The 131,988-nt window shown below is 37.1% G+C and overlaps 5 protein-coding genes across 9 annotated transcripts in view; 4 read left to right on the forward strand and 1 right to left on the reverse strand.

Annotated features, from left to right (window-relative positions):
* The window catches only part of LOC104611305 (cyclin-dependent kinase-like protein), a 2,121-nt gene extending 1,202 nt beyond the window's left edge, over nt 1-919 (forward strand). For both annotated transcript variants that reach the window (XM_010278302.3, XM_010278311.2), the window contains exon 2: nt 1-919. This exon is cut by the window's left edge. In XM_010278302.3, coding sequence (XP_010276604.1) covers nt 1-664 — 664 coding nt within the window. In that variant the 3' untranslated portion in view covers nt 665-919.
* A 22,020-nt stretch (nt 920-22,939) lies between these two features.
* KEU (Sec1/munc18-like (SM) proteins superfamily) lies at nt 22,940-79,200 on the forward strand. Its single transcript, XM_010278288.3, has 22 exons — nt 22,940-23,301; nt 39,325-39,383; nt 40,309-40,390; nt 46,770-46,848; nt 53,799-53,849; nt 53,948-54,044; nt 54,230-54,262; nt 60,337-60,465; nt 60,905-61,096; nt 61,184-61,267; nt 61,374-61,472; nt 61,563-61,639; nt 66,209-66,305; nt 69,489-69,614; nt 69,706-69,801; nt 73,560-73,679; nt 73,793-73,870; nt 76,679-76,875; nt 77,454-77,544; nt 77,721-77,810; nt 78,213-78,681; nt 78,935-79,200. The coding sequence occupies exons 1-21, from the start codon at nt 23,232-23,234 to the stop codon at nt 78,261-78,263; spliced, it is 1,998 nt and encodes a 665-aa protein (XP_010276590.1). The 5' UTR covers nt 22,940-23,231; the 3' UTR covers nt 78,264-78,681; nt 78,935-79,200.
* A 4,843-nt stretch (nt 79,201-84,043) lies between these two features.
* On the forward strand, nt 84,044-89,114 carry LOC104611291 (hypersensitive-induced response protein 4-like). Its single transcript, XM_010278277.3, has 5 exons — nt 84,044-84,691; nt 85,886-86,006; nt 86,203-86,294; nt 87,584-87,680; nt 88,459-89,114. Exons 1-5 carry the CDS (start codon nt 84,509-84,511, stop codon nt 88,821-88,823), a joined length of 858 nt encoding a protein of 285 aa, XP_010276579.1. The 5' UTR covers nt 84,044-84,508; the 3' UTR covers nt 88,824-89,114.
* On the reverse strand, nt 87,693-97,353 carry PHR1 (photolyase 1). 3 transcript variants are annotated; one of them, XM_088886359.1, is made up of 10 exons: nt 96,682-97,353; nt 96,257-96,597; nt 95,918-96,158; nt 95,544-95,701; nt 95,386-95,422; nt 92,729-92,787; nt 91,691-91,772; nt 91,530-91,601; nt 91,190-91,395; nt 87,693-87,810 (listed from the first exon to the last, which is right to left on the reverse strand). In XM_088886359.1, exons 1-9 carry the CDS (start codon nt 97,102-97,104, stop codon nt 91,207-91,209), a joined length of 1,602 nt encoding a protein of 533 aa, XP_088742485.1. In that variant the 5' UTR covers nt 97,105-97,353; the 3' UTR covers nt 87,693-87,810; nt 91,190-91,206. The 3 variants fall into 3 exon arrangements, with proteins under 3 accessions (XP_088742485.1, XP_088742484.1, XP_010276572.1); XM_088886358.1 differs by lacking the exon at nt 87,693-87,810 and adding an exon at nt 88,753-88,889; XM_010278270.3 differs by lacking the exon at nt 87,693-87,810 and having other exon boundaries at nt 90,821-91,395; nt 96,682-97,351.
* A 17,441-nt stretch (nt 97,354-114,794) lies between these two features.
* LOC104611276 (very-long-chain aldehyde decarbonylase GL1-5-like) lies at nt 114,795-124,573 on the forward strand. Of its 2 annotated transcripts, none has more exons than XM_010278262.3 (10): nt 114,795-114,951; nt 115,642-115,865; nt 115,947-116,179; nt 116,279-116,498; nt 117,680-118,055; nt 118,333-118,440; nt 121,869-122,069; nt 122,633-122,731; nt 123,306-123,482; nt 124,145-124,573. In XM_010278262.3, the coding sequence occupies exons 1-10, from the start codon at nt 114,892-114,894 to the stop codon at nt 124,307-124,309; spliced, it is 1,863 nt and encodes a 620-aa protein (XP_010276564.1). In that variant the 5' UTR covers nt 114,795-114,891; the 3' UTR covers nt 124,310-124,573. The 2 variants fall into 2 exon arrangements, with proteins under 2 accessions (XP_010276564.1, XP_088742774.1); XM_088886648.1 differs by having other exon boundaries at nt 116,300-116,498; nt 124,145-124,501.
* Nucleotides 124,574-131,988: the final 7,415 nt, after the last annotated feature.

Below are 131,988 nucleotides of genomic sequence, written 5' to 3' on the forward strand. Positions count from 1 at the left end.
TCTGAGCCGGTCTCTCACCCTCCAGCTCCGGCAGATGGGTTGCAGAGTCTATGAGCGCATCTCTGCTCTTCTCCAACCTTATGACGTAAAGGTTTCATTTTCCAAGAACCCAAGAAGCATCATGTTCTATCTGGAAGCACTCCTAAACCGAGCATTCTACGAAGACTTCGAATCCATCGGATTTCAGAAAAGTGGGTCCGAGCGAATCCTCAATCCAATACAAAAATGCGAAGCGAACTACGCTTCCTTCACTCTTCTCAGGGGACTCACCTGGGACGAGGTGTTGAACAAAGGAACCAGACACTTCAGCGAGGAGTTCAGCCGGTTTTGCGATCGAAAAATGAGTGAGATCGTGGCGATGTTGGGGTGGAATCGGGCGTGGCCGGAGCCACTGCTGCAAGCATTCTTCGGTGCGGCGAAGAACGTCTGGCTTATTCATCTGTTGGCTTGTTCGGTGCACCCAGCCTTACCCGTATTCAGGGTGGATAAGGGGATGAGGTTCGATGGGGTGTACATGGAGGACATGGGTGCAGACAAAGCTCGGAAGCTGGTTCCGGCAGTGGTCCGGATCATGGTGGCACCAGGATTCTACGTCTACAGTAATGTGGTCAAGTGTAAGGTTCTGTGCAGGTACGATAATACCGGTCAGGGTTTATCACCCTAAAACAAACAGCTCCATCAGATCAATTCTGTAAAAAAGAGGTCGTTAACATATAAACGCATCAAATAAAAAATATGATTTACATTACAGGGTCTGTTTGTTTGTGGATAGAGGTAGAAAGACCGTTTTGGGAGGAGGTGAAAGTAAAAGTTCGGGGTTGGCGTTTTCTTCTTCCTTGATTTGTTTTACTTCTTGTATCTATTCTTTTGATCTCTAGCGCATAGATTCCAATTCGGAAGCGTTGAAAGTCATGATTCATGGACCGTAACTGCATCTCCTCTGCGTTGAAGGTTTGTTTGGATGTGAGAAAAATGGATAATCACTTTTTTTTTTGTTCGTAAAGCTTCTCGTAGTAGTCGCAGGTCCTCTCAAACACACAGTTCACAGTTCACAGTTCACAAGGGAGTTTCGTCTTTTCCTTTTCAGTTGTCCCCTCTATACGCTGTGGTCTATACATACAAAAGCAACGTTGGGTGCAGGGCCACTGCCATTAATGTATTGTTACAGTTTGGACCCACCTCATCTGAAGATTTGTTCATATCTGACGCCAATTAGTTCGATTGGTTGGTGTAGCGAAGTAAATCCATTATGGCGCAGCGATTTTTGGTAGACGTGTAGGGCTGTTGATTATACGGTTCAGACCGCTAAATCGATCCGAATCAAACGAAATTGATGATTTGGTCTGGTTTAGACTTAAAAACGATCTGATTCGATTTGGGACAATTTCAAATTTCATGTTAAAATTTCAAATTAGTTGTCTGCATTTTAGTAACCGAACCAAATCTTAGACTGAAATATATTAATACAAATAATATTTTTTTGGTTGCATATTATATTGTATTATTAGTATATACAATAACTTTTTAAATTCCGCTTCAATAGAATGGTTCAAATCACATCAGAAACTGGACCAAAACGCAATGGTTTGGTTTTTTATATTAAAATGGTTTGATTTGGTTTAAGAATTTCTAATACTGAAATTCACTAGTTTAGCTTGAACTGGATGTGAGGTTATTTTTGGTTTTAGGGTTTCAATGATATCTTTTGCTATGAAACAGAGAAAACCGCTATCTTAAGAGATTAAAAAAGGTAAATTTCTTATTAGTACTTTATACTTTGGGCTTGGTTCCTAAACTTTAAAATGCAACAATTTAATACCTGAACTATTAAGATGTGCCAATTTTGTACCTATCGTTAATCATATATACATTTGAAAAGACATAAATGCCCATTGAGTGTCATCTAACTTTCTTTATCAAAAATCCAAATGTTGACAAAAAAAAAAATGAAGTCTCAAATCCTTACCTCTTCTATTTAGAAAAGTTGGGGTCACCAAAGTACCCATTTTGACATTACCCCAACTTTCTTGAATAGAAGAGAAAAGGATTTCGGACTACTCATTTTTTTTGTCTACATTTGGATGGTTGATAAAGAAAATTCGATGACATTCGAAGGGCATTTGTGTCTTTTCAAATGCCACTTAATAGCTGGTTGACAACTGATTAATGCTAGGTACTGGATTGACATGTTTTGAAAGTTCGGGGACCAAAGTGACATTAGGCCCAAAGTACATAGTACTAATTGAGAAATTTTCCTTGGCTTAGTTTGGAAAGAATACAAATACAAATGTGTAGAGTGCAAAACCTCATATTTTGTATTATTTTGTAGGTATTTGTATTATACATGTTTGCATTTGTACTCCTTCCAAACTGAGCCTTATACAAATATGTACAATACAAAAGATATATAAAATAATACAAAATACAAGGCTTTGCACTCTACGTATTTGTATTTATACTTCTTTCAAAATGAGCTTTTAAAAAATGGAAACATGGCTGTTTTAACAACTGAAAAGCATATTTTATGAGCAACTTTATAGTTCTGTTACTGATCCCCTATTATTTGCTATGTAAATTTGAAACAAAGTCAAATTTTGCACCTAGTTTAAGTTAAGTTTGGGAGTGCTTATTTTTTAAGTTCTTATTCAAATAAGCATTTATTTTGGTCCAGGACCACACCAATAAACACTTATTTGTATTTGGGAAATTAGCCCAAATGAGTTCTTAAAATAAACACTTATTCAAGAAGCTCAAAATTTTATCTTATACTACCCCTATTTGAAATAACCGCTTTTTCACCAAATACTCATCAATGCTTATAATTAGGATTTACAATCTTATATGATATAATATTTGTTCTTATGTCCTATTTGCAGTCATTAACAATGCAAATTTGCATTGCAAAAACTGATGTTAAATTAGTACCACCTTCTCTCCTATCTCAATTCTCTTTTATATTATTAAGTTGGGACCGTCATTTTATTTCATAACTCACTCCAAACAAATAGCATTCCTCCTACATTCTCTTGCATATGAGATGAGACTACATTTTACTTCTCACAATTGCAAAAATCAAATCTGATGCAAAAGTAAACCAGAACTTACATTCCCATGCATTTGCACCAATGCAAATGAAATTTGCACTGCAAACAAACTAGCTACCTTTCTTAGTGCCCGTGCGATGCATTGGATATTTGAACCAATGAACGATACCACAACCAGGTGTATTAACCAAGTTGGGTGCAGCCACTTGGTTGATTATTGACTACCTTTGTTAGTGCCAATTTGTTTGATTACTAAATCTTTTGTCCCAAAATGAAATCATACTTCAATTTCTTTATCCTAATTTATCAGGATTGATAATGTTAAGAAAATAAAGCAAACTTAGAACATGATAAATGATTCCATTTGGTATATAATGTAATTTACGTGTATTTAAGTGTTCAAAAAGTGAAAATAGCTGCTTGTAATTGATGTGCTTGTATTTAGTTTGTGCATGAACTTCATACAAGGAGGAAAATAAATTAAGAAAAACTCAACAAACTACCATGTCCATGAAAGGATCATGCCTGCTATATTTTTAGGTAATTCCAATAAGAGCAACTCTTCCACAAGAACTTACATGAACCATGTGAATATCCATAGAAAATGAAAAATGAGACAATTACATTATGTGATATATTTCCTTTAAAATAAAGCAAAAGTAGTAAACAAAAAGAATCTTCAATTTAAATTTCATATCAAACAAAATCTTGAGTGGAATTGATTTAATTTCCTAGATAGTTCAACTAATAGAAATATATTCAAATAAATAGAAGAATATTGATGTTGCAATTTACACAAATGAAGCACTCCAGAGAATTCTCATTTATAAGAAACTACTCATTTAGGAAGATAGCAAATGCTGCAAAGCAGCCGATCAAAGAGTATTTGAATAATTGGAAGGGTTGGTTGAAGAGGTATGTGTGCTCTTTGTTTGGCTGTAAAAAATACATAAACATCATATTAGTTGAAGTTGGGCTAGGTGTTTATGATTTTTTTGATGATCCAAGAATATCAAGTAAATCATGACAGACCATCATTAAGCATCATACCCATGTCAGTGCAGATTCTAAGGAGGCTCTGCACATGTTGCTTGAAGTTGTAGTTGGAACTTAGCCTGAAAAATGGATAAATTAAGTAGGTTAGGCTAAGCATTTGCAGAAAGCCTTTAATTAGGAAGCATCTTAGACATTTGGAAGTTCACAAACTTAAGCAGCTTAATGTTCCACCAAGTTGCTTGCCGAATGGATAAATTTTGATACTTTATTAGCTAATATACATTTCTATTTAGCCATTACAAAAGAATTCATCCTATAGAAAAATAGAGACCAACAAAACAATTATATGAGAAAAAGAAAATTATGTGTTTCTTTTGGAAATAAATACATGTAAAAAGAAATTAAATAGCAACATCAAGGCTTGTGTTCTTTAGATTGGATATTAGAGCTATTTAGATAGCTTGTTCTGAAGGTGTGCTGAGTTGGTTTATTTTGGAGAGGTCATTATATGTGGTGCATATGCGATGCAGCTTGTAGCTATTTAGTCATTCAATTTTAATGCTACTCTTTTGTCTTATATCTTTTTTGTTTACCTCTAAATTCTGATAAAAGGTTGGTTTCTTTGAGTTAGGCCATGTTTGGGAGTGCTTAAAAACAAGTGCTTATTTGGGCAGGGATCACACCATTAAGCATGTATGACTTATTCAATTTTTTCTCCATAATTCTCCCTAGTGAATTTTTAGAATACCAACTATAACCCTTTTATAAAAACATTTTTACAAAGGCACTTTCATAAAAGTAATTTTATGAAAATTACTTTTACGAAAGTAAAGTATTTTTACTAAAACACTTTTGTAAAAGTACTTTTACATGAAATCACTTTTGTAGAAGTACTTTTACATGAAAGCACTTTTGTAAAAATACTTTTACGAAAAGTATTTTTTATAAAAACACTTTTACGAAAACACTTTTATAAAAGTATTTTACAGAAGTGCTTTTATCAAAGTAGTTTTATGAAAGCACTTTTGTAATAGTACTTTTATAAAAGCACTTCTATCAAAGTACTTTTATTCATTTCACTTTGGATTGGATATTTTGAAAATTTGAAAGAAAATGAAGGACAAAAGAGTATTTATTATTTAAGTGTTCATTGGAGAAGAAGACCACCAAACACCCAATATAAAATAAGTGCTTATTTTTTTAAATATGCACTTGAAAAAGCTGGGTGCCAAATGCAAATAAGTGCTTATTCTTGTTTTTAAGCACATATTTTTAACATAAGCACTCCCAAACATGTCCTTGGTTGCAATACAAATAAGTTTGCACTGATGCAAAACTATGGCAATACAAATGATTCGAGTGTAAATTCTGGCCTATTTTTGTTTCAAATTTTGGTTTATCTTGTTTGATTACGCTATAAGTGAAGTAAATTAAGACATAAAGACATCCAAAACAAAATTAAATGAGAATTTGCATTGTTTTTCATTTGCACTCACATGCATTTGTACTAGTAATTGCACTGCAACCAAACACGGCCTTAGTTTCAACTGGTCAAGTACATCTCACTTTTGATGGTTGATAAACCAAGCATAGCCCAACTAACAGTAATAAAACTACCTAGGGGGCAATGCAAGACTTTGTCAAGAAAAATTGAAACAGAAGAAGCTTATAACGATCTCAATTGAGTCAAATCAGTCTAAGTCCAAGTCAAACATTATTTGTTGAATCATGTTTAACCGATCTAACCGTAATCCAAGTTTTGTCCCAGCAAGTGTGGCCTTTTTTTTTTTCCTTTCTTTCCACTCTTTCTTATTTGGATCGCAAATTTGTAAAGGCAAATTAGCACAAAAAGTAGCATCTTTCACATTTGCAAAATAACACTAACTTGATGGCTACCAAAGTTTCCATTAGTTCAACAGATCAAGGTTATAGGTTTAGTGAATTTTATAAGCATTGATTAGAGAGAAAGAGAGGGCAATGGTGGAGGTTGTTGTTGATGGAGGGAAATCAATAACAGTGATCGGTTTAGGCGGGGGGGTGGAGGTAGACCGGAGAGGTAAATAAAGAGTGCAAATATAAATACGGACAGATAGTACTCTAGCCAAATCGAGCCAAAAGAGAGCAAAATTTGCTTACTCAATTTGGAAGGAGCACAAATACAGAACAAATATATATAAAATAATATAAAATATAAGGTTTTGTACTCTACAAATTTGTATTTGTACTCCTTCCAAACCGAGCCAAAGGAATTGGCATATGAGAATGTTGTTGAACATGTAATGCTAAGGTGAGGGTGTATAATTGGTTAAACAGCCTGCTCAACAGCCTCTGGCATTTAGCAAATCCAGACTCTTTAAGACACTAGTTGAAAGTGAGTTTAGGGAAAAAAATTAAAAATTAAGATGATAAAAACCATATTTGGTGTTTATGAATGGGGGTACCTTTGTTAGTTTCAATCCATAGTAATAATATTGGAAACTATAATTCAGAATTCTGCAATTCAGTCACATAATCTCTCATCTTGGTTATTCAAGTCATTACATCATTGACCCCCAAGGTTTTTCTGGTGGGATCTGGTTTTTTATAGTTTTATGGTGAAAGGAGTAAGTCAGAGTGGAAGCAAATCATATTTCCTCTAGATGCATCCATGTTGTTATCCAATTACATCCCTGAACGGTTGTTATCAACCATTTACGGTCATCCAAACGCTCAACAGAATCTCTAAATATGGATGGAATTACAGGGAGAATAATAGGAGCATGAATACAAATATATATGTGGAGTGCAAAACCTTATATTTTGTATGTAATTGTAATCCTTCCAAACTGAGCTTTAATGGACCAAAAATTACGTGGATGAAGAACCATGAACGAGTCCGTTTTACTCAAGCATAGTTGGACGGTGTCCTTTATAATGAGGAATGGTGCGCTCTCTTTCCTAAAAGCCCACCTATTGCACCTTGCATCAGATCACTACCCTAGGGATAACATGCTTTCTCCATCAGATCACCAGGGTTTTAAGCAACTAGTGAGGGATGTGTGGAAAAACCCATCAGCTCATCTATATACAAATGCTCATTGTAGCACGCTTTCTCTCACTAGCGAAGATTTGGAACAATAACACTTTTGGCAATCTATGTGCTAGGAAATGTCGAATTATGAAACGGATTGGAGGTATCCAAAGGTTCTTTGAGATTCCTTTAAAAAACTCAAAAAAGTAATTAAAAAAAACAAATATTTAATATCCTTCATGATCCTGGTTACAGAAATCTCCTATACAATTGCTAAAGGAAGAAGGTTTAAATACTCGATTATTCTTTCATGCTACAACAATTCATCATCGAGCTTATAATAAAATTATAACTTAATAAGATGATGAAGACGGTTGGATTCCATACCTAACTGAGTTGATTAAGCTTGAAATAAAGAAACAAGATTTTGAGAATGGTTTGAATGGTAGCTTTACCAGAACCATGATTGATATTTATAGATGAGTCAGAAGACTCCAAGTACAACTCTAATTGGTATGGATTACAACAAGAGAGATAGAATGATAATGATTATCCAATTAGTTTATCTAGAGAAGAGAGTAATCCTAGATAAGCTATAACTAAGATTAACTAGTTTGAGTGGAGTCTTGATATGTATCTGATGATGTGGTAACCTCTAGTGACATGTCACCATTATCCTTAATACGCCCCCTCAAGCAAATGACCATAGGAAGCACATGCAGCTTGTCTACTATTGATGTGAACCGTGGAGATGATAGAGGCTTGTTGAAGATGTCAGCGAGTTGCTCAAGAGAGGGAATGTGCTATATCCGAAGTGAACGCTTAGGGAGAATATCTTAGAGAAAGCGGAAGTCGACCTCAATATGGCAGGTGCGAGCATGAAAAATTGGATGAGTAGCAAGATAGCACGCACCCACATTATCACAATGAAAAGTTGGAGTTGAAGACAATCGAACTCCTAGATTTGTTAGGAGAGACTGCAATCAAAGTAATTCGGTGGTGGTATTGACAATAGAACAAAATTTAGCCTCCATACTAGAGTGTGCAATTGTCTGTCGTTTCTTAGCACTCTGGCTAACAAGATGAGAACCAAGAAAGATACAATAACCACTAGTGGATCGTTGATCATCAAGACAGCCGGCCCAATCAGCATAAAAAAATGTAGTAAGGTGAACAGACGATTTTGAGGAGAAAAATAATGCATGACCCAAGGTATGTTTGACATACCGAATAATGTGTTTGATTGTCATCCTGTGTTCATCAGTGGGGTTATGCAGAAATTGACAAGCCTTGTTAACTACAAAACTGATATCAGGTTGAGTGAGGGTGAGATACTGCAGACCTTCAACAATACTCCGATACTGAGAAGGGTCAGAGAGAGGGGAGCCATGGAGCCTCGAAAGCTTAGTAGAGGCTGCCATCGGAGTGGAAAGTAGATTAACACCATCATGACCAGCACAGTGAAGAAGATCAATAATATATTGGCATTGGCTGAGATAAAGACCATGTGTATTCTTGTGAATTTCAATCCCTAAAAAATAATGTAGGGAGCCAAGATCCTTGAGTTTGAAGGAACGTGCTAGACTATTAACAAGAGACTGAATTAGAGTCGTAGAGATTCTAGTGAGCAGTACATCATCCACATATAATAACAAATAAACACGATGAACCCCTCTAAAGTAAATAAACAATGATGGATCGCAATTAGAAGTACGAAAGCCCAACTCAGCAAGTTTAGTACTAAGCCGAGAGAACCATGCTCGTGGGGCCTGTCGAAGCCCATAAAGGGCTTTGGATAATTTGCAAACATGAGAGGGGCGATCAACATCCTCAAAACCCTTCGGTTGTTGCATGCAAATATTCTTAGTGACAAGCCCATTGAGGAAGACATTGTCGAAATCCAGTTAGCGAACATCTCATAATTGGGACATCGCAAGAGACAAGATAGTGTGTATGGTGGTCGGTTTAACGACAGGGCTGAAAGTGTCAGAAAAATCAACCCCCGATATCCGAGTAAAACCTTGAGCTACCAAGCAGGCTTTATAGTGATCTACAGATCCATTTGGTTTTTGTTTAATTTTATATACCCATTTAGAACCAACCACATTCATGGAGGGTTGATGTGGTACAAGCTCCCATGTCCCATTTTCAACTAGTGCACTAAATTCTGTTGCCATGGTATCATGCCAATGTATATGTTTGGAGGCTTGTGAGTAAGAGGTGGGTCCAGATTCAGTAGCCGCCACTGTAGAATTAAAACAAAGAGGCAGAGGATATCAAGTAGCAACAGAAGTAGATGGGAAAGCAATGAAACGCATGGATCGAGTTACCGAAGAATGGGTGCGTTCCAGAGGAACATGAACCGGTTGAGTGGTAGAGGCATTAGACTTTGTACTAGAGCCATACAAATTGGAAGTAGTGAAACTCCGCCGGTGCTAGGAGCTGGAGATGATGTTGGCGATGGTATACCTGTAAAGTATTACACACCGAAGACAACATGGCAACTGATATATAAGTAGTCGGTTTTTACATCATAGCAACGATAACCTTTGTGTTAGGAGCTGTAACCCAAGAAGATGCAAGGAGAGGATTTGAATTCCATCTTGTGACGATTGTATGGTCACAAAAAAGGATAACAAGCACATCCGAATGTGCGAAGAAGAGAGTAATCCAGTGGCCGACCAAAGAGAGTTTCATAAGGAGACTTGCCTTTGAGTGTTGGTGTCGAGAGGCAATTGATCAGAAAAACAACATTGTGCGTGTGCGTGCAAGCGAGCCGATGTCCAATGCCTTGTGAGTCGAGATATTGTGCAAGCCATCGATTTTCTCCTCCCAATCAGATTGAAAAAGTTTAATTTTTATATCAAATAAATTTTCAACATTAATGTTTAATACATCAGATTTTTGGTGCATGGAAAAAATCCAAGAAAATTTTGAAAAGGCATCTACAAATAAAACATAATATCTAAAGCCATTACTAGAAACAATTGGGGTTGGTCCCCATACATCATAATAAAGTAACTCTAATAGATGAATATAAGAAGTAGATGATACTGAAAGGGGAAAACGGTGACTGTTGCCTAGCTAACATGCACCACACACCTGTGAACTAAACGAACCACTGTACGGAAGGCCAAACTGTGAAAGAACACTTTGAACAATTATGGTAGAAGCATGCCCAAGTCAATGATACTAGACTCGAACTGAGGGTTTCTCTACAACAAAGTATGAAACTGATAGAGTATGGATCAATAGTCATCGAAGTATGAAACTGATAGAGTCCACCTTTACTAGGTACTTGGTGTAGAACTCTCCCTGTATGGTCATTCAAGAGAAAATGAGAGGGGTGGAATTCAAAAATAACATTGTTATCCTTGGTAAACTTGCTGACTGATAGAAGATTTTTTGTAATTGATGGAACATGATAAATATCTTGCAGATGAAATTTATGATCACCACAAGAAATAATAGAAGAACCAATATTTTTAATTTGCAAACTTGCGTCGTTACCAATTTTCACTTGATCAAATCCACCATAGTCTAATCAAACCTAAAGGTTATCGAGTTCGGATGTGATGTGGTGTGTCTCTTTTGAGTTTGGATACCAAGTTGGACCAAACTGAGATGAGTTGCTGGTTCAGAAGTGGGATTCGAAGTAGATTGACGATCAACACCAAGGAAAGAAATATCAAATCGATGATGACACTTCCAAACTCCATGACCAAGAATGTTGCATAATTGACAAACAATGGTGTTGCACCCTCTACTACATCCTAAACCATCAGTGTAACCACCACGGCCGCCTCTACCTTGGCCACGCCGGGAGTTATTGTGCGGCTATTGAAAGTGATTGTTGTTGCCATAGGAGGCAACATAGGCAAAATCGTTATCCTCGGCCTTAGCAGATTGATTCTCTTGGAGCCAAGATTCATGGTTTAAGTAATTTACCAACAATATCAGAGATTCTTAATTTATCAAGATTAGATCGATTAGTAATAGTAGTAATAATCAATCCATACTCAGGTTCAAGTCCAGCCAAAATTAATAGAACAAGATCTTGTTTTGAAACAGGTTCAGCAACCACCGAAAGGTTATCGGCAATACCTTTGGCTTTTTGAATATATTCAGAAATAGAAAGGGTACATTTCTTGAGACTTTGAAGTTGTCTCCTTAGTTAAAGAATTCTGGATCTGGAGTGTGGAACAAACGAATCTTCTAATGCACCCTATACTTCGGTTGATGAAGACATACCTACGACTTGGGCAAGAGCGCTTCCTGTGAGAAATGAAACTATCTAGCTTAGTACTAATTGATCCAATTGGCACCAATAATCAAATGTTGGGTTGAAAATCTTCTTTGATGAATCCTCTAGGTCATCATTCTCTTCAGGAGGAGCATGAATTTTTCCTTCTACCATTTCCATGAATTTATAGGTTCTAAGAATTGGTAGAAGTTGTGTACGCCATAGAAGATAGTTGTCGTTGTTCAGCTTGATGGGCAAATAATGTTTGATGTTTGGCATCGATGTTAGTGCTCCCGGAGTTACAGCTGAAGCCAACGATCCAAAACTGTTAATGCCTCTTTCGGTCGAACTATTGATCGATGACATGATGAATAGGCTCTGGTACCAAGTTTGAATTAAAGAAACAAGATTTTGAGAATGGTTCGAATGGTAGCTTTACCAGAACCATGATTGATATTTATAGATGAGTCAGAAGACTCCAAGTACAACTCTAACTAGTATGGATTATAACAAGAGAGATAGAATGATAATGGGATTATAACAAGAGAGATAGAATGATAATGCTTATCTAATTAGTTTATCTAGAGTTGAGAGTAATCCTAGATAAGCTATAACTAAGGTTAACCAATTTGAGTGGAGTTTTGATATGTATCTGATGATGTGATAACCTCTGGTGACATGTCACCATTATGCTTAATAGATTAATACCTATTTTCAATAGCATTACATGGAGCCAAAAGGGAATGCTCTAGCTAATAAGTCCAATCCCTACATTGACCCTATTCCATTTGAATTTTTTAACTGTTTTCATCCCGTTATGATAGAGGAGATCAAAGATATTGTCTTTAAACTCCATCGGGACAAATCCCCTAGCTCAATTGGGCTTACAACTAAGTTTTTTATTTAGAATTGAGACACAATTGGGAATAATTTTATCACCAATATCTTAGAGATTTTTGACAATTGGGAAATGCCTATGGAATTAAACAGATCTTGCAGTGTTCTTATCCATAAGAATACTCATTTAGAAAGGGTTACCCAATTTAGACCTATTAGTCTATGTAACACCATATACAAAGTAGTTACCAAGTTAATTGCTAAAATCAATGTATTAAAAGGCTAAAGGCATAGTTGAGGCGTAGTGGCCCAAAAAGGTGAGGCGTAAGCCTCAAAGTTTAAGGAAAAAACAATTAAAGCGAATAAATTGATGAAAATAACATATAATATGCCAAATTAAAATGATAGAAAGTACACTTGTCCATAAACTATAAGTCTATAAGCTATAAGTTTTGACATTTAAGCATTAAATAAAATAATAATTAATCAACTAACAATTATAAACATTCACATTTCATATAAAAAACCAATTTAGAAGAAAGGAAACAATAATAATAATAATATTCATCATATAATAATAATAACAATAACAACGATAATAATAATAATAATAACTTGCTGGGATGTTTTCTCGAAATATCTAGAAGGCACAATTCCTTCTCTAATATAGTTAATGTCTACGCCTAAGTCTATTAAGGCTACTACTGAGAAATTGTAATATTTGATTCTAATAATAATCTTAGAATACCATTTTTGGTATTTGAATTTTTCTATAGAGTATATAAATTCTTCATTGTTTCCGACAAACTCAGCGAAAACCTATTTTGATGATTTCTCTAATTGATTTTTCGTTGAGCTTTAATTATTTATTATTATTATTATTATTATTATTATTATTATTATTATTATTATTATTATTATTATTATTATTGTCCAATAGTAAAAGAAGTGAAAAAAATGACAAACATGGGACATTACATTTAGAATAATAAGAAAAATCTCAATTGATTTGTTCACAATAAACTAAAAACTCGATTAATCCTTTTTGCATTGAACTCTCTTAAAACATTAAGAAAAACTAATAGAATTTGATTTGCCTTATTGGTATTTCTTTTTTACTTTTTTATTTGGCACATAATTATTGAAGTGTTTTATATGTTTTAAATTACTCTTTACACCTCAGGCTACGCCTCAAGCCTTGAGGCAAAATCTGTGTACCTCACCTCAAGGCGTATACCTCGTGCCTAAAGGCTTAAGCCTTTTAAAACAATGGCTACCTCGTGCCTAAAGGCTTAAGCCTTTTAAAACAATGGCTAAGTTGTTTAAATCTTTTATGCCTACAATCATGTCACCTAACCAAATGGATTTTATTCCTGGAAGGAATATGCAAGACAATATCCTCTTAATGCATGAGGTTGTTCATTCACTTAAGTATAAAAATGTCCACCTAGATTTGTAGAGATCAAACTAAACTTAGAAAATTTGGATTTTGTTCATTCCACACTTGAAACTTTGAAGGTCCCTGCCCAATGGTGCAAAATTATTATGCCATATGTAAAACAATACTCCTTTCAAGTGATTATCAATGGGGAACCTCTTTGGGATAAACTTTTCATTTGGTTATGCCATATGTTCTATAATCAAAGAGGTGAAAAATTATCCAACCACCGACACATTGTGGATTGATAAACTTTTCAATGTACTGTATTAACAATTCATTTGGTTAGCAACAAATGTCATTTGATAAACTTTTCAATGTACTGTGTTGAAAACTAACCGTTCATTTGGTTAGTTCATCATTGAGAGGAACCTCTTTGGGCCAACAACAGTTCTGTGCCCAAGAGAGAAAAGTAAAAAAAAAAAAGCCCAAGTTGCTTTATCCAACCACTATATCAAGAAAACAAGACCTAACAAGGTGGGGATATCTCAAGGATTCACCATATCTAACATGGAAGGGGATGGGGATGGGGATGGGGGTTGTATCATTGCCCTGATATCGAGGACATGGTGGTAACATGTTTGGGGATTTTAGCCATAGGATGGGGATGGAGAGGGGGGGGTGCCTAATGCAATATGGGATTCAGACCAACTGAGTAAACATTAACAAAGTTGGTTCTCAAAGACCCATCTTAGTACATATAGGATGTAAGTAGTATTTGATGCGGGAGGTTGTGTTTAGGCCATTTTAACAAAGGAACGCCTACCGATTGGGCAACGTGAAAAGCTAGCACCAAGGAAGGTTTGATGTGTGAAATAGGTCAAATCATCAATGAGAATGCTTATAGACTAAAGCTACCCAACCATATATATACCATTGATGTTTTCAATGTCAAATACTCAGTACCATATGCTTATAGACTAAATACTCAGTACCAACCCGAGGAGGATGGTGTAGTACAAGAGAATGTCAATAAGTTCTATGCAAGTTGGAACCACTCCAAGACAAATAAGAAGCTCGGATGACGTCACTAATCTAACCGAGTAATCAATTACCAAGTTAGCATCAGCACAAAACTTCTATTATGATTTGAATTTACCATGTTAGTGCCAGCATAGAATTTCCATCTTAGATCGAATTTACCAAGACAGCACCAGCACGTAATTTCTATCTTAATTTGAATTTACCAAGTTAGCACCAACATGGAACTTCTATCTTATTTTGAATTTACCAAGCTAGTGTCAGCGCATGACTTCTATTATAGTTCATAATTACCAAATTAGTGTTAGATCATAATTTCCAAATTCTTGTTCAATTAGGGTTTTCTTTTTGAAGAGTTTTATAAGATTTTATTATGGAGTATTTTCATAGATTAGGAAGCTTTCTTGTAGGAGCCATAAGGGTATATGTCTATATAAAGAGTAGCTAGGGGAAGGCTAAGACGGTTTTTTAATATTGAATTTTCTCTTAATTATTCAATGAATAATTCTTCTTCCTGTTAGTTTGACTTTTGCTCTTTTTTTTTAATTTTTATCAACGTGTTTTGTTTCCGTGACAAACCTAGAATTAGGCCCGAGCCATGATCACCCCTACATTCCATGTATTTTTTTTTTACCTCTGATAATGGTCAATATGATAATTGCCCTTCCACCTAAAGTTTGAGATTAATAGGATAATTAGATTTGGACAAGCTCTCCTAACATCACATTTTTTTTAAGTCCTCCTAACATTAGAAGCTTAAAGTTATATGGGTGAGACTAGTACATTCAATTGTATTTATTTCACTTATCTGTTTCTTATATTCACCTTTAACTCCAACTCCTATCACAATCCATTTGCTTGTTGGGCTTTACTTTGCTCCTACCATGATCACACAAAGGCACAAAGTCATTAAGAAAGGTTTTAAAAATGACCTGAAAATGGAACTGCTTTGATCACTGGTTTATGGGTCAATAGTTCGACCAGTTGAGTTGAATGGTTTGCGCGATTTGACCTTTATATTGGAGATTTAGTATATTAGGGTTCCTTCTCTCTTCTTTTATGAGAAAAGAGAGAGTTAGAGTAGGTGGTTGTCGGCCGAGAAAAAAAAAGAAAGAAAGGAAAAAAGAAAAGAAAGGAAAAAAAAGGAAAGGGAAAAAAAAGGAGGGAAGGAAAGAAAGAAAGAAAGAAAGAAAGAGAAGGAGGAGGAGACGTTCACCTGTGATGGTGATGCCGATGGAAACTACGACCTCTTTCTTTTATCTAAGATTTGAGATCTTGTTTCTCTCTTTCTTTGATCTCATATTTGAAAACACACCTTTCTCTTTCTCTACAATCTCTCTCTCTTAGATCTTAGATCTAAGATCGTTCTGAGTCAGTCCCCCATCTCTCAATATATTTTTTCTTCTCTGTTAATAATCTTAAATAAATTGAATATTTTTTTATTAAACCGCAAATTGGTACCTAGGTCGAATGTTTTTGCAGTTTGACCATCTAGGTTAATGGTTCTTTGATCAATTCAACATTTTTATGAAAGTGGTCCAATTAAAAAATAGACCCAAATATACTATCTATTCCTGGGTCAAATTGTTTGACCATTCAACCCAGTCCAAATTTTAAAATAGTGGCATTAAAGCATTAGATCATTTGGTTTATATATATATATATATATATATATATATATATATATATATATATAAGTCTTAATTCTCAAACCTAAACGCTAAAATTTAAGGTTATACTTGATTTGAAAGAAAGAGTAAGGAAAAGAAGGGAAATGTAGGAAAAATCAAAGGAAAGTGTAAAATACTTTTGACTTTGATCCTCCCACTCAGGGGCAGAGCCAGGAAATTGTTATAAAGGGGGCCAAAACATAAATGAAGTATGGATGGGCTCATTGGGGGGGTCAACCATTGAGATGGAGAGTGGGGGGAGGGAAAAATTTACATGAAAATCTGTATTACAGTGGAGATTTTCTAAACCATAGGGGGGGCCATGGCTCCCCTGGGTCCCCCTAGCTCCGCCCCTGCTCCCACTCGTCAATATCTTTGATTATATATATCACAACATACGATTGGTGTAATCGAGACTTTGCAGGTTGATAACATCACAACTTTTTCCAATGAATTATGCATTCTTGGTATATTCTCGTTCTTCCTATCCCCTCTGCACTATGTAACTTAACAATTGGAGATTTGTTGTGGCAAATACTTGTACACACAATAGATACCTCCTTATCTCCATGCTCCATTTTTCTTTGTGTGAACTTGTTATTTCTTGAAACTTTTATTGTTAATTTGTCTTCACAAATCTTTATAATTTGTGCTATCAAAATGGTCTATTCTCTCCATCTGTTTGGTTCAGTTTGAAATTGAAATTGGAGAATCAGAATTAGCTAGAATGGATTCTCATTTCCAAGGGAGAGAGAATGAATGACCATTCCCTCAAACGAGGGAATGCCATTCAAATAGAAATCAGAATGCCATTCTTATTTCCATTCCAAACCCTCGTTCCCGCAAATCAAATGGACCCTAATTTTATTTGCATTGATGCAAAGTTATGAGACTGCAAATTCTGATTTATTTTTATTTTATTTTTTGCATTACAAATGAAATAAAACAACATCTGAAGCAAAATAAACACTGAGAATGAAGTAATGAAAACAAAAGAGCAAATTAATAAAAGTGGACTGATAAGATAAGTCCGATGCGAGGCAGATAATTGATATAATCGGATTATGACAATTCTTTTTCTTACCTATTCTCTAATACATTTCTATTTGAACAGCTTATAATTTTGATTTTTGACGAAAATAACTAATAAGATATTTGAAACAAAAGAATGATCCAGAAAGTTGGCGTCTGGGAGGTTAGACTGTTCTAAAAGAAAGAAACAAAGCGAAAGAGGGAACTGGTCGACGTTCAGGTTGCTTGTTGGCCATATGGTCAACATAAAACCAACACAATGCGCTTCTATTGCCAGGAATACTGTGGTCTATCAGTTGAAGCGTTGAATTTGAATAAGAGGACCCTAACTAGCGCTTGTCAGAGCTGTCTCTGGGTCGGGTCTGATTTCGGGACAGGGTGTCAGTTTGTTCCCATTCGGGTGTATCAAATTTACTCTTTTAGGCATATAATATAATATAACAAAAAATATGAAAAATAAAATAAGAGATCTTGGCATATTATTAATTATATAATGTGTTTATTATTAATTATATAATGTGTTTGGACCAGCAAGAACGGGTCCTGAGTCCTGACCCAATTATTAGTGAGGACAAAATCAATCAGAACTGACATAATTAGTTCAGTCGATTTGGTTCTATCTGGTCGATACGACTCATTAATAGTTTCATGCTTGAACAGCTACTTGAAATCTCATCATTAGGTCTAATCTCATAAGCTCTATGTTAAGTTGTACATTAATCAATAAGAATTCATCAAAATTCACAAGGTGGTCCATTGGCACATCTCATACATGATGGATCCCATTTTTTATTGGCCCCAGTCTTATAGCGAGATTTATAGTATCAGATCCCAACTTGCTCCACACGTGTCCCGGGGCACTATCCACCCAATTCTCTTTCTTATATCAGCATGACAAATTAAAGCCACCCATGAATTTTGATAAATTCTCATAGGTTTGTGCAAGGAAACACAAGGTCTTAAACAAGGACGAGATAAGCCTGAATTTGCGAATTTTTTCTCTTCTTGAACCACATAATTTTTGTCAAAACATGCAGTAAAATATTTGAATATTTACAAAGTCATTACTCATTAATGTGCAATTGTTACGATCCAATTCCGAACCTAATCCTTTTTGTAGGATCCAGATATCACCCTATCGAATTATATAGTCCAAAAAATGAATGTTTGTATTTTTTTTTGTTTTTCTTTGTATACACTATTATTTTTTTTTTCTTTTGATAATTTGTTAAATTTTACAAAAAATAGATCGGATAATATCATATTTGATCATATGGCATCCTTAATAGATTCGAATTCAATCTAAATATACCAAATAATATAAGATTCATATTATCGAATCAAATTTAGGTATAGCCCAATTGGAATATAATCTGATCTAATGTAGGCGCACATGATAGGCCCAATGGTGTGGGTGCACATGGTAGACCCAGGATGGCGACGCGTGGCACTAGGCAGAGTGCATCTTGGTCGTCTTCTCATAACTAATTCCAGGCAAGTTCAACTATAAAGAAGAGGCATCACTATGAGGTAATCCATCTTGGCATTTATTACTCTAGGCTCTTTAGTTTCATGGTGACCTCGAATGAGCTATTCCACTCAAGCCTTGTCCGATCACTTATCGTTCTCCTCATTAGCTTAATCATCGGAGTCTCCATCCCTAGGATAATATCCGGGGCTTCTGACGTGCCTCTTCCTCCACAAATCGGATTTATAGGCCCTCAGCCACAATAAACTTCGACTAGCAGAAACATAATTACATTATTGCCCTTGACCCATATCAGGTAGCAACATTATGATCCATTTACACCCATGTGGAATACGGATAAAAACAACAATGAAAATAGTAGTTGCCAATTAGGATTAATATTGGGACGTTATGGGGAGAGAAGTGTTTAATTACTTCAACCTCCACAAAGAATGGAGTTGAGATGTGCAGTGTGAGTTATGGTTGTGTTTTGGTACCATTGTAGTTGGGGTTGATTAATATAAGTTGATGAGAAATATGAATTGTTTATTTATTTGTGGTTGAAACATCAAATTGTAACAACAACCAATTTGTATTTTGATCAGTCCAAAAGAATAATTTCTGATTATATGACATCACAACTTATATTTTCAATTTCTATTGATCAAAATAAATTCCATTTTCATCGTGGTCGTTTCACCGTATTCTATTTAGCTTCCGTACATTTTTTAATACTTAAAGCTCCCATACAAATTTGAGAATTCACTTTTGATACTTCAAAGCGCCCCATGGACATATATGACAAGCCTAATACTCTCTCTCTCTCTTGCATTGTCCATGGAAGAGCATCCATTCATGGAGTCAACTTATCTCAAAACTCTCGCTTTGTGCTCCACTACAATAGGGATGGGTTTTGAGATCCTACAACCTGTACAGATATAGGTAGGGTATAGTATTAAGATAAATCCAACCCTTCAGACTGACATATTATTAGAAAGCATATAAAGTTTATATATTAGGTGTTGAATTTAATAATATTTTGAAATTTATGTGAAAAATAATTGATAGTTTACATTTTTCTATTATCTTAATCAAATAATTACAAATTTTACTGTTTATTTGTAGGGTTCGACTATTATATGGAAAATATATGATATCCGAAAAACATCTGATCAATTAACTGGAATCATAGATTGGTCAAAACTATTTCCATACCATATCTTTTCCATATCATAGATTTTTCCTTTTATTATTGGGTAAATTACAAAGACCCCCCTGTACTATGGGGTCTGTGACAAAGACCCCCCTGTACTATGACTATGAGACAAAGACCCCCTTCCATTATCTTCCCGTTGAAATCTGTCGTTTTAATACCCACACTACCCCTGTAATAAATATTCAAACAATTAGGCACTGTTCATCTTCCCCGACCTCAGATACACGAATAGCAGCGGCAAAAAACACTGCTCATCTACCAAACACCATATCTCTTTCTTTTCCTTCTTTACTCCACTTGTTCATTGGTTCAAAACTTCATTCAAATCTCTCTCACCTGTAACAAAACAGCTTCTTCTCTTCTTCATCGGCTACAATGTGCTTCACAACAACCTCGGTTACAAACTACAAGGTGAAGGACGAGGACCCAACCCAATTCCACCTCTGGTTCAGGAATCAAGTGAAATCGAATGATTCACATTCACATTAAATAATTTGATTTTGGTTGTTGCTTGCTAATACTTGATAGCTTACCTAGACGCACTTGGGGCTTCAGGTCTCAAACTTGGCATTGGTATTCAAGGTTGTGGTGGCCAAAGGGCCCAGCGAACTGGACCACATTGTCCACTGTGAAGTTTGATGAGTCTATGCTCTGAGATATCTCCTCCACCTTCACCAGTGGTAGCTTCCCTATCGAGAACAACGGGAATAAGCCCACAAAAGAAGTGTACCTGCAGCGCACCCACCAACCATAGAAGAGTCAAATGCTCGGTGGGAGTCGTAGTTGGGTTTTTGAAGGCCCTCAACCCTCGATCCATACCATAGAGGGAATCTATCAAAGCTTTCTTCAAGTTATAAATATCGCTGTCACTGGGTTCCTCTGGTTTATCGGCCACTACAACCAATGAAGTTCTGAAATTGTCGTAGGAAGTCCGCCATAATGAAGTTCTACAACTTCAATCAAAGCTTTCTCTGAAAGAGAGGGAGGACTGAGCTTTCGGCGTGTTGCAGGGGAGGTGGCTCCGGCTCTGCAAGTGCTGTAGGAGGAGAGTCTCCGGATTGGTCTCTGCTGGACTGGTCCACGGTGCTAAGTCCACCCTTCCACCCCATCTCCTAGTATCCTTCCATGCCTAGCTGCTTCTTCCTCGTCTGCTCTCCACGGCTCCTCCCTTCGGCGAGATGCTCCTGTGCTGCGAGGCTCTTCCCTCCAGTTCCACCAAGGACTACAATCTCTCCCTACCTGGCTCTGGCATCAAGTTCGGTTCTCTGCTACGTCATAGTTTCGCCTTCACAGCAAGCTCTGTTCTTCTCTCCATTTCAACAGCGGCAAAGGATTGCTCTAAGATCGTGACACGTGAGGGTAGTATGGGTTGTCGGATCCCACGGCTAAGGTGGGACTTTGTTCCAATCGGACGACAAAGGAGAGGGAAATGCGAATTCGTGTTCTTACGCTCTCGATGAGAAGAGCATTGAAGATGTGGAGGAGAAGATCAATCAGGTGCTGGAGGAGGAGGAAGAGGAAGAGGAAGAGGAAGAGAAGCTTAGTTGTCTTGTCGTGATTGTGGTTGCGATTGGACGACTGAGGTCATGATGGCTGCTGCAGTTACGGTGGTTCTTGGAGTAGCAAATCGGGTTTTGTACAAGCTCACTCTCATCCCTCTCAGGTACTACCCTTTCTTCCTCGCTCAACTTGCCATGTTCAGGTAAGCTTTCTTCTGCTGCCCTTTAGCCTTTATTGCTCTATTTTCGTAGCAATGTAGGATAGTATGAGATATGGCCGTTGATTTTCTATGATCTCAGGATTCACCAAGCCAAGCATTGGCTTGAATTCTATTTCCGTGTTCTTTTTGGGTGATAGAATAATAGTTTATTGAATAGTTTCAGAAGAAGAGAGAGAGGGGGAGAGAGAAATGTGAAGGAACGAAAGGGTAGTATAAGGTCAGGGAAGATGAACAGTGTTTTTCTCATCTAGTTATTATAAGGATTGTGTGGGGATTAAAAAATATTGTGACGGACTTTTTGGATGAAAGGCTAACGGAAGGGGGTCTTTGTCTCACAGTCATAGTATAGGGGGGTCTTTGTCATAAAACAAAGTACAGGGGAGTCTTTGTAATTTACCCTTTATTGTTTTACTTTTTTATGGCAAGGGTTTTGTATTTTCATATATGATGAAGATTCTCCAAATCCAATCCTTTATGGATTTTAGGGCATATGGGTTAGAAAGTTTAGCGAGATGGATAATGTCTAAAATTTACAAAACCCTCTCCGAATCTACCCCATTGCCATGCCTAGTGGGATCGAATTAATTAACTATCCTATGAAATCGGGAAACCCAAATCCTTTTTTTTAGATACGCTGGACGAACCCCCTCTCTATCTCTTCCACGAATTGTGGGCTTAAGTAAAAAGGTCATCATCTATCACACACACAAAAAAAAAGGGGTCATCCCATCAATTTGGGCCGGATCAGCAATTTAACTCAATACCTTATCCAACACCCGATCTGGATTCGGATAATCCATTTACATGATTGGATCGGATGCAGATTTAACCCATTCCATCTGATTAAGATTTGGATCTCATTAAATTTTATTTATTATAACTGATAAATTCAATACTCTACATTTAAATAAATTTATTATATATAAAGTTTAAAATTAATTATTATTTTAACTTATTAGTTTTAATTTTTAAAAATTAAAGACAGCAAAGCATTCTTGCATTAAAATCCAAATCGAATTCCGATTTCGATAGAACCAAATCCCATCCGAAATTCCTAAATCCAATGAGATTTCGTATCGGATTCGTTTTAGGATGCACCCGGATCTGGATTAAATCTTACTCGGACCCACCTGCTAAATGATTGGAAAGTGCCACCCGACCCGTAACAGTACAGCTGAACGCCAAATTGTGTAAAACGAAAAGGGTAAAACAGTAATTCCGCAAGCAATCCCGAAAACGGAGTTGGTGCATTGTACATGGAAGCATTTTTATTGCTCCAAAGTCGGGTTGTTTAGATTTTGGGTGCGACTCCAGTTCGTGGATTCTCGCTCGTCTCTCCTGGAGGAGGGAAAGCGAAATTCCTGATTTTTACCAGTTCGATGTTCGGCGGTCAACTCGTCCTCCAATTCTGACCTTTTACAAATCAATTTTTCTCCCCTTCCAGTCTCTACCAACGCAACGAGACGCAACTTTTCTACCTTCGAAGATTCCAATTGTCTCGAGACATTTTCATTTTTGGATTTGCAGATCGATTAACTGATTGATCGGCGAAGAGTTTCAGATCAAAGCTTCAATCATGTCAATGTCGGATTCTGATACGTCCTCTCATGGAGAGTACAAGAACTTCAAGCAAATTAGCCGCGATAGTGAGTTTCTCTTTCTTTCTCAAACTTTCTGTTTTAACTATGGTTCGCCCCCTAGGCTTTGGATTAGTCGTCTCTTCCGGCAATCTTACTGATCAACGATGATTGTTTGTAATTTCTCTTATTAGTTCTAGTGGTGATTGACATTCATCTTGGCACTAATGTTCTTGCTTCCTTAGATCCGTCTTACATAATCTTAATTTGTTTTAATTCGTGCTGTCATGCTGTGTATTTGTTAATGGCATGTTGCATGGAGAGGCATTTCTTTTGTTTGTTTGTAATATTTTGGGTGTAAAGCGAGGATGGGCTCCGCTTATATTTCTTCTTTCTCATTTTCGATGTAAGAACAATTGGTGACTGTTGAATCTCGACGTTAAACACATGTAACTGCTATTGCTGCCCTGGAGATGGTTTATGTTTGCACTTTGCTTATGCTAGATAATAATGACCATGGTGGTTAACCAAAAAGGAGGACAAAAAGGTGACCTTCCAGATACTTGTAGAAATATGCTGCCATCTTTTCCTGGTAGGGTAGGTGGGAATCGGCATAATCTACACCTTGAAGGTTTAACTTTGAGGTATCTAGGTCTTCCACTGAGGCAATCCTAGGTCAATTGCTAAATCTGCACAATTCCCCCTTCATGTATGGTTACCTGATGCCATGGAAGGACCTTCTCCTATTTCAACTGTTGTACGTGCTGTTACTATGGTAGGGGCCCGAATTTTTCTTGTAGCCCAGCTTCGTCCTCTTTTCACGGTCATACCTTACATAATGATTCTTATTTCTTTGATAGGGATAGCCCCCATTTGGGAGTACTTACTTTTAAGTACTTGTTCAAATAAGCATTTATTTTGGCCGGGACTGCACCAATAAGCACTTATGTGCATATGGGAAAAAAGCTGAAATAAGTGCTTATTCCAGAAAATAAGCCTGTTTTGAAGAAGCCAAATATTTGTCTTATTTTTAAGTGCTTTTTCAATAAGTGCTTATTAAGTTTGTGGCCCATCTTGGCCCACCACGTAATTTTCAAAATATCTATACTACCTCTGTTTGAAAGAAGTGCTTATTCAGCCAACACTCATAAGCACTTATTAATAATCAGTTATCACACTTTTTTTTGAGAAAGTGCTTATCCTATAAGCACATTTTTTTATCCAATAAGCACTCCCAAACAGGGCATAATAACAGTACAATTAGGAGCTACTTTGGCTCTTTCTCAAAATGACATTAAGAGAAATTTAGCCTATTCTATAATGTGTTGTGTCGTTGTGTATATATTATGTATATCAGTAATTGGCACTCCAATCAAGATAGTGAATAGAATAAGAACAAGTTGCACTTTCTGTGGGCCTGTGGGAAGCGATTAGAGATCATTTAATAAATCTGAAGGTAGTGTATATATGTGTGAACAAAGAAGATGGAGGGGACTTAGGTACTTATGTATATAAGAGAGACTGAGAGACTAAACTTGTTTGAAAAACTTCCATTTGGATTTTACCTATTGAGCTGCAGAGTGTATAAGCAAATACAGTTTGTACTGAAATGGATGGAATGCAAATCTGCTAATAGAGTCTCTTTCTACTTTTTTTACTTACTTATTTTGGAATTGACATGATATGGTAAGATACAATCAGGTTTGGGAAGATTAATGGCCCCCCTCCCCAGATTCTCTAGATTTTTCCATTTATTATTTTTCAATAGTTGGTCTGTTTATCTTTTGGTGAGTCCATTAAGACTGGCCTAAATTGGAATTTTGGGATTAGAAGAGAGTTGAGAGATGTTTAATTTTAAAGTATTAATGCCATTTCTCTCCGTGAAGGTTTAAAAGTTGTTTTTATTTCATATGAAGATAAGGCCAGTTTGCGTTTGGGCCCTTGATATCCAGAGGGTCTGCTCCAAAGAATCTTTGTTTGAACGATGAATTCTGAACCAAATATGATTCTTTTTTTTTTTGTTGAAGCTAAAAGAATAAATCCTTAGAATGAGTTATAAACCTTGAAAAAGAATTAGTTCCCACAATTTTCATAAATCTAAACTTAGAAGTGAAAATAATCACAAATTAATCAGAATTAGAGTAATGCAATCGGGAAAGAAATAAAGAGATTGAAAGTTTCACGTGCTTGAATTGTGAGATTGTCTTATACCACTGTTCCCAAGCCTAGATGAATGAGGGATGCATCAGGTTGGCAAACGACACTAGATCTTTTCCTAAACTCTCATGAACATGGATCCTGGTTTGTCTTTTTGTGCTTATGCTAGGGTAGTAGGGCGTTCTTCGGAAATGATGCACTACATCCTAACCTGATTGTAGTGTTGAATGGGTAAGGGTTTGCTAGGACGGTCCTTGTAAATGTCCTACGACAATAATGCCTGGTTGGGTGTTAAATAGGCAAGGGTTCTTGCATCCCTGGATAGATGCCAGGTAAAGAAGCTAGTCCAAGAGGTATAACTTCATTTAGCCACTAGGAATGTTGGAATATTAACAGGAAAGTCTATGGAGTTGCTAGACACTATGAAGGGGAGAAGGGATAATACTGCATGCTTACAAGAAACTAAATGGAAGGGTAAAAAAAGCTAAGGAAATTGATGGATACAAGTTATGGTACACGGGAGAAGTAAATAATAGAAATGGAGTAGCAATATTAGTAAATAAGGATTTAATAAGTGAAATTGTAAATGTTAAAAGAATTGGAGATAGAATAATTATAATTAGACTTGTTTTAGGTGAAGAAATCATTAACATTATTAGTGCATATGCACCTCAAATGGGTTTAGAAGAAAACATTAAAAACAATGTTGGGAAAATTTAGAAAAATTAATCCAAGAAACTCCAATGAAAATAAGATTTTTATAGGTGACTTAAATGGGCATGTGGGGAAAAGAAGTGCAAGATATGAAATGGTGCATAAAGGATTTGCATTTAGGGAGAGGAATAAAATAGGAAATACAATCTTAGCATTTGTAGTAGCTTATGAGAATCCATTGGGTCCAAAGGATGACTAATGGCATGGTTGATGCTTTGGAAAATCAAGGGGTTGAGAGACCTCAATTGTTTTAGGCTCATTTGTTATTTTTGATCTTGGAGATGAGCCGTTTTATCTCCAAGTGTGTTGTATTTCTCTTATCTTTCTTTAATTAATGAAAGCTTTAGTTATTGATAGAAAAATGCAGTAGCTTATGATATGACAATTCTAAACACATCCAAAAGAAGGATGAGCACTTGGAAGAAAATTTACTTATTTTTGGGAGGGAGATTCACTTTGATTAGGTCCACTTTGGCAAATATGCCGGTGTCTTTCCTACATGTTTTTAAAATTCTAGTGGGTGTGAGCAAAAGACTAGAAAAGTTAATGAGAGGTTTTTTGTGGGAGTCTGGGGAGCAAAGGAAGGACCATAGGGTCAGTTGGGACTTAGTTTGCAAGAGTAAAGCTAATGGTGGTCTAGGTTTAGGGAGTATTCAGAAGAGAAACCAAGCTCCATTTGGGAAGTGGTTGTGGAGGCTGCCTTTGGACAAGGAGAAATTGTGGACTAAGGCTGTTTTTAGCATTCATGGGTTGTCGGCTGATGGTTGGGATGCTGGAGTGCTGGCTTGAGCTAAAAATGCTTCTCCTTGGAGGTCTATACCTGCTGTTCGTCCTCTTTTCCTACCATTCGACAGGTACAATCTTTGCTCAAGGGACCTTGTTAAATTCTGGGAACATGTTTGGGTGGGTGAGTCATGATTGAAAGTTCAATTGCCTTCTTTGTTTGTAGAAGGTAAAGTATTTTATTAAATCAAAGAACAATACAATGGAGCCTAGGCCATTAGAGGCTGCCTAGGGCCACCTCAGATTACAATCTCATTCAAGACTGAGAACTAATCAATTTCATTCTTTGTTCTCTATCTCAAGTTTTAAGGATGACTCAGTGTTTTCTCTCTTGATTCCCTCTGTCTCAACTTCAGGGTTTGATTGGGATTTGGGCTTTAGGAGAGGGATTAGAGATTTAGAACTAGACCATGTGTTGGGCCTGCTCACCCTACTTCAAGAAGTCTTCTTGGACCCTTCAAAACCTGATGGTAGAATATGGATTTTAGTCCCCTCTGGTTCCTTCTCTTGTGCCTCTTTCTTTAGAGTCTTGAACCAACTTTCCGCCAATTTTGGGCTGCCTTTTCCTGTTAAAGAAGTGTGGGGAAAGCCAATTCCTCCGAGAATAGGGGCCTTCTGTTGGGAAGCTCTCTTGGGGAAAATCAACACTTGTCATTTGCTTCAAAGAAAAAGACCTTCTTGGTGCTTGTCTCTCAACTGGTGCATTTCTGTGCAAGGCCAATGGTGAGAGCTGTTACTACTTATTAATTTCTTGTCTGTTTGTCCTATCTATTTGGAATTGGTTTGCTTCTTTGTTTGGTTGTAGGTAGACTCCTCTCCCGGACTTACAAAGCTTGTTTGTCTCTTCGGTTTTAAGTGGGATGAAGAGAAGGGGTAAAGTACCTTGGAGATGCACCAGAGCTGCTATATGCTGGACAATGTGGGAAGAAAGGAATCAAAGGGTTTTCCTAGATAAGGAATGGAGCTTAAGTGCAATTCTGGAGGTTGTTACAGTTAGAGTGCTTCAGTGGGTGAAATCCTTGAAAATGTTTGAGGATATTCCAACAGGGCTGCTGATTAATAATTGGGAGGAAGTGGCCAAATCTGCACCTAGGAAAGCTGTCTCTAATCCCTTGTGGTCTCCACTAGCTGAAGGGTTCATAAAGTTAAACTTTGATGAAGCAGTGAAGGCAACCCGGGCCATCAGGTATTGGAGATGTATTCAGGAATGAGGAAGGACAGGTGTTGGCTATATTCTCTGAGTAAGTTGGTGATTCTCTCAGGGCTGAGATCTTGGCTTCTTTAGAAGGGTTAAAAAGGGCAAAGGAATTAAATATCCACAATCTAATCATAGAAGGCGATTCCAAGGTAGTTATTTTTGCTGGTTAGAAAAGGAAGAGAATGGTCTCTGGGAATTTGTAAATGAAAAGAAGAAATTCTAATGGCTCTCTAGAGGTATGGAAGTAAGACTTCAGTGGGTCAAAAGTAAGGGCGAGCATTCGGTTTATTTGGTTAAATACCGAATCGAATAAACCAAACTAAAAAATAAAAACTGAAAATTCGTAAGGGAGATACCAACCCTTGACCTATTACATTCAATACCTGAGAGATGGCTAGGGGAGGATTGAAGGAGTAAGGAGATTTTATCATGTCAACAAGCTGGAGAAGAACCTTGAAGGTTGAGGCTAAGCAGTTTCTTTTTGAAAGCTTTAGGGTGAAAGGGAAGAAAGCTTTGAAAATTAAAGAACTAAACAAGGCTATGGTATTACTAGTTGGGAAAGAAGCTGTAGTTTGGTTTCGAACATTCTTGGAGAAAGCAGTTCAGGTGAGTGGAAAGTTAGAGTGCAAAGAATCAAATGAGGTTAATGGTAGGAGAGAGGAGGAAGAACTCTAGAGGAAGGTTTGTGGCTTTGTTGGAGTTTTTTGGGGAAGGAAAAAAAAACAAATGGTTTGTTTCCCTGAAGGAAAGTTGGGGATTGGATGGAAAGAAGTGTCAACTGTTTTGAAGGACTTCTTTGCCCGAGAGGGATTTGGAGAAGGTAGCAGCTGTGAGAAGGAAGAATAGTTACAGGTAGTGAATGGAGTTGGTGGAGCTAGGAAACAAGAGTTCCAGAAAGAGGTTGCAAGTGTACAAATTCTGGGTAAAGCAGCAAAAGATTGCAGAATAGTATGCAATGAGCTCAAGAATGAGTGGGAGAAAAAGTTTATAGTAACTTCTACAGTACCTCCGAAAAATTGGAGGACAGTTGCAGAAGAGTTATTAAAGAAGTTAAACTTGAACTGTACTATTATCTTAATCCCCTATGAGTCTTGTAAGGCCTTTCTTGAGGTAGTTGGAGAGGAGTTACAACTATATGCTTTGTGTTGTAAATAGCAATCAGCTTCTGTATCTATCACAAAATGGACCCCTCATTCAAACTCTAAGGATCTGCATGCAAGGGACAAAGTAATAGTTCGGATATTGGGTCTGCCGTTTCATCTTTGGACCTCAGAGATGTTTGATTCTATAGCTGCTCTGTGTAAGGCAAGACTAGAAGGTTCCTTTGTGGAAGACCTCCATTCAGTTGCAATTTGCTTGAGTAATGTGCATCTGGAAGATTACCCTCGTTCAGTAAAGCTGATGGTTGATGGAGTGTTCTATGTAGCCTGGCTGGTTACAACCATTGAAGTTGCCTTGTGGAGTGAGGGGAGAAGGAAGGAGGATGAGAAGGTTGAAGAAGAAAGGCTATGTGGAAGTGAGGGATTGGTGTATTCAAATTTGGCTGACACTTGTATTAAAATGGTATTCTTGGGAAAGGATAACTCAAAAGGAAAGTTACTAGCAACCAAGGGGAAAGAGCCATTAGGAGAAGAGGAAAAGGTGGTGAGCTACAGGTCTTATGCTCAGGTTCTGACAAAAAGAGGGAGTAGGGAGAAGGCTATTTGACAGGTTTCACCAAATAAGAGTGGTTCTAGTCAAGGTGGAGAGAAAGGACTGAAACATTCTTTAAAAAAGCAAGGGGGTAAGGTGGTAAGAGTAGAGGGACACGTGGGCACAAGTAAGAGGGAACTTGTCTTAGCCATAGGGAAAGTTGTTCTAATGGGCCTAAAGAGGGCAGGTGGGGTGGGCTCACGTGGGCACAAGGGATTACTGCAGCCCAGAAGAGGGTAGTTGGGGTGGGCCAAGTCATTTCAAAGGCTGATTGTCAACAAGTCTTTAAAGGAGTGTTTGGGTCTGGCCCAACCAGCCCACTTAAAATGAAGTCATGTGACCACTTAAGTGGTCACGTGGACCAACTAAAGGGACAGATGATGGACTCTAACTTTGGTCCATCATCTTCTCCAATTCGAAGGGACGCAGGGAGGGGAGGTTCTGGAAGTTTCAGCTCGTTGCTGTGGATACCTGTGTTAGCGCCGGAGCTAGGCTCGCCGGAAAGACGTAATCCAAGAAACAAGAGAGCCGGTTTAACAGAGGGTGTAGCAAAGGAGGACGATTTTTTGGAACTCAGTGAGGAAGATTTTGAGTTTGATGAATCTGAAACTTCAAGTATTGGGAGTGTTCGGCCAGAGAAATCCCTTGGGTTTCGAGGGGATGAAAGTTTTGACATAGAGCTGCTTTTCTTGGAGGAAGACGAAGGCAAAAAAGATGACGGTGAGACTATTATCATCACCTCTGAAGCCACCTTGGAGGTGGGTAGGGAAGAAGAGATGCCAACCAGCCTGGATATTGGACACTGCCCGGGGGATCCAGAAGCTATCTCGAGGTCTCAACAGGTGCAGGGTGTTGCAATTTTGGTTTCTAACTGTTCTTCTGAGCAAAGTAGGGGTGTAACCAGTAAGGGGGCACCGGTTTCTCAAGTTCAGCCGCCCATTCAACTTCAGTCTACCACTGAACCTTCGGAAACCGGTTCTTGTAGGTTTAGTCCCAAGACAAAAACTTTCTTTGGAAGTCCTTCAACAAAACCATCCTCTCCAGGTATGTTAGTCTTTGATTTTAAGAATACTAATGAGCCTTCTATGAGTGCAACAAATTTTATCCAGACCCTTCCATTGTCTACCACAATCCAGCAGGTTCTAGTTAGAGATAAGGAAGAAGGGTTTAATGGAGGGAGTATGGAAGCTGAATGGAAGGCACAAGGTGATAAAATCTGGGATTTAGTCTGTGATTCCTTTGAGGAGCTGACTAGGAGGGTTGCAGAAGTTGGATACATTGAAGAAGACTTGAATCTACAGGAGGCTAGCCAGAGAAAAGGGAAGGAAAGGAATGAGGGTGAGGGAATGGGGAAGCCACCGATGAATCAAGTGGTTGAAGAGATGGGCTTGAAACTGAAAGAAGTAGTGAGTGTCATAGCATATTCCAAAAAGAAGGGAAAGAAGGAAAAAGATCGTCCAAGAAAGAGGAAGCTTTCGGAGGTAGAAAGATTAAAATCAGATGTGGCAGCAGACTTAGAGTTCAGTACAAGGGGGGAAAAAAGGAAACGAACCAAGTAAGGGATGGTGGTGTCTAGGGTGGAAATTTAAGTAATTCAATGAAGATACTGAGCTGGAATGCCAGAGGGTTAGGTAGTGCTAGGAAAAGGATGGTAATAAAGGATTTGATTAGAAAGGAAAGCCTGGATATAGTCTTGCTTCAAGAAACAAAAGTGTCAGTTTGGGATAGGAAATGGGTAAGAAGTGTGTGGTGTTCTAGAGGAGTAGGGTGGTCTTTTCTGCCGTCCTGCGGAGCTTCGGGAGGTTTAGTGACTTTGTGGAGGAAAGAGATAGTGGAGCCAATGGAAGAGCTAATAGGTCAGTTTACGGTTTCTTTGAAATTTAAGGGTGTGGGAGAAGAGTTTACCTGGGTGATGGCGAATGTCTATGGCCCGAATAGATATGGAGAGAGAGGCGAAATGTGGGAAGAGCTCTATGATATAAGGGGTTTGTGGGAGGGTCCGTGGTGTTTAGGTGGGGATTTTAACGTGATTAGGTTTACAAATGAGACCAATAACCCCAATCAAGTGATCACAATTAGCATGAGGAGATTCAATGAGTTTATTAATGAGTGTGGTTTGTTAGAAATCCCCCTCCAACAAGCTGTCTTCATTTGGTCCAACCTACAGTCTAACCCAAGATGCTCTAAGCTGGATAGGTTCATCTTTAGTTTAGATTGGGGAGAGCATTGGTTAGGTCTATCAGCTAGGGCCTTGCCAAGAGTCACTTCAGACCATTGGCCGATAAGCATTGGAACTAGGAATTTCCTGAGTGGGCCTAAACCTTTCAGATTTGAAAATATGTGGTGAACACATCCAGACTTTACCCAAAAGGTCAAAGAGTGGTGGAGTGAAGAAGTGGTGGGTACCCTTGGGAGGGGTGTCAAATTTCACAGGAAAATTCAAAGGCTAAAATGTAAAATTAAAGAGTGGAACATGGAGCATTTTGGGAGAGTGGAGGAGAAGAAATTAAGTGTTATTTCCCAGAATGAACTTTTGGATGAAAAAGAAGGACACAACTCTCTCTTAGAAGAAGAAAGGACCTTAAGATGGAATATAAAGAAGGAATTGGAAGAGATAGTGCTAAGGGAAGAGATGTGTTGGAGACAAAAATCAAGGCATCAATGGATTAAGGAAGGGGATGGTAATACTAAATTTTTCCACGCAACTGCTAATGGAAGAAGGATAAAAAACTTCGTGGAAAAGTTAGAGATTAATGGCGAAGTAGTGGATGATCAAGAGGAGATTGCTAATGTTTTTACGAATCATTTCAAGGCAGTTTACAAAAAACGGGGGGATGTGAGGCTTAAAGTAGATGGGCTAGAGTGGCCTAGATTGGACTCATAGGTGGCAAATCAGTTGGAAGAGGAGTTTGAATTGGAAGAAATAAAGGGAGTCGTGTTTTCAATGGATAGATCTAAAGCTCCTGGACCTGATGGTTTCATTATGGCTTTCTTTCAGGATTGCTGGGATATCATCAAGTTAGATCTGTTGGCAGTATTTGAGGAGTTTGCGGAAACTCACTTTATAAGTCCAGGGATCAACTCTACCTTCCTGGCTTTGATCCCTAAAAAGGGAGAGGCTGTTCAACCGAAAGACTTTAGACCTATCAGTCTAGTGACGAGCATTTATAAAATTTTGGCCAAAGTGTTGTCGTTAAGGTTAAAATCAACCCTGCCAACTTTAATAAGGCAATCATAAGGGGCCTTTATTCAAGGTAGACAGATCATAGATCAAATCTTGATAGCAAATGAATGCGTGGAGGACTTCAAGAGAAGGGGGAAGAAAGGTTTTGTATGTAAACTGGACTTGGAGAAAGCGTATGACATGGTTGATTGGTCTTTTCTATTGGAAGCCCTGAGGAATTTTGGGTTTGGAGAGAAATGGTGTGGCTGGATTGGGGCTTGTTTAAAAACTTGTCATTTTTCAGTTTTAGTTAATGGAGTGGTTAGAGACTTCTTTCTAGCCTCTAGAGGGTTGAGACAAGGGGATCCTCTTTCTCCTTTCCTTTTCACCTTGGTAGCCAATGTATTTAGTAGGCTTATTTCGAGAGTTGATGGGTTGGATATTTTTAGAGGATGGAGGGTAGGAAGAGAGGGTATTGTGGTGTCACACTTGCAATTTGCGGATGACACAATCATTTTTTGTGAGTTTGGAGATCCCTCAAAGGCTAGAAACTTGAAAGGAGTAATAAAGTTGTTTGAATGCGTGTCGAAGATGAAGATCAATTTTGAAAAGAATTGTGTAGTGGGGGTAAATTTGGAGATGGAGGAATTGAGTGAGGTAGTAGAGTCCTTAGGTTGCCTTACATCTAGCTGGCCCTTGAAGTACTTGGGTATGCCTCTAGGAGATAATCCAAGAGAAGGAAGATTTTGGAAGGAGAGGAGCACAAGGAAGCAAAGAAAGAGGCAATGGAGAGGAGCACAAGGAAGCAAAGAAAGAGGCACAAGAAAAGGAACCCGAAGGTAATGGCTTCCAAATACGGGAGTCTACAGAAGGAGGGTCCAAGCAAAGAGAATCAATAGTTTTGAGGAGCAAAGCAACCTGGTCAAGCTCAGAATCTCTCAAACCTCTTCTAAAACCCATATTCCAGTTTATGCCAGAATAAAAGGATGATGATACAAACCTTTGAATTGGCTCGTTTTTAAAACATGAGATGGAATACAAGGAGGGAAAGAGGTCCTTGAGGGCACAGTCACCAATCCAAACATCCTCCCAAAACAAAACCCTATCTCCGGTACTAACATCATACCTGATCAGGTTCAAGAAAACGGGAAGAATACTATGAATAGCCTTTCATGGGGATTTCAGCATAGCACGCCAAGATACACCAGCATCCCATCCATTGTCTGCAACACCATGCACACTCCTTACCACTTTATGCCAAAGTCTCTCCCTTTCTAGAGGCCACCTCCATAGCCATTTACCTAATAATGATGTATTTTTCTTCCTTAGATTGCCTAATCCCAATCCCCCCTGCTCCTTCCTCCTACACACTATTTCCCACCTAACCACATGATCCTTCCTCCCTTCCCTTGACACCCACAAGAAATCCCTCATGACTTTCTCTACCTTCAAAATCACCTTTTGTGGCATTCTAAAGACAGATAGAAGGTAAGTTGGCAAGTTCGCAAGAGTAGCTCTAATTAAAGTGATCCGACCTCCAAGGGAAATGTAGTTTCTCTTCCAAACTGCCAGGTCCAAACCTGTCCCTCCTAAAGTTGGAGCCCTTTGTTGGGAAGTCTCCCTCGGGAAAATCAACACTTTGGATGTTTTGCAAAAAAGAAGACCTAGTCTTTATATCTCTCCTAACTTGCCCTTTTGTTGTAGGCCTTTGGGAAAAACTTTTTGATCTTCTTGGGTGCAGGTGGATAGAACTGGTGCAGATTTCAATCTTTTTGATCCTACAACTTTTAGGTGGCCAAAGAGAAGAGGAAGAGTTTTGTGGAGGTGTGTTAGAGCTGCTTTGGTGTGGACTGTGTGGGAGGGACAAGGAGAGGGATCAAACATGTGTGTTAGAAAGTATCTTATGTAGGGCCATAAGTTGGGTAAAATCCTTTGATCTGTTTTCCATCCACACTTACGTTGGCATTAGGAGAAATTGGGAACAAGTAGCTAAAAGTTCTGCAATCAGAAGCAAGCTGGTGGTGGATTGGAAGCCTCCTGATGCAGGTGTCATTAAACTAAATTTTGATGGCAGTTGTTTGGGCAACCCGGGGCCATGTGGAATAAGGGGAGTCTTCAGAAATGATGAGGGTCAGATTGTAGCACTATTTTCTGGTCCTGTAGGGTGGGGAGACTCTGTAAATGCAGAACTCCAAGCTGTGTTACAAGGAGCAGAATATGCAAGAGAGTTAGCAGTGGAGCATTTAATGATTGAAGGTGATTCCAAATTGGTTATTGGATGGCTAAAAGAACCAGAGACGGCAGCCTGGCCGTACAGGGGGGCATTGAGAAGATTTAAGTGGCTGACTTCAAATATTTCAATCACAGTTCAATGGGAAAGAAGATCGGCAAATGGGCTGGCAGACCTTCTAACTAAACTAGGAGTACATAGGAATCAGCTCTTTTGGGCTCAATTGTAAGCTTTATGATGTAGTTTGGAGGCTGCACCTCGCGCCTCTTTGTGGGGAATTGTATGATGAATACTTAATTCTTTATTTACTAAAATTTTCATTATCATTATCTATAAAAAAAACCGAAAATTTCAGTTATTTTGGTTAAAATCGAATTTTAATAATATATACTCTATCATATATTATAACATATAATATATATTATATATTATAAAATATATATTATGAAATCAAATATCATTTTATTATATATTAATATATAAATATATTATATATAATAATAGAAAGTTTGGTTAACCAAGTTTCTAGTTTTAAAAATCGAAACCAAAAACTGAATTAACCGAACTTATTTAACCAAAAAACTGAATAAACCGAAACTGAAATTTTCTGTTCAGTTTTTTGGTTTTAACCGAATAGTGCTTACCCCTAGTCAAAAGGAGTGCCAACTCATTTGCAAATGCCTTAGCCAAATAGGGTGTAGGGAGGACTCAATCTATATGGGCTTGTTTGTAACTCTTTATGTTAGTGTTGATCTTGGGGAGGGTTAAGGGAGTTTACCCCTCCTCTTGGTTGTTGTACTTGATTCTTTTTTGTTATTAATAAAATTTCTATTATTGATAAAAAAGTGGATCAAATATAAGTCAAAAAGATTTTTTCCTTACTAGGAGAATATAACGAATGATTTGTAAGGATTGCAAAGTTATTCTAGGGGAAGGTGGAATGCTTAACCAAACAATATAGATTAGTGGTAATAGATGTGCACATTAAGAAATGAAAGAGAGAGAGAGGAAAAAATAGGTGTCCAAGAATTAGGTGGGAAATCCTAAAAGGAGAATAACTAGCTCAATTTAGAGGTTGGTTGATAGAATAAGGAAAACGAGATTTAGATGGAAAAGACTAATGATATATTGCTTGAAATGGCATACTACTTAAAGAAAGTAGCAAGGGATGTCTAATGAGAATGGGGTCATTTTTGCCTTGTTCTCAGGCCCAGTTGGAGTGGGTGACTCCCTTAGAGCTGAGATCTTTGCAGTTATGGAAGGAGTCCAGAAAGCCAGGGAGATGAACATCAGAAAACTCTTAATTGAAGGGGATTTGGAGGTGGTGATAGGGTGGCTGAATGCAGACAACAATGGTTTATGGAGGTACAGTAATCAGAGGAGGAAATTTAAGTGGCTGGTGCGGGAGATGGAAGTTAAAATGTGTTGGGTCAAAAGATCAGCCAATTCTCTAGCTGATGGTTTAGCTAAACAAGGGGCAGAAAGGGATTCAATGTTTTGGGCTAAGTTGTCATTTTTGTTTCTACCTATTCTTTTGTTTTCTTGATTGTACTTGGAAGATAAGTGTGTTTGTCTTCCTTATGTAACCTCTTTGGTGAATTAATGAAATTGTTATTGATAAAAAAAAGAATTTAAGGGGAACTGGAAAGTGCTAAAGGAACTTGGTGGTGGAATGAAGAGATACAAAATATAATCAGATTAAAATGAGCATATTACAAAGAATGACAAAATACTAGAAATGCAGGTAATTGGGAAAAATATAAAATTGTAAAAAAGGTATTTAATGGGAATCTGAGAACAAAGTAATGCCATTAGTCACCCTAACTATCCTTTTCCTAGCAATGGGAACATGAGAACTATTTGCTATAGAGACTTTATCTCTACTAGAACACAACTGGTAAGAATTGAAAAGGGTAGGCATATTGGTTATGTGCTCAAATGCTCTTGAGTCTATAATCTGGGAAGATCCCTCCTTACATGAGGTGGTTGCATAATTTTCCACGAGCACTAATAGCCATCTTGGCCGATTGTGCCCATTCTAAATAGTTTGTACCATCTAATTTAACTGTGACAATAATCCTAGGTCCAAAAGAATCACTAGTACTTGCTCCACCTAGTCTTAGGTCATTGGGTTGACTTTTGCTCAGTACTCCAGCCCTCCATTGTTCTCGGAATAGATTACAAAAACAATTGTAGGCGGGAAAAAATTATATCCTTTGGAGGCCTCAAGTACCCTTTTGGTACTTAGAAACCTCCTCCCACCAAGATTTTGCCTTTGTGGGAAACGGTAGAAGCAAGAGAAAAGGCTGCCGCTCCCTCCAGAGACCTTAGAAAGCCCTAGAACTTGAACTGCCCCCTTTAGAAGTCACCAATAAATCCAAAAAATCTAGAGCGCTCCATCCTAGGTCAAAATTGAAGAGTCCTAACGTAGACTTGTTTGGGCTTGCCTCGAGGGCATGGTACAAAGGCGGCTCGTAGAATCAGAAATGTAATATGTTTTACATCACATTAACTACTTGAAGTAATGCAATTGAGAAAAAAAGAGATTGTGGGTTTTATATGATTGAAAATGTTTTATATATTTCTCTTTACTTATTAAAAAAAATGAAGGGAAGATCACTAAAAGAGTTAAAGGGAGATAGAGAGAAAGACAACTATTTAAGTTTCTTAATCTTCTCTTATTTGATTTATAAAAAATGTTTTATATATTTGATTTTATTTTTGAATTCTCATTTGAATATGCTTTACAAGTTATATTTATGCATTTTAATATTAGATAATGGGTTTTTTAAAACATTTATTTTAAATTTAAAGTTTATATTTTTATTAATATTATGTTTAATAATTTTTTGATTTTTTGCTTTCTTTTGTTTTTTTTTTGATTTTTTAGACTTTATTTTTTATTTTTGCGCCTTGCGCCTGAGGCGCGAATGGACCCTTGCGCCTTTTTTTGCACCTTGCACTCTTAAAACACTGGTTCTACTGCAATTAGGATTCTTCCCCCTTCTCCAATTCTTTGTGATTTTGGTGATCAACCCTAGATATGCTACAAGGGGTTTTAGATCCACCAAAAAATCCAAGAACTGGGCACTTTTGAGGTCTTCGATCAGCCCTCTAAATCAACATGCAGTTGGCTGATTTAGGGCTGCATGATCGGATGGGAGGCATAGAAAAGCTCAAATATTGGTCTGATACCAAGTAGAAATCTGCAGAAAGAAAAACTGTAGAGAAAGATGAAGAAAAGAGGTGGTTTTTGTGAGAAGAGAGAAGAAGAGAAAGAATGGAGAAAAGAAAGAGAGAGCAATCAAATCTGGCCACCCCCTCTTATTGTTATTTATACTTTTAAGTAAAAAATTTGTACAAAGACCAATATGCCCTTATAGGGTGGCTAACACAAAAAACTCAATAAAAATACTTAAAAACACCACTCTAAAGGGTCCCAACAGGTGTGCTGTGGTCCCCACTCCCTAACTAAACAAATAATAAACAAATTAACCAATAAATCTGCACAAATTCCTCAACACATGGAAATATAGAATTATCAGAAGATAATTGCAGCAGCTAATTCAATACTTGGGTGCTCTGACTGGGGTGCCTAGATTGGCAAATGGATTAGCAGATAGGTTGGCAAGGCAAGGGGTGGGCAGAGAGCATTTGTATTGGGGTGTCATTGAGTAAAGGGAGATCTATTTGTAATATCAAAGCCTTGGGTTGTTAGCCGAGGCTAACCACTTTCTGCACATCTTTGTATCAACTTCTGTTTTTCAGTAATAAAAACAGTATACCTCTTTGTATGAATTCATGTTACAAATAGTGTATTCATATCAAAATACATCCTCTCATGTACACATTTTTTGCCATATAATACCTTATACACAATTACCTTTCTATCTATCTTAACTTGTAAAATTTCTTATTTGTTGCTTATGTTTCTATGCACAAGAGTGTTATTTATGCTCAGTTTGGAAAGAGTACAGATACATACAAAACAATACAAAATACAAGGTTTTGCACTCTACATATTTGTATTTATACTCCTTCCAAACTGAGCCTTAATAGGAATTTACTTTATCACTTCAATTTTCTAGAAAAGCTTGATAGTTCTATAATCATGCCTTAGAGGCAATGCTTATTTTGATTGGTAAATATGTTCAGGATTATTACATGAAATGCTTCGGTCGGCCAAGACAGGAGACTCAAAATCAACTTGGAAGGTATTTTAGAATTACAATTATGATTTTGGTGAGAAATGAGTGCATTGATGCTTATATAATCCATTTGTTATGTTGGCAGAAGTGCATTTTGTTTCTTTTGTTAGTGACAGGTTTGCTAGAGATCAGGATTGTGTTTCTGCATTTTTGCCTAAATTAGTTAGCTGTGCATCATTAATTCATGTTCAGCGCTGGTTTCAGGGTCTCTATTGTATACCTGCAAGAAATTTTCTGTAGTACTTGCCCATTCATTCATGATTTTAGTTTCGCTAAGCAGAGCACCTTTTGTTATGCATGCAAATACAGATACATGTACATAACAGGATGGCTAGGGTTCACATCGGAAACTAATGGCATGTGATCTAGAAACATTGTGCAGTGCTTTCCCCTGAAAGAAATGGTAAAAAAAGAAAAGAAAAGAAAAGAAAAAAGAACTCCTGTTTTCACTAATTTCTGGGGTTCACCATGTTCAATATGGTTCCATCACCTGGCTATGTTTCATGTAAGAATTATTGATGCATAAGTTTTGAATTGTTGATAAAAATTCATAGCTTTTGAACTGAACAAGTTTATGATAATTTGGTTGTTAATTCTATAGAAAATTATTGCCAAAGGTCCTCTATTGCAAAATGATGTTGAAATAAAATTTTCTTTATTTTCTTTTAGTTGATACATAATACAGTCTGTTTCTGCCTTAACATGATTTCTTTACTTCTGTGGCAACTACCAAATTTCTGCTCTTAAGACCTCATGTTTCTACCAAAAAAAAGAAGAAAAAAAATCTTTATGTAATTTATTATGGTTTGGCTGTTATTACCATGCTGATTTTCACTCTATTTCTTGGAAAATCATGGGACAACTCTGCACTTTTCATTTCTATGAGATCCCTGCTATACAAGGCTAGTCAATTTTAACCAATGACAAACAGGTATTGATCATGGACAAAGTTACTGTCAAGATCATGTCTTATGCTTGCAAGATGGCTGACATCACAGAGGAAGGAATATCATGTAAGCAACGAAAGGCATTATTTGAAAAATTTTAGACTTTAATTTTCTTCTTAGATATTGATTTATCTATTTGATCCCAAGGCATGTTGTTTACCCACCACCACTTCATGTCTATTACTTGCTTTTAGAAGATCATAATGAATCTTGAGTTGACCATCTGTTTCCTAACTTTCTTGTTTTCTCGTCTACTTTTTTGTTTGACAGAATTGTAGATTTCAGTTTCTAAAAATTGTTATTGTATCTTAAATCATAGAGAAGGGTGGATTGAATTGGATTGTGAATGATATTGTAAATCTAAGTTTTTTTTCTATTTTTCTTTTCTCTCTCTCTCTCTTTTTTTTTTTTAAGTTTACATTGCATATAGAAATAGAAGCTGGGTGGGACCAGTAGCCAAGAAACATGTCCAAAAAATAAGTGTGGCAGGAATGTGAATAATGAGTGGAAAAACTAGCAAGGATAGGATAATAAATGGACTTACTTTAAGCCTAAGGAACCTAGTGCTCCAATAGGTAATTAAATGAGAGAAAGTAGACTAAGATGGTTTGGGCTTGTGTAGAGAAGACCATCTACAGCACCAGTAAGAAGTGATCTAGTACAAGTTGACGGGGCTAGGAAGCTAGGGGCAGACCAAAAAGGACATGGGTTGAAGTAACGAGGAATGATATAATGGCCCATAGTTTAACAATGGATATGACACTGAACAGAATGGAATGCTGGAACATGATTCATGTAGCTGACCCACACAAACGGGTCAGTCTTAGATGATGATGATGATGATATGGCACTGAACAAAAACGTAATGGTGGAATAGGGTTCATGTAACCGGCCCAATATAGGAAAAGGGTTAGATGGTGATCGTAAATCTAAGATTTTCTGTTGTTTAATAGTTTTGTCAAGAACAAAAATATTAGAGTAAAAAATTAAATAGAAAACAAAATGATTTTGAATCATTTGCTATCCCGATCCACCATATTGGAGCTGAAGAAGTCGTGGGTGTTTTTGGTAGGGAATGAGTCTGTTGCCTGGTTCCAGAACTTCGTTGCCTGGCATGGAGCATGTGGAGGAGGTTAGGGAAGTTTGAAGCAAAAAATCTCTTTTTTGAAGTGTTCAGAGTTGGTGGGAAGGTGTCTTTGAAGATTAGGGAGCTGAAAGTCGTGGTGTTTTTGGTAGGGAATGAGTTTGTCGCTTGGTTCTAGAACTTCGTTGCTGATGCCTTGTTTGGGGGTTGGGGTGCTTGATGTTTGGGGGCCTTTGGTTGGGTTTTGGTTACTTTCTGTTTCCTGTAGCTCCTTTGTAGGTGTTTTCTCAACACTGTCCCTGGTTGTAATTGTTTGTTTTCTTTTTTAATGAATTTTTCTTTGTACTTATCGAAAAAAAAGTTTGGACTGGAAGAGTTTTAAGGTGGAAGGAAGAAGATATGAAGCAGAGAGGAGGAATGGCGGAGGTAATTTCATTGCCCTGCTTGAATGCTTCGGGTAAGGAAGAAAGCAGCTGGTTTGTTTCCCTGAAGGAAGAGAAGGAAAAGGGTAGGCCTTAATCTCTAAGGGTTTCTCTGAGCACCTTAAGAAAGCTTGCATAACATTCAAAGAAATTAAGATGTCAAGAAAGGAAAATTTAGTTACCAAAGAGAAGGATTTAAGGAAAACTATAATCACAGCAAGAGGAAACTGGAAGAGTAAGACGGGATGTTCAAGAAGGAAAGAAGAACTGGACTAAGATGCTGGTAGCTGAAGTGAAGCAAGAGATTCATGATTGGTAGAAGATAGCAGAGGTGATAAGTCGAGGGTTAAAGCTCAAGGAAACAATTATTGTAACACCTTTTGAAAAGCGTGAAGCTCTCGTTGATTTGGATGAAGAAGAGTTGGAGTTGGGAGCTGTAAATTTACAGTCTATTTATGGAAATATGCTTATTTCAAGCTGGTCCCCCCTGTCCAATGCGAAGTCTTTGTGTATCGAAGATGGTGTTACTATTAGATTGGTCAGACTTCCTTTCCATCTTTGGAAGCAAGAAGTTTCCATGTCCACTGCTTCAATTTGTGGAGGGAAACTGGTGGGAGTCTTTACTTCCGATTTGCATTCAGCAGCTATACTCAATGATGTGATCCGGGAAGACATACCTAGGATGGTGGAAGTCCGGACTGATATTCTTGTTTACTCAATCTGGATTGCAGCCTCCATTGAAGTAGTTCTTTGGACAGAAGCCAGTAGAGAAGAAGGCTTAGGGGTTGAAGATGATTGGCTTCATGACATAACAGGATTGAATCATTTCAAATTTTCTGAGGAGTTTGTTTTAAAGGAGAAACCTAGGCAAGGTGTTGAAAAAGAGGGAGATAAGGAGCCTTACCTAGGAAGGGTTGCAGAGGTTGCATGTGGTAGTTCTCTTCTGCAGGCTATCAACTACAAAGAAGGTGAAAGTCTAGCTCAAAGGACCCAAGGGCTGATGGGGAGAAGTTTTTGAATCCTAGGTTGGAAGTGAGGTGGCCAACCCGGTCTTGTGTTTTGAGCCAGGGCTTGTTGAACCAGTAAGGGAAGCTTTAATTCAAACTAAAGTCACTAGGTCAGCTGGTTCTAAACCGGTATCTTCGAAACCAGGAGATCTTGTTCCAAGTAGCGAGGTTGGGCGGGTTGTAACTAGTTGTGGGCCTGATAAGTCCGAAGTTGTTACAAGGTCACATGATAATTTAAGTGAGTTTGCAATGGTGGCGATTTTCGAACAGGATCTTATTTGGAAGTTCCCCTTCTGGTTTTTTCAATTGCTCTTCTTTCTATAATATTCTACTTCAGACCAAGGTTCATCCTGTATTGGGGGCTTCTCGATACACCCCTACAGGGGGTGTTTCAGGGTCTCGACCGGTTCAGAGGGTGGACGGACCTTAAACCAGCCCTTCTGAACCAAATTCAAAAAAAAAAACTAAAAGAAAAAAAAAAAGCTATCGGTACTGCTCAATACGCCACTACTAGCGTATTGATATTTTGAGCCTTGCTTCGGACCTCTAACCTTGTAGGGAACTTTCCATCAAAGGAGGTGTGGTGTAGCCCTGTACTTCCAAAAATTAAGGCTTTTGCTGGGAAGTGGTACTCCAAAAAATTAGATGTCGTTTGCCAAGTCTTTTTATAAAGATCTTCTAGCAGCTTAGATGGCCAAAAGACATATTGAGCTTTTGGGGTCTTGTCCTTAAAGACAAAGACCGTTTGGTAAGCGGCACGGTCTATCGGGCTTTTAGAAACGCATTTAGAGGCTATATATCATGCAAAAAGACTAGAAAGCTTTAATTGAAGCTTCCTGAAATTCAATGTTTTTGGTCTTTTTGAGTTTTTCCACACACGTCTTCTTGTTTTTTTGGATTTTGGTTACCAAATGAAAAAAGACAAAATTTTGGTTTTTTGAGCTTGCTGAAGCCCAGAAGACCACATGGAAAGACTTGCCAAATGCTGCCTTAATACCTTGGATTTATTACAATAAAAGAGGTCAAATATGTGCCTCACCCCAAGGTTCAAAATATCGACACAGTCGATACTACTGGCGTATCGACCTGTATTGAGGCTCGTTTTTTCTTTTTTTTAGTTTTTATTTTTCAATCTGGTTTAGAGGGGTCAGTTTAAGGCCCGTCTACCCCCCGATACGATACATATCGACTGATACAGCCTGATACGTATCAAAACTTTGAACCTTGCCTCACCCCATGTTTGTAGTCTTTTCTTGGGTTTTGGTGAGACGATCTCACACTTATTAATCTCATGCCCTTTTGTGTTATTTATTTGGTCTTGGTTGTCTTCTCTCTTTGGTTGCAGGTGGGCTCCCAGAATCTCTTGAGCCCTAGAACAACAAACAGTGTCTTGGCATTTTGTTTGAGGTTAACTGTTGTGCATCCGTTGGAGATACTTTAGGGGAGTTGCAGAGGGAAGTACAGAATAACAGGATAGAACACGAGGAGCAAATATGTTTGGAAGATGCAGGTAGGGTTAGAGAGAAAAACTAGGAGGCCAGCATTTTACTTAATGAGCTAAGAATGACTTTGGATTTGACCACTGAAGACTCAGTTTTGATCTTTGATGTCAGCGACTTGAATACGAAAAAAGAAGGAAAAGTTTGCTCCATCGACAATGAACTTCCTCTGGGGCAAGGGGTCTCACTAAATCATCCTACTGTCCGCATAGGTTTTTATTGGCTAGTTAGGGGTGGATTTAGGAAGGAAAGACAAAAATATGTTAGAAGGGAACATTAATCCTTTGAGAATTGAGATTGTGTTGAGAAAGGCCAAAATTCCAACAATGGACAATTAGTTCATGTTACAAAAGTTTGACATCGATTGAAGGAAGGCATTTTTTGGGGATGGTCCTTGTAGAAAATTCAAGAGTATGTATAAGAGAAGGTCTTCAAAGACCAAAATTAAAGAAAAGATCTTTGCTGGAAGTTGTGTCCATGATAAGTCAAAGTTTGAGGTTTAAATTGAGGATGTGGGACTTCATAAAAGTCAATTAAAAAGTTCCTTGCAAAGAGAGGTGGAGGAAAGGAGACAGGAAGTTGGTTCAGGGGAAGACAACCCAGTGATTTAAAAGGCACGCCTAGGCGCACAGGCAAGGCACATTTTAGGGTATGTGCCTCGCCTAGGTCCTAGGCGCACCCCTTTCAAAAGGTGCAGGCGTGGTACAAAGGTGACTCATAGAATCAAGAATGCAATATGTTTTACATCACATTAGCTACTTGAACTAATGCAATTGAGGAAAAAAAGAGATTGTGGGTTTTACATGCTTGAAAATGCTTTATATGTTTGTTTTTATTTTTAAATTTTCATTTGAATACGCTTTACATGTTATGTTTATGTATTTTAATTTTAGATAATAGGTTTTTTAAAACATTTATTTCAAATTTTAAGTTTATATTTTTTATTAATATTATGTTTTTTTGAATTTTTGCATTTTTTATTTTTTTGGCATTTTTTGAATTTTCTGACTTTTCTTTTGATTTTTAGCTTTTTGTTTTTTGTATTTTTACGCCATACTTCAAAAAGGCATGCACCTCGCTTTGCGCCTTAGGCGCAAATTGGCCCTTATGCTTTTTTTTTTGCGCCCTACGCTTTTAAAACATTGAGACAACCCAGGCGAAGAGAAAAAAGGTGAGGAAAATGAGATCTCAGAGGAAGACAATTCTAATGAGGAGCAAGAAGAGGAGGGAGAGTTGTTGGACAAACTAAGAAAGGTAGAAAAGAAAGTAGATGCGGACAAGGTAGTGGAAACTGCTGTTAAGCAAACAAGGCTTTAGGATTTTGGGTGCTAGGAGGGGAAGAATGACAAGGAAGCTGTTCAAGGACCTGGAGGAGAGATATCTCTTGAATGAAGAAAGGTCTGAAGAGGATTTCTGAGGTGAATGTTATTGCAAGGACCAACCCTATTAAAAGGGTTTCTGGGTCTTGATTGGGTTCTGGGATTTGTTTTGTCCTCTTGGCTTTTTGTTGCCTTTGTTTCTTCTGTAATTAAAAAATAGGGATGAAGGGTTGTGTTTTGGTGGATTTTGGGTGTTATTTTGGGGGTGATATCTTGTCACCTGTTTGTTTATCTCTCTCCCTTCTAATAATAGTTTTCTTTTTATTTATTACCAAAAAAAAGATCCACCACATAATTAATACAACAAAGCTAATCACTTGTGCACTAAATCCTTAAGGTGGTATAGGCAACATTGGCTTCAAAGTCAAGTAACACACATAGTATTTCTTTCTCCTACATATGGTGGAAAATAAAGTTAATAAGATCTATAACAGGGTTTTAAATAACCAAATAATTGTTACTCTAGTAAGGGTTTTAAGAATAGTTCATCGTGTAAACTAAAAAAATGATGAAAGTATAGAACTAAATCCTGTTAAAATTGATATGAATCACATGAGCGGGGGAAGACAAATCATGAGATTCACAAAGTGAAACATAAGATTAACATAGTAATCATAAAATGCTTTTGTTTTTTTTTTGTTTTGTTTTTAGGAAGGATTCCGTGATAAGATTCAAATTGAAGTCCCTTATTCTTGGGACTCAAGATTACTATTGTGGACCATATCATAAATTGTAAAATTTTGGCAACTATCTATTGGGATGCTCTGACAATTGTGAGTCGATGGGGTCATTTGATAATTGCAATTGCTGCAATTAGCTATATTACATTGATTTGAAATATCATGAGTCACTAGAGGACATCTTATCTCATCATTATCCTAACATTGGTTTATCTGTTAAGAGTCTCCATTGAGTTCTAGACAGATGGATATTTTACCTCTTTGTTTTGATTTTTACATGGAAATCTGTACTAAAAATATGTCATTTTTGTGTTTCTAGCATTTGTTTCTTATTAAGTTAACTATTTTTCAAACTTTTCAAATGCTTCTTGCAGTGGTGGAAGACATTTACAGACGAAGGCAACCACTGCCCTCCATGGACGCTATTTACTTCATCCAGCCAACAAAGGAGAAGTATTTCCCTTAGCTTTGCTGTTGATATGCATTTTTCTAGTTCCCATTAAAGATGATCTATATATTTGTTTTCTAACATTTACAGGTTGTGTGATGCTTTCCTTTTTCTATCCTTTATGAAGTATTGTAAATCGCTTAGCTTGGTCCAAAGTGAATATGTTCCCTTTTTGTTTCCCTTCCTTCTCATGTCACAAAAGTTGGGGTACCACAGTGATTCTTAAACAAAATTTGGACATAAGCTATTTTAGACTGCAAAGTAAATTGGAGGAAGCATAACATATGTTGATAAATACAAAATCATATCTTTAGGTCTTATTTGTAGTGAAAAGAGCAATTGCTCTGTGCAGGCAATTTAGTACTTACCTGACTAGCTTATTGACAAGTTTTTTGCTAAGCTCAAAGTTGTTGCATGAATATTTATTTTTGACATCCTCTATTTGTCCAAGATTAAGGTTTAAACATATAAAAATGTATGCGACCAATTTTCTACAATGAGATAACTCACTCAACTGAACTCAACCTTTTGTTCTTTTGATTGATAACCAAATTTCATTTATTTATTTATTTTGATAAGAAATGTTAACTTTCATTAAAGATATTAAAAGGAGAGTACAGTTATCACCACCCAAAGGATGGATGGAAAAACAGAATAGAAGTCTTACAAACAAGCCCAAAACAAAGTCTCCCTAATAACTCCTTGCTTAGCTAATGTGTCAGCCATTCCATTTGCTGACCTTACCCAATTAAATTTCACCCCAGGTTCCCTTGCTAAGCTAAACATCTCTCTTAGAGGCTGTCAAAGTGACCATACTCCCAAGTTTCTAGATTGCATCCACCCTATTACCAGCTTGGAGTCTTCTTCCACTTCTAAGTGTTGCATATCCCATTGTTTTGCCAATTTCAGTCCTTGAAGTAAGTCCATGACTTCTGCCCTCAAGGAATCTTCCACCCTAATTGGGCCCGAGTAAAGGGCCAAAACTCTTCCTTCCTAATTTCTGAAGACACCCCCAACTCCCGACGGGCCCGGATTACCTAATGAGCTTCCATCAAAGTTTAATTTCACCCTGAACTAAGACAGTGGTAACCAAACCTCTTGAATTACAAGGGAGAAGGGAGAGGAGACAGCTATAGAGCTCCAATTTCTAATTAAGTCAGCTGAGGAGAGGTCCTTGAAAAGTTGTTGCACTTTCAACCAATGAAGAATCTTGATGGTAATGGCCTCAACAAGTGCTTCTTTGGATTTTTCTTGCCCTTGGAAAATCCTATTATTTCTCTCTTCCCAAATTGACCAAAGGACGGCTGCACTTGTTATTCTCCACATTACCCTGCCTCTTTTCTTTGGTTGCCAAAAGAAGCTAGGGTCAAAGAGATTCAGCACACACGAGGGGGGATTCCATCTGCAACCAAAAAGAGAAGAGAACCAATCTCACAAATAAGAAGCAAAAGGACAAGAAATCAAAAGATGAGTCACCATCTCCCCACTTCTTAAGCAAAGGCAACAGACATGTGGGGAAAGGCACCAATCTGGCCTTTTTCTTTGAAGTACATCCATAGTGTTGATCTTTTGGAGAGCCACTTCCCAGCTAAAAGCCCTAACCTTTGGTGGAACAGGAGTACATCGCACTTGTTTAGTAGGAAAGGAGACATGCGCAGTAGAAGGCTGAATTAGGGCATTGAAAAAAGAGGAACAAGAGAAGGCCCCTGAATAGGATTCTGTCCAAATTCTACTGTCAGGTCCCCCCAGATACATAGAAAGAGGAAATGACTTTGGATTTATTTAGGGTAAGAGAATATATTACCGGGAATCTGTTCTTAAGGAGGGTGTTCCCAAGCCAAAGATCCTCCCGAAACAGAATTTTATTACCTGAGCACAGATCAAATCTGATGAAAGGGCGAAACCAAACTTCATTTATGTATGAAAAAGAATTAATATCAGTACATGATGTACTGAACACCACCTCACCACCTTTTGAAAGATAAGCCAGGACTGCCAGGTATCATATCAGCTAAGCTGTTAAATGATCCCTGTGTTAATATGAATGTTGCCTGCAATTCCATGGCCAACTATGGAGTTTTTCTTACTATTTTTGAACCCTCTTCCACTACCAGGTTTCTGTAAATAAGACATGGCCAATCTTCAACCCCTGCAATACAGCAAACAGTTATACTGTTGTAGATTTCCCATGGTGAATGAACCCCTGAAACAATAGCCTTTATGTTTCTGTTGGCTTTTCATGGATGCTCCTCTTAAGCTTGACTTGCTTGGTTTTCCCAAACTGCAACCCTAAAAGTTACCTTGATAGGTTAAGGTGCTGGTGGTAACTGAAGAGATAATTGGGATGGATAGGTTTTCTCTGAGGGGAATAGAATTTGTCTTGAGAGGGAGTTTGAGGAGAAAGAAGTGAAAAGAGTTTGTTTTTTTCTCTGCTATTCTCCTATTCCATCATCTTTGTGATTCTCTTGATGTATGTCTTGATCGATTTCCTCCTCCAATCCTTCTTTTTTATCCCCTCAAGCATGCCACATATTAATCTCCAAATCTGTTCTCCTTCCTTCCTATTCTTCCCCTTTAATTCCTTCATCACATCTTCTCCTTTCTCAACCTCTTCTCCCTGCCCAGCAATATATTACTTCTCTAGTGGTAATGGTTGGGAGACTGGTGAATCTGTATCAAGCATGGGAGAGGTGTTAGTATTCAAAACAAAACCAATACACATACCTGGGTGGGGATGATCTAACACAACCCAAAGAAGTAGCAAACTCTTCCACAATAAAAGATAAAAATTTTGATGGAGTGAAAGTTGCCTCTAAATGAATGTTGAACTTTGATGGAAGCTCATTAGGCAACCTAGGCGCTTCAGGTATTGGGGGGGTGTTTAGGGATTCAAGGGGAAGGTGGTGGCGTTGTACTCAGGTCTGATAGGGGTTGGGGACTCATTAAAAGCTAGTGATGGCACCATAAGGAATGGGGATAACTAAACAACTTGGGTATCATGATGTGGAGGTGAAGGGTGACTCAGAATTGGTAATTTCTGGGATGAGTAGTAGCAACCCTGGAGCTTGGAGTTATAGGAAAATCTAAGAGAAATTGAGAGTATCACAAAGGAGGTGGGGCAGTGGGGGCCACTTTTAGTTGGGTGAAGAGAACTACAAATGAGATGGTTGATTCATTGGCCAAGAAAGGGGTTTTTAGGGAATATCTTTTCTGGGTAGAGCTGTCATTTGGATTTATTAGCAATGTAAAGGGTGGCATGGTAAATAAACCCTGACCCTAAATTGTATTGTTTTAATCTAATTTAATGTAATCTTGTTGCTGTTAAAAAAAACTCAGCCATCCATATTTTTTTGGTAATAGAAATATAATTTATTAAAAAGGAAAAAGAGAGTACAAAAGGGGAGCAGCCCAAAATCACCCGATAGAGAAGAAAAAGGGCAACTCCAGCTCCTAAAACAAGAGACCAAACCAGCCGGGACTCAACAATAACACCAAAACTCAAAAGCCTAAAAGACCACTAAAATCATAAACCACAACAACCAAAGAGCAAGCAACTCAGAAAAATTCAACCTCAAAGACAGCACAAACCATTCTCTTCAAAGCCATTATAAAGCAACAACCTCCCTCAAAAAACCAGCACCAAAACCACTCACAATCTTTTCATCCTCTAAATCACTGATCACTAAAAGCTTCTAGCGGTTTTCTTGGTTTAATCCCAAAGAGGCTACCTCTTGGTCTATCAAAAGCCTTTGAAACCAGAATGTCTCACTGTTTTCTCTGTTTTTTAAATCTTCTATTTGCTAAAACTTTCTTTCAGTATTCCAACAAGCAAGAGGGATTCTCATTAATTCTTTCCAGTTCCAGCACTGTATTTTTCTTGAATAACTAGGCATCCACCAAAGCTTTGGTCTTTTCGCTAACATCCTCTTCCAGACTAGTAGTTAAATTATTGTGGCCTTCATTGATTAGTGGTGATTGGTGAATGCACATGAAAATCTTCATCACTCTCCCTAACAGGCAACGCTTAGCGTTCCTCCAGTTCTTTGAACATCCTCCTAGTAAAAGACTGACCTCCCAAAACAAACAAGCCTAGAGCTTTATTTACCTCCACAGCCATGTTTACAACCTTAGTTATATCAACATCTTTGTCAATCTGATGAGTCTCATCTATACAATCTTCTTCCTCATCTTCCTCACTTAGGCTTCCCTCCTCATCTGATGAAGAAACACCATCTTGACTCCTTTCAACAACAGTCTCTGATAGAGGTCTTGTTCTGTAAATTCTTCTGCAATTATAAATTTTCGATCTCCCAACAAATTGTCTTTTTCGTTTAGTTCTTCCCTCATCCTCTTCTAATCTCTTCCCCTCCGGGGTAGGAATTGAGACTGAACAGGACTGTGGATCCTTCACTGATCTTCCCCACCATCCTCAGGGATCAGCACTAGGACTTGATCTGTACTCGTAGTTGAGAAAATCAGCACCCACCTCCTTTGGTTGTTTACTCTCAGAACTCTTCCCCATATTAAACTCAGAGAAAAAGAAGGAAACAAAGTAGCATACTTCCAAAGCACACTTTTGCTCCAACAAAATATGACTGAGGGAGATGCACTCAACTAACTCTTTCTCTCTCCAAAGAGCAAAAAGGTGTCTTCCTTACCTTTTCCTGAATGAGGCGATGTAGAGACAATTCCCAGACCATTTTGAACCTTTGTCTATACCAAGATTTCAGCTTATATATGTAAATCCAATAATGCAAGGCTGTTATGGGAATGTGTAGGGGCTGCAGTGAGCTGGACCCTTTGGGAAGAAAGGAATTCATGACTGTTTTCAGATAAGGAAAGAACTAGAGAGGTTGTCATAGAAACCATCATGGTGAGAGTGGTTCATTGGGTAAAGTCTATGGAGATGCTTGAAAATTTCTCAACAGTTGACATCATGGAAATTTGGAAGGAAGTGGTTAGTTCTGATTGTCATAAGTCCAATACAAGCCCTACTTGGTCTCCACCAATGATTGACTACACAAGATGAATTTTGATGGGAGTAGTGCAGGTAACCTTGGTCCCTCTGTTATTGGAGAGGTGTTTAGAGACGGTGAAGGCTGAATTATTGGTCTATTTTATTGCCCAATTGGAGTAGGTAACTTAAGGGCTGAGGTTATGGCTGTCATGGAGGGGCTGCAAAAGGTAAAGGACATGAAAGTAAGAAAGCTGATTATAGTAGGTGATTCAAAGCTAGTTGTGCAGTGGTTGCAAAAGGAAGAAAAGGGTTTCTGGATTTTTAATAATGAAAAGAAGAGATTCAAGTGGCTGACACAAAATATGGATGTGAAATTTAGTTGGATTAAAAGAACTACTAATGGGTTTGCCAATGTATTAGCAAAACAAAGGGGTGGGAAGGAATCATTTGTCTTGGGCTCAATTGTAACAGCAAATTCTTTGTGGAGAATTAAGAAAGTATCTCTACTAATCTTGTAATTATGTTTTTACATTTCTAATGAATTTCTGTTATTGATATTTGATAAAGAATGTAAATCCAATAATGCATGAAAATAACCCTAAATTCTAGTCCATCAAAGTGGACTAGAATTACAACTTGGTAGGACATATAATATTTGCCATTTACCAAAATAAGACATCACTACCACTTTTGATTTATCTCCAGACCACCACTAGTTTATTTGTCACTTCCATCAGTTCACTTATGTAAACCACCTCCCCCAATCTCAGCCATCAAAATAGCTGCCTATGATTAGTGAATTAATTTCGGACATCTAAATGATGTACAAAAGTTTTGGCACTACTGCCTTCCTTTCCACTAATGTACCTGTACCACTACCGCCTTTATTTTTCCTGGCCTCCACAATTGCTGACATACCACCACCTGTTTAATTTCCACTACCACCACCTTGTTCTCTAATCTCCACCACCAATCTCATCAACACCAACAAGAAAATAATAAAAAGAAATTAGTACACAAATACACAAAATGAATATTTTAGTTTAATAGTGCCTATAATTATAATTATAATGCCAAAAAACAAAGAATAAAAAAGTATTTTATAATACATAGTACAAGACTACTTGGTGATTAGGTGAGGCGAGCCTCAAAGGGTGCCTTGTGGCCTAGGCATCGCCTTGACAACTTCGTTCTCTACCACCAATCTCATCTACACCTTGTCCACAACAGTCAGCCCACTTACATTGGAGATATTTTGTCTTATAACCTTGAGGTGGGAGTGTGAAGAGAAAACATTGATATAAATGTCAGGATTCTTGAAATTTCAGTACCTCAGTTCTGGTTTCATGGGTAATCAGAACAATATTGGTACAAATTACAAAAGAAAATTTCACCAACTTTGGTTAAACCAGGGTGATAAATAGGATTCTGAATTGAGAGAAATAGAAGAGGAAAAAATTAATAGCAAGGTATAGGTGAAATATGAAAAGAGAGAAAATAGAAAGATATTTATATCTTTCAATTTCTCTTTATCTCTCTGTTTTTAGGAATTTCTCTTTACCATAAAGTTGAAATTTTGCTGTCTCTTTTTCAAAACTTTTATTTCCGGCCATGTAAAATCCAAGTATGAAATTGGAATTGCTGCTCTTGATTTGACACCTCTAGTATTGTGTACAATCTCAATCTCTAATTGTCTATATCATTTCTTGCATTTAACATAATTCTCTTTTCATTATGATGTTTCTCTGTTTTCTGCAATTTCTATCATGATCTTTTTCTGTTGACTATAAAGAAAAGGAAACTATCAGGGTCTTCAGTGTTACCGTTTGTTTTCTTTTAATCTTGTGTCACAGTTCAGCACCATAACCTTTTGTTGTAGCATTGCCTTGCAATTTATGGTTTCAAAACATTCAAGACATGAAAATTGGTATTACATATGCTACATAGGTGAAAGGATGGTTGCATTTTTTTCTAACTCTGTTTTTTGGAAACTTGCAGTGTTGTCATGTTCTTGTCTGACATGTCAGGACCATCGCCTTTGTACAAGAAGTATGTGCAGGCTTTACATTATGTTTCTGTGGATCTAGTTCACTTACTATCTTAAATAAACTCTCATACTTAGTTTAAGTTATATTTTTCTGTTTCAGGGCATTTGTTTTCTTCAGTTCGCCTACTCCACGAGAATTAGTTACATGCATAAAAGATGATACTATTGTTTTACCTCGCATAGGTGCATTGAGAGAGGTTAAATTATCTCTTTTCATTTGGTTTTGCAATTTCATGTCTTTTTAGTGGATTAATAATTTATTCCAACTGTTTTCATTTGTTGGTCTTCATTCAGTATATTTCAAATTTTGTTTTATTATTTATTATTGAAAAGTCTGATATACTGGCTACTGATTTTCTCCTTGTTTTGGTGAAACATGCAGTTCAATTTGGAGTATTTTGCGATAGACAGCCAGGTATTTGTTTATGCCCTTGCCATTATACAATTTGTTGCCTAATTTAAACAATATGGGGGCTGAGGGATTTTCATGAATCAAAATAATTAGAGATCACAGCAATTCTGTGAAGGCCATCTTTTTTTGATAGTAAATAAAAATTTTGTAAAAGAAAAAGAAGATTATGAGAAAGGTGACAAGAAGCCACCCTAGAGAAGAATAAATAACCCTACACCCAAAAAAAACACCAACCCACCACAACTCAAACCAGGCAAAACCCACCAAAACACAAAACACCAAACCATGAAGACTTAACACACTAACCAGGCCCCGATGAAACAATTTTCAAAGCCCCCACAAACTAAACTTGCACCCAAATTGCACATGACAAACACCAAACACCCAACTTGTAGCGTCACCAACCCGAAACAACCGACAAAAAGCTTACAAAAATGAAACTCTGGACCACACCTAAATACCACTCAAAACTATACATGGTTACTCAGTTTATTTAGAATCTATTGCAAGAATCTCATAACTTATCTTAAGGTCCATTTTTTTTTCTTTCTTTGTCTTTTTGTTAGGATCAATCCCAAGTAAGCCCAATGTTTTAAAAGCGCAAGGCACAAAAAAGGCACATGGGTCAATTTGCGCATGAAGTGCAAGGTGCAAGGTGCAAGGTGAGGCACACACCTTTTTAAGAAAGGTGCAAAAATAAAAAAATGTCAAAAAATAAAAAAATTCAAAAAAATACAAAAAAATAAAAAATTATTAAAAATAATATTAATAAAATATAAACTTAAAATTTGAAATAAATGTTTTAAAAAACCTATTATCTTAAATTAAAATACATAAACATAACATGTAAAACATATTCAAATAAGAATTTAAAATTTAAATCAAACATATAAAACATTTTCAAGCATATAAAACCCACAATCTCTTTTTTTCTCAATTACAATATTACATTACTTCAAGTAGCTAATGTGACATATTACATTCCTGATTCTACAAGCCGCCTTTGTGCCACGCCCCTCGAGGCAAGTCCAAACAAGTCTTTGTTGGGGTTTTAAATTCTTAGTTTTCACACAAAAAATAATGATTTTATTGTTTTAATTGCTTTTTAAGAAGATTGATGTAGGACCTTTGTGATTTGGCACTATTCTTGCAACTAAACTCAGGTTGAAATTGTTTTCAACTTTTAAGGTCGAAGACTTTTTCATGGTTTGGGGACTTATTGCTGCCTCCTCATCTATGAAACAACAATTTTTTGAGGCATGGTCTCCTTCAACAGATGGTTGGAAGAAGCTGAACTTTGATGGGAGTTTGGGTAACCCAGGCCCTTAAGGCATTGGGGGGGGGCATTAGAGATGAAAATAGACTCATTATTGTGCTGTACTCCGGTCCTGTGGAGGAGGGTGATGTGGCAAGGGTAACCCAGGCCCTTAAGGCATTGGGGGGGGGGGCATTAGAGATGAAAATAGACTCATTATTGTGCTGTACTCCGGTCCTGTGGAGGAGGGTGATGTGGCAGGGGTAGAGTTTCTAACTGCAGCATATGGGGTTGAGAAGGCTAAATAGTTGGGTATTAATAGACTAATCATCGAGGGAGACTCAAAAACTGTGATAAAATGGTTGCAGAAAGGGGAAGGGGTGATATGGAAGTTGAAGAATGATTTCCGAAGACTTAAATGGATGTCAAGGAACATGTCAATCTAGGTGGAACGGGTTAGGATATCTGCTAACAGTTTGGCAGATAGTTTAGCAAAGCAGGGGGTTCAAAGAACACATATGTTTGGGGACAAGTGGTGTAGTTGGATTTTTGGGTGTATCAGTACTTGTCACTACTCTATTATGGTAAATGGTATGGTGAGGGACTTTTTTCCAGTTTGCAGGGGTGTCAGGCAAGGGGATCCACTCTCACCCTTCCTTTTTACCTTAGTAGCTGATGTGATTAGTAGGATCATTACTAAGGCTGACAATGAAGATGCCATTAGGGGTTGGAGAATAGGGAGACACCAAGTCCCGGTCACCCACCTTCAGTTTGCAGATGACCTAATGATCTTTTGTGAAGGAGGTTTTAGCGAAAAGGTAGCAAACCTAAAGGAGCTAATCAAAGGATTTGAAAGTATTTCTAATTTGAGAATAAATTTGGAAGAGAGCTACATAGCGGGTATAAATTTGGAGGTAGGGGAGGTCGAGGCTATTGCGGAGTGTCTTGAGTGTTCCACCTCTGCTTGGCCTATGTCATTTTTAGGGCTTCCTTTAGGGGCAAATCCTAGGGAGAGTAGATTTTGGACCCCAGTGATAGAAAAGTTTGAGAAGAGATTAGCCTCATGGAAGAGGAATTACCCTAATAAGAGCTACCTTGGCTAACTTACCTACCTATTTTTTGTCTGTTTTTAGGATACTAGTTAGGCAAGCTAGGAAACTGGAGAAGTTGACGAGAGATTTCTTATGGGAGCTGAGACAAGAAAAAAAGGATCACTTGGTTAATTGGGAAATTGTGTGCAGAAGTAAAGAAGAGGGGGGTTTGGGACTTGGGAGGGTAACTAGAAAAAATCAAGCTCTGTTAGGGAAATGGTTGTGGCGATGGCCATTGGAAAGAGAGAGATTGTGGCATGAGGTGGTGGGAAGCATTCATGGGAGGTCAGAGAATGGATGGGATGCTGGTGTATCAAGGCAAGCTAACCTAGCAACACCTTGGAAGGCCATTCACAACACCCTTCCTCAATTCCTCAATTTTATCAGGTATGAAGTTTGTTCTGGCAACTCTGTCCATTTTGGGAGGATATTTGGGTAGGAGACACACCTTTAAAGGATCTGTTCCCTTCTGTTTTTTTGTACAAAAAAGAGGTGGTCTCAAAATTTGTCTCACCTTTGGGAACACCCTTAGATTCTACTTGGGATTTTGGGTTTCGTAGAGGACTTAGGGATGATGAAATTGAATATCTTTCTGTTTTGCTTGGTTGTCTTAATCAGGTTTGTTTGGATCCCTCCAAGCCAGATAAGAGGGTATGGACTCTTAGACCCAATGGAACATTCACTTGTGCTTCTTTCTTCAAGTCCATCTCTCAACTTTTTACTCACCAACCCTTTTCGTCAAAAGAAGTTTGGTGCAGGCCAGTTCCCCAAAAAATTATGGCGTTTTGTTGGGAAGTATTCCATGGGAAAGTAAACACTCTAGATAACCTACAAAAGAGAAGACCTTTCCTCTGTATTTCTCTTAATTGGTGTATCCTCTGTAGAGCTCACGGTGAGGATTGTTACCACCTATTAATATCTTGTCCCTTTTCTGCAGACCTTTGGGCTTGGCTACTTTCGTTGTTTGGGAGTAGTTGGAGTCTACCAGCAGAAATTCACATGCTCTTCAACCATTCTACCTTTTATTGGCCTACAACAATAGGGAGAATTATGTGGAGATGTGCTTGTGTTGCCTTGATTTGGACTCTTTGGGAAGAAAGGAATATTAGAATTTTTCAAGAAAAGGAAAGGAGCAGTCAGGAATTGAAAGACTGTGTGTTAAATAGGGCAATACTTTGGCTGAAGACCTTGGAAATCTTTCATCAGTTCTCCTTTAAAGACCTTTGGAGAAATTGGTCAGCAGTAGCAAGGTTTTCATCTCTAAAGGACAAATCAATTACAAACTGGTCTCCTCCATCCGAAGGCTCACTAAAGTTGAACTTTGATGGAAGTAGCATGGGTAATCCAGGATTATCTGGAATGGGGGGTGCTTTGAGAAATGAGAAGGGAGAGATTTTGTTGCTCTACTCAGGTCCCTTGGGAATTGGGGACTCCATCAGGGCAGAACTTTTAGCTGCTGTATAAGGGGTGCAATTTGCAAACCAACTGGGGGTACAACACCTAACAATCGAGGGGGATTCCAAAGTGGTGGTGGGTTGGTTGAAAAATCCTGAAGAGGCTATGTGGTGTTACAAGAATGAAATGAAGAAATTTAGTTGGTTGACAAGGAATATATTGGTCACTGTACAGTGGGTGGGGAGATCAGCAAATACTTTGTCAGATGTGTTAGCTAAGCAAGGGGTAAATAGGGAAGAATTGTTTTGGGCTCAGTTATGATTCTTGCTTTTCTTTCCTAGTTTACTTGTAAGATTCAAGGAGGGGCTGCAGCTCGCGCCTCTCCCTGGGATGTTGTATGAACTCACTCTAAATCTGCTTCTGAATTAATAAATTTATTATCATTCATCAAAAAAAGAAAAGAACACATGTTTTGGGCACATTTGTAATTCTGTCCCGAGTCAGCTTACTAAAGCTGATTTCTTTCACAACTTCTTGTTGTATCCTAATGTTTTCTAATTAATGAAATCTTTTTAAAGTTATTGATCAAAAAAAAAAAAAACTCAGGTTGTAGGTGTGCAGAACAGAAACAAATATCAAATTAAAAGAAGAGAACTCCCTATTTGCTAATGTTGTTCATTCATTCTTTGCAATAAAATATCTTCTTAAAAGGCAATGAAAGTTATAAAATCATTATTTTTTATGTGAGAAATAAGAATTTCAGACCCTATCATAGACTTGTTCGGGCTTGCCTCGAGGGGTGTGGTACAAAGGTGATTCATAGAATCAAGAATGCAATATGTTTTACATCACATTAGCTACTTGGAGCAATGCAATTAAGGAGAAAAAAAGATTGTGGGTTTTACATGCTAGAAAATGCTTTATATGTTTGCTTTTATTTTTAAATTTTCATTTGAATACGCTTTACATGTTATGTTTATGTACTTTAATTTTAAATAATAGGTTTTTTAAAACATTTATTTTAAAATTTAAGTTTATATTTTTTATTAACACTATGTTTAATATTTTTTGATTTTTTTTTGAATTTTCTGACTTTTTTTTTGATTTTTAGTTTTTTTTTTTGTAATTTTGCGCCTTTCTTAGAAAGGTGCGCGCCTCACTTTGCGCCTTGCGCCTCAGGCGCAAATTGGCCCTTGCGCTTTTAAAACACTGAGAGAAACTGACCTACTTGCAAGGAGGTTTAACTCAGTTTGGATGGGTAAAAAGGACAACAAATGGTTTGGTGGATGTCCTAACTAAACAAGGAGCATATAGACTTACTTTATTGTGCTTCCGGTGATGGTTTCCGGTGGTTTGGTGGTCTGAGACTGGCATAGCGGTCCAACTCCAGCAGCGACGAGCAGTGGTAGGGTCAAGAGTTTTATCGGAGGGTGGTCACACGTGACCACCTGTTCACACAAAAACGAAAGCACTATTTTGCCAAAACCACAAAGTATAAAAAGCTGACTTCGTGCTTTTGGGGGTTTTCGTACTTTTGAAAAGTATGAAAGCAGAAGCATAAAGTATACAATACAAACCCTATATCGTACTTTTCATACTTTTGTACTTTTGAAAGTACAAAAGTACTTTATAAAAGTCTATCCAAACAGGGCCTAATGCTGATCAACAAGGGGTTTCGAGGCAGCAACTCTTTTGGGCTACTATGTAATTGGTTCTAGATTAGGGTGGACAGTCCTATTAGTTGAATGTATTAACTTCATGTTATCATTTTAATAAAATTCCTTTCTGCTGATAAAAAAGGATGATTTGTGTTATGGAAATACAGAGTAATATTATGATAATCTTTTAATTGTATATAAGGATGAGGATTAGGTAGCTGACGCTAGCCTAAGTCTTGTAATTATTCTATACATATTTACTTTTTAATCAATGAATATACTTTTACTGTTACCTATCCAAAAACTGTTTAAAATATGAAATATAAAATATAAAAAAATGATGTACATCATTGCGCATGAGATATTCTTAAAACCATACATAAATAAATAGTTTATAGTCATGCTAACAAGTTAATCGGAATGCTTCATTGCTTTGACTGAAATCATGTATTTTATAGTATGGGTGTAATATTTTTGATTTCTGACTATCAAAATGTACTGAAAATTGACCAAAAGTCTTGTGAATTTGACCTAAACTTTGACCATGTTTCACTTTAGTTACCATTGGAAGTGGGAACATTTCGATGGAACAATTTGATTTCAGTGGAAGTATAAAATCATGTTCATAGCATATTCATAGCATGTATATTTTACTGTACCATAACTTGTTCCATGCAGGGATTTATCACTGATAATGAGAGGGCATTAGAGGAACTTTTTGGGGAAAATGTGGGGAATTCTCGCATATATAATGATTGCTTGAAGACAATGGCCACTCGCATTGCTACAGTGTTTGCCTCATTGAGGGTATGTACTGAATGACTTCTCTTAGTTGATTTGCAATGAATAGTGCCTGTTGAATATTTAAGTTTCACTTGTTCATTGTTCTATTACTTTCTTTATTGCATTATGAAAATAAATGAACATATGGTGGGAAGTGGTAAGTTTACGGTATAGATGGTCAAATATATGATGTATCTTGTTTTCAAATTACATTTGAATTAAAGTGTCACTTTTCTTATTATTCACCTTCTACTCTACCCAAATTTTATTAAATGGGGTTGGCTATATGAATCCTGTTTTTCCATTCCAATCTGATCAGTGGCATATCAATTGTTAAATTATGAGCCCTTAAATCATTTCTTACTACTTGAAGTTTAAAATTATGAGCTTGTTATGAATTGAAGTTTCTAGTTCTTTCTTGTTTTGTATTTGAAAGTTTAATGCTGTGTTCACATATCTCCAGGAGCTTCCATTTGTTCGATACCGTGCTGCCAAGTCCCTTGATGCATCCATAGAAACAACATTTCATGATTTAGTTCCTACGAAACTTGCCGCTTCTGTTTGGAATTGCCTTAGTAGACACAAAACTACTATTCCCAACTTCCCCCAGACAGAAACATGTGAATTGCTTATCCTTGACAGATCTGTGGATCAGGTATGTGTGTTCTTGTTACAAGAAGTTGCTTACTCAATTCTCAATCAATTTCATGAAGAATTGATTATCTTGATTTCATGTATATAGATTGCACCTGTCATACATGAATGGACATATGATGCCATGTGCCATGATTTGCTTTCTATGGATGGAAATAAATATGTGCATGAGGTACACCTTCCTTTTCTGAGTTTCTTTGCAATTTCTTGCTGTTGACATTTTCCCCTTTTCCACAGCTTTTGTCAGGATGTTAACATGTAATACACACATAATATAGGTTCCAAGCAAAACAGGTGGTCCCCCAGAGAAAAAGGAGGTTCTTTTGGAGGATCATGACCCTATCTGGCTTGAGCTACGCCATGCACATATAGCAGATGTATGTTTAAAGGTTCTAGAGTAATTTATTTATTTTGATACACTATTGGTATTGATGTTTATGCTCTTTAATCTTTAACTGGTATGCCAGGCTAGTGAGAGATTACATGAGAAGATGACAAGCTTTATAGCAAAGAATAAAGCTGCACAAATCAAACATGGATCAAGGTTGTAATCTTTTTCTCTTTTTGCTTTTTCGTAAGAATTTTCTATTTGTATGAAAATCTCTTTCCCATCATACAAGTAAACGCCCATCTAACATCATACAAGTAAACACGATCAGGTTTGATTTCAATTTTATTTTGCCGCAATATTCGGTTTCTTTTGAAAAAAATGTTGTGATACTGATAAAAATATCATCATTTCCCATTTTAGTTTTTAAGAACATTTCCAATTAAAATTTCTTTTATTTATTTTAAAATATTGTCAGGCTTTGAAAGTTATGTCATTAATTTTCAGTGCTTATAATAACACAAGAAAATCTAGAAGATGATAAAAATTTTCATCTCTTTGATTTGAATATGCATGAGATTTTGCAAATGGCTTGTTGAGTATTTGACTCTTACATCTATTATAGGCAATAAATAAGTAATATTTTGGATTTTCTTTGGATAATCATTCATTTGCTCTGTTGATTATTTAAATTCGATCTGTATGTCATCATTTTCTTTGGGTTTTACTTTGCTTCAAGCTTTATCTGCATGCGAAAAACAAAATAAGGCAAAAGCTGAAACAAAGGCTCCATTCGTTTGCAGTGCAATTTTATTTGCATTAGCACATACATGTGTGAAAGTGAAAATTAGAAGAATGCAAGTTCTTATCCACAAACAAAACAAGGCAAAAGCTGAAACAAAAATAAATCAGAACTTGCATTCCCATGGTTTTGCAGTGCAATTTTATTTCCATGGACTTAGTTGGCTTTAAGTGGGCTACCATTACCGGCCCATTAGAATTGGGCTCCAAATGAAATGTCGACCCACTTGTATTTTCCTTGCCTATAACGTGATTTTTTAACAGATCACGACCCCCTGTTTTAACAGTTGAACCCTATACCTTGTCTTTTTGTCCGGTCTGAGGTCACCAGTTCACCTCCCCCACTTTAACCGTTTGGGAGACTTTGTCTTTTTTCCTCTGAAACCACCTGCGCATAGGATCTGCTATTTCCCAGGGGTTTTCCTTGCTTTCTATGCCTTTGACCTTCCAGCTGCCCCAATTCTTTTTGGCTTCCTAGAGTTTGTTGGCCCTTTTTAGTGAAACATTCCATCCCATTTGAACCAACCAATCTCAGGTCTTCACGTAAAGCTTCTTCTTCCTCCTCTCGTCCTTCCGTGCAAGGCTCCTTCCACATCCCTGCTTCAGTGGAGGAAGCTAACCAAACAGACACAAAGCTCCCCTCTGATCGTAGCTTTATTTTCCGTGGGATATCTTCAGGCTTCACACCACTTGGCCAAGCTGCTGCAGAGTGAAGATCACCCAGAATGTTCCTTCTAAGTGACCTCCGCACATTAAGGCAATATCCTCTGCCACCTCTTGTTTCCACTGGTGAAATGGCAAGCCTATTACACGCACCACATCATCACCATCTTCGACAAAGTGATCCTTGGAGTTAGATGCTGGACTCCATTTGAAAACTGTGAAGGATCCGATCTCAGACTGAACATTGAGAGCTGAGATTTCCAGTTCATTTTCCATTGGGTCTAAGAGAACCTTACATTTGTCAAATGGAGTTACTATGAACACTCTCTTCAACTGATCTGTTATTAAATCAACTACCCTCCTCCAATCATTGACCTGTTCCTTGGCTTGTATTACAAACTTACTGTCCCACTCTTTTCTCTCTGGCCCACCCACCATTCTGCATTGACCTTTGGTTTTCACCATAACTACAGGCTCTTGTTCTACCCTATTGTTTTTCTGATACGCCTCCTCCCTTGTGAAGGCTTCCTTTTCATTAGGTGTTCTTAGACTTAAAAACTCATGGAGTAATCTGTTAACTTTCCCCCATCCTTGACTCTGTTTTCCTGCCAGAATACATACCAGTTGCCTTCTTCCCCTGCTAAAATGTTAAGTGAAAGTTATGAAGAAACCTTTGTTGTTCTTCTTGCATTCAACCCCAAATCTCTTTCCTTCTGTACCATGTTCCTGCCAGTTTATCTGCTTTCCTTTTGAGCAAGCTTCAGTTATGAATCTGTTAACCACTTCCAATCCTTCCAACAGTATCTTGCCCTTTTGTTGTTCCTTTACCTTCAAACTTAACTTCCCCTTGATTCATATCTCTTTGAACAAAAAGTTTTTTGCTTTAGCCTTCAAAGATCTTCTCCATCAACCTTCTTGCACGAACTCTCCACCTTCACCTTCCATCTTTCACATCATATGTAGTTGTAACTTGTAACTCTGTTTCTCTTATATGTTTAAACTAGAGAATGACCCCCCCCCCCCCCCCCCCGGTACTTAGTACAGGATAAGTATTCTGATGATGTTTTATTCACGTATTTTGATAAAATTTGTTTGACACCCATTTTTTATGTTTTAAATTTAGGCTATTATTTTATTTGATATTTTTGATATATAGATTTGTTATTTAATGATAATCCTGGATCCTACGTTCATTTGCAATGTTTTTTTTTTCTTTCTTTTTAGTGGAAGTAACTACCAGTAACCTTTTTGAGAGTGGACATAACTACCGTTTTGAAACTCATACTTTAAGGATTCTACATTATTTGAAATGAGTTTTTGTTTTTTTTTTCCGGAAAATTCCTGATTAGTACCTTGTACTTTGGGCCTAGTGCCACTTTGGTCCATGAACATTAAAACGCGACAATTCAGTACCCGAACTTTCAAAACGTGCCAATCCAGTACCAGCCGTTAAGTGGCATTTGAAAAGACACAAACGCCCTTCAAGTGTCATCTAATTTTCTTTATCAACCATCCAAACGTTGACAAAAAATGAACAGTCCCAAATCCTTGCCTCTTCTATTCAAGAAAGTTGCGGTCACCACTCACTCGAAGGGCATTTATGTCTTTTCAAATGCCACTTAATGGCTGGTTAACGACAGGTACTGGATTGGCACGTTTTGAAAGTTCAGGTACTGAACTGTCGCGTTTTGAAAGTTCAGGGACCACAGTGGCACTAGGCCCAAAGTACAGGGTACTAACCGAGAATTTTCCCTTTTTTACTTTTTAGTGGAACTAACCACCAATAACCTTTTTGAGAGTGGAGGTAACTACTGTTTGAAGCTCATACTTTTTTTTTGAGTGGGTAGATACTTGTTTGAGGAAGGAAGCTTTTGTTAGAAAGTGGGAGTAACCACTTTTGAGATTCTCTTTCTTGAGAAAATATGTTGCTACTTATACGAGGAGAAGCTCTCTAGTCTAATGGCATATGTCCTATCTAGACTTGTTCATGGGCCGGGTAGCTCGAAGGCCCGGCCCAGTCCGTTATTTTATGAGCTTGGACAAAACTTCAGGCCTGCAGGCTCGGGCTTGGGCTTTAAATACCAGGCCCGGTCATTTTTTGGGCCGGGCTTGGGGTTTCTCAAATAAGCCTGGCCCAATACTATTACATATAATAAAAAAGTATTTATGTTATATATAATAAATATATATAATATTTTTTTCTTAAATTATAAATAAATATTAATTTACTATTAGGAAATACAAATTAGTTTATTAATTTATTAAATTATTACCAAATTAATATAATATTAGTTTATAAAAGTACACTGAAAATAAGACATTTTGTGTATAGGTCGGGCTCGGGCTTTGAGCTTCGGGCTTTATGTAAGGGCCGGGCTTGGGCTCATGATCTAGGCTTGATGGTCGGGCCGGGCTCGGGCTCGGGCCTGCACATTTTCTGTTGATAAAGAGGCAAAGCCCAGCCTGGGCCTGGCCCATGAACAGGTCTAGTCCTATCCATGTCTGGGCACATAGGTTCGTAATCTACTGAGCTAGTAATGGATAAAAACTATTGACTTTGTACTGCAATGATACTTTGCTCTTATATTTTTCTTGTAGTTTTACTGATACTTTCTTCTTAAATTAGTAATGAGATCAAAGCTATGTTACATGGATATAGCAAGGACACTGCTGGATACGGTATCTTAACAAATTTACACTAAAAAGTTAAGTATCCGACATGATACAGTATCATTGCATGGGTATCCAAGAATCATAGGATCAGAGATATATTATTAATATCAATACAAGTCAAAATTTCATGAATCATGACATGTAATAGCATAAAGATCAAGTACAAAGTAGAAACTCTCAATGGTTTCCTAAAGTCTAGCCCCTGATGGCTGCTAACCGTATTGCTCTTCCAGATTTACTGTTTCTCTGCTCTGCTAAATTAGGTAATCCTTGACACCATCTGAATGAGATGTTCATTTTTTAAGCCAAAGATCCTTACTTTTATCAAGTTTCTTTAATGTCCTAGGCCCTTCTCCACCTTCCTCATCCATCTGATTACTAAAATCTCCTACTTCCATAGGTGGATGATGAAGTACAGATAACAGTTTCAATTGCTGTAATAGTGATGGTATTTCAGCTTGGATTAAATCCCCATTGTCAAAGGGAATATATGTAAACTATATTTTGACTTTGGATGGTATATTATAATTCTGAAAAACATGCCAATTATCTTGCTATTTTTGTTTAATCTGTAAATTCATCAAAACTTATTTTGGTTATGTAATTATTTTTCTGTTTTCTTATCTTAAAATTTCATCTGTTATATAGGGATGGTGGTGAACTGTCAACACGAGACTTGCAAAAAATGGTTCAGGCTTTGCCACAATATAGTGAACAAATTGACAAGCTTTCCCTGCATGTGGAGGTTTGTTTCTTGACCATGGGAATGTGAATATTCTTGTAGAGCTTTGTGTAGCTTATAATTCAATTACCACAAGGTCATTTCAAAACACTTTTAGCCATCAATGGTACAACTGGGGAATAACATGATAACAAAGAGTTTCATTCACAATAATTTATACTGATTATTTCTTGTCAGTACCTATTTATATCTAAGAATTTCATTGACAATAACTGTTTACTGGTTCTTTTTTGTCATTCCAATGCTGATGGTTTTTTCTATTAGTATCTAGCTAAAGTTTTACCAATAGTACTATTATTTGTTTGTTACATGTTTTTACTATATCCGCACTAACTAATTTAGTGTCCCATTGCTTCCTAGTTGCACAAATTTCATGTATTTGTTTTGAAAATTTGGAAATCCACCACGAATTGTTGATTAGTCACACTAGTGAAATGGTGCAAGAAATTGAATTTGATTTCCACTAAATGGGTCTCAAGTATGGAAACGTCTAAAAAAGGTCAAAATTCAGTTTTGGGAAGTCTATGCTTTGTCATCACCTTTCTGTGTTACTGACCTCTATTCATTTAAGGTTTCAAACTTAATTTCTTATATTGTTGTAGTGAACACGGTTAAAAAAGTCGAGAAATGTCAGAAATGTTAACTGACATATGTTGGTGTTGAAACCCAACAACAGGAATTTTAAGGTCGGTCTCAAAAATAGAAAAAACCGGTCGACATGTTTATTTTGGTAAATGTGACCAAAGTGGCTTGATACACACTAAAATGCAATGATCTTGTTTTTTTAAAAACAATTTAAATAACATCTTCTAATAAAAAGATTTAGGACAAACAACAGAATTTACAGAAATTATATTTTATGTTAAGAGAAAGAGAAAAAAAGAAAAGAAGGAGAAGGAAAAAGGGGATTTGTGCTTAGTGTACCTGGAAATCTATGAAGTAGACTTGCAGCATCTTGGATTGTTTGAAGTTGAAGAACCAATAGGGGAGAAAATGACTTTTACATACTTGGATGGTACTTGAAATCCATGAGGCAGTAGCCATAAGGCCCACAACATAGTGGTGACTGTCAACTGTCAAGCTTTGGAACTCTTGGCTAGTCAGCAATGGAAGTGGCTCAATTTCAGATCTTGGAGAGTTGGAGATAAAGAAAAAACCTCACACATCACAAGTCACAAGTCACAGCTGTGCTCTGTCAAGGCATTATCTGCAATAGAGCTACTTCTTGAGCAGAGAGCTTTTATGTTCTGCTGCTTTCTTCTCATTATCTGGTTGGGGTTACATCTACCTTTTTCTTTATATCTAATAAAATTAACTGTTATCTATCAAAAAAAAGATCTGATTTTTTTCTTCTTTCGAGAACCAGTAACCCAGTAACCCGAAACAAGAGAAAAATGAGAGAAAAGGAGCCAAGGTCAAGCTGTTGAGGGAAGAGGGAACAGGAGAGGTGTCAGCTTCTGGGCCTCATCCTTTTCCTTCTTCATCTGATGAACAGTCCCTGTTTGAAGTGTTAATCCACATCTTTGGTGGTGACTAGTACCCCCCTACCCTCACACACACACACACACACACACACATTACATGTATAAGGGTAGGGATGTCGTTTCTAGCCCGGCCTGGAAATTTCCAGCTGGGGCCTTGGCTTTGTGTATTCTTAGATTAAATAAATAAAAAAATTCTAATATATAAGTAAAATTATATAAGAAATTGGAAGTTCTTATAAAAGAAATATAAAGCAAAGAACTGCATATATAATAAACCTCCACTATATCTATAATTTTTACAATATTTCCATACAACATTTCTGGCACATTTCCTGTATCGGATGATCGACTTTTAAACCTTGGTGGGTAATGAACTAGAGGGTTAGGGTTCATGTCATCTCTTTCACTGCATAAGAATGAGTACTGGAGATCAGCATTCATGTTGAAGGCAAGTGATTGACAATAAAAGCTTGTCTAAGTATGTTGTCAACAACCCACATAAAAGGTCACCTTGTTTGGGATGTCATGCCCTTGTTGAAAGAGGCTAGGAAGGAGGTCTCTTTTTTCACTTGACCATCTCTCAGCAGTCCTAGAAATCCAGCAACATTACCCCCCCTGTGCAAAAGCCTTCCTGTAGTTTGGTTAGTTTAAGATTTGGAGGGCCTTCTCTATACTTAAGCTTCAATGTATCCAAACTTCAGCTCAATTAAATGGTTGGATTAAGAGAAATGGGCCTAAAAGTTGGCCTTTTGTTATGAACTGTCTTCTCTTTCATCCTTCTCTTATCTTCCTAAATGTTTTAGAAGGTGTGTCATGCCTAGTTGTAACAAGCAAGGCACACTTTTTTGATCGGCAACACAGAAAAGATCAATTCATTAGAATTTAAAAGAGGGAGATACAACAAGATGTTATGCAGGTAAGGTGCATTTTTTGGTATGATTTTTTCCGGAACTCATTTGCAGCTTCCATCCTCCTTCAAAAAGCATGCATCTGGTTGGGGCACTTAGTGCTAACCTGGCCTGCAAATTAATGGCTTGGGTTAAGGTTTTGTGTCCAAGCCTGACCTAACCCTCATTGTATATGTATAGTATAAAATATTATATATGTGTTATTTTACATTATATTAATTATAAAATATATATTATACAGTATAAATTTCCTGGCAAGGCGCATTTTTTGGTTCCATTATATATTTACTGTGAAGTATTTAAAGTTATAGGCCCAGAAGCCCTGCCCAGCCTATGATCAGCCCTAGCATCTGATACACCTTTGCCTAAGACCAAGCACACACCTTTTTTTTTCAAATATGCATTCTTTTGTAGATTCTTATGTGTTTTACACCTTCGTAATGGTTTATCAACTTTTGAATTTCCTGTTATTGTTTGTACACTAGTAATGGTCTATGGTTTTTAAAATAAACATAAAAAAGACCTTTCAAATAGCGAAGTTTCCACTAAATAGGTAATGACAATATTGAAAGTTTCACATGCTTGAACTGTGAATGTAAAGAACTACATTTAGAGTTGAAATGGAGTAATTCAATTTGATGATTACCTACACAAAGTGGAAAGCAAAGGTAACTAAATTTATTGATTGATTTTAAATGAACAAATTGATTAAAGAAGGAAAAAAGAATAAATGTGAAGAATAAATAAGTGATGGAAGACTCCAGGAATCATGCTAACCAGGTTTTTATATGCAGATTGCTGGGAAGATCAACAGAACTATCAGGGAGCTGGGGCTTCGGGAACTTGGGCAACTGGAGCAGGACCTAGTCTTTGGAGATGCAGGAACAAAGGACATAATCAATTTTCTAAGGACAAAGCAGGTGACATATCAACGAATGGAAACTGATGCATGTTACTAATGACTCATATGTACTTTGGATGGCTGATATATCAAATGTATTGGTAATGTAGGACGCTACCCGAGAAAATAAGTTGCGGTTAATGATGATATATGCATCCATTTATCCTGAGAAATTTGAGGGCGACAAGGGTTTAAAGCTGATGCAGGTAAGTTCCTCTTATTGCTTTTCCTCTTATCATCTACAAAATATGTTTTGTTACTAACTGACATTTAATACAAAAAAGTGGATCCAACTTGTAGTAGCTATATGTATTTAAGGTAGGAGATAAAAAAATGGAAATAGAAGTTCCCTCAAGAATCCATGGCATGACACATCATCCATTATGAGAGTCCATGAAACACTGCTGGTATCAAAGTAGCATTATGTTATAGAAAAAGTAGGCTGCTAAATATATCTAGGGTTTACTGTGAAGTAGTACATGAAGATAAAGAAATAATAAAAATAAGAAGGGGGATGTGTATGTTGTGTAACATGCCTTAACATTTCTACGATGGTAAATAATGACTGAAGAGAAATGGCCCTACATGCAAAAACAAAGAGGCTGAGAAACACAGGCTGTACAGAAAAACAGAAGGCCATCAACATGGGTCGCCCCTCAAATACAACAAGCCAGATAATTGGATCGAATGTTGGATTGGGTATCAGACCATTGAGCTTCCACAAGGATCACCCCCCAAATAGGATATACACATCCACCATATCTACGATGGTACATAATGACTTCCAACAAAATCAATTATAACAATTTCTTTCCTCTTCCTCTTCCTCTTCCTCCTCTCCCTCTACCCCTAACACTTTTAGCACCCTGTACCACTGTGTCCACATACTGATCCACCTTTATTCTAAACTTGTGACTTCCTGGAAGCCCACCATAGTCATAAATATCCAAGCCTTCTGCCTCTTCAACCTCTTTACCTTGTTCCTCCAAAAATCCATACCAAGAATCCTTCATTGGGGCTTGCTGGATTGCCTCGCACTCAAGCTCAGCAAAAATCTCTCTAGCCCACTCCTCCCCCCAATAAAGAATAGCCCCATAGTGGTTACCATCTGAACATCTTTTTCCATTGTATTCTCTCTGGAAAATGTGATTGCCTCAGAAGTAGTTGCAACCTCCCTTCTCTCTGCCTGATTCACTTCAGCAAACTCCTCTTTTCCTGGTGAGCCAGAAATTCCATCCCCACAAACTTTCCCAGCCATCTTCATGCCTTTGATCATCTGGATCCCCTTATTGGGTGTTAGATAATGGCCTGAAGTTTATTCTTGTATTTCTTGATGGGTAAGTCAGTATATTGTTGTTGTGTAGCTTTATGTGTGAGTGTGTGTGTGTGGGTGGGTTTTGGGAGAAAGGTAACAATCTAATCATCAGTTTAAAAACATTATTTGCATGAGAGGATGTACAGAAGCAACAAAAAGAGATTATGTCCCATTTGTCATTTGAAAAAACTTAGGCAGGCATCTAGCAATTACTGTACAAAAGGTCCTTCTCTCAAGCTCTTGCTAGTCTATCAGATATCAAGTTTAGCTCCCTTGGAATTTACCTTCTTCTGATAGGAAAGGTTGAAATGATGTATCAGGTTTTATTCAGGAGATGGGCCAGCTCTGAAGGTCCCTTCTCAGCCATCCTGACCCAAATAATGCTGTCATCTGATTTATTGAGAATTCCTCCAACACCAGGTGGCCTAGGGTTTATGGAATAACTGCCATAAAATTGTAATTTGATATAGAGGATCCTAGAGAGTATGCTTTAGGAAATTTAATTATTTCAATGAGATTCCTTTGCACATCAATTAGAGTTATACTTCTCAATTATTTGCCCAACCATATTTGTACCATGGAAACTTGTGGAGACAAAGATGGGAAGATTTGAAATATTTGGAAACATAATGGTAGCTCTATGGAATATTTAGGAAATACCTATTGAAATTTAGAAATGCTACTATGGTTATTAAAAGTAGTTAATACACAGTGACTGGTATGCTTGATAGATTTGGGTCTCACTGATATTACATATGCGATTATTTTCATGAGTGGCTCTCGAGCATATTTACAAATATGAATTTACAATGGTCTGTTATTTTCCTCTAGTTATTTCGTTCTCATTTAAAATATTGATATAAAAACACATTTACTTATTTAATGTTTCAACAATTTTTTTTCTCATTTTGCCCAAGAAAAACAGTTTTCTCATTTTCCTTCCATATTGCCTATCAAAATATTTGTAATGTGGGAATTACTTCAGAAGGATTTTTTTTTATTTGAAAAAGGTAAAGTATAACCTTCATTAAACCAAGAGATAACTCAATGTGACCATTTCCAGTACCTTGGTTCAATAATTCATAACAAGGGAGAGATTGAGGAGGATGTCACCCAGAGAACTAGAGCAGATTGAGCAAAATGGAGGGGCCCATCTGGACTTTTGTGTGATAGGAGAATACAACTTAGATTAAAAGGAAAATTCTATACAACAGTTGTAAGGCCAGTTATGTTGTTTGGAGTAGAGTGTTGGGCAGTCATGAGACAACATGTTCAGAAAATGAGTGGCAGAATGCGAATGCTAATATGGAGAGTGTAAAAACCATAGTTTTCAAGGCGACGTCTAGGAGACAAAGCGCCCTTGGAGTCTTGCCTTGCCTAATCTCCAAGCAGTTTTCTATAGCGTGTTATAACAAACTTCTATATTCTTAATTTTTTGAGGTTATAATTATAAAATAGACATTTTTAAACTAAAATACTCATTTTGTGTGTTTATATACTAATTTATTTTTGTTATTTTCTTATTTGTTAGGGTTTAATCAACACAAGCATTGCTAAATGCTGTATTGAACCCTTAAAGACTTCAAAAGCTGAACCAATAAGTAAGAAAGAACATAAAATGTTGTCCAATCAACACATTTTCTTCTTTTTCTTTACTAATTTTGTGTTTTTATATACTAATTTCTTCTTCTTCCACGTTTCTTTTCTTCTTTTCCTATAACAGAAATAGGGGTTCAACCCCTATATTTTTTGAATTTTCTTTTCTTTCTTCTTTTTCTTCTCATGAATATGTTGGAATATGTTAATTATCTATACTTTAACATGAAGTTTATACTTTTCTTATGAAAATTATGGATATTTATTAAGGAAATATGATTATGGAACCCAGGGAACTACCCTAGGATACATGCTTTTACTTGAAAAAAATCGATCGCCTAGGTGATGCCTAGGCGACTAGGCGCCCCTTGTCGCTTAGCCTCGCCTTGGTGCCTTGAAAACTATGGTAAAAACTAGAAAGGATAGGATCAGGAATGAAGCCATCTTTTGAAACTTAGGAGTAGCTCCAATAAGTGATACAATGAGAGAGAGTAGGCTAAGATGGTTTGGTCACGTGCATAGAAGGCCACCAATTAATAGCAAACAGTCTCTGTGTACACCAAGGGTTTAGATGATTCCTAGGTCTAATCTAATCACCATCTTTAATGGGTTTAGGTGAAAATTTAGTAGTAGCTAAGAATGTTGAAGCATTTAAAGTAGGTGGTCATTGAGAAATGGATCTATGACATGAAGGTGAACTGTCTCATAATGTGAATATATATACATACATATATTTATATATTATAAATTCAATATTTCATATTTATATTAATTCATTATATATAAGTTAAAGGTAATTAATTTTTTATTTTAAAATTAAAAATCAGAATCGGATTAAATCCGAATCTGACCCAACTACGGCCCCATCCATATGTATCTGGTCATAATAGATTAAGGGTGGAATAGGTGTTGGCAAAATAAAATTTCATGAGCAGGATATTACTTGCATTATGTGTAGTTATGTATATTAGATGTTCCTTGCTGAATTGGCAAGATTATAGTGATTGAGGTGTGCCTGCAAATATTTATGAAAGCTATACCTTATCTTTCCAGTTAGCAAAATTATCGTTTGATGATATGAATGCTGTTAATAATATGAGATTGCTTGAGGGACTATCAGATGCCAAAAAGACCTCAACAGGGGGGTTCTCTCTCAAGTTTGACATTCAAAAGGTAAACATAGCAATAGCTTAAATAATTCTTCAAGATTTTTGCAGAATCCTGAATACTTATATTATCTGGAAGTGAATATGATAGTTCCACTATGTTCTTTGTTTGATTATCAGAAGAATCATGCAGTTAGAAAGGACCGTTCTGGAGAGGAAGAAACATGGCAACTATCAAGGTTTTACCCTATGATAGAGGTATATCTGGTATTAGGTTAATGGCTTCTTTGCATTAGTTGCTAATGCCATTTAATCACATTTTTTCTTTTTTTTTTCCTCTGTGTGTGTGTCTGTGTTGAAAGTGAACTTTCATGTATGATCAAATTGTATGGAGTGCATAAGAGAAGCAAGGCCCATGTACATCCAGGAGCTCCAAGGAGGGCTGTCACCCATAAAGAAAGAAGACAGCTTTCTATTTAGCTTATACAACAATTCAAAATTAAGAAAATTTGAAGGCATTTAAATTCTTTGCACTCCAACATATATGTGTATATGCTTATGGCCTTGCATAACACTATCTCCTGAGATGGTGCTCAATTCTCCAATATGCCTGAGTTCCTTAACCATAAAAAAATATCACAAAGGGAAAGGTCTTCATAAGGATTTTTTCCCTCTTATTCACACCATTTAGCCTCCAATGTAGGAATGTTTCTTACTGATACAGAGAAGAGACTGTTGCCACTAGTGGAAGAGGTACCATGTTCACAATCAATCCCTACTGATGAGTCCTATGACACCACAAAGACAGTTGCTATTATCAGTCCTAGGTGGTTAAATATCTCATTTGATGGCCATGAAAGTGAAGTTATGTCCATATTCATGACAATAGAGAGGAGGTGAAGAAGTTAATGCACTGATAAAGAAGAAGCCCAAGTTAACAAGGGAACGACTTAGGTTGGAAATTGGAATAGACCCTCAATGATGTTGGAACTTGGAAGCTCTGCAGGAACAGTGGGAAGGGGAAGGGGAAGCAATGACCCTAGGGGTGCATGTACTTAGTTGGGTAGGGGAGAGTGCATAAGACATGATTTGATAAAACCTGTATTGTGGAATGTACATGGTTGGGAGCTCCAGAGAAACTGGATATTGTAATTCTCTAGGAAACAAAGTGGAGGTCTGGGACAATCAAATGACGGGTGTGAAAATGTAGGAGTTGCGGATGGGCAACCAAACCAGCAGGTGTCTTCGGAGGTACTTTAATTTTATGGGATAACGATGTTAGAGTATCTGATCAGATGGTGGGTTAGTATCTCCATTGTCCTTTGCAGAAATATAATAGAAAGGATTTAGTAATAGCCATAGTTTTCAAGGCACCAAGGCGAAGCCACGAAGCTAGGCGATAGGGGAGTGCCTAGGGTAGATCCCTAGGTTTCATTGTAATAAGTAGTAGTGATCTTTAACTAGTAATCACCATAATTCTCATAAATTAAGTATAAACCCCATATTAATAGATTGAAAGTTAACATATTTATGAGTAGAAAAATAAGAAAGGAAATAAACATACAAAACATAAGGGTTGAGCGGTTGAGCCCTTGTTAGAAGAAGTCCCATTGATTGTTCTTGTGTGTCAATTGGATAAAACCTTCAAGTTATTTTTACTTATCAATTCAGGTTTTGAACTCCTAAAGGGTTCAAGAATATGCCAATGCCTTGTGTCTCAATTGAACCCAAACAAACAAGAAAATAACAAAAAGAAAGTAGTATAAGAATAACAATATTACTACTATAAACCCACAATATGAATAATCTAGTCTAATAATATCTATTGTACTGCTATTATTAACATAAAATATAAATATAAAATATTATGTGGTGTCTTACATATAAATATGTAGGCGTTTGGGTGAGGCGACCCTCCAAGAATGCCTTATTGCCTAGGCGTCACCTTGACAACTATGGTGGTAGCTATCAAGTGTTAATGGCCTTATTTGCAGCAACTGTTGAGGTGAGTTTTGGAGGGAACTTGATGATGCTTACAACTGATGGAGTGTCCTAACTCCCATGGTGTATTGACAGTGATTGCAATATTATGAGGTCCACAACTGGGAAGCAAGGATATGAGGATATTGATGGACATGATGGAATTTGGGGACCAATGGCAAATGTGACCTGGTGAACTTTACATCTGCTGCTTAGTTCAGTTGGAGTAATTTCCGGGGGAATCCATCTTTATCAAAATTTTATCACTTTTTATTAAGCAGCAGTTCAGAGGAAACAATCACTAACATTATTCAAACATCCAATAAAGACTGACATTTGGATCATATGCCTATTATACTTCAAAGTTCAAATTGGTATTGTCATCTTCAAACCAGGTCCTTATAGAATGGAGATATTCTTTGAAGTCCTTACAGAATGGTGGGAGGATACTCCAAGAGAATGGGAACCCTGTAGAATATCATGAAGTGGGACAAGGAAGACGTAGGCTGTATATATTGCCAAAAAGAACGCTATTACAAATATAAGAAATTGACCAAAAAGAAGCCAGGAATATATCCAAAAAGGAGGGGAAATAGATGCATCACAAGAAAAGAATAAAGTACATTGATTTCTATGTAAGAGATCTCTTGGTCTTGGTAACAGAAATTGAGGGTTCAATGGTTGAAGGCTGAAGATAAAATATTTAGGTCACAGCTAAGTTATTATGGTAGCTGTTTAAAGTTGTCTCTCTGAGATTGTTGTACACAAGGTAATACTTTGGAGTTTCATCCGTTTCTTTTGATTGAAAATATTTAAGTTTGGTATTCAGTATTTGACATTGCCTCTTCCTAAGTTTTCTGCTCCCTAACTTATTAAAAGTTGCTACACCTTTTAGGTTAGGTAAGTATTATTGTGATATCTATGTTTGGCAGTAATATGGATGTTCTTAATTTGAGATTGGGGTGCTTTTGTTTTCTGAACAGTGACAAATAAACAATGGTCTGCCCAGTTTATAAAGAATGGGTATCTTCCTAGATCACCACCTTTTATGATCTGTTCCAATTTTTTATTCTTTCCCACTTCCAGGAGCTGATTGAAAAACTTAGCAAAGGTGAGCTATCAAAGAATGACTACCCATGTACGAATGATTCAAGCCCCACTGTCCATGGGACCACACAAATGTCATTGGTACGGACAAGTCAAGGTCCACCTGCCCATTCAATGAGATCAAGGAGGACTGCTACATGGGCCCGTCCCCGCAATTCCGATGATGGGTATTCAAGGTACTATTTTTTATTCTTAAATTTCAGGGCCCTATTATGTCTGCTGTAGTGTGACATTCATGAATGAGGTGGGGCCAACCGTCAAATTGGACCATGATGATTTCTTGTCCAAGTTATATTTTATACTTTGATACAGCAACGATTATCTAATTGGGTTAGTACTGTGTTTAGGCAATCTGTGATTCCACCAGATATGACAAGTGTGGCTATATCTTTCATAGATCACTTTAAAATCCTTGCAATTGTGTAGTTTAATCTAGTTACTGTTTTCATCTCCAAGAGGGTGGGTCCTGGCGCAACAGTTGGGTTTCTCCATTGCGACCTGAGTGACCAGGGTTGGGTACATCTGTCCCTCCCTAGACCCCCTGCATTGGCAGGAGCCTCTTGCGCTGGTCTACCCTTTTACTGTTTTCATTTTGAACTACAATTATTCTTAACTCTTGGGTTTTCCATATTCTTGTTTCTCCTAGATAGCCTCTAGACTCAATACCGAGTCATTTTGTCTAGTTATTCAATGATAAGGTTCCTTCATTCTTGGATTTTTCCATATTCTTATCTCTCTTACACTGCATCTGCAGTGACTCGTTACTGAGGCATGCATCTAGTGATTTCAAGAAGATGGGCCAGCGTATCTTTGTATTTATTGTGGGTGGAGCTACCAGATCAGAGGTAACATAATTCCATCATTGGTGAATTCTATGGCTCAGTTGCATGTTCTGGCAAAGTGTTTCTTATCAGTCTTAACACACTGAAGGTCTCCGGTTTGAGTCCGGGTGACGCCAAAAGTTTTATCTGAAGGCAAAGGATTTCTTATGAAGCATCGTTTCTTTTCCTTATTATTTCAGCTACGTGTTTGCCACAAGCTCACAGCAAAGTTGAAGAGAGAGGTTATCTTAGGATCTTCAAGTCTTGATGATCCTCCACAATTTATCACGGTAAGAACATTCCTATATGAAGTGGGTCAAAAATAATTTGTGCTTTCAAGTAGGTATGGAGACCCCAGACTGCAAGTACTGGGTCTTGCAGCCCTGCTGGATATGAGAAACTCCTCTTAATTCATTGTATGTATGTAAAAATGGGCTTTCTGCACTGATAATGCAGAAGGTAAAGAGATTTATCAGGCAGAAACTTTCTGTGGTAGGTGTGTTACTGGACATGCACTGTTAATGCATGTGGACCTTTGCTACCACATGCAAAATATGCCATAGCACCCTGTAGTTCGTTTGTTTCTTTTTCACATTCATGTGTTTTATTTTCACCGACCAGAGTGTCTTTACCTAATAACGGTAAAAGAATAAACCGTGGTTGGCTTCTGATAACTTTGGATCCATGTGCAGAAAGTGAAGATGCTGACAGCAGGACTTTCATTAGATGATCTTCAAATTTAAATTTGCGGATGCATTGGATTGCTTGGGGCACACTTTTTCTTGATGACATCAGGCTGGCTTTCTCATCTGTAACCTTTAGTCCACATAGCTTCTTTCCATATCCCTTCCCCATCATTTTCTATCTTTTTGTTTTCTTGGACCATTTTTCAGTCATCAATGAAAAAATGTGTTAAGAGAAAGTTTGTAGTTGGAAGATAGCTTTGCTGGAAGTACATGGTAGGAGCTAGAACCAAGACTTCCATTTTAGCTGTTTTCTGAATGTTGTACACACCCTGTGTTGGCGTTGTAATTGATAACCCTGAAAGCCACTGAACAATTCTTATTGTATATAAATATTTTGTAATATGATGTACATGCATCAGCAAAACTGGGAAGAGGAGCGTTTTGTGAATTCTGTGGCTTGATATTTTCCGGGCAGGTAGGACTTTTTTTAAGCATGGCCTTTTGTTATGTTTTTTGTGTTCCTTATTCCTTGAGGTTATGTTTGGTTTGAAAGAAAATGCATGGAAAGGAAGGGAAAAGTAGGGAAACCTTTACAAGCCTTGTATAGATTTCCCTGTCTTTCCCTTCCTTTCCCTAGCTTTTTCCTTCAAACCAAACATAGCCTGAGAGAACTTTTGTTCATTGAACTCTTGCCTGAAAAAATAGTTCTGCTTTGTCTGAGGTAACAGGTAAGTTCGTTACAACTGGGGCATTGGTCACTTGGAGGGATGTTATAGGCTTATAACCAATCCAGATCATCAATGTCATTGGGATCACTGAATTGGCCATATGGACAGCGTCCTCAGACGGTGAGGAATATACACCTGGCTGTGTTCAATTTTTCCAGTGAATATCAGATATTAGTTTGTTACATATGTATTTGTTTAAAAATATGGTGGGAGGGAGCCTCCTTTCTTTGGTTTATGCCATGCCCTTAACCTCTTTCAGTTGATGACATCCAAGGTTGAAAGATAGCTTTTGGGTAGAAGATTATTTAGGGGAAAATTCTAGTATGAATGACTAGTGAGCACTGAGCGAGCAGGGTTAGTAGGTTTCATTCCAAACAAAATCTGAAGGCACCAACCGCACAACCAGTGATGTGTTGTTGGTTGACCTAATATCAGGGATCGCAGAGTATGTATCGTGATTCGTGACAAACATTGGAATGATTAGGATATGCGTAGTTATTTAGGGAAACTATTATTATTATTATTATTATTTTTAATTTTTGGTATTACAATCCAGGGAAACTCGTATAAATGATAAATACAAAGAATGCATCATTAACACTAAGCTCAAATGACAATATATTAGGTATAAGTTGAGGTTTAAACTTTTAAGTGTTGAAACGATGCATCTGATATCGGTTTCAAGAGGATTGGCCCAAGGAAACATGGGTTAAATGCCCCAATTTTGAGGGCATCGATCTATATCACTCAAATGGTTAGCCAGGCTCTTCGATCTTCACCTTGTGTCAAAATTCAAAAAGTCTGCGCAGTGTCACAAATCCACTGATAGCTTTAGCGTACAGAACCTCATATTGAGGATTGAAATTAAGAGAAGATTGACGAAAACTGTTGAGTACTTGGATTGAGGCACTAGAAGTTTATAAAAATTTTCCATCGGAAGTGGCTACAATTATTCCGTGATAGTGAGGGAAGAATGAAGGGTTTTGCTCCTACTCATACTTGAAAAATCTTTTGAGCATGCAGAATGGGCAATAATAGGGGTGAGCATTCGATTTATTCAATTAAAACCAAAATGAATAAGCCAAATTTCAAAAACTAATTTTTTAAAATAAAATACCAAATTGAAATCGAATAACTAAAAAAAAGGGGCATTTTACAAAAAAAATCTATAAAGTTAGTTGAATGGACAAAATCCGAAATGTTTACAAACAAATTACAAAAACTGTGAGTGGGAAGAAAGTTAACTTTCTCTCTTTCTATTTCTTCTTCCCCATCGGTACCCGTCAAATAATGGTGACTACCAAACCAGTTCGGTTGTTGCCCCTTCCTCTCTCTCCCCCCTTTTCTTCTTCTTCTTCCTCCTCCCTCTTATGTTGTAGCAAAAGTCACAGGATTGTGTCGTAACATTAAAACAGAGCATACTTCGCATGGGATTGTGCCCAAATCGTGAACTGGGAATAATTGGAAATTCCTTTAATACTAATTCTAATGTGCTCCCGTCAATCAAATATATATTCTAATCATGAGCAGGTGCAATCAATATTCATTCACCACCACGAACTGGTTATACTAGTACTTGTCAAACTCCACTTGAGAAGTTGATCCCTATTGTCTTGGACAGTTGCTTGCCCGGCTTACATGGTTCTAGTGTTGCCCTCACCTCTGGTTCGACTCTTCCACATCATGAAATACTAAATGTGAAATTGGTCTGAATAACCAAGCATTGCTCCACTTCCATATCCTCACAGCACCCAGATTGTTGTATAACGAAGACCCACAATGCGTATATAGGTACACTTAGTAACACGATACCTGGTTTGGTGGTCACTGTATTAAATGGTAAAAAATTTGGTGAAGTCAAGACGCTAGTTCAAAATTCCAATGGTCGTTTTGCTACAGTGAAGAAGAAGAAGAAATAGAATGGGAGAAAAAGAAGAGAAAAATCAGAATTGGGGAGGGTAATTTTGTTGATAAAATTTAACTTTTTTCCCGCTTATTGCTTTTGTAATTTGTTTGTAAACATATCTGATTTTGACAATTCAACCAACTTTATTATTTTTTTTGGTAAAAAGCCCACAAAACTGAAACATAAATTCAGTTCAGTTTTTGATTGAAACCAAATTTCATTAATGTTATATTTTTTTGGTGAAATTATATATATATATATATATATATATATATATATATATATAAAATTTGGTTAATTTGGTTCTTTTTGGCTGGTTGAATTTCCAATCCTGAAAGTCAAAATTGAAACCAAAATTTTATAAAATCTAATTAATCAAACCAAATAAAATGAAATCGAAATGTTTGGTTTGGTTTTTCAGTTTGGACCGAACAATGCTCACACTTGGAAATAATCCATCTCTTTACGTGGAAGCTATTAAGCCATAGACAGTTGAACTGGTGAATCACTCAAAGTATTAAACTACTCAAGGGTATGGTTCAAATAAATGAATATGAAATTAAGGTCTTGTTTGTTTGCATTGAAGTTTATGTGAAATTTGAATGTCTTTGAAATTGTAATAAGTACTTGCAGGCCTAATCTGTTTTTCGAGGAGTCATTTACTTAGGTAAATTCACTTATCTGGACAAATATTTCTTTGGAAACACTTACCCGAATAAGTGCATTTTCGAGTATCCTTTTGCTTCCTAGGTTAAGTTAAACAATGACTGTTTTATGTACAAAAGTGTAATTAGTGATGGGGCAATATTGTCCCATCATGTATTAGCAATTTTTCTTGTAGACAGAAAAGTTATTTACCCAAAAGGCGTAGAGGGTAATACTTACCCAAGTAATTGAGTCATTTGATAATCATTCTTTTCTATGGGACCTATTAATATTGAAGAACAGACATAGATGAATTGGTCAGTTCTTATGTTGACCAACTTATTTATCCCCATTTGCCAAAAAAATGAACGAGGCCTTAGAGGTATATTGAACTTGGTGAGCTTTTCTTGGTATTGATATTTGAAAGTAAAGAAGTTTTTTTAGAACTTTGAATGCTAATGCCTAGAAAGTGATAATTAAACCATTTTAGCCCTAGATGTAAGAAAATTTGTTAAACTATTTAATAAATTAATTAACAATTAGTTAAGAGTACAAAATTATTCATAAATTATAGAATTGATACAAATTATAAATAGTTAAATATTTTAAAGAAAATTGAGCATTTAATAACTAATTATTAGATATATAAAATAAACAATTACATAATTATTTAATTAATAAAAGTAATAATTATGTAATTAATCAATTATTACATAATGATTTTAACATGTACCTAAACTATTAATTATAAATAAATAATTTATAAAAAGTAAGTCTTGTCGCTCGGATTGGTCGAGGGCAATATAGTAATTTTACTCCTAAGATATGGGGTCTTGACTGAGGGCTTTGAGGCCCCGAGTACTTCGCGAGAGAGGCCAAAGCCAAGGGCGTGTAGACGATCAGTAGGGGTATGCCGAAGTTGAGGCTGACCACCTTCTTGGGCATTGAGGATACTGAGGCCTAGGGGCCGAGGTGGATGATCTTAGAAGAGTTGGTGACGAAGTGTGGATGCTTGGCTAGGCGTATGAGGGTCCGAAGAGGGCCCTATGAGTTTGCTATGCAAGGAAAGAAGTGTCAGAGGCCTCGGGTGAAGACCCGAGGTGAGGACTTCGACAACCAAGTTAGTGTCCGCATAAGGTAAGTAGAAGGTTCAGTGCCGAGGCGCACAGACAAGGCCACTAGTAAACACCCAGTCCACGGTAAGAAGAATGTTAAGAGTCTTTGAGGTTCCGGATTCTTTACCTTGTGGGAGGTGCGTTGCATTTATAGTCAGAGATGCTTAGGAGTAGTTGGGCTCAGATGGCCCAGATGCAAGCCATACGAGGGTTGGGCGAGATGTTCTAGCGGAGCCACGCGGTGCTCCGCGATTGAGCCCATCCGATTCACACTGAATGGCTCCGCACGCCCTCATGATGACCCTATACTGGCGCCCGTTGGCTCACACGCATCAGCCCCATATTGGCCAGCCAAATGCGCCTACATCAGTAAGTAACTAAATAATAATTATGAAATAACTAAGAAAATAAATAAATAAATAAATAAATAAAAGTTAATAGCAAATAATTATTCTTAGAATTGAGAATCCATATGCGTGCATTGATTCTCAAAATCCAGAAAATCCAAAATTCATTCGTTTCTTATGAGAATCCAAAAAAATTGATGCGAAACGGGGCCTAAGGTTATGTTGGGATAAGCTTTCTTTCACTTTTGTATTTTTAAGAGCATAAAAGTATGAAGTATGATTTGTGCTTTTACCATATGCTTTTGTAATTTGATAATTATTGTTTTCAAAACATGTTTTAAAAATTAAAAGCATACTTAAGTTTTTGGTTATGACTCGTGGTTGTGAGTTGTGACATATAGCTTAACTTAATGTCGCATGGGGTATATTTTGCCTTAAATCACAAATTTGCACAATGGCATATATTTTGCCATATGTCACATACTTTTTCCACATAATATATTTGTTTTATACATCACAAGTTTGCCATTTCCATGTGTCATAAATTTGCCATGTGGCATATATTTAGCCACCATGTGTAACAAATTTTATCACATGGCATGTATTTAGTCATCATGTGTCACAAATTGTCATATGGTATATACATTGTTATATTCTCAAAATTGCCACGTGTCATATATTTATGAACATCAAAATGTGGTGCATATCTTGCCATGTATTACAAATTTTGCACATGATGCGTTTTGTAAAAACTGGCCAAAGCAAAAGCAATAAGTAATCTAGAACGACTTCGTGCTGTTTGTTTGCACAAATAATTTTGCTTCGGGTGTTTTTATCTGAAAAAATACATGTTGCCAAATGCCAATAAACATATTTTTTTTATTGCGGAAAAATGAAAGCACTTTGAAAAAGTTTATCCAAACATAACGATCAAACTCATAAATTAAAATAACATAAAAATAATTTAGGTTTTTAGAAATATTTAAAAGAATATGTGATGAAGTTGAGTGATGGAATCTCATGTCCTCTAGATTCTCTGCATGTTTGCTGCAATAAAACCAATGACATATCGTTCTTCCGCCACATTTTTGCATTCTAACAGTAACAGTAGTATTACCAAAAATCTGCTTTACCTTTTCTCCTGCAACTCCATTCACGTTTACTTAGAATTAATTCTGGTCTATGCAAGTTGATTCAGAAAATTTGTTTTGAGGCTTTGAGCCTCGTTTGCCTACCGACTCGCAAAAAAAGAGACATCCGACCATTCATCTTCAACTACGTGGAGGCCATGGCGTTTCGATGGTACCATCAGTCTATGTCTATCACCAACCACCTTCCCTCTCTGTTGTCCATTTCCATTTCTTCTCAACTGTCGAATTGGTATCAGAGGTATAGTCAGATTTCGCATCTGATCATGTGTAACCTTATTTTGTCTAACGTCAGCTCGAGACTTCACAAAAGGAAGCACTCTGTCTGTTTCGTTTTCGCGGTTTCCTCTCTCGATTGAAGAGAGATAAGTCGAAGGAAGAAGAAGAAGCAAAATAATTTTGTAAGAGTAAAGATGGGGAATATATTAACGTGTATAGATCAGGCGAGCATAGGGGTGGTGGAGAGATGGGGGCGTTTCGAGAGATTAGCAACTCCTGGCTTCCACTTCTTCAACCCTTTTGCCGGTGAATGGCTCGCTGGCGTTCTGTCCACCAGGGTCTGTTCTCTCGATGTCCGCATCGAGACCAAGACCAAGGTAGCAGCTCATCAACTTCCTCCTTCTTCCTTAACCATTTGTATCTTAACGGGTTTATACGATTTATTATTTGGGATTGTCTTTTCTGATCGGTACACCCTGATAAAATCTACTTTGTTTTATATCTTGCAAGAAAATGTCAATTTTTTTTGGCTCCATCAATTCCGAGTTTTGAATCGTATGATGAATTGATTATTATTGTTATGGTGTTTGTTTTACATGTTGGTGTCTGGAATACAATTGTGAGGGTTCGACATGGTCGAACTTAATTTAATAACATGATAATTCTGTGTCGAAAGAATGCGTAACACATTTTACCAGAAGAAATTGTAACTTCTCTTTGGACTCTTTCTTTTCTTAGTGTGCTTTTCGTTCAATTTTAGTAGGCAGCCACTTGTCTAAGTAATTTGGTTTTATATAAAATAAAACAGATGACATCCATGTCTAGCACCACCTATGTTTCTAAGATGCTCATGGCCAAACAAATGGAAAGTCCATTACAATCAGTGCCTTTTGGCATCGACAAGTTTTCCATTGGTTTAAAACTGTGGAGGCTTTTCAATAATTCACCATAGATGACATATTCAGAAATTGGTTTACAGTGCCTTCCCATCATGGCAAGAATCAAATAAGCAACAGTATCGCAAACGCCCAATTGGAATAAAATAAGATATCTTTGATGGGTGTAGGCTAGGGAACCTAGGGGCATCCGGAATTAGTAGTATTCAGGAATTGGGAAGGACATATATGACTCTTTAGAGCAAAATAATGACCAGTGCTGCATGATCTAAAGCTCGCTAATCTCTCGACTATAAAGGTTTGCAGGTTGAAGGACATTCAGAGATGGGCAATTGCTTTGTTAAAGACTAAAGCGGGTTTGTGGAAGTACAGATAAGACAGATATCAATACTGTCTTTTGGAAATAGGAACCCATTACAGGTGGACTCCAAGGTCATCTAATCTCCTAGCTGATGGTTTGGCAAACTTCACATATAATAACATTGAAGTGATGTGTAGCTTTTAAGCTCAACAAAGATGGACATTTTTCTTCTTGGTCATATCTTTAAAATGCTGTGGCCATATCTTTTCAGTTACTCAGGCTTGAAATGCATATTGTTAAAAGGTTAAATCAGTCTTTTGGTATTTGGATCACCTAGTAGGATGAATAATGATACATTCTATTATGTCATACAGGATAATGTCTTTGTGCAATTGCTCTGCTCAATTCAATACAGGATAATCAAAGAAAATGCTGATGATGCATTCTATGAGTTGCAAAACCCTCAAGAACAGATTCAGGCTTATGTGTTTGATGGTAAATTTTCATGATACACTAGTTTGTTCCATTTATCAAAAAAAAAAAAAAAGAAAGAAAAAAGAAATGATACAGGACCATGTTTGTCTCCTCAATTGGGAATCCGAATTTATTTTACATCTTTGCTATCTTTTTATAAAATCTTTGTCATCGATGAATAAAAAGAATAAGTAATGGTTTTTTGCCTTCAATGCAGTGGTCCGAGCTCTTGTTCCCAGAATGACATTAGATGAGCTCTTTGAACAAAAGGGTAGCATTGCAGAAGCTGTATTGGAGGAACTTGAGAAGGTATATATCAATAACAATATTGCTTACTATTTAGAATTTAGTGCTTTTTATATTCTATGGGAATTACCAATAAAAACAATTTCTCTTGGAACTGCTGCATAAAAATACACATATATTTCAGCATTCAATTTCTATACTTGGTAATATTGAGTAGCTTCCCCTGACACCAATGTAGGTGTAGTGAAAGCCATTAGTTGTATTTGTTTTTTTTTTTTTAACAAATTATAACTAGTGCACAATAGATCCACCCTTTTTAGAAATGGTAGGCTCTTTTATTACATCAAAGAAAAATAGGAAGGAAGAAGCGAACTTCATTGATGGAACATACCTTTAATATCACATGGTTGTTCCAGAAAAATCAAATATATGGATCTCTTTTTTCATATATATAGACTGTATCTGTAGCATATGATTGAAACATAATATGATTATCCTATTCATGGGTGTCAAATTAAGGAATAAATCTCTGGAAAGCGAGAGTAAGTGTATAACTTGATTGAAAGTAAACCTGTGCAAAAGTGGGTGTAAAATCAAATATTGGATAGCATATCCAAATTTATACAGTTCAGTCAATGAGATAAGACGGGTTCAAAAGTTGGCCACTAAGGGTTTTTTGTAATCATTGGGTGATGTGAAACATGGACTCAAGAATTAATAATCACTCCTTCGCAAGTAGAGCCATATGGTTGCATCTAAAATCCTAGATTATGAAGTTGGTGACTTGAATCGTTGAGAACGACATTATATCATGACCATGTAAATTTTGCTTTAACTGGATGTATTGGAGTTATTTGAGAAGTATTCATTAGAAAAGAGAGGTCAAATTAATTAGGTTTCTTTTTCTGTCCTTTGTTTCTCAGATGTTCTAATACCAATCTTATATTCAGATCTCCTTGTGACTATTCTAAGATAGCACACTTCAAGGTTTTGATGCATTATATATTTTTATGTCATATGAATTTCAATGGGATTTTGATTTTTGAGTCGTTATTTATTGTTTTCTTCTTTGTCCTTTACATTCTAGTCCTTCCACAATTACTTTCTTTCATTCAACTGGTTCCTTGATTTGTAATTTCTGTTAAAATAGTATTAATTGTTGGGTTCTAATTCACCAAATGCCAATATAAATGCTCTTGTATTTTTTTTCTCTTTTTATTGTATTTTCCTCATTTCCCTTGCTGAATAATGATCAGGTCGTTCCATTCTTATGTCAATGTGCAAGTTAACTGAAGATGGACATTTTTCAACTAGCATCTCTAAAAAATCATATATGTTGAAACCATCACCAGGTGATGCGGGAATATGGATATAGCATAGAGCACATATTGATGGTTGATATTATACCTGATGCCTCAGTGCGTGAAGCCATGAACGAGATAAATGCAGGTAAGAAGTCTTTTTTCCTTACTTTCTTATGAAATAAGATGTCTAAAAAATGACAAGGGTTGTATTTCTTTTCTGATAGGAAACAGTAAGGTATTGATGTTCCTAGCAGTGTTCTCAAACTGTTGTTGTCCTGCATAGTCAGACCATTGAACCTGTTACCCAGAGAAGAAACTGGTTTCATTTAACAGAAAACCTGTCAAAAGTCTAAAACCAGTAGACTTGGTCAACAAACCATTGGCTTAGATGGCATTTGACATGTTCTATGGGTTACAGTTCCTACTATTTTGTAATTTTCACTTCATTTTGCAATTTATAATAACTTTAACCAGTCAAAAACACTTTTAGCTGGGCAATAATCCAGCAAGAGAGAGAGAGAGAGAGAGAGAGAGAGAGACTTCTCTGCTAAGAAGCTTCTCAAAAAATAATAATAATAATAACATGAAAGACAAATCTGTAGTATGTTCCAGTTTGCTGTATTCATTTATATCTATACATTGCAATTCATCATTAAGGGGTACTACCAAACTTGGACCCTCTTCCAATATTCCACGCATTAGTATTCACTATAAGTTAGTAGTAGTAGTTCTAGTGCAGGTCTGAGATACTGAGATTTAAGTCCAGTTGACATTCACAATCATGGAGAACATCCTGCCCTTTGGCTGTTCTTATTGCTTTTAGAATTTTACATTTCATTTTTCCCTTTCTGGCCGTTGTGATCTTTCCATTGAATTACCCAGATCTTTCCATATAACTAAGATGCCACCACTACGTGTTGCAGCTCAAAGGCTTCAGCTTGCTAGCGTCTACAAAGGGGAGGCAGAAAAGGTGCTCCAAGTGAAGAGAGCTGAGGCAGATGCAGAGACTAAGTACCTTGGAGGGGTTGGGGTGGCTCGGCAGCGGCAAGCTATTACGGAAGGACTGAGAGACAACATTTTGAACTTCTCTCACATGGTGGAGGGCACATCAGCAAGGGAGGTGATGGATCTTATCATGATAACACAGTATTTTGACACGATCAAAGAACTTGGGAACTCATCAAAGAACACTACTGTGTTCATACCACATGGCCCTGGTCATGTCAGGGACATCGGGGACCAGATACGCAATGGGCTGATGGAAGCAGCTAGTTCCAGTGTCCAATGATTTTGATTGCTCTATCAGCTTCCTATTATGCCGTTCTAACATTTTCACTTGCCACTTGCACCATTTCTGGTTGTGAAGAAAATGAGAAAAAAGAATGTGAAAAAAAGAGAAAAAAAAGGAAAGAAAATAAAGGCTTTCTTTTAGGAGAAAGGGAGGCCACTTTTGCTTCCTCTATACTGTTTTCCTATGCCTTATCTACCATTTATAAGAGAAAATAAAAGAGATCAACATGAATTTACCTATGTCTTTGTTTTCCTTGTTAACCAAACTTAAAAAGACATTCTTTTCCTTTCATTTTCTTAGCAACCAAATTCAAGTGTCTTTTGAGTTCATGTGCATATGACTCCAGTCAGTGTGAGCCTGTCTTACACTGCCAGACCCAAGCTTGGATAAAAGGAAGGTTGTGTCAAGTTGGCAGCTATCCTTAAACAAAGTAAGGGGTAGTGCAAGTGTGCAACTGCAACCCATGCATCCACACTCAAAATCCTTTCACACAATAAGCTTTCGAAACAGCCAAGGTCTCATGCTCTCCACACGACAAATGTTCATTACTTCAGATGCCAATTGGCTTCAAAGTGTGAACTACTGAAACACATTTTGGAATGGTTAAATAATGATAAAAAGAACTACAAGTATTAATATATATTATAATTACCATGAAATTAATATAATTATGCTAATATTTATAAATTTTAATAATCATTTTTTTTTTTTAAGTTTTCACATGGTCTAAGAAAAGAAAATATCTAAAAATAAAATTTAAAGCCCATGCAAATATGACAACAAAGTGAGCAACTTAAGAATAGGATTCGAATCTTCTCACTTGCAATTTTTATACCATAAAATCTACGGGGTTGATTAGAAGACCAAATTTAATAGCATTTGATAGGGGTTAATAATGGCAAGTTAATGACATGAGTAATGCCGAATTTGAATTTCAATAGATAAATTAATGAAAGAGGACAAAGGCTTAAATCAAAGTGTTTTGGCCTGTCATAGGTCTATATTATGCAGATGTGGATTGATACTGTGAGTGTATCAGCCAATACCATGGATACAGGTGGAATGGAACAGAGTTTCAGCCATTCCATCTGTGTTGTGTGTCTGTAATCTCAAAAGCTGATTTGTATCAGCACATATTAGCTGATCCATATCCATACTTTAAACCTTGGTTCCAAAATAGCACATTACAATCCAGAAAATTAGAGTAAATAATGTCTTAATCTCGACGGTATTTCCTCATCAAAATAGGGCATATCTTATAACATTGGAAAGCTTTTCTAGTTTTTTATGCAATAAATAGTTTGTCAATTAATCTTCTAAAAATAATTATAAGTAAAATACTCACGACTAATGAAATTACCTGCTACATCCAAATTCTCTAGAAGTGAAATAAAATTCCCAAGGATCAAGTTCAAAATTAGTGTAACTCCAACTCAAGATGTTCTTCGTGAAGAAGTTAATGAGTTTAAGCAAAACTACGAAAACCTATATAATGCATGATGAAAGAAATCTTACAAAAACTTCCTAAACAAGCTTTCACAAGCAACCATACAATTCCAATTTTGAACATGGAGCAAGCCTTTAAAGATTGTAATGACAATATTATGTAACCATTCTCATCAACAATATTTATTGATAAAGAGTATATTGATTGATATAATCCTTCAATATTTGATAAAGAATTGCATATGAAGAATTTCCTATCCTACATAAAGAAAACAAATCCCAATTTTTAAATGTCTGGTTTTAGACAACAAAACATGTATAAAAATATATGGATTTCTTTTTCTAATTGGAACACTTTGGTTGGCTTTTCATCAAAATCATCTGTTACTATTGCGTTGAATTTTATGATCACTTTCTTGGGAGATTTTACTTCTTAAGTTCAAGCTAGTACAACTATAACCTTGGTTTACAACAAAACCTCAGTTTACAATGAGGTTTACAATAGTAATTACATACAGCACTTGGCTTCTACTTGGTTCTCCAAACAGTTGAGTCTAATAAATGATCAACCTATAAATTTCATTCATATGATAAGATGCCTACAGAGTACAGACTGTAAGAAGAGATGAAATGAACATAGACTACATCCTTCATGGATTTAATTTAATTCTGCAATTGCTTGATGCTAAATTTGATATTTTACTTTTGGTTCCAAATGCAAAGGAGACCTTCAATCTATGCAGAGAAACTGATGGTAAGCCAGGAAACCAAAATTTCCAATTTAGCAATAACAATCAACCCACAGAAATTACAAGGCAAGAAATGGTCTCCACAATCTATGGAGTACTGGAGTATTATTGATATGGGTTAGAATTAACCTAAATGATCTTGGAAAATTACTTCTGCTTTCTCAATACCTTTCTCAGGGCTTGGGTTAAGATCCAATTTTTGAAATTCGAGGTTCCTTTGGTGACACATTGACCAAACCTTCTGCCTTCCTCTTCTTGGTTTCACCAACCAGCCTCTTTATATATGCAATGTAACCATCCACATCAAATTTCCTTTTGCAGCCAGCATAGTTCATATAACGTATTTTACCAAAAACAGGTCGCTCTTTCCAACCCTGAACGGTTTGTTGAGAAGATTTCAGTGTAGGTTTTAGGCAGATCATGAACACCACATATCCACTGTATACAGGACTAGACTAGAAAAACCAGACATGGAATTAGAAATTAGATAAGGGTGAAAAATTTTAACCTGGTCATGAACACCGCATATGGACCACATACAACCAACATACCCATTCGGATCCCTCCCATCTATTTCATACTGGAAACAAAATTTGCATTGGTCAAATTAGACACAGCACAAGTAGAGGAACACCTGAAGAAGTGTTTCAAAGGCATAAGGAGAAATACCTTGTCATTCAGATATATTGCTATTGATAGGGCTTCTTCTGGTCCATGTGTCCATTCAAGAATCTTTTTTGCCCAATACATCCTGCTTGATACCCTCAAATCCATAAGCATGAAAGCATAAACAGAAATGCATATAGAAGAAACAAAACCACTTGATTAAAAAATGATGGAAAACTCCAAACTGTCCATGTATTTCATGACCATTTTCTACATTGTTAGATGACATACAAGGTAATTGAAGCCTAATTTGATTTTCCTATAGAAGCATGATCTGAACCAATCAGCATCTTACCTAAGTTGAAACATGTCATGGAACAGCCGAACAGGGCCAAAAACCATTGTTTTTAGAGGTTGAAAGGGGGGAACCGTGACATTGAGGGGCAGAAATATACAACTAAACTAAATACAAATGCATCATATTCATCAAACTCAGCTAAGCCAAGGAGAGTTGTTGCATGACAAGCTAATACTGAAAAGTAGTTTTTTTTGTACTTTATTTATGAGAAACAAAGATAACAAGAGCTACATGTTGTTGAAGTGAAGCCAAGCAGAGTTCTCCAGGACTGTAGTAACCTTATCCAAATTTGCCAAAAGAAACCTATCTAAATCACGTCATTCACTGGATGGACTACATATCATGGATGGACTACACCATTCACAATTTCCAAAAGTCTAGGAAAAGGATATGAGTATCCCATCTAATATGACACCATGCTTAATTTCTTTCAGGCTAAATTTCGTTTTTTAGAATTTAAATCATGGAAAGTTTATTGGAAACACTCACCTCCTTAAAGTAAGATTTTATTAGAGTACGGAGTTTAGCTAAGGAAACAGAGAACAATTCTTAGAAACAAGAGAAATACTAGTGGTACAACGGCAAACGAGAGAACTGCACTGTAGAAGGGTCTATGCAGTATCTAATACCAAAGCCAGCATACAGGTAACCTAAGCATGTTGAACTATGTGGCCATAATAGACTTCCTAAGAAATGAAAAATACAAAGACAGGATGAAAAATATGGAGCTATTAAGAAATTACCGCATGAAGCCATGCATCTTCCCATAATGAACCATCTCCAACTGAGATGCATTCCAGAGCTGAACAATGCAGTTAATAGGAGTCATCAGAAGTAATAAGTAAACAAACAAAAATGGTAGAAAGTCAAAGATTTGGTTGGCGAGTACAAAATCTAACCCAAGTTAAAGCTAAACTTCTAAATTTTAAGAAAAGAAGTTTACATGGTTGTTGAGGCACTAAATTGAGGCTTGGCAACAGGAAATTACCTTGTTGCCCAGTTGATCGCTTTTTTACATAAAAGGTTGGATGATTTTTGCTTGTTTTCCCTTTTTTTATGAACTAACTTATTTTTCTAGGTAGTGTGGCAACTAGGAAACATTAAAAGTGACCTAACATCAAAGACCAAATATTATAAGTAAAATTATAACAGAATTACATAGCCTATTAAAGAAACTAGGGGATGGAGCCCTATTCTGTAACTGCAAGGAGATACTAAGAGAATGCATACATGTGTGTTAAATCAAAGAATAGAAGCAAAGAAACAAATGAATGAACTGAAGCCTTGTTATGTTGAATGCGTCATAGATAAAAACGAGATAATATGTGAGTGCAATAAGGGGTAAAGCCCCATTTCATAAAGAGAGATGCTGCTTTACTTTGCTTGAGGAAATAGATGAGGATCCCTCTTATGAAGAGTACATGAAGGCCACTGGTTGAAACCCTGTTATGATTCAAAAAATTGTCTAGTAACCCCTATACCCATTTTATAGCTCTCTAAAATAATATTTGTTTTTTTTATGATGCCCTTTCACACTCTTTTGCCTTGATTATACAATATGAAATGGTTTATCTGTGCCACAACTAAAATTGTTATACCTCCACATAAGAACATCAAAACGAGGTACAAGGTATTCTGAATTCTGAAAACAAATTCCTTATTGCCAATGTGTCACCTTGACAACAATGAAGGTTACTGATGTAGGACCAGCTCAATTCCAGTCCTTCATGAATGCTGAATAATCTTCCTTAGAAATTTGTGGTTATGGATGGCTATAATGGCCTCTTGAACAAATAAGAAAGGAGAGAGAGAGAGAGAGAGAGAGAGAGAGAGCACCCAGAGTCACACACAAGGTGCCTAGAATACTCTAGGGTATGGGAAATCCTATTTCAATTCAAAGAAGACTCGATAACTCTTATTCTACCTATGCAATGACTCTAAAACTTTAAACATAACAAACTATAACTAGACAAATCAGATCGTATCATTGGAAACCACAAAAAAATTGTAACATCATTTTGGTTTCAGAGCTAATGTTTATTCACTATGTTCTCACAAAGTGACTGATTCTATAGGGCTAGGCTATTTTCTAAACAATCTTGTGGGTCTAGAATCAATGATGACTGGGTTTTTAAACCATATGAAGGGTCTCTAGTCGACTTATTTGAGAAGATTGTGGAAGAAAACTGATTTAATAATGTTGACCACAGGAGTGCGGTTTTCAAAAATGGTAGAAGAGAAAAAGAAATGCTAGATTTCAAAGGGGATGATGGCCCAAAATTATTATTTGATTGAGTTGTTGAATTAGAAGAATATTTTGATTGGCATGATATGTTTGACAAACGATTAGATTTGCATGCATGTAGCTCACAGGTCATGCATGCTAAAGTATAGTGGAGAACTCTTGAGCAGTGACTAGAAAACAGAGGTGATGATCCTATTGCTATGTGAGTAGAGAGGAAGAGGTGTTTGCTAGAAAAGTACATTCCACTAGACTTCCATGATGATCTATATATGGAGTTAACTAATCTCAAGCAAGGTTTGCTATCTGTAGACTGTAGTTCAATATACAAATAATTTTGATGAATTATTATTAGATGCGACACTAAGTGAAAGGCATGAATTATCTTGTTTGAAGAATGGACTAGGTGCTGAAATCTAGAAGGAATTGTCTACAATTCAAATTAATGACTTAGATCATGCTTTTGAGTTGGCTCACAAGATAGAGAAGAAACAACAGGTTACAACAAATAATTTGAATCTAATGGGAAGAAGGTATGAAGTTGAAGATACAACAGATGATTCCTTGCATGTCGATTCCTATCCTAGAGCTAAAGTTGAGAATGAAGCTAAAGAACCAGAATTTCAACCTATAGAAGTTGTAGACATTGAAGGTCAAGAGGGCATGGGAATCAGTCACCATAATTAGCATACCACTCAAAAAAAAATCAATAAATTTCATTGATCCTTGTGTAAATCGTTCATATATATATATATATATATATAGAGAGAGAGAGAGAGAGAGAGAGAGAGAGAGAGAGAGAGACTGTAGACCCATAAGAATCCTAGGACTCAAAAACAAAAGTCTACCATCCAATTTCAATTCAAAGAAGACTAAATAGCTCTTATTCTACTCATGCAATGACTCTGAAACTTTAGACATGAACAAATTATAACTAGAGAAATCAGACCATATCATTGGACTCCAATAGAAAATTATAAAATGACAAAAATAACCCTACTATCCAAAAATACAGAAATACATAAAATTTCAGAAAATTCCAATTTTTGACTGTTCATCTCCTGCATCAGTTTAAGAATACGAGAATTTAACTTGAACAAATCTTGAAGAGAATAAACAATTCTATGCACAAACAATTTTTAGAAGTGATCAACTTACAGGATCAGCAGTTTTTGCCGTTTCCAATTGCTCCTTCCTGTGAATATCATGAGTATTTCAAAGTATTGATCAGGTAACTTGGCAAAAACAACTAGTCAATGCTAACATGATCATTTCAATCTACATACTCCAACTCCACATGATGACATTTGACTCACGTATAAATATGCTCTCTCTTATCAGGAGCATGGTCCATCAATGTTTTACGGGCCCATTCCCATGCACCCTGTAATGAGTCATAGTGAGGCTGATAAAAGCAAAAGTTATCAGCAAGTTCCCTTCGCACAATCAACTCCTCCAGGAATGCATCGACTGACTTCATGAGAATGGGTACATGCAGATAAACCAATACTTATCAGAACTCTGTATGAAAAAACAAACTTGATAAGGAAAGAATAACAAAGTAACAAATTCTATTTAAATAAACTGCAGCCAGTTGAGGAGGGTTACTTTAATTTATTTGATCCATATTTCCGAAAAAAAAATCAATATCAAAAGATGCAAAATACTGCCAAAATCCAACACCACAAACCTGTGGATGGAGTTTCCGGATAGAACGTGCTTCCAAGGCACATCTCTGTGCGGATATTTGCCCAAAATGCAAGTAAGGAGAGAGGCCAGATAGTCCTTTCGGTTTTAAAGGGTTATTCCTATCAGTAGAATAGTTCTTCAACCTATTCGACAAGAACCCATCTTTGCTTCCCAGTAACACTTCCAATGCAGCATTTTCTCCTGGTTCGCACCATTCCAATTCCGGAACTTCTACCCCTTTTCTGGTCACAATAGATTATTCTACATTTAAAACATAATCTGATAAAAAAAAAGTAAAGCACAACCAAATAAATTGTATAAGCTTAGTGTAATAACCAACCTCAAAACATCAGTGATGAGGTTTTCCCAATCGACAACCTCATTTGTGGTAGCCCATTGTCTGTTTGGGGATGGAAGCTTGGGAAAATCAACGAGATACTCAGGAAGCAGTTTATGAATCTTTCCCCTTATGGTCTTTGCACTATATTCCAGTTTCTGTGATGCTATCCAAACGGGTATTACATTGTGAGCATCGACTTCGTGCACAGTTACCGAATCGTTCACCCTCTTACAGATTTCCTCCTTCCATCCTCGAACTTCCCGAAGTGGCGAGAAGTCCGTCACCAAAAGTGAAGCCCCACATTCTTTCAGAAAATGGGGAATGGTTTCTATGGCTTCTCCCTAAGTGAACAAATGGAAAAATGCAAGTAAATTGAAATGTTTAACAAACCGGAGTATAAGAGAGTATAAAGATACTAAGTTTGCCTGAAACAAGAAAAATGGGATTCCGAAGGTTTCGTCGAGATTGCGTTGGAGCTGTTGCAGACCCCTCAACATGAACCCGAGGTGCCGAGCTTTGGCGCCTTTGAACTGATCGAACAGGTTGAAAGCGACGACGACCGGGACGTTAGCTTTGTTGGCTTGATCGACGGCATGGATTAATGCCCAATTGTCTCTGGAGCGTTGATCCCTGAACATCCAGTAGACAACGGGACCCATCTTCTGTTTAGACGGTTTGGTTACTTCTTTGAGTACTCGGATCCTACCTGATTGGACAGTAGTTGCTTCTTCCATTTTCAGTGATGACGAGATCATGGAAGAGCAGCGAAGAAGAGCAAATGAAAAACCAGTAGCGTGGTTGTTGTGTAGAGGATTCACAGTGTACAGATCTCTCAATCTCAGACGCATACAAATGCGGCGAAGATAGAACGAGTTGTTAAATTGCGCACCGGGCGCAGATGTGCCACGAAGCTAATTTGAGATGGAATTATGGAAATCATGGAATATCTACTTCAACCCCAGAGAGAAGCTGAAGGAGGGAGAGGGAAGTCTGAAACTAATAACTTGCGGTTTGAAAAGGTTACACGTCGACCGTTGCGCCTTTCCTGTTTTTACTGTGCACGAGCTCACCAGCTTCGCTTGCGACCGTCCGGAGGCCCGAGATGTGTTTTGTGTTGCCCGGCCCAACATTTAAAATTTCATCACATATCGGTTGATACATAATTTCATATCATATTGGCGGGTCATTTATACATAAAATATAGGTGTTTTCAAGGTTTTTAAAATTGATCCGGATAATAAATCGGTTAGGGGTCCGTTTTTCGGGTCGAATGGTCCGACCGTTCAAACCAAATGGTCGACCTGTTCTGACAAAAAATATAAAAATAAAATAAAAAATGGTCAGAACTGTTGAATGGTTCGGACGATTTAACCACCCAGGTCAGCGGTTCGTTAACCAAATCAATGTTTTTTTTGGCAAAAATCTGGTTTTGGTGAAAAATGGAACCAATCACCTGATCAGTTTCCGATTTTTTTTATCCGACCATCCGGTCCGATCCGATTTTGAAAACCATGGATATTTTCATGAAAATTGATATGAAAAAAGCTTACATTCGATTATAATGGGAGTTTATTGACAAAAGTTTTCATGAAAAATGGTTCTCCCATAAGGGTTTTCTATCTCTCTAGGGGGATCCCGATTGTCATATTAAGAACTAAGGCCTTTAGAAATGGTCTAATTAACCCTATTCTTCAATTACGCACATGATTGCCTAATTCTTGCCAAGACCACTATCCCAGCTTGTTTAATTATCAGAGAAACTTTAGATAGTTTTGCAAAAGTCTCTGGGTAATGTCTGAATTTTTCAAAGTTGGTGTAAATATCCCTCATAAATTTCAGAAAATCTTGGTAAAATTATTGAGAATTTCCATTAACACAAATTCTATTACTTATTTAGGGGTTTCGATCATTAACGATAGGGTTACAAAGGAAACTTTCTGCAGCTTGTAGAAAAAATTAACACTAAGCTGACTAGATGATAGATGAAAAGGAAAAAAAAAACACTTTCTCCTTTGCAGGGAGACTAACCCTCCAAAATGCAACAACTTGAACTTGTATGATTCCTCAATTCATCATGAGAACTTTTAAAATCCCAAATAATGTCGTTGATGATAGGTTAATGAAGCAAATTTATCTAAATTGGGGTGAAAAATTTTAAATGACGAAGAGAACTTCTAGGTCAAAATTATTAAACAAAAATACATGGCCAACAAGAATTTGTGAAATGCTAGAGTTGAAAAGGTCATTTCATGGGCTTGACAGGGAATTCTATTGGCTAGGGAAACCATCAAGATGGTGCTTGATGGATAGTGGCTAGTGGGTGATGGAAAGTCAAATGATTTTTGGTATATATGATATATGGGTCGGGGATTTCCTCCTTGCTGATGAAGTGAACCGTGATAGAATTACTAACTCGAATCAGGTTGTTGGAGGTTTTATTCACCAACAAAGAAAAGTTTGGCGTGAAAAAACAATCAAATCTATATTTATCCCCTCCAGAGGTAAAAAGACAAATTGATTTAGAGGCTCAATGCAAATGGGAAATTTACTACAAAATCTGCTTATAGAAGTGGTCTAAAGTGTGGAGGCTTGATTGCAACCTAAAGTCAAAGTTTTTACTTTTTCTCCTTAATAATAGACTTCCTAGTAAGGATTTATTAATTGGGAGAGGCATTGACATTGATACATCTTTTAGTATATGTTTGGTATCTGATGAGGGCAGATTTGTTCCTCCAGTGAAGTTGCGACACGTGGCACCTCGTGACAACTAGGCAAGCCCCCAGGCAACAACTTATCAAGTTGGTCCCCCCTGGGCACCGGTCTGGCTGGCCTGGCGCGACCTGGCATGACCTGGCGCGGCCTGCGCGCGAACTGCGCGCGGCCTGTGCGAACTGCGTGCGACCTGGCGCGACCTGCACGACCTGGCCGGATCAGCCTGCCACATGCGCCGACCTGGCAATCTGGCCCGGACGCAGGCGCCGACCTGACAACATGACCCGGACACAGGCACCGACCTGATGACCTGACCCGGACACAGGCGCCGACCTGGCAACCTGGCCGGACACCGACCCGCCGACTGACATAGGCGCCGACCTGGCAACCTGGCCGGACACCGACCCGCCGACTGACACAGGTGCCGACCTGGCAACCTGGCCCGGACACCGACCCGCCGACTGACACAGGCGCCGACCTGGCAGCCTGGCCCGGACACCGACCCGCCGACAGACACAGGTGCCGGCCTGGCAACCTGGCCCGGACACCGACCCGTCGACTGACAAGCGCCGACCTGACAACCTCGAGGAGTTCATCACCGTACCCCGGTTCTGACGGGATATGACGTCTTACCATTTGAAGGCTTTTTACCCACCTAACCCGCGAAGGCACCACTATATAAGGACTCCGACCCCCAAAGCCAAGGGAGAAGAAAAAAGAGTATGGTAACCCCTGCTCTCTAGCTCTCTCATTTCTCTCCAAACCCTCTGTAATCAGAATGCTAACTTAGGCATCGGAGAGTCCCCGCCGGGAAAATACCCCCGGGTCCTCTGATTCAGTTCCCGCAGGTCCCTCAGCTCCCGCCGTCTACAAAGGAGAGAAAATCACCTCACCCAGGGGGTAATCGGGTAGCGCTGCACCAGGGAGCTCCACCATCCTCTGAGTTGCAGACCGCCTAGGAGCAAGTCAAGTGACGAGTTCGCCATCAGGCAGATCGCCACTAGGGAGCACTGCCGGGCAGTTCGCCACCAGGCAGTTCGCCATCAGGCAGTTCGTCACCAGGCAGTTCGTCACCAGGCAGTTCGCCATCAGGCAGTTCGCCACCAGGGAGCCCTGCCGGGCAGTTCACCATCAGGCAGTTCGTCACCAGGCAGTTCGCCATCAGGCAGCGCCACCAGGCAGTTCGCCATTAGGCAGTTCGCCACCAGGCAGTTCGCCATCAGGCAGTTCGCCACCGGGCAGTTCGCCACCAGGCAGTTTGCCACCAGGCAGTTCGCCATCAGGCAGTTCGCCACCGGGCAGTTCGCCACCAGGCAGTTTGCCACCGGGCAGTTCGCCACCAGGCAGTTCGCCACTAGGCAGTTCGCCACTAGGCAGTTCGCCACCAGGGAGCATCACCAGGCAGTTCGCCACCAGGCAGTTCTCCCCCAGGAAGTTCGCCACCAAGTAGCTCATCACCAAGGCACGTCACCACCAGGTCAAACACGAGGTACTTAGCAAAAAAATTTTACACATCCCAAAAAATGGTACGTGACCAAAAACGGTTACATCAATTGGCGCCGTCTGTGGGAATACGCTACGAAAAGCTAAGTTCTCATCCTACAAAAGCTAAGTTCTCATCCTACCAAAGCTAAGTCCTCACTTTTTTGAAGATATCACTTTATAGTTTACATTTTTTATGAACTCAAAAACTATGCAGGGGGCTAACAGACTAAGTAGCTCTACCAACCTTACTTTCGATTCAGATGATGCCTCATCAGTCCTCTCCGTAAGGTCCCCCTACAAAGATGAGCTCTTCGTGGCTTCCGCGGGAGTTGACGGCCAACAGACTACATAGGCGCCCTTACCGGTCGAGCCTTCCAAGGCTCCCGTGTGAGCTGGCAACCTAAAGTTAGTAGTGCTGCCCCCGAAGGTCGAGCCCCTAGCAGCTTCTTGTAGGAGTGGGTGACCGGCATTACGAAGCTGATGCAGCACAATCATAGCTCGACACCTCACAGGCAAAGCCTACAGGCCACATCACTGCTTAAGACCCGGTCGCCTCTCCGGCACGGGCAAAAGTAAAAAAAGAGTAGACCACGAGTCACTCCCAAAAGCCTACGGGCAACATTACTGCTTAAGACCCGGTTGCCTCTCCGGCACGGGCAAAGTCAAAAAAGAGTAGACCACGAGTCACTCCCAAAAGCCTACGGGCCGGGTCGCCCCTCCGGCACGGGCAAAAGTCAAAAAAGAGCAGACCACGAGTCACTCCCAAAAGCCTACGGGCCACATTACTGCTTAAGACCCGGTCGCCTCTCCGGCACGGGCAAAGTCAAAAAAGAGTAGACCACGAGTCACTCCCAAAAGCCTACGGGCCACATTACTGCTTAAGACCCGGTCGCCTCTCCGGCACGGGCAAAGTCAAAAGAGAGTAGACCACGAGTCACTCCCAAAAGCCTACGGGCCACATTACTGCTTAAGACCCGGTCGCCTCTCCGGCACGGGCAAAGTCAAAAAAGAGTAGACCACGAGTCACTCCCAAAAGCCTACGGGCCACATTACTGCTTAAGACCCGGTCGCTCCTCCGGCACGGGCAAAAGTAAAAAAAGAGTAGACTACGAGTCACTCCCAAAAGCCTACAGGCCACATTACTGCTTAAGATCCGATCGCCCCTCCGGCACAGGCAAAAGTCAAAAAAGAGTAGACTACGAGTCACTCCCAAAAGCCTTCGGGCCACATTACTGCTTAAGACCCGGTCGCCTCTCCGGCACGGGCGAAAATCAAAAAGAGTAGACTATGAGTCACTCCCAAAGCCTGCGGGCCACACTGTTGCTAAATATTAAATCGCTTTCTCAGTAGGAACAAAATCAGCAAAAGTGAACTATAAGTTGCCCCAGAGCCTAAGGGCTACACTACTGAAACCGGCGGAGACCCCCTTGTCTTACTGGCAGCTCGCCACATACAGGCAGCTCCCAAAGCCTAAGGAATTGGATCAAAACTTACTAACTCGTCGACTTACGGGCCAAAAGAAATCTACTCCCTTCGCTGAGTTACTCTCAGCTCGGGAGTGGGGGGCAATTGATGAGGGCAGATTTGGCCCTCCAGTGAAGTTGCGACACGTGGCACCTCGTGACAACTAGGCAAGCCCCCAGGAAACAACTTACCAAATTGGTCCCCCCCCGGGCACCGGTCTGGCTGGCCTGGCGCGACCTGGCGTGACCTGGCGCGGCCTGCGCGCGACCTGGCACGGCCTGCGCGCGACCTGGCCGGATCAGCTTGCCACATGCGCCGACCTGGCAATCTGGCCCGGACGCAGGCGCCGACCTGACAACATGACCCGGACACAGGCGCCGACCTGATGACCTGACCCGGACACAGGCGCCGACCTGGCAACCTGGCCGGACACCGACCCGCCGACTGACACAGGCGCCGACCTGGCAACCTGGCCCGGACACCGACCTGGCAACCTGGCCGGACACCGACCCGCCGACTGACACAGGCGCCGACCTGGCAACCTGGCCCGGACACAGACCCGCCGACTGACACAGGCGCCGACCTGGCAGCGTGGCCCGGACACCGACCCGCCGACAGACACAGGCGCCGGCCTGGCAACCTGGCTCGGACACCGACCCGTCGACTGACAGGCGCCGACCTGACAACCTCGAGGAGTTCATCACCGTACCCCGGTTCTGACGGGATATGACGTCTTACCATTTGAAGGCTTTTTACCCACCTAACCCACGAAGGCACCACTATATAAGGACTCCGACCCCCAAAGCCAAGGGAGAAGAAAAAAGAGTATGGTAACCCCCGCTCTCTAGCTCTCTCATTTCTCTCCAAGCCCTCTGTAATCAGAATGCTAACTTAGGCATCGGAGAGTCCCCACCGGGAAAATACCCCCGGGTCCTCTGATTCAGTTCCCGCAGGTCCCTCAGCTCCCGCCGTCTACAAAGGAGATAAAATCACCTCACGCGGGGGGTAATCGGGTAGCACTGCACCAGGGAGCTCCACCATCCTCTGAGTTGCAGACCGCCTAGGAGCAAGTCAAGTGACGAGTTCGCCATCAGGCAGTTCGCCACCAGGGAGCACTACCGGGCAGTTCGCCACCAGGCAGTTCGCCATCAGGCAGTTCGTCACCTGACAGTTCGTCACCAGGCAGTTCGCCATCAGGCAGTTCGCCACCAGGGAGCCCTGCCGGGCAGTTCGCCACTAGGCAGTTCGCCATCAGGCAGTTCGTCACCGGGCAGTTCGCCATCAGGCAGCGCCACCAGGCAGTTCCCATCAGGCAGTTCGCCACCAGGCAGTTCGCCATCAGGCAGTTCGCCACCGGGCAGTTCGCCACCAGGCAGTTCGCCACCGGGCAGTTCGCCACCAGGCAGTTCACCACCAGGGAGCATCACCAGGCAGTTCGCCACCAGGCAGTTCTCCCCCGGGAAGTTCGCCACCAAGTAGCTCATCACCAAGGCACGTCACCACCAGGTCAAACACGAGGTACTTAGCCAAAAAATTTTACACATCCCAAAAAATGGTACGTGACCAAAAACGGTTACATCAGTATCGATGATGCAGATACAACATCACTTTCTCAAAAAATGGTGTTGTTAATGATGTGTGGGTTGGAAGTATTGTTTTTCTGTGAAAATTGTGTCTTTTTTTCTGTTTGAAAATATTACTGTCAGGTAAGACATTTCTTGGAGCAACAATAACACTTTCTATTTAGTACCAGTTCTCCATATCTGTTTTCAGCATTAGTACCCATTATAGGAAGTTCACGTCACTGTTACATCTTGTCTTTGTCGGCAATAATAAGCTACAATCTAAGAAAATATCAAATTTGGCATTGCTCCAAACCACGCATTCTTGATTTTCAAGGCATGGCTTAGAGCACTGCTTTTTATGAAAAAACGGTTCCAAACATATTAGCGTTTCCTTAAGAACCGTTTTTTCCAACATAACGCTGATATATCACCTTTTTCTAGAGCTACAGCATCGATGCCAAACAGACACTTAATCGTTGTGGCGACTTGGAGGATACGGATCATATTTTTAAAAATGGTGGTTAGGCAAAGCAAATCTGATTGGCTATGAAGCCTAATTTAAATGGGCTGAATGAGGATGACCTTTCAATGAGTGATTGGTGGAAAAGAACTTATGGCAAGGATGTATTGGGGTGTGAGAAGAGAATGGGAAAAAACTGCTTACATTTTATGGTTTCTCTATTACAAGAGTAGAAACCTAAAATTCTTTAATGACATTGATATCCCTCCCCTCATAATCTTGGACCATGCAAAGCATGCTTATTTGGAAAAATTTTGAAATCATGACAAACTATAATATGGAAGGAAAGTCTAAAGCCTAGAACCCTATTATATGGAAATGTCATAAGGATGATACTATTAAAGTAAAATTTGATGCATCTTGTGTCAATGGCAGCAAGAGTTCTGTGGCCACTATTGCAAGAAAAAACCAATATGGGAAGCTTATTGATGTTAAAGCCTTTTCTTCTGGGACCTAGGTAATTCTTCTACCAACATGGCTATAGCGTGCCCATGACTTATGCAACTTTAGGGAGTATCCTATTATCATTAAGGATGATCCAAAGCTCGTCATTTCGTGACTTTAGAAGGAGATTGATCCCTTTATTCTATGTTTGGTTTGAAGAAAAAGGTAAGGAAAGGTAGAGAAATCTATACATTCCCTTCCTTTCCCTGCCTTTTCTTTCAAATCAAACACAGCCTTAGAGACTGAAGAACATCATCGAGGACTGCTGGGAGATAAAGGTCTGCTTTGAGTATCGTCATATGTTCCACAAAGCCAACCCAGTGGATGAGACTTACCCCTTGACCTATAAAAAAAAAACTAAAAAAAAGGTTGGTGCATGGTTCAAAGTACCGATACATCCCTTGCGTCCTATCAGGGTGTATTGATATTTTGAGCCTTGACCCATCCCTCAATATATATATATGAAGTCCCTCAATATTTTATATATATACATACATACATACATATCCTCTCTTTTTTCTTTAAGTCTTTCCTTTTTCCCTTTTTTTATTTCCTAGTCCTTTCCTTAATGCCACATTAGCATCCGGTTTTCTTCTTTTTAATCAAAATCATAAAACCTTAAACCACTAGAGCTGCACAGACATTGTTAAGTGAAAGCTAAACAATAGAAGCACATAAGAGTAGATAATTTTTTATATTTTAACTTTTAAATAATTAATATTATTTATGTTTTATATACTACTTTTGATAATTTTTTACAATACAAAATAACAATAATTAATTTCAGCTAAATTAATAGTTAAATCTCTTATAAATAACAATAGTTTAATCTCTAATAATTATTGAAAATTTATAATAAAAATATAACAAATAACTAATAAATATACAATAAATATAGTAATTGATGAAAAATACAATTAATAGTGAAAATATATTAGATTAAGAAGTAATTAGTGTACTGTCCAATAATACTTTAACCTCTAATAAATATTAATCAATAAATTTTAACGAAAATAAATTTATAACAAAAATGCAATAAATCCAATAAACACAATAAATTAAATTTCATAAATTTAAATAACAATTGCTTAATCTCTAATAATTATTGAAAATTTACTATTAAATAACAATACAAAAATATATTTATACATATTTATTTAAAATATATTTATCAAAAAAATATAATAAATAATTACTAAAAATAAAATAAATATTAATGTTAGTATATTTATTTAAAACTATTATTAATAAATACTATTTTTTTTGAAAATTATTATTTTTTAAATTACTAATTGATATAAGTTAAATAATGTATTGGAAGACAATGAGGTCCAAAGATATTCACTTGAACCACATATTAAATGTGGATGGCAGCCGGAATTTTGTACTCCAAGAAGATATTCCCAAAAACATAATTGATATAATTAAAGATGTGAAGCTTTCTTTGCATGATGAAGATGACAAATTTATTTAGACATGTGATTCCTTAGGTGAATTTTCTCTTAGCTTACTTCAGTTTGGAATGTGATTAGAGACCATGGTCCTATTGTTAATTGATTGACATAAACGGGTTTGGAAATCTTCTCTCCCAACAAAGATATCTCTATTCATTTGGAAATTGTTTCACATCGTGATTCCTACTGATAGTGTGACTAGTAAACATGGTATCCATCTTACATCAAAATGTTGTTGTTGTTGTGGTCAGTCAAGTGTGAAGAGTATTATTCATGTTTTTGTTAATGGAGCTTTGGCTAAAAAGCATTTGTTTGGCATCGTTGCCGTTGCTCCAGAAAATGGCAGTGATACATCAGCGCCACGTTGGAAAAAACGATACTCCAAAAAATGTCTATTTGCTTGGAACCTTTTTTTCATAAAAAATGGTGCTCCAAGCCATGCCTTAGAAATCGAAAAGGCGTAGTTTGGAGCAACGCCGAATGTGGCATTTCCTGGAGATGCAGCTCATTGCTGCCAATAGGGATAGGATGTGGTAGTGACAGGGACATGACGTGGCATTGGATAATAGGTATCAGTGCTGAAAACGTTTCCTAGAGAATTGGTATACCAAACAGAAAACATTGTTGTTGTTCCAGAAAACGTCCTACCTGACAGCAACGTTTCCAAACAAAAAAAGACATTATGTTGTGGTAGGCTCTCAATTTCATTGCCTTACCAGAATTTTACCTCCCATTTTACTTTGAGTTCTTTGAAAGGAGAGATGTAGTTGTAGATCGATTTGAAGTTAAAGGGATTACCTCTTCTACCCTTGTCAAGAGATCTTTAATAAATGGCTTGTGGGAATTAGCATGGCTTCATGGTAATCCGTCAGGTGAGAGTGGAGGTGGAGGCATTGTGAGGGATAGCAATTGTGTTTTTTTTCTTGGCTTTTATAATTTTTATGGAAATGAAACTTCTATAATAGTCAACGTTTAAAATTTTGATGTATCATATTTTTTAAAAACAGATATAGGATAAGTATGGAAATCAAGTATCTCATCTTTTTTCATGCATATTGGACCCATATCGGGGGTGTATTAGGGCATCTCATTTAATTATGGTTTTTCTATAAACCGTGGCCATAGATCATATATTTTCAAAAACTATAGCTATAGGTTGAAGTATTTAACTTTGGTTTTACAAAAAAAACCGTTATAGGTGGTGCATTTAACCGTAGCTATAAATAAAAGACTTTAGCTATGATTTACAAAAAATATATAGTTATAGATTTGAATAATAGGTATGGTTTAGGAAAAACCGTGGCTATATGCATTTTTTAACTACATTTTGTTCCGTGGTTAAAGATTCAAATGGTTTGCATCCATCCTGTATCCATGAACAACTACCGTAGCTATAAATATGCTATAACCACAGATTAATTTAACCATAGCTATAGGCTATAGCCATACAAATATAGGCTACAATTTTCTATCCGTATTTAAACCGTAGCTATATAGCTATAGCTACGATTTTTCTAACATTTAACTTCAGTTTTGTCCATAACTAAAAGTCATATTTCTTATAGTGTGTGGTGCATAGCATTAAATACAAAAAATAAAATAAAAAAATAAAGAAAGAAATAAAGAAATAAACGTGAGGTTACAACCAATCCTTACTTGTATAAATAGAATATTACAAATTATAGATGTCATGTGATCCCTTGCCCATCACAAAAATGGAGTGAGCTGAGTGATTCCAACAACTTTAATGCTATTAATTCAAGACCAAATCAGTCCCCACACAAGACTGTGTCATGTGCTGTGGGATGTTGTGGGGGCTGATTTGAACTCTATTAATTCAGGCGGTTGGCCATCTATTAGGACACGTGGCCTGTTTATTTTCTTTCTTTTTTTGAAGCCTACGTGGCCTGTTTATTTTCCAAACATATGCTATAGATGTAAGGACACATGTAATATTGGAGATGGACAATTCAATGTAATATCATTTTCATGGGGAAGCACTATCTTAATTATTACCAATATTAATTAGTTCTACCAGCATTACTTGAATGCAACAGATGATTTAGCCCGAGTATCTAACAGACCAAGCTTTTAAGTTTCAACTGTCAATGGTTTGTATCTGGATATTTAATTAATGAAACTGTATTAGTAATAATAAAAGGAAGATGTAGAGGATGTGTTAAGAAAAGAATTTTGAGTTATTAGTTGAATGAATCTTAAATTCAGATGGCCTGATCTCAATCAATTGTGTTAAAGTTTGTTTATTTTCATTGCTTCGTGTTTTATAAAATGCATTTTCAATTGCCATAGATTTTTCCAAAGAATTTATGGGGAAACAAAATCACATTCCAATTACTATATTAATTTCAGAATTTTTGAGTTATAGAATATTTGGTATTGTTTCTGTTTAGGGAAATTGTCAAAACCCACCATGAATTTTCTTAAATTCACCATAACTTTTCAAAATGTTCAAAACTCACCATGTCAATGAAATTTTATTTTCAAAAGGTCTAAAACACCCTTAAAGTTCAATGACCCAGGTTGTCCACGTCAACCTAGATGCATGTTTCATAACTAAACTACCCCGGAATGGTGAGTCAGCCTGTTAAATATTTTTTTGTGTGAAATGCCCTTAAGCGCCCAATCCTATTTCATATATAAGATTCCTCACTGAGAATCTTTCTTGCTCTCAACCCAGTGTGTTCTTTGTCTCAACATCAACGGAAGGGTTTTCTTGCTCTCAACGTCCAAGGAAGGGTGCATAGACGAGTTTTCCTCAATCCCCATGTTAACTTCTACATCGTTTTCTCTTTCTCTGTATTTTCTGGTGTATCTTCTGGAGCATGCGGTATCAGTTGGGGACCATGGTTTCAAAACTTTCTTTCTTGGCGATGATCGAGGGCCTTTGAGTTCGTTAGCTCGACTCTTGGGAGATTTCCCGGTGTTAATGGAGTCTGTAATGGATCTACTTAGTTTCTTAGTGATATTATCTTTGCTGAAAAAGAAAAAAAAAAAAGAAAGACCACAGTTAGTAATCAAAAGTTCTAAACTCTTAAGATCTGGAGACTGAAACCGTTCTAGCAATGAATACAATGAAAAAGAAATTACCATACAGAGGAATCAAAGGTGTAGAATTAGATATATGCTTTCGTGGCCTTAAACCCATGACCTCTCCCACATGTTGCAGGGATCTTCCTTTCAGGCCTTAAAACCGACGACCACCTACATGAAGAGAAGGGACAGAGGAGCTGCAACAACCGGAGGGAGGCTCGGCACTCTCTGCAATTAATCTAGTATAACATTGGTGGCCTCCGGCATGGAGACAAAGGCAAGAAACCACAGCAAAGTGGGGCTTGGAAACCCCCACAAAAATATTCCTAAAGGCATCTGAGAAAATTCTGCACAGCTTGGAACTCACAATGAAACACTCAATTATTTGGCTAGAATATCATTAATCATTAACTGGTCTAACTCAGGAGATATTATATTAATTTTTTCCATGGTTTCTTCACCAATTACATGCATATATACATAAAAAAATAAATAAATAATGTTTTGAACAGGCAAACATACAAAAGCTCTTACTTAACTATAGCGCTGTCTTCTTGCAAACTCTTTCTGTCACTGGATTTTGGCTGTTAACAAAAATCTCCAAAAGGGGCATTAAGAAACTAATGCCCACTCCCACAAATGACAACAGATTTCTTTTGTTCGACAGAAAACCAGGTCGGGCCCCCACTCCCCACAACCTGAGCAGCCGAACTCGCCTTCCCTCTCTAAACTCCAAGTTCCTGATTATAAGCCCCTCTGGACCATCTTCACGGGTGGACCGGACCCATGCTCCTAGAATGCTGATACACCTTCGTTAGATGTCAGTCGGCGACATCACCGGCTTGCCAGCTTGTGGTTCACCTGAGTTCGAGATGGAGATAGGTACACCTGACACTGTATAACAGTCTTGCCAATCTTGAAAGCCAGGAGGAGATTATTGGATGACAAGAATGCATCATTGCTTACACTTTCCATGTAAACTTCTGATAACCTGGATCCTTTGCTCACCTGAAAGATGGAAACTTCAGGCTCAAATGAGAAGGCCAAGCAGTGCAGGAGCCAGACCCTCTTTTTCTGGGTATCCTCCAGAGTTAACGGAGATAGAAAAGAAAGATTTTAGCGGCAGAAGAAGGGTAAAATAGTAAGTTAATGATGCCAGCAGAAGAAGGGTAAAAAAGTAAATTAATGATGCCAGTTATCTCACTGACATGGTGAGTTTTGAAGAGAATTCACAGGTTTTGGACAATTTCCCTCCTGTTTATTTATTTATTTATTTTTTTGGTTGTTGGTGTCTTAACAACATTGTTCTGTTTTTTATATTTTTATTTTGAAATTACTATTTATGTTAACTCTTTAACTAATTATTTATAGTAATTCTTGTAATTACTATTTTTAGCAAATATGCATTCATCATTTTTAATAATTATTTTGTCTTTGATTCAAGTTAGTTTTGGTGGTTTATTTTAGGGCTGTTCATAAGAAGTCCCAACCCGACCAACCTGAACCGACTCAATCCGAGTCGATGGGGTTTTCATCAGCACCGGTCGGTTTTGGGTTGGGCAAAATCATAAATCGATATATCGGGTCGGTTTCGGTTTTCTTATGTAATAACCGAAACCGACCCGAACCAATTAGTTTTCTAGTTCAGTAGTTCCTAGTTTCCTACTTAACTAGTCTTCTACTAGAACTAGAACAGCCCTATCTTCTAGTTCTTACTTAACTAAATTGTATATATCCTAATTTCTATAGTCTTTTACACCAAATAGGCAACCCATTAGGCAATTACAATTAGAATTAGGTGTCCTTCTAGTTCTAGGCTTCTCTATCATTTTTGTACAGGAGCAAAAGCGAAACCGACCCAAACCGACTCAAACCGACCAGGTCGGTTTTGCCTATCAGTGGGTCGGTTTCGGTTTCCACCTCATGTAACCCGACCAGGTCAGGTCGGTTGGGAAAACCCCTGTAAACCGACCCAACCCGACCCGTGAACAGCCCTACTTTATTTTACAAGGGTTTTTTTTTTTATAAGGAGTTCTAGTGGTGTTTAGTAAACTTTTGGTTTACCACTTTTAATAAGACTCTGGATATCCTGCCCATGAAAACTCTGCCCATGCCTACCCACAATACACTACACCCCGTGAATTGGGAACATCTCCCCCTGCGTAATACTATGCAAAGGATGAGATGTTCTCCATGTGTGGCTGCGATAAGCAAGGGTAAAGTTGTCGTGGGTAGGAGATCCGGGCCCTTTTAATAATTAATTTTTTTGTGCCTATAAATTAAGTTAGCTTTATACTTTTAGTGAGATTAAGAAAGTGTCATTAGATTGCTCAGAAGTTGGAGGCCTTATTTAAGTGCTAATGATTTAGTTATGAATTTGTGGCATATATATTGTATGGAAGGACAAATGTGGCATATATATTGTATGTATTTGTATTTGTATTCCTTTCAAATGTGGCATCATCTTAGACATTGGATAATATAAATCAATGTTGAAAATATTGCTGCTAGCACTGGTACCAAATAAAATCGGTGTTGTTTTCTCATAAAACGCCTATGTGGCATTATCGGTTCCAAACAAAAAATAAGCACCTTACAACTCCACATGCCCAACACCGTTTTTATGAGAAAACGGTGTGATGTAAGGGTGCAAATGGATCTGATATGATCATATTTGGTTGAATTAGGATCACCCCTGTTCGGATCTTCGAATCGGATAATAGGATCCAATCGGAAATTGGATTCGGTTTCAGATCACCCCCCTGTCTAATCCGAGAATATCCGATCCGATATGTATTATATATTTATATATATATATATATATATTATTTATTTATTTATAAAAATATTATATTATTTATTTTTTTATAAAAAATATGCATATATATGATGAAAATAATTAAAAATACTTGTATTTTTTGCTTTACTGTATTTAAATTAGTATGTTTTATTTTTCTTTTAATAATTTATTAATTTTTAAAGAAAACAATTCAAATCGAGCCTTATCAGATTCGATCGGTCAAATCCAACATGACCAATGTCAGATTGGATTCGAATCCGATTCAATCCATTTACATCCCTAGTGTGATGTTCCCAGCACCGATGCCAAACACCTACTTAATTAGCTAGGGATGTCAACAGGTTCAGTTCGATACAGGTTTACCTGAATGAAGAGGGGCTACTGAACCCACCCTAAACCCAATTAAGACCAACCTGCTGATAGGGTCGGGTCAGTGTGGATTACCATGCACCTAATCCAACCCACTGACATCCCTACCCTTTAACCGCCCCCCTCAATCCTCTCTCTCTCTTTCTCTCATTTCTTGTTTTAAGTCTCATTGACCCATTCACCCCCTCCCCGTCCTACATCAGATGTTAGGAGGCAATTTAAAGTTAGAACAGCCCCTCCTACTACTCCACGATCACCTTCTGCTAATTCCCAAATAGTTAAGTCTGATGAATAAGGAAAACATCTAATTTTCAACAAGGATCCAAGTTTAATTACTTCTGTCGGCCATCTCTCTCTATCGTCTGTCATGTGGTCAATCAACACAAGGGTTTGAAATTTGAATAGGAGAAGTGATTGGGGCTTCCAACAACCTTACCAACATAAGAGCTTAGACGGAGGTTTAGTCATGGCTTTCAACAACCTTACCAACATAATTGTTAATTATGAACCGATCGATTGAAAAGGAACCAGTGTGTGTGTGGAGGTTTAGTCATGGCTTTAGAATCTTCAAATGGAATTAGGGAGCCTCTAGAAAGCAAAAATTCTGTACACATATACTGTAAATATCTCCTATATATTTATATTATTTATACTATTATACATCATATATTTGACTTTTTTGGTACTAAGTCATAAAAGTTATATTATAATGTTCATTTATATTTTACTTTTACTTACACCTGCCCTATAGTTAAACTAATATTTTAAAATGTATTTGTTCAATGCTTCCCAACCCACTTTAAAATTTTGGGGTTTTTTTTTTTTGAATTTTAAAAACAAAATATCAAATATTGGACTCCATTCGATCAGTTAAAAAGCTGAATGCAACATGAATATGGGTGATCCCTTCTGGCTTATATTAAATTCATAATAAGGAAATGTTCGTAACGCTTATTAATTTGGAAGGAGAATAAATATAAATTTGTGGAGTATAAAATTTTGTATTTTGTATTATTTTATATAAATTTGTGTAGTACGTATTTATATTTGCATTCCTTCCAAACCGAGCTTAATGTATAGTGAATAAGAATACAAACCCCAGAAAATTAGAATTTCAATATACATCGAAATATCTCCCCATAAATTTAACATATTCTCAATATATAAATAAAATTTTTACTCTGGAGGGCTCCGGACAACCAAGGGTTCACCACTTGCGGTTGTTACAGTTTGCCTTGCATTTAGCATTCATGCTATGTACTACAATACGACGACAGTACAACTGGGACTGTCAAAGTGTAAATTTGTTACAGTACAAAAGACTTAAAATAGCAAATAATTAATTAAATCTGCCCTTTCAATGATTCCTCTTAGGGGTCTTCTTCAGTTCTTCCTATTGTCTTTTTCATTTGGACCGCGCTCAACCAAATCACATGAATTGGAAATTTTTTTGTTAAGGCTTAGTCTGGAAGAAGTACAAAATACAAATATATAGAGTTCAAAATCTTGTATTTTATATTATTTTGTATGTATTTGTGTTGTATTCTTTCCAAACTAAGCCTATATATTGGGGGTGTGACACAACAACTAACTCCTTGTATTATATTTTTTTAATACCCACTTTCTTCATATCATGCAATCAATCCCCTCGGTAACTTGAATTTGTAAAATATTAAGATGCTCTTATCTAGGGGTGTCAATGAACTGCTTTTGGATTGGATTTGTCTAAATCAAAATTAATTTGGATGGATTGGACGGACCAATAAGATATATCAAATTGGACTAATCCAGACTTAATGGTATTTATTGGATTAGATTGGACCTGGTCCATCCATAATGAACTTATATTAGATTGGGTCGGATTGAACCAACCAGGTTTGGGTTAAAACCAATTTGAACAGATTGGAGAGTCTAGAGATTGAATTGGACCAGTATAAAATAGTCCAAAGTATTCATCAGATTGATTGGACCCGATCTATTTGTAGTGAACTCATATTGAACCGGACCGGATTGGATTTGACCAAATCCTACACCCCTACTCTTATATAGGCTATTCAGAAATAAGTATACAAAATCAACAAAAATTTGGACTACCAAAATGGCCCCCTAATAGTCAAGAATTAATAATCTCGGCTATCAAAGTAGTGTACCAAATTTTCTGAAAAATCCAAATCAAATACTGTATAGTCTCATACAGGTGTAATATAGGACACCTGTCTTAAAGCTGAATCCTGACTCCATTTGTAAAGAGTAAGTATAAGGGCCCATTTGATTCATGGGAATAGGGGTCTGGATTCGGAATCAAGAATGACCCATTTCAATTCCAATTGTTTGGTTGGATGGAATCAAAATCCTATTTCTATTCTTTCTATAATAACATTTTCCCATTTGAGGGAATGATCATTCTCCCCTTCCCTTGGAATGAAATTCTATTCCAGCTTATTTCAATTCTGATTTCAATTCTTGTCTAAATCAAACAGAATTTTGATTCCAATTCCGATTCTGACTATAAATCAAATGGACCCTAATATATTATCGTCCCTCTTGCTTGTTTTGCATTTATAAGAAATACCGGTTTCTCCACCTGTAATCAGATGCATTAATAGGCTTCAACTTCTTGACAAAATTGACAGCCAACTATCTCATGACCCTAAAGGATGCAAAAATTTACATTCAAAAGCCACTTCTAACGTGTTATAAATTTCTAAGAGGAGCTTTCCCTTACATTATATCCCATGATCCCATCGAATTCAAAACCCAGGAAGAACTAAATGGCTACAACACCGGGCCCCCTGACCAACTGGCCATGGCAGAAGCTTGGAAACTTTAAGGTAGTCCAGTTCCTCCCTTCTCTTTTGTTGTCAAATTGGTCTCAGTTAGAACTTTTCTTTTGGTCCTTTTGTTTATCCTCTTCAACATTGTTTGCAATCCTTCAAATTTGTGTTTCTGAAACCTAAATCTTCGTCAGAAATCATAGCTTTCGGTTTATGTTTGATTGCAATCTTGTTAGTGTAAATGTTTGAAAATGGCATGCAACGCTGGTTCCTTTTTAACTCGTTGTAATGTCCAATTCCTTGTCTCTTAAGATATTAAGGGTGCATTTGGATAATCTTTTTTGTGTGGTTATTTGGCTTTTTCAAAGCTTGGAAGACCTAAATTTGATCCGTCTCCATTTGGTAACGAAGATGAAGCCAAAAAACCCTATGCCCTAAAAAGCTCACAAAAGCCCAAAATGGCCAAAAATCTGGAAGCTTGAAATGAAGTGAATTAAGCTTTCCGTAAAATCTTTCATCTAACAGCTCTGCAGACCATGGTAAACTATATATGATACTTACCAAACGGGTTAGATCTTTGAACCCCCCCAAAAGCTCATTATATATATACCATTTAGGCTATCAAAAGATCTTCAAAAAGAATTTTCCAAACGGCACCTATTCTGATCAATATATATATATATATATATATGAAATGGTGGTGTAAAGTTGTCTATTAATGGAAATGCTCACTGTGATTAATTGCAGTACTTGGTGTTGGCACCTTGGGTAGCTCATAGCATATACTCATTCGTGAGCAAGGGCCCAAAAGATGGAGACTGGACAAATTTGCTTATCTTCCCATATCTTCTATGGAGGATGCTTCACCACCAGGCATGGATAACCTTGGCACGCTACCAAACTGCCAAAAGCAAGCACAGGATACTGGACAGGGGTATCGAATTCGAACAAGTAGATAGAGAAAGAAATTGGTTAGTTCTTATTATTGTTATTGGTCGATCGTGAATCCGTGATGTATATATATTCATCTGTGTTATGCATGAATATGGCAGGGACGATCTGATTCTCTTGAACGGTATTCTGTTTTACATGACGAATTTGATGTACGATGAAGCCAAAAACTTACCACTGTGGAGGACAGATGGTGTGGTTCTCAGCTTTCTCCTTCATGCTGGGCCAGTTGAGTTCCTCTACTATTGGCTTCACAGAGCATTGCACCATCACTTCCTTTACTCACGCTACCATTCCCACCACCATTCCTCCATTGTTACAGAGCCCATCACAGGTCTCTCTCTCTCTCTCTCTTTCTCATTCTAACACAGACACTGATATGTGTTTATTATTGTATAATATTTATGGTGATGATTGGTGTTGTCTGTGGCAGCTGTGGTTCATCCATTTGCAGAACACATAGCTTATTTCGTGCTCTTCTCGATTCCCATGTTGGTGACGATGTTCAATGGAACTGCCTCTGTGGCGTCCATGTTGTTGTACATAACTTACGTTGATTTTATGAACAACTTGGGTCACTGCAACTTTGAAGTAGTTCCAAAATGGCTTTTCAACATCTTCCCCTTTCTCAAATACTTCATGTACACTCCATCGTAAGTCTCAAAACCCACGTAATCTCAGAGTACTCTTACATTCTTAGGGGGTGAAGACTGTCAAAAGCTGAACAAAACTTCTAACGACTAAGCTAGTTAGCAGCCTGACCGAAGCAACAGAATGCACTAGGCTGTGTTTCCTTGACAATGCACTCAGGCCGTGTTTGGTTCAAGAGACTCATTTTATCAATTTTTATTCATTTTAGGCAAGAATAGACAAGAATGAATCCTATGAAAGCTTATGATTAATTACAAAATTCTTACCATAATGGACTTCATTCATTTTAAAATGAAAAATGAGTTCATAGCATAATAATCGAACTAAGTTGCAACATGAAAAATAATGGCGTTTCATATCTCATTTTTAAAGAAAATAAAAAAAAAAAAACTCTATAGTGGCTGTCATTAACTGCCCGGCAGTCTTCGTAAAAACACATGTTGATGGATATTGACCGCCGGCCATCTGTCAGTAAAATTCTAGGGATAAATAGACTGCACTCCACCCCAGAAATCTGAAATTACAGGCCTCTCCTATTCTATTAGTAGCCCCCCTATAAACTGCATCCTACTCGTGGATTTGTCATCGATCCACAGTCAGGATTCATCCCACCTGTATGGTAGAACTAAAATTTCTAGGGTGGACTGAACAGTAAAAATCCCAAAAATCTATACCAGTGGTTTTTTTGAAAAATGAAAAATAGACAATGTATTACTATATTTTATTACTTTATTAATATATTATCTTTATTGAATATACTATTTCCAATTTGATGAAATTGTTAGATCTTTTGTATTTCTTCATGTTATTGATTTTATTTTAAATTTCTTTTCATTTTGAAGTTCCAAGCTCTTTTCTTCATTTGTACAACCACCTACTCAATTCATTAAACTAGTTTCTTTTTAATTAGTTTTATTCTCATTTTCATTCTTTCCATAAAAAGAATGATAAAAAATGAAACTTATAACCAAACAAGTTCAAAATTTATTCTCATTCTTTTCATAAAAAGAATTCCTTTTTTTTTCTGAAAACAAAAAACATTTGATTCATAACAAGATGACCTTTCTCTCAAATTCTCTGTTTCTCTTATTTTCTATCAAACCAAACCCAATAGCCTTACTGCATCTAATTAAGATAACCTATAGATGAGATAGAAAAGAAGATAACATGAAGTGTGCTACAGGTTTCACTCTCTTCACCACACACAGTTTCGGACCAACTTGTCGCTCTTCATGCCTTTGTATGATTACATGTATGGAACCCTGGACATCTCTTCAGACAAATTATATGAAACTTCACTCAAGGGAAGGCCGGAGACACCAAACGTAGTTCATCTAACGCATCCAACTACACTGGAATCCATCTACCATCTACGGCCAGTTATAGCCTCGTTGGCTTCTGGGCCCTACGCTCCCAAATGGTATTTGCGGATGTTGAGGCCACTCACATATTTGTCCATGTTTCTGACGTGGATCTTTGGTTCCACCTTCACCGTCGAGAGGAACATCTTCAATCAACTCAAAATGCAAGCATGGGCAATACCAAGATTTAGTTTCCATGTAAGAATCATGTCTCAAGTTTTTGCTTAATCTGTTTGGTTCATAGGAATATGGGTTTGGAATCGGAATCAGAAACTAACTATTTGATTGGTCAGAATTAGAATCACATTCTCATTTCCATTCATTCCCCTTCCCTTAAAAATGAGAATCATTACAGTTGATTCCAATTCTGATTCTAATTCCAACTATAGATCAAATGGACTCTTTGTTCCTCTCGTTGATTACTCCTTGATGACACTAAACTCGGGTTGATCAAATGTTCCTCTTTGTTTTGTAGTACTTCTTATCGTGGCACAAGGATGCCATCAATCGCTTAATTGAGAAAGCTATATTGGATGCTGAGCAGAGAGGTGTTAAGGTGTTGAGTTTGGGTCTACTGAATCAGGTTTGTTCATTCATTCAACTAAGAGTTTTCATTCCTTGCATGGTGCGTCGCTAGGGGTATAAAGGGTTGCTGGAATTTGTAATTTGGATTAGTTGAACACAATGGATTTATAACGGGATGTAAAATCAACGATAATGTCCAACATCAGTCATAAATGTTAAGTGAGAAATTGGATCATTGTAGGGAACATATATTTTTTGCATGGTTTTCAAAACCGGATTAGATCGGAAAAACCGGGAATCGGTAAGGTGATCGATTCTGTTTTATCCCAGAACTGTTATTTCATCAAAAACCATTGATTTGGTCAATAAACTACTGACCCGGGTGGTCAAACCGTCTAATGGTTTTGGCGATTTTTATTTTTTTAATTTTTTTTATTTTTTGTCAGAATAAATTGTCCATTCGATATGAATGATTGAACTGTTCAACCCGAAAACCAGACCCCTGACCAATTCCTTATCTAATTCGATTTTAAAAACTTTAATTTTTTGACTGATGTAGAGCTTATTATCATTGAATTTACAACCAAATAAACAACCTAATTTTGGATAGGTTGGATTAGGATCGAGGCCCCGGGGCATGAAGCATGCAGAGACTATCATGCCCTTATCAGTAAATGTTTATGTATCTTTTGTTTTAATTAGTCGTGATTATCACTTGAAAAAAAATCATTTCTCGAAAACAATATTGGGTTGGGTTTTTGTCAAGCATTTATTGACCTAGTCCAACCAAATTTGATCCAATCTAACCTAATTCAATTATCAAAAGTGGGACATTTAGGTTGGGTTGGGTTGGATTAATTAGGATCAGTTTCACTGGGTTGAGGGTTGGGTCGGTTGGGTCGTGTTAGGGTTGAGGTACATTGCCTCGTCTTTTTCTGGCCCAAGTTGAACTTCTACTCTAAAAATGATAAGATTCGCCGATACATTCAATTTATTGTGCTTAAAATGATAAAAAAAATACTTATAACTTATACAATAGATGCATACAAATATAAATATTAAATTTATCAGTTATAAGTTTATATTTAATCAGACTTGGATTTTAATGGATTGAATGGGGTTAAATCTGCATGGATTGGAAGGGATTAAACCTGCATCTGATCTGATTATTAATTGGATTCTAATTATAACATTCAAATCAGTGATAATTGGATTTGATTTTGAATCACGAGTCCATTGACGTAGGAATGGCAGTGGGGTGGGTTTGGGGAGGGTTTTGTAAATTGAAAACCCTAACCACTTCACCAAACCCCTCAATCCGTATTCGCCCAAAACCCATAACGGTTGGATTTTTAGAATCCAAACCTTCCTTATACATGAAAATGCAAAACCCTCTTCACATAAAAGGGTAGAATGGGTTAAATTTAAACCTGAATATAATTTCCCGTTATTTTCTCTTATATATAAGCAACAAATAAGTAAAATAACATGAGCATAACAAATATCAAAATTTTCAATTATTTGATTAAGATACATAAAAAATACATGAACTATCAATTATCCTTCATATAAAATTCAAAATATTGTTAAATTTAACACCTAATACACAAAGCTTTTATGCATCCCAAATATATATGAATTGGAGAGTGTTGGGTTTAACTTAATACCATACCCCACCTATACCCATACCCATTCAGGTTGTATTATCTCAAAACCTGTCTTTGCCATTGCCATCTCATATTTTTTCTTCTCCAAGGGGCTACATAACAATCCCCCAAATTCATAAACCCTCCAACCAAGGTGCAAGGGAATTGGAGATCATATCAACAGGCCAATTCACACCTTGCAATTAAGATATATGTCACCAGCATTTTTTAATGCTTCACCAACTTGAAAATCTTGAAAATCAATATAAGGTAGCTTACTTGTGTATTTAACCTCTACATGGTTCACCTCCAACCAATCCATTAAAATTGGGTATAAATTAGGTTGTTGGCATGTGCCAAAGTGAGTTGGTCCAGGTAGTTGGCACCTGGTAGTTGGCATTAAGGAAAGAAACATATATGCTTTGAAGTTATTGATTCTTGTGATTATGACATATTGACATTCTAATTTTAACTATAGAAGTGTTAAAGTGTAAAATCTTATGGAGTTACTAGCAATGGTAACAGGGCGGGTTCGGAGCGCGGATCTTATTCTCCGTCTCTAATCCCGATTCTAAAATTAATTCTATCTTCATTTTTGATTCTCATTGAAAATAAAATTTGTCTTTCATCCCCAATCCCTGATGGGGATGGATTCCTCGTAGGGACCTGAATCCCTGAAAATTTGTTTAGATAATAGTAATTTTTTTAAAAAATAAATTTACTTAAAATAAATAAATAAATTTAATTATAAATAATGTTTTATAATTGTCATCCTTAAGAGCTACTATCCTATCCTATAACACTAGTTTGATCCTAGCATAACAAATAAAGACATTTATAATGGCTACATAACCAGTAAACACGTAAGTATTGTATACACATTTATATGGGGTTGCAACACATGATATCTACATCGGCCTACAACACAACCAATTGCAAATGAACACGTCATTATTCTATACACATAAAACCTACATGAGATGAGCCCACAACAAATAAGGCCTTTTATATGTGTACTGGCATATTCACTTATGATTGATATACATGGTTGGTTGTATGGGAGTGGAATTATTCACAACAAAAAACTGTTCCAACACATCCAACATAATCTGTGTCTGTGTCTACACATCACATACATGGGGTGGGTTGCAGTGCACGATGAGATGTATTGATACAGATTATGTTGGTACTGTGTCGGGACAGCTTTTGTTGTGAACAGTACAGATCCCATCTCCATCTTTTATTTATGCAGATCCAGAATTGATTTTGATCGGTTGTTGGACCCATTATCCAACCACTCCGGATTTGCTTTCCACAAACTGTTCCCAAATCCCTATCCTCATAACACCATTCCCATGTATTGGGAACATCTTCAATAAGAAAGGAGATAGTCTCAATACGCACCTATAATGTACGTGGATAGGGATGTAGGAACCATGGTTTTCAAAATTAGACCGAATCGGAAAAATCAGAAACCAGTCAGGTGATTAGTCCCGTTTTACCTCAGAATCGTTATTTCGCCAAAAACCATTAATTTGGGCAGCAAATACTGACCCAGGTGATTGAACCATCCAACAGTTTCTGCCATTTTTTATTTTTTTGTTAAAACGAACCGTCCATTCAATTCGAATAATCGGACCATTCAACCAGGGAACCGGACCCTGACTAGTTCGTTGCCCAGTTCGATTTTAAAAACCTTGGTGGGAACAGCTTGTGAGTGACAGATCCGAACTCTTATCCAACAGTTCAACACTCAACAGTGGTGATACAAATTTGCTTTTTATTTGTGGTTCTAACAATCTTTTGTAATTATATCTTATTTTCCTTTTTTGATTGACAGGGAGAAGAATTGAATAAAAACGGAGAACTTTATCTCCAGAAGCATCCAAATCTAAAAATTAGAATTGTGGATGGAAGTAGCTTGGTGGTTGGTGTTGTACTCAATAGCATTCCCAAGGAAACAAAACAACTACTTCTACGAGGAAATGTTTCCAAGACGGCTATTGCCATTTCTAAAGCTTTATGTCGAAGAGGGGTTCAGGTATACATAATTAACTTATTAATAAAGTGTTTTTATTTTTAGTTTTTTTGCTTTAAATCACTGTTAGAGAATAAAAACTTGATTATTCAGTGACCTCATTTATCAACTTAAGCTTTTAAATTGAACAGTTCCTATTCAGAGCTTGAATAAATAGTTTAATGTCAATCTTCATTATCCCCATTATAATTAATTAAATTTTAACGGTGACAATCACACCCTTAATCAAAAAGAAGAATACACGAATTCGGGTCTACTGATCACAACACATTGTTGGCCACATTTACCTAGCAGCATATTGCGATCATCTCTTGTATTTTATATCACCAATATTCCCAATCCCGATATATGGTTGGATGAACGTTACCAACAATGTGTTGTGGCTAACGGATCTGAACTCGCTCTAAAATGCAGTAACCTCATGTAAACATAAGACAATATATAATCTATTTGAATGATGAAAAAATGTTTTATGATATTTTAATTCATAATCTAACTTTGATCCGTTTTGTATCGGTTCTAACTTGATAATTCCACTTCCCTGTAACACCGCTGAACTGAAACAGGTGGCCATGGTGGACAAAGTTGATTTTGATAAGCTTAAATTACAACTCCCCACAGAGTTATGGAGGAATTTGGTCCTCTCCACCAGTTACAATTACAAGGTAAAGAAAGAAAGAATTATATATTTTGGGTTGATTCTTCACCTAATCTGCCCAAGTGCCCAGGATCCATTCCTTGTCTTGCAAAAATTCCAATCTGGGCTTGGAATTTTTATCCTTGGGCTTGGCCCACGCCCAAAACCTCAGGCTTTTATTTTTTATTTGTCTTTCAGGTTGGACCCAAGTTAGTTTTTGGATAGTCCAATCGTTACCCGTCTCTAACCCAGCTTTAACCTGACTTGGCTACATACATACATACGGCATTCGTATCTAATGGTTTAAGTAGACATAAAGGCCATTTTTAATACATTGAGCCCAATAGGCCCACCAAGCCCAGAATAATCAACTCAAGCCCAATCTAGATGTGTCAAATTTTAGATCTGGCTGGGCATAGGTTGGATAGATCGAGCTTGACCTTGAACTTGATTCATGCTGATACCTTAAGTCCAATTCTTAAGGTTGGGCCAGGGTTGACTTTAAAAGCAATTTAGTCCACTTAAGTTGATTTCTTGCGGACTTGCCTGCCAGAAATTTAAAGAAAAAAAAAAGAATTAATAATGTGATAGAGAAAATGCAGGTATGGTTGGTGGAAGATAGAGTTTCGAGGGAGGAAGAACAGAAACAAGCACCGGAAGGGACTCATTTCATACCATTCTCTCAGTTTCCTCTAAAGAGAATACGCAATGACTGTGTTTACTACACTACTCCAGCCTTGTTGATCCCCAAGGCTCTCGAAAACGTGCATTCTTGCGAGGTAAGTCCAACAAATATAGGGTTCGAATATGATACCGGAAATACATCATATCCGAAAAACTTGTGACCAATCAACAGGTATCATACATATGTTAACCAATCAAGTAGTATTTATCAAAATTCACTGGTGGGTTTTAGTTGATCAAAACTCTTCCAATATCATATCTTTCCGGCATCATAGATTTTCTTCACTTAAGGGGCGTTCTTTTTTCGGATTTTGAGAAGGGGAAAGTTGGTCAATGGGATTTTGGTTCCCGTTGACCAAGAATCCCATGTTTTTTTTTAGATTTATGTGGGGACCAGGGAAAGTTTATTTTCTTGGGTATCACTTACACGGGTATCTCCTAAGTGGATAACTTTTCCACTTAGGGGGAAAGTTGCCGACACTTGAATGGGACAAAAATGGGCATTTTAATAATGGATTTTTTGGCTAAAATGGTCATTGCCTTATTTACATGAGAAATAAAAGAACATGGGTAAATGCACTTACCCAGGTAAGTGTTTCCCAGGAAAAAATTATGTAGGTAACTACATTTACTTAGATAAATAACTTACCGAAAAGCAAACAGGGCCTTAAAATAGCACATTAATTCCTTCATGTCATCTCATTTCCTTTGTTTGTATGATGATCACAAACACTAACTTTGGTGCATGTTTACAAAGAATTGGCTGCCGAGGCGGGTGATGAGTGCATGGCGAGTAGCAGGAATAGTGCATGCGTTGGAGGGATGGGAAGAGCATGAGTGTGGAGACACAGTGCTTGACGTAGACAAAGTATGGAATGCAACTCTTCGCCATGGATTCCTTCCTGCAGTTCACTACGTTTGATCCATTCGATATTTGTTGTGTAGAGATGTTGATGATAGATATCATGCATTTGTTTTGTGTGGGCTAATTAGTTAAACTATGGCTATTTGTCAGTTGTAAACTCTGCTTGTATCTAGAGGAACTCCCGAAAGGGAAGATAAAACTCTGCTTGTATCTATATAATGGATGGATTGGAATACTGCTTCTTGGATATGTTATATGCATAATTATCTAGTGTTAATTATAAATATATAAATATACATAGGCAATTGTATATCTTTTTCAGTCCTTTTTGTTTGCTCATTTCCTTCTTTTTTTGTTAAGTTGTTTTTAATTTCCTCCTCTTTTTTTGTTTGAACCAAATCAAACAAATTTGTGATTTGGTTAGGTCTATACTTAAAAACGGTTTGGTTTGATTTGATCATTTTTTAAATTGTGATTTACAATTTCGTTTTGGTTTATTGGATTTTATAAACCAAACTATAAACCACAATTATATATTTGGATATATACACACACACAATATATCATTATAGAAATATAATATATATAAACCAAGCATGTAAAATTATAAACAAGGTTTAAAATTTTGATGTGGTACACCTGGAACGGGGCATATTGTATCGCATCTTTGAAAATCAGATACGGGATACGCATGGAAATCATGTCTCATCTTTTTTCATGCGCACCAACCTGTATTGAACTGTACCGAGGGTGTATTGGGGCGTATCGACGAAAAAGATACGACCAAAAACTGAAAAAGAAAAATAAAGGGGGAAAAGCAAATTTCTTTTCCCTGAAATAATTCTTCTTTCACCCCAAAATGACACTAAAACTCCAAATCTCATTCTTAGAGTGCTAGATTTGCAAAAATTTGCAAAAAATAAGTGTGAATCGTTAATTTTTTTAAGATTTTTCAAATTTTGAAAAAATATGGTGAAAATAGGTAAGTTTTTTCAATTTTTTATAATATCTTGTGATTTCTTTTTTTTTCTTGAATGTTTAAATTTATGTTGATCTACATTTCTTACATTCAAAATCACAATTTTTTTGTGTTATCAGTAGATTTATTGAAATTTTATGAAGATATTTGGAAAAAATATAAATTAACAAAAAAATTTGAAAATGTAATTTTTTGTTTACCTATAAAGAGTAAATATGTTTTAGATCTATAGATTTATCTATCATATCCATAGAGCAATTGGAAATTTCTTCTTTAATATTTTTTTGATTTTTTATACTTTTAGAATTAAAAAATAAATAATAATTTAAATATATTTTATCATTTGATCACAACAATTGAATATATTGTAATTTTACAGATGATCTATCATATCCACAAACCAATTAGAAATTCTTCTTTAATAATTTTTTTATTTTTATATTTTTAGAATTAAAAAATAATTAATTAATTATATTTTATCATTTGATCACAATTATTGAATATATTATAATTCTATGGATGATCTATAATATCTAAAAGGCAATTGAAATTTCTTCTTTAATAACTATTTTTTGAATATATTATATTGTTTTATTTATTTTTTATAATTTTTAGAAATAAATAATAAATAATTATTAATTATATTTTCACTTCAAAGTTGTGCCAATGCATGTTTTATGGTTGGATAGGAGATTCAGATTTTTCCCATCCCATAAAACATTAAAACATAAGAATTATAATTTATAAATTATAGTTAAGCATAGGATTTTTAATAAAATTATAATTAACTATAATATTTCTTCATAAAACCATTAGAATATATTAATTTAATGTATATACACCTCATTAGGTCTTATATTTAGTGTTATTGATGTATTTTTATGATTTATTAAAGTATTTATAGTGTTTCCAAACGTATCTATGTGTATCTTAATTTTTCTCCGATACGCATGTGTATCCAAGGCGTATCACGACACATCTCTTAAAATTGTCTTTCCGATACACTTAGCGTTTCCGATACTTTGAACCTTGATTATAAACATACAACACTCTTTAACTTTATAAGGAAATAATAAAAATAAAAGTTTTAATTTTTAACTTTTAAGAGTGTTATTTGAGCTCTCTAATTGGGTTGTGCCCAATAAAATCATAGAATGGCCCGAATGGTCCGACCGTTCAGATGTTTCTTAATGATATGCATTGCTTTGAGAAGTTATTTTATATTTTGGAATATTATCTTTCTACTATCAAAATAGTTATGACAAATCCAACATTAAATTGTAGCGACTGTGCAAAAACTAACTATTTGGCCGCATAACTGATCTCTCTGATGGATCATCACAAGCAGGCTCCCACCCTTTGAAGTTGGAAACATTGTAGATGGTAGCAAATTATGGACGTTCCAGACCTATCTACGGGTGCTCCCCATACCTCAGATTTTGAGTATCACAGACCATTGCGTTGATTCTTTTAATGGGGTGTTACTGTTGTCTAATTAATGTGAAGTATGATTATACATGAATCGGTTTGGTTCGATTTTATCTAATATTATGATAATTGGGCTAACAGAAACAAACGGATATAGGCACCTAAAACTGATAATGATATTTGTTTGGAATGGACTAGATATGCTATTTGGCATTTATTACATCTAATTAAAAGAAATACTCATTGTTTTGGCATTTATTACATCTAATTAAACCAACGGATTTACTTTGCACGGATAAAGTATTCTATATAGATTTAATTAAGAGAATTTCTTTATGAGAAAATACTTTAAATAGAGAGAACGAGATTTAATATATGGCAAGTTAGGAATAACATTGTTTTTAAAAAATATTAAAAGAAATGCTCATTGGGTTCTAAAATAAAACTTATAACTAGTTAAACCTTCTATCATTGTCATATCAAAATATTTTTATATTATATGTGATGGAGGTGTTACGAATAACAACAGAACTTGTGTTATGTGTTTATAATAACTTCTTTAATTTTATTGCTGCTACAAGTGGTAAAGTGGGATTGGTTAAAGAACCAATAAAGGCAAAATTTATCAGTTTTTTAAGCTTTGCCATTTACTTCTCAAAGAGAATGATGGCAATTAATAATTGTTTATGATGCAAAAGTGATGTGGAGGCATTGAATGGCAATAAGTCATTGATATCTTAGTGTTTAGGTCATTACATAGATAAAATTATGAAGTTTTTTAAACAGTTTTCTTCTATCATTTTTGTTTATAACTCTCGTTCTTTCACTAAACATGCTCACATTATATTTAGAAGGTAAACTTTTGAATGAATGTTGTATATGAGAGAGCCCCCTTGCTTGTAGGGCTATAAACGAATTTGATTCAACAAAATCCGAATCCAATCCAATTATCGAAACTCACATCAAATTTTTACCAGACTTAAAGACCTTAAATTGGAATTTGAATCCTAACGAACTCTGGTCATATTCGAATTTAATCTAACTCCACTCTAATTTTTAAAATACAAAAAAAAAGCTAATTACTTTTCAACTTTTATAATCAGATCTAAATTTTAATTGAATTTGATGGAGGTAAATTCAAATATGATCAAATACATCATTTGAATTTGGGATAATTGGATTAGGCCACAGATTTTCAAGTATCACTGACAGGCATACCTAATTAGTTAGACTCTTCTTTTTATAATGTTTTGTCTTCTTAGTGCATCCAAAAAAAAGAGAGAGAATTGAATGAGATGAAATGTAGTAGTTCAAATTACATTTTTTTAACCTCATAATTAAATAGTGACTACATTTAAAAAATGGGTATTTTAGTTAAAAGAAAATTCCACAATGTTATTTATATTTTTAATAGTAGTGTAAATATAGAATTATAGATGTGTTCAATTTTTTATATTTCTATGTTTTACACTTATTTTTTTGTTTAATATGATAAATATATGACGATATTATATATGAGGCTGATTTTTTTTTGCAAAATCTGTGTATTTGACCCAAAAGTTGAACTACTGATCTCCACCAAATAGGAAAATAATCTCATTTTTTGTCAATTTTAGATTATGGATTTCATTTTCATCACCAATAAAAATAATTCTTGTTTATCATACTTATTTTTTAATTTGATTAATAAAAATATTATAAATATGTCCAATTTTTTCTATATTTTTTCTATTTTTCTATATTTATTTATATTGTAAAAATTTTATTATGGAACTATGACTTCATGGATTGACCAATTTAATTCAAATGGTTGAACTAGTTAGTCACTACTTGGATGACATAATGATTTTATTTTTGAGTTAATTTTAAAATACATTATATTGGTAAAAGTATTGAACATAGATCTAATTAGTAGTATTTATTAGTGAAAAAATAACTTAAATATATGATTTAATAAGAAAGAGTGAGAGTTAATACCTTAAATATAAGGCTTAATGAGGGGGGGATTTAATGAGGTGAAAAGTAATAGTTGAAATTACATTTTCAATCCTTATAATTAGAAATGGACTAAGTTCACCAATATGGGTATTTTAGTCAAGAAAAGTTCCACACCCACATTCCCACTTGTAATAATAGTATAGATTTGACCCTAATGTTATTTGGCCCACCTTGAAGGTAGGACGGGCCCAAAATCATGAATTAGATTCATACATCCAATTGTGGATTTGATCACTTAAACTTATGAAATGTGCAAACTTTTACAAATATTACAATCGGTGGAAGAATATAGAACAAGATCTTTGTTTTTGTCTTTTTGACTTTTAGGGCCTATTATTTATTTATTTATTTGAGAGGAGAGAAAGTTGGTCAATGAGGTTTTTGTTCTTATTAATCAAGATACCCATGTTCTTTTTTCAGATTTATGTGAGGCCTTTTAATAATGGCTTTTTATCACTAAAAATGCCATTTTTTTATTTATCTGGGAAATAAAAGAACATGAATAAAGACTATAAAGTATGTATAATACCTGAAAAGCGGATGGACCTTATGGAAACCGGAAAAGAGGAGAGGATAGTTGATCTAATACAATAGAATTCTAGAAGAAACCAATATCTATCGGCTGAAAAAGGTGAAAATTTAGTAACAAAAAATATTAAAAACCACAAGAAGTTAGAATAAAAAAAATACAAATGAAACAACCACAAACGTAGAATAAAATGTGTACTAATTAATTATATCACACTTTGTACAGAGTAAGCCTGCAAATCGGGTTGCCCTGTGTGAAAAATTCTAACTACATTGGATTCGGGTTAGGGTTCGGGCGCATTGAAAGTTTAACAAATTTCTCACCCAACCCAACCCAAATTACACTTTAAAGACCACCACACAGTTGCAATAAATAGACAAGATCCAGAATGCAATTGCTACGTGCATTCTAGTCTAACTCTATCCTTCATTGTGGTTAATTGGGCCATGCTTAGTCACCTATGCATAGAGAAATATATGTTTTCATTGTAATTACAACCTTCATCTAACATACGGGACCATCTCGTATGTACAAAGTGAATGAATATGAATGGGTGGATCTTGACAATTTAGTAGGTTGGCATTCATTAACAATATTAATGCCATGGTTGGTTATGGGTCCTCCTTAAATAGTGTTCAAAACTCCATAGTCAATTTTTTTTTTTTTTGGGGGGGGGGGGGGGGGCTTAGAAATACAATGTTTTAAAAATCAATCCGGAACCGGAATCACTTTGGCCACGGGTTTTTAGGTCAGCGGTTCGATTATCCAGTTTGAATGAACGGCCCATTCTGATTTAAAAAACAAAAAATAAAATAAAATAAAAACAACAAAAAAATCGGCGTTTGGGTCAATAGGTCAATGATTTGACTGCCTGAGCCAGAAAGTTTCTGACCAAGTCAACAGTTTTTGGCCTAAGAATGGTTTTAGGGTGAAATGGAACCAATTGTCTAGACGATTCTCGAGTCAATCGGTTCGATCATCTGGCCTGGTCTGGTTTAAGAACCTTGTAAAAATATGTATTTTGTACTTTAAAGCAAGGTTTTAAAAGGCTAAAGGTGGAGACGAGGCCGTTGGGTGTGAAAGGGGCAAGGCCTAAGTATCAAACAAAAAAAAAAAGAAGAAGAAGAAGCAAATAAAAACTATGTATTTGTATTTATTAAAAAACAACAAATGAAAAAAAGATGTTATTTTTTCTAGATTTACATTACCAAACCCAACCTGAATTTGACCTGATCCAAGGACCAAGCTAACAAATTTTTTTATTAAAAATATAATCATATATACCAAGTACCAAACTTATTATTTTATTTTCGTTTTATATTTTCTCTAATACTTTTTTCCTTGGGTTTTTTTCTCATTGTGGTCTAAAAGCATCGAGGTTGATTTATTCTTTGTAACTCCATTATTGATAAAAAAAAAATGCATTGTAGTTCCATTGACTTGTTTTAGACTTTTAATTGGAGCTACATAGTCCATAAAGAAGTTATTTGAATGAGGTAACTAGGGGTCATTTGATAATAGTCAAATATGTTGAATTGAAAAAACTTATTGCTTTGTCTTTTAGTGAATAAGTTCTTAAGGAGGTTATGGATTCCTGAATGGCATAAACTAAAATTGGATAGATTATTATACACTTAAAAAATTTATCATTTAATTATCTTAACAACTAATATATAGTAACTCCCATTACCAAGACTTCCAAAATATGTCCTTATTTAAGCCTTAGGCCTTGCACATCACACGGCTAAAGGCTTAAAGGCGTAGGCCTCTAACAATTCAAGGCCTAAGCCTTGGCAATGGAGAAAAAGGCTATTGAGGCCAGGCCTTTTTGATCGGCCTCACCTCACCTCAATAGCCTTTTAAAACCATGCTTTAAAGAGGGTTACACTTAAGGGTCTCAACCAAGGTTTTTAAAACTGATCCAAACAAAGAATCGGTCAGGGGTTCGGTTCCTGGGTCGAACGGTCCGACTATTCAAACCAAATGGTCGGCCCGTTCTGACAAAAAAATCAAAAAAATTAAAAAATGATCAAAACTGTTAAATGGTTCAAATGGTTCAACCACCCGAGTCAGCGGTTTATTGACCAAATCAACGTTTTTTTGCAAAAATCCAGTTTTGGGGGAAAGTGGAACTGGTCACCTGACCGATAGGGGTGGTCACGAGCTACTCGAGCTCAGCTCATGAAAAGCTCGGCTCGGCTCGGTTTCAATTGAGCTCGAGCCCAGATTACAGGCTTGATTAATAAATGAGTCGAGCTCGTGCCTAATAAAGCTTGGCTCATGAGGTTCGCGAGCCAGCTCGAATATATATATATATATATATATATATATATATATATATTATAATTCTTATTTGTATAAATATGAAATAAAATATATTTTTATATATAATTTTTAATTTTTATAAAATACTTTTTCTCAAAATCGAGCTCGAGCTTACGAGGTTATGACTATATATATATTATAATTCTTATTTTTATAAATATGAAATAAAATATATTTTTATATATAATTTTTAATTTTTATAAAATACTTTTTCTCAAAATCGAGCTCAAGCTTACGAGGTTATGACTCGAGCCGAGCTCGAGCTCAAGGTTTTAGCTCAAACTGAACTCAAAATCGAGCTAGAGCCTTATACTTCCTAGGCAAGCTGAGCTCGAGCCTCATACTATTCGGCTCGGCTCAAATCCACCCCTACTGACCGGTTCCCGATTTTTCCGGTCCGGTCCGATTTTGAAAACCATGGTCTCAACTTTTAAGTGCAACATTGAATTTTAAAAAATCAACGCTCAATAACCGATA

This window comes from Nelumbo nucifera, chromosome 4 (assembly GCF_055504915.1).
Source record: "Nelumbo nucifera cultivar China Antique chromosome 4, China Antique-T2T, whole genome shotgun sequence".
NCBI classification, from domain to species: Eukaryota; Viridiplantae; Streptophyta; class Magnoliopsida; order Proteales; family Nelumbonaceae; genus Nelumbo; species Nelumbo nucifera.

What these genes read in the sequence shown, in the direction of transcription:
- LOC104611291 (XM_010278277.3), top strand. Translation starts at nt 84,509, where the DNA reads ATGGGGAATATATTAACGTGTATAGATCAGGCGAGCATAGGGGTGGTG. An exon ending in GCATCGAGACCAAGACCAAG is followed by an intron (nt 84,692 to 85,885) that starts GTAGCAGCTCAT and finishes TATGTCATACAG; the next exon opens with GATAATGTCTTTGTGCAATT. An exon ending in CATGAACGAGATAAATGCAG is followed by an intron (nt 87,681 to 88,458) that starts GTAAGAAGTCTT and finishes TACGTGTTGCAG; the next exon opens with CTCAAAGGCTTCAGCTTGCT.
- KEU (XM_010278288.3), top strand. Translation starts at nt 23,232, where the DNA reads ATGTCAATGTCGGATTCTGATACGTCCTCTCATGGAGAGTACAAGAAC. An exon ending in TCCGATGATGGGTATTCAAG is followed by an intron (nt 76,876 to 77,453) that starts GTACTATTTTTT and finishes CTGCATCTGCAG; the next exon opens with TGACTCGTTACTGAGGCATG. An exon ending in ATCCTCCACAATTTATCACG is followed by an intron (nt 77,811 to 78,212) that starts GTAAGAACATTC and finishes ATCCATGTGCAG; the next exon opens with AAAGTGAAGATGCTGACAGC.
- LOC104611276 (XM_010278262.3), top strand. Translation starts at nt 114,892, where the DNA reads ATGGCTACAACACCGGGCCCCCTGACCAACTGGCCATGGCAGAAGCTT. An exon ending in TGTTACAGAGCCCATCACAG is followed by an intron (nt 116,180 to 116,278) that starts GTCTCTCTCTCT and finishes TGTCTGTGGCAG; the next exon opens with CTGTGGTTCATCCATTTGCA. An exon ending in TATGTCGAAGAGGGGTTCAG is followed by an intron (nt 122,070 to 122,632) that starts GTATACATAATT and finishes GAACTGAAACAG; the next exon opens with GTGGCCATGGTGGACAAAGT.
- PHR1 (XM_088886359.1), bottom strand. Translation starts at nt 97,104, where the DNA reads ATGCGTCTGAGATTGAGAGATCTGTACACTGTGAATCCTCTACACAAC. An exon ending in CTCATCACTGATGTTTTGAG is followed by an intron (nt 96,159 to 96,256) that starts GTTGGTTATTAC and finishes TATTGTGACCAG; the next exon opens with AAAAGGGGTAGAAGTTCCGG. An exon ending in AAGATGCATGGCTTCATGCG is followed by an intron (nt 91,773 to 92,728) that starts GTAATTTCTTAA and finishes GGTATCAAGCAG; the next exon opens with GATGTATTGGGCAAAAAAGA.